Raw genomic sequence first — 144,179 nt, forward strand, 5'->3', positions numbered from 1 at the left:
TTTTCGCCCTTCTCTGCCTCACGCTTCATATGGTGTGTAATTACAGCTTCCCATTCACCTTCTTCCTTTTGATCCAGCGCGACCACATCTTTTAGTTTCGTTTGCACTCCCTCAGATAAACTCGCCACGACCGCTGCTCTGTACATAGCCCGCACTGGGATTGATTTATCATGCCTAACGCCAGTTTTAGCTTGCCAGATTTCTTTGCACCTATCTAAGTACGACATCGGGTCTTCATCTTCTTTAGGTTTAACCCCTGATAAGGCTGCCGTGTCAAACGTGTCCTGATTTTGCAATCTCAGCTGTCCCCACAAAGCACTTCTTATTCTACCGAACGGGGCCTCATCAGCCAGATGCTCTGTTCCAGCCGCCTTCTCGGCTGTAGACAACATACTCAAAACTCCCATAGCTTTAAACAATGTCCTTATATCTCCCAAACACAACATGTCCCCAGCCGTGTACTGTTCAAATTTAGACAAGAAATACTGAACGCCCTTTTTAGGATTGGGTAATTTATCTATCATAGTGTGCAAATCTCTGTGTGTCCACGGTGCGTATGTGTGTGCGTAACTGCTCCCTGGTACTGCCATTAGCGGATAATGGCCACCAGGGGTCGACGTGTTCTTGGCTTTTGATCGCGTGACCACACCGTGCCTGTCATAGTAGGCGGGCACTCTCACCCATTGCTCGGATTCAGTCAGGTTTATACATTCATCTCCCACCTCGCTCTCCTCTGAAGAGGGAGTTTTCACTCGTCTGTTCGCCACACCCTCGTCATTCTCCACTTCCCATTCTAAATTTTCACCAGTCACAATCAATGTATCTCTACAGTCAGGTGCGCCTCTATTTCTCCTTTTATCATCCGCAGCGCATTTCTTTTGCTGTCTCGCACGCTCTTTTTCCAACTTAGCCTCTTCCTGCCTGATGGCTTTCTCCACGTCACAGACCACTTTCTCTGCTCTGTTCAACGTCTGTTCGAACCGGGTGGGGGCACTCAGACTCAAACTCTCATCCATTCGCTGTTCAATTCTTTGCAATGCATTATTTAACTCTGTTTCTCTAGTTTTCTCGCGCACACAGTCTTCAAGCCTCTTTAGTCTACTCTCCATTTTATCCATAGCCATGTCACTAATAACCTCCATTACCACTTGTCTCCCCTCATCACATTCACGCTCTCTCACTGATTTTGGACGTGCAGAAGCCCCGTCCACACCAACGTCACTCATTTCACTCACAGACACAGGCGCCATCAGCGCTGCACGCGGACATTGAGGAGCACTGGGTTCACACGCTTTTTCTGCATAGGGAGGGGGCACAGGGAGTTCTGTCTTTTTGGTTTCAACTCGTTCTTTATCATTAATCTTCTGACAAATTTTTCGAAATGTTCTCACATACGACAAATAAGTTTCAGCTTCTTCCAGCTGGTTTTTGCGCTTTTGCTTAGTTAGGGCTCCGCTAGCCTCTAATCTTTTTTTTTCTTTATTAACCCGTGTGACCCAATGCTTCTCGATCTGCTCCCAATCAACCTGAGACACACCACGATCGTCCGGGTCTGGCCACAACCCTTCGGATCGCATCTTCTCAAAACATTTTTTCACATACATCACTGTGTCTGACCTCATTTTCGGCACAGCACGTTTCTCCATAGTATCAACCAAATAATCCTCCAAACCCTTAATATTATCCATGATATAACTCCGGTTTTTAAACTACTTCCAAATTACTTTTTCTGCAATTCGATTCCGTAAATTTTAAAACTTTTTCGTCGTACTCACTAGCACTTTAATACCCCCGAATTAATTCAGTAAACTTTATCACTTTATCGTCGTGTTCGCAAGCGCTTTGATTCGCCAGCGCGCACCCCAAGGGCAGACAGACACAAGTTAATATCTCCACACTCCAAATAACTCCAGCTCAACACAGCTCGCGCGAGTTTCACTTCCAGCACTTAAATCGTACGTCTACGGAGCGTCATAAACCAAATTATAATTTCATGCATGAAGATATATGATAATTTTTGTTTTACACTTTAACCTCTTATGAAATGTTTCTCTTGTGCTTGTGTACACAATGATGAACGTCTTTCTTGGGGGCTCATGCAATTTACTCAGGGGTTCAAATGTCCTCTCATAAGAGGCTCATGGATTTATGGGCGTGGGTTTGTAAGTCCCCCAATGAAAGGCTCTCAAGTTTTATTATAGCACGTATGCTCAAACAATTTATACAGGTCTTTATTCAACATAAAACCACACGGTACATGAAAACCAACCCAACACTGCAATTTTGCAAACACGCATACACAGATACAGCTGTAATTTCACCAATCACGCACGCAATTTCAACAAAACACACGGGGGCCCCCCAAAACCGGCTGAGCGCGTCCTCCGGAATTTCTTTGAATATATATTATTCTTGGAATCCCAGGCTACCTACTCATTCTACTCATTCATTTAACCGTGACCGAGCGCGTCCTCCACCGTTCTCTTTTTTTTTTTTTTTTTTTAGAACAATAGTTCCCCTTTTTTTTTAACGTGGGCTACCTACTCGTCACCTGAGCGCGTCCTCCACCGTTCTTTTTTAGAACCAAAGTTCTTTTTAAGAACGTGGGCTACCTGCTCTTTCTCTGGGCACGTCCTCCACCGTTCTCTTTTAGAACCAAGGTTCTTTTTAGAACGTGGGCTGCCTACTCTTCAACCGTTTACTGCAGTTTACAGGGCGTCCTCCTCCCGACTTTATGAGTCGTAGGGCAATCCTCCTGTCTATATATCGAGTTTGTAACACGTATACAATTTCAATACTAAATTTACAGAGAGTATTTCGCCTCGACCATTTAGTGACTGAACTTTAATTTAGCCTATGACGTAGTAACATCAGCCAATAGGAGAGAATGGCTCCTTACCTTTTTTCAGACCGCGCGGTTTAGTTCAGTCACCTCACGGACGGATTGACCTCCTCTCTTGTCCTAATTGCAGAATTCGACTCCAGCCAAAAACCATCCTCTGCTACCAATTTGTTGGGAATTTTCTTCTCCGACCCAGACGGGCCCCAACACCGCCCCGATGAACCGACTGGTTTTTGACTGAGTGGTCCAAGCAAAGTCTTGACAACAAAAGTTCTTTTAAAATGATTTATATAGAATATAATTGAATGCAATATAATAGAAGTATACGTGGTACAAACTCTTCAGTGCACTGGTGCTAGTTGCCTAGGAATCTACCTAACCCAAGTGGATCTCAGCAGTGTCCAAGCGAAAAGCCTGTCGTGCTGGGCGATGTCCTTTCTTTCATACTCTCTGTCCATAAGTTTCGATTTGTTAAGTTTCGATAACTCCCCAATCCTGGCTGCTCTCCATGGAAATTCACCTGCTCCTCTTCTCCCAGCCTGTGTGCCTGGTTATCTAAAAACTGCTTGCTACACATCCTGCACTGAATAGGCCCCTTCTGTTCTCCTCAAGGCCACTGAGACCTCCTTACTCCTGCTTTCCCACAGTCTTCCTGAAAAACACTAAATTGACACATCAAGTTATTAGCCTTTAATTTTCTTTTTTCCAACAAACGCAATTTGGCCTCTATGATGGTTCTATGATAAGTCAATATGATTTTATATATCAGTGGGGAACCGTCAGAGCCCTCTACGCCCTCTCAGAGTTTTACAATCAACATCTAAACAATTACAAAAATATAAGCAAATAAATTATTCACCCGTATCTATTCAATCTGTGTTGGAAGGTGAGGGGTTAAGTGGAAGCCTGTGAGCCTGTGTCTCCCCCTATCAGGACTGTGATGCCCGCTGTTCATTTACAGACGGCCTGGCAGTTATAATTCAGCGCAATACCAGTTTCTAAATCTATACTGTCGTCTTGGTTTTTTCTTTATTCTTTATTGCAGTTTATTAGGAGAGGAAAATTTTTTTTCAGGGGGGGGGGGGGGGTGTAGCGGGCCCAGGTTTAATGGTCACGGTTCGCTACTTTATATATATATAATATATAAATATATATATATCCCGAACCCCCCCCCCCCCCAAATAAGTCCTCAGATCTACACGATTCGCGTAGGTCACCTTTTTCAACTTCCAAACAAGGTGAAAGGTGACAAATTTTCATGCCTGCAAGAAGCACTAACAGAGATACATAGCCTTGATCTGAGGCAAGGAAGAGATTATTTGTTACTTTGACTAATGCTGTTCCAGATTGGAACTTTTCAAATATGTGATTCCTATGCAGATATAGGCATAATTGCTGGGCAACAGATTTTCTATGATCTTGGATATAAATGATGTGTTCAAAATGGGTATAATTAGATAGCACAGTCGGATCAAGATTTGGTTTCTTGATCTGAGGTTTAATAATCGCTAATTTACATGATTTGGGCATGTGACCTATTGTAATGGATGAGGTAACTATAGTTAGAAGAGGTTCAGTTACAACTGGTAATACCTCTTAATAACTTTGAGGGAACTGAGTCTAGTGTGCAGGTAGTACAATTTAAGGAAGAAATAATTTTCTCTAATTCTGATTGTGGGAGTGGATGAAAAGCATCAAGCTTTTCTCCCAGTGTAAAATTTTAATCAATATCGACCAAACCAGATGACATACCAGTTGTATTGCTATTAAAAGGTTTTATACTTTGTCTAATATTCTCTATTTTATTATCAAAGAAATCTATAAATACATTACTAGTGAGGTTTACTGGAATCTGAGGTTCTGCGCCTGCTTGATTTTTTGTAAGTTTAGAAATATTAAAAATGTATATTAAAAATATTATAAAAATATAAAAAAAAATTATAAAATTAAAAAATTGTATTATGTGGGAGGGGCCGGGGTCCTCAACGTGACATATTAAAAAGAAATTGTAGGAAAAAAAGTTAAATGAAATAAATAAAAAGTGAAATGAAACTTAATGTTTTACTAGCGTTTTATTATTAATTAACTGCTTAGCATGTAAGAGTCTCTTAGAGACAATAAAGCGTTAACGGACATATCATAGTGCACACAGAGAAGCAGCAACTTGCAGTGTAGGATGTGGGAGAAATAAACAAGATGCCTGAAAGACTGTGGAGGAGCAGAAGTGAAGAGGCCACAGTGGCCTTGAGAAGAACAGGATGAGCCCATTCAGTACAAGATGAAAGGTAAGCAGTGTTTAGATAAGCAGGTAAGCAATTACAGAGGAACAGGTAGGTTTCGATGGAGAGCAACGAGGGTGGGGGGCTACCAAAACTTAGAGAGAGAGCGTATGAAAGAGAAGACATCGCCCAGCATGGGGCTTTTTGCTCGGACACTGCTGAGATCCACTTGGGTTAGGTAGACTTCTAGGTAGAGTTTGTACCACGTATACTTTGGCTATATTGTACTCGCTCTTATTCTATATAAATTTATCTGAAAATAACTTTTGGTGTCAAGACTTTGCTTGGGTCACTCAGTCAAAACCAATCAGTTCATCGGGGCAGTGTTGGGGCCCATCTGGGTCAGGAGAAAAAATCCCAACAACAGCTAGGATTGTTTTTATTCAGTAAGGCTAAGTATGCTGAGCGTGCTTTAGTGAGTGCCCCGTTTGTATTCAATAATGATAAGATAAGATAAGAAACCTTTTATTGTCATTGCACATGTACAACGAAATTGAGCAGCAATCTTAAGGTGCATGAACATACCGTAATACAAGAATTTAAACATTTATTATAATTTAAGGCGTAGAAAAAAAAAATTAATAATAATAATATATATATAGAAAATATATGATGACATTATTGCACATAGTGAGTTATTGCACATAATGGTTTTTATTTTATTGCACATGGAAAACTAATAAATATGTAAAAAGGTAGATATAGTGGTAAAGTGCATGTAGTGCAGTTTTGGTCCAGTTATCAGTGTGGGGAGTGGTTGTGTGTGTGTTTAGTTGTGTTCAGCTCCCGTACAGCGCTGGGATAAAAGCTGTTTTTTAGTCTGTTTGTCCTTGATGTGATGGACCTGAAGCGTTTTCCTGAGGGCAGCTGCTGGAATAGATGGTGTCCAGGGTGGCAAGTGTCTTTCAGGATGTTAGCTGCCCTACTGAGGCAGCGAGAGCTGAACAGTTCCTCCAGACTGGGCAGTGGGCAGCCGGTGATCTTCTGGGCTGTGTTGATCACTCTCTGTAGTGCTCTCCTTTCCACTGCTGAGCAACTGTTGTGCCACGTTGAGATGCAGTATGTTAATATACTCTCTATGGCACAGCGGTAGTAGGACACCAGCAAGTTCTCCTGAAGTTTGTTAAATAAAGTCTCTGCTGTGCTTTCTTGACTGCAGCCATGGTATTTGTGGACCAGGAGAGATCTTCAGAGATGTGTGTGCCCAGGAATCTGAAGGATGGGACTCTTTCCACAAGGTCCCCATTTATTAGAAGTGGTTTGGGGTCTTGACGTTTCCTCCGGAAGTCTATAATGATTTCCTTTGTTTTGGAGGAGTTCAGGGACAGATTGTTCTCTGCACACCACACAGCCAGTCCCTGGACTTCATCCCTGTAGGCAGACTCGTCTCCTTCAGATATAAGTCCCACCACGGTTGTGTCGTCCGCAAACTTGATGATGGTGTTGCTGGCATGGGTAGTCATGCGTGTAGAGTGCGTAGAGAAGTGGGCTTAATACGCAACCCTGTGGGACTCCAGTGCTGAGTGTTACCGTGGAGGATTGATGATGTCCTAATTTAACAGACTGAGTGCGATTTGATAGAAAGTCCTTAATCCAAATGCAGGTGGGGTGGGAAAGTCCAAGGTCTGTTAGTTTGGTCACCAGTCTGCTGGGGATGACCGTATTGAAAGCTGAGCTAAAGTCAATGAATAGCATCCTCACATAGCTTCCCTGGTGTTCCAGGTGTGTGAGTGCTGTATGAAGGGCAGTGGTGATGGCATCCTCAGTGGACCTGTTGGCTTTGTACGTGAACTGGTGTGGATCAAAGGTGGGTGGGAGGATGGCTCTGATGTGTCTCTCAATCTCTCAAAGCACTTCATTATGACCGGTGTGAGTGCGACCGGGCAGTAGTCGTTTAGCTCGCTGATGATGTTCTTTTTTGGTAGTGGGATGATGGTGGCGGCTTTCAGGCATGATGGGATGGTGGATTGAGACAGGGACAGGTTGAAAATTCTGGTGAAGACACCACAGAGCTGGTCTGCGCACACTTTCAGCACCCTTCCCGTAACACCATCAGGGCCAGCAGCTTTTCTGGGGTTCACTGCTCTGAGTGTGCGTCTCACCTCGTGCTCCTGTACCATGAGGATGTTGTTAATGGAGACTGAGGGAGGTCTTGTGTTTGTCTCCACTGCTCCCGCCTCGTAGCGAGCAAAGAAACAGTTTAGTTCCTCTGCCAGTGCAGCATCACCCTCGGCTGCCGTGTTGTTTCTGGGCTTGTGATTGGTGATGTGCTGAATTCCCTGCCACACCTGACGTGGGTCATTGTTCGTGAAGTGGTCCTCAATCTTCCTCCTGTAATCTGTCTTTGCCTCCTTGATGCCTCTCTTCAGGTTGGATCTTGCCGTGCTGTATAAGGCTCTGTCTCCCGACCTGAAGGCTTGCGCTCTCTGACGAGAACTCTGAACTTTTTGGTCATCCAGGGTTTTTGATTTGGGTAAACCCTGATGCTCTTGTCCACTGTTACATTGTCCACACAGTTCTTGATGTAACAGAGTATGGTTGATGTGTACTCTTCCAGGTCCTGATTCTCAAAAATCCCAGTTGGTTCTTTCGAAGCAGTCCTGTAGCTGTGATGAAGCTCCTTCAGGCCATATCTGAACAGTCTTTGTGGTTGGTTGAGATTTTCTTTTGATGGGGGTGTATGCCAGAGTTAAAAATACAGAGCAGTGATCTGATTGGCCCAGGTGTGGCAGTAATTTTGTTTTAAAACTGTTCTTAAGTGTATTATTCCCTCTGGTAGCACATTTGATGTGCTGATGAAATTTTGGGAGGACTTTGTTTAAATCAACATGATTAAAGTCACCTGCTATAATGTGAGCCGCCTCAGGGTAGCTGTTTTGTTGTGCATTGATAGCACTGAACAGGTAGCCTATCGCTATGTTAACATTAGCGTCGGGAGGAATGTAAACAGCTGTTACTAAGACAACTGTGAACTCGCGAGGAAGGTAGAACGGCCTGCATTTAACGGTCATGTACTCCACATCAGAGGAACAGTGTGTCTCCGTGATTTTGGCATTAGTACACCAGTTGTTGTGTGTATAGATGCATAGTTCTCGTCCTTTTGTTTTCCCGGAGTCTTTGTTTCTGTCCCAACGAAATGCTGTGCGGCCTGCTAGCTCAATGGCTACATCTGGGACAAGCGAGTGTAACCACGTCTCTGTAATCACCAAAACACAGCAATCCTCGATTAATCTGTTGGTGGAGATCAGAAGATTCAGATTATCCAGTTTGTTGCTGATCGCTCTGGCTGGGTAGCGCTGGCTTGTGTGGTCGTTGCTTTAGCCTAGCCGCTAGCCCGGACTGGCAGCCCCGCTTTTGTTTTCTGTGTCTCCTCCACCGGCTGGAGCCGATCACTATCCACGGAGCGCCGGGTGGTCTGGTTATCTCCTCCGGTATACTGTGCGAGTCCACAAATTCCCTTGTGACGGCGTTATTTTGCAGTACTCCAATATTCACGAGATCCTGTCGACTGTATGTAGGATTTGCGGTACTTAACGAGACAATTGTAGACAAACATATACACAAAAACGCGAAGAAAATGCACCGAGTAAGAGAGCGTTGAGCCGCTGCGTCTGTGCGCGCCGCCATCTTGCTGCGCCATCCTGTGCCATAATGCTATCCTTCCAGGCACAGTGGAATACTTCCAGCTTAGTAGATCGCCATTTTCGTTCTAATTTACGTGCTATTTGTTTTAAGTTTCGAGTTTGGTCAGTGTACTACAGGGCGAGCTTTTTGGATCTAGCCTTTTTATATTTTAGTGGAGCTACTATATCTAGAGCTGATCTGCATGTATTCTCTAAGCAGTCGGTTAGACTATCTAACTCCTCTGGATTGGATGGCGAGTGAGCTAAAGCAGTTAAATCAGGGAGGGTTTCAATAAACTGTGTTGCTGTTGATGAATTTATCAAGTGCTTTATACACTGCCGAGGAGACGGGCGGGTATTTATGTTAAGATGAAGCTTGAATTGGACTAAAAAGTGATCAGAGATTGCTGCGGTTTGCGGGAGTATATTTATATTATCTACATCGATACCCAGCATTAAGATTAAATCTAGGGTATGATTTCGATAATGTGTACGTCCTACTACATTTTGTATAATGCCGACAGAGTTCTATATAGAAGTAAAAGCCCTTGTCAGTAGATCCTCCGCATTATTAAAATGTATGTTAAAGTCTCCTACCATTATTATTTTGTCACTACATACTGCTAAATTTACTGCAAAATCTGTGAAATCGTTTAAGAAGTCTGAGTAAGGCCCTGGTGGTCTGTATACATTTGTCAGGGAGAATGCGCTTTTATTTATGGAGGGACTAATTACATTAATAGACAGCATCTCAAATGAATTAGAGATATCCAAGTATTTCTGATGAATTTCTAAACAATTTCGATAGATTATACATATTCCTCCACCTCTGTCTGACAATCTAGGTCTATGTATATAGCTATATCCCACAGGAGTGGCTTCATTTAGTTAAATAATCACCAGATTGAATCCACATTTCTTTTTTTTGGTCGGTTATAAAAACTGCTTTAGAGTTGAGCGATCGAATATTGATTAATCCAATTTTCAGATCGGTCATATAGGTAGTACTAATTGGATGTGAGGTTTGAATATTAGTTAAAAACTTAGGGCAGACTATTTTCTTATGATTTAATTTAACCCGGGGCACAGACTCAATTCTGTGAGAACTTGGTGACACCTCTAAGCAGCTTGCAGACAGGTTTATCAATCAATCAATCAAATTTTATTTATATAGCGCTTTTTACAACAGTTGTTTTCACAAAGCAGCTTTACAAGTGCTGAGTCCTAGCTCCCAGTGCGCAAGCCAAGGGCGATAGTGGCAAGGAAAAACTCCCTAAGGTCATGAGGAAGAAACCTTGAGAGGAACCAAGACTTGGGGGGGGGGACCCATCCTCCTCCTCCTCCTCCTCCTCCTCCTCTGGCCGACATCAGTCACCATGACAACAACAACAATTTAAACAGAAAGAAATAAAAGGAAAAGATGTAGTAATGTCCATCATGGTGTAGGCTTATAGGTTTAGCCCGTTTGTCTGCAGCCTGGTTGTGACTCTGGACAGTCAGCAGCTCCTAGTTCTACTCTGCTGACTAACAAGCAGGCTATGGGCTATGCTGCAGGATAAAAAGGCGGCGCTATCCCGGGTGGGGTGGACACCGTCCCTGCCTAAAATACCAGGCTTGCCCTCAAATTCTTTCCAATTATTAATAAAGCTCACTTGATTTTCGGAGCACCACTTGGACATCCAGCGGTTTAACCACGTAAGCCTGCTATATTGCTCATCGCCACGCCGCATTGGGATGGGACTAGAGCAGATTACTGCATCAGACATCATCTGGGACAGTTTAACCACCTCTTTAATATTACCCTTAGTCACTTCTGACTGCCGCAGACATATATTGTTGGCCCCTACATGTAGAACTATCCTAGAAAATCGTTTATTGGCTAACAGTCTAAGGTTGCCACTAATGTCCAGTGCTCTGGCTCCCGGTAAACAACTAACTGTAACTGCTGGAGCCCCTAAAGGAATAGCGACTTTCACATGCCGAACTATAGAGTTTCCTATGACCAGAGTCCGTGAGACAGGCTCCTCAGTGGGTGTTTCACTGAGCAGGGCAAACCTGTTGGACACGTGAACTGAGGAGTGGTGCTCTGGTGGGCTAGCGCTGGTGTTAGCGGTAGCTGCAGCCCTCGCTCTCCGACTACGCCGCCGAGATGTCACCCATTCACCCCCCTGTGAGGGCTCTATCGCCGGAGTCGCGTAGGCACTAACTCTCCCTGGTGCGTCCACAGCTATTACTGACTCCTGCTCTCTATCCCTCAATATTGAGTGGATGCGGCGCTCTAAGCTTTCCACTTTCGCCACAAGAGAATTAACTAGATTGCAGCTCTCACAAATGCTATCGCTATTGCTATCAGTGGCGAAAGGGTCTAAGCGAAACATGCCACACTCCGAACAAGGAAACAAACCGACATCAGCCATGGATAAATCAAAAAACTTACTGTGTCTAGCTGATTTATAAGGACTTACGCTAGCTGATTTGTAGAAGCAGATACAGTGCCTTGCGAAAGTATTCACCCCCCTTTACATTTTGTTACCTCACAACCTGGAATTCAAAGGGAATATTTGAGGGTCTGCATCATTTAATTTACAGACCATGCCTACAATTTTCAACATTTAACATTTTTTTTTATTGTGAAGCAAACAACAAATAGGACAAAATAACTGAAAACATCAGTGTGCATAACTGTTCACCCCCGTAATTCAGTACTTTGTAGAGCCACCTTTTACAGCAATTATAGCTGCAAGTCGCTTTGAATAAGTCTCTATGAGTTTGCCACATCTTGCCACTGGAATTTTTGCCCATTCCTCATGGCAAAACTGCTCCAGCTCCTTCAAGTTAGATGGTTTTCGTTGGTGAACAGCAATCTTCAAGTCTGACCACAGATTCTCAATTGGATTAAGGTCTGGGCTTTGACTAGGCCATTCCAATATGTTTACATGTTTCCTCTTAAACCACTCAAGTGTTGCTTTAGCAGTATGCTTTGGGTCATTGTCCTGTTGGAAGGTAAATCTCCGCCCTAGTCTCAAATCACTGACAGATGTAAACAGGTTTTGCTCAAGAATATGCCTGTATTTAGCACCATCCATCTTCTCCTCGACTCGGACCAGTTTTCCAGTCCCTGCTGCTGAAAAACATCCCCACAGCATGATGCTTCCACCACCATGTTTCACTGTGGGGATGGTGTTCTTGGGGTGATGAGATGTGTTGGGTTTGCGCCAGACATAGCGTTTTCCTTGGTGGCCAAAAAGTTCAATTTTGGTTTCATCTGACCACAGTACCTTCCTCCATACAGTTTGGGAGTCTCCCACATGCCTTTTTGCAAACTTGAAACGAGCCTTCCTATTTTTGCCTGTAAGTAAAGGTTTTTTTCTGGCCACTCTTCCATAAAGCCCAGCTCTATGGAGTGTACGGCTTATTGTGGTCATATGGACAGATACTCCAGTCTCTGCTTGGGAACTCTGCAGCTCCTTCAGGGTTACCTTTGGTCTCTGTGCTGCCTCTGTGATTAATGCCCTCCTTAACCGGGCTGAGAGTTTTGGTGGGCGGCCCTCTCTTGGCAGGTTTGTTGTGGTACCATGTTCTTTCCATTTGATGATGATGGATTTGATGGTGCTCCGGGGGATCATCAGAGATTTGGATATTTTTTTATAACCCAACCCTGACTCTCTACAACTTTATCCCTGACTTGCTTGGAGAGCTCCTTGGTCTTCATTGTGTTGTTTGGTTAGCTTAATGGTGTTGGAGCCTCTGGGGCCTTTCAGAAAAGGTGTGTATATACTGACAGATCATGTGACACTTAGATTGCACACAGGTGGCCTTCATTTCACTAAGTATGTGACTTCTGAAGGTAATTGGTTGCACCAGAACTTTTTAGGGGCTTCATAACAAAGGGGGTGAATACATATGCACTTGCCAATTTTCAGTTTTTTATTTTCATATTCTTTATATACATATATTTTTTCCTCATTTCACTTCTAAAACGTAGACTATTTTGTGCAGATGCATCACATTCAATTCAGATAAAAAAAACAATACATACAGGTTGTAATGTAGTAAAATAGGGAAAAATCCAAGGGGGGTGAATACTTTTGCAAGGCACTGTAGTTGGTCAGTGGCCAGAATAGTCAACTGCCTGTCTTTACAGTGGAAAAAGTACCTGAAAAATGGTCTAGCAAGGCAAAAAGTAAAGATTAGCACATAAATAGATTATTATACTTTAGAAAAACAATCGCAAAATTTGAGAGAAACGCTCCGCAGCAGTGTCAGCAAGAAACAGCCCGTTTTTCCTCGGAAAATAAACTCTCCCTTGTCGTTCCACGATGCCGTGTGACCCGATTTAGCTTTTTTGTCCAAAATGTAGGAGGCGTTTTTTCTGGCTCTCGCTGGAATGTTTCTGATAACTTCTTTTACCATTTTGTCCTCGGTCTAGCGTAGATCTACCGGTTGATCTTCAGCCGCCTCCTCGGGCTCCGGTTCCTTGGGGAGGGAAGAAGTTTCTTCTTCACCTCTTTTAGTGACGTTTAAAAATCTTTGCAAAGCCGCGGAGTAAAGTTTAGGCTTGTCGTAAGGATTCATGTCCGTCCTGTGGCACATAACTGTGTCTAAATCGTTTTCCACGCGACGTTTTTAAGTATATCTGTTTGATGTTGAGGAACCAAATACATCTTCTCCGCAGTCTCCTTTTTTATCCTTTGCCAGATAGCAGGCTGCTTATAAAGGGTACAGCTACGCTAAGCAGAGGGAGAAGGAAACCTCCATGCTGGTTAATAGCTTTTGTCTTTGTAGCTACAGAAGCTTTTATTTGCAAAAAGTTTTATCCACTTTTTCTGTCTTTTCAAAACACGGTACTGTTTAGTGGTCAGAGGAATGTTCCCGCGGAGCAGATTAAAAGCTAATTCGCATATAGAAAGTTTGAGTTCCGCCAAAGCCTCGTGTAATATAACATTCCTACGTCGGGGTTTGTGATATATATTCACAATTTTTTGCCAATGTTATTTGAATGTTTTTTTCTTGGGGACGCACACGACGGGGTTCTCCCAGGAAAACGCGCTTGGCCTAAGACGGAGCTCTTCTGGTGTTTGAGCTTTCAAGTCTACTAATAAATATCAGTAAGGTTTAGAGGTGGCGTCTTGAAAGCACTCTATTAAGTATTTTGAGTTTCCGGGTTACATTTGACGTGCCAGTACGATGGTCTGCGACTTGTCTCTAGGGTTTTAAATAAAATCATGTAGTTTGTGTTCAGGTTGATGGTTCTACTAGTCTTACCTTGAAAGAAAAGATTTTGCACCAAATACAATTCTTAAATCAGAAGATTCCTCCTTTGACCTCGTCATACCATCGGAAGAACTCCTCACATTCTTTCGGCATCATGCCGTTGGCACCGTAGAATTCGGGAGAGGGGTAAGGCCCTACATATTCCTGATATTCCGGAATGGTCCAATAGTGAGGAAAGTATCCTTTAGCGTCTGACTCGAACCCCATAGCTTTAGGCATAGCGGAGAGTTTCATAGGCATGAAACAGAGGCTGTCGATAAACCTCTTGATTAAACTCTGGGTCGGTAAAACACAGCATCTTGCTGCCTTGGGCTACGATGTCAGGAGCTAACCCCTTCTTCACCAGATGGTTAAGCATGAGACAGGAGTTGTATCCTCTAGCGTTGTGCGCTATAAAAATATAGTTGCTGTATGCTGGATTGCGGAATGTCGCAAATAATTTTTTGACGCAGTCTTCCCCGGACCACGTCCACGTTTCTTTTTTAAACCCCATGCAACATAAAAAATTTGCTACGTGCACACCCGTCGCTTGATGGCATTCTAGATCGTAGAAGATGAGTTTGTGGCTCAGCTTTTCTTTCTTTCAATAAAACACTGGAAAAAGAGGTTCAATAAAACACATTTATCCAACTTTTCCCTGCAGAGACAGCAGCTTGGAACGGTGCATTTATGCGGCTTCTTCCCCGCAAATGATGTTTTTTTTGTTTTTGTTTTTTTTTATGGCTCACCTCCACCCCCCCATCTTTGGAGGACAACTTTGTTTTTATATCAAATAATGGATCAAATAATAACAATTCTGTATAATATAGTGTGAAGTGATAATTATTGGGATTAGGTGGACCATGAGAGGATAGAGTATAGAAAAGAGGGGAAAAGAAAAGAGGGGGAGAGAGAGAATAAAAAGGGAAAAGACAGAAGGGCGGGGAGAAAAAATAAATAAATTATATATATACATATATATATATATATATATATATATATATATATATATATATATATATATATATATACACACACACATATTCAAACATACACATATACACACACACACGTACACATATATATGTATTTAAAAAAAGTAAAAAAACAAGCAGCTCAAATGACCACTGCAAAGAAGAGCAGAAAGTGTACCCAAGACATACAGCACAAATGACTGATGTATATGTATGTGTGAATGTGTGTCTATGTGCAACACAAAAGTGCAACATAGGATAAATGTATGGAATGTACTTGCCAGCGAGGGTAGAAAGCTGTGACAACATCCCCCCAGAGGCCAGAGGTAAGCAGAGAAAGACCCGGGAATCTAACCCGCCCACGGCCCCCCCCAGGAGCCGTGGAGCCCCAGGGCAGCACTTCCCAGTGACCCTCGCATGCCCGCCCCCGCAGGCGGGAGAGGGAGACCCCGGACAGCGCCCCCCCAGCCAAGGAATGCAGGTCCAGAGGAAACAGAGCCCCCCCCCCCCCCCCCCGCCATGGGCCAGTAGCAAAGCCCCAGCGCCACGCGCCCCCGGGAACCACCCCCCACCCGGGAGGGCCCCCTTCCCGCCGAGGAGTCCCGAGCCGCCCCGGACCACAACCCCCCAGGGGAGCGGGCCAACCGCCCCCACGCCGGAGCACCAATCCAGGCCCTGGAACCCCAAGGCACCCCTCCTCTGGAGTAGAGCAGTAATCACAGGGGAGAAGCCGGGAGAGGACTAGGCATGACTAGCCCCCGACCCAGAACCAGCTGTCCTCACTCATACACTCAAACTAATATATACATTCTCCCCCATATCTACACCCCTACATACATATACACACCCCCTTATATACACCCTTACCATGTATACACCTACACCTATCCTTATACACATACATACACACACACACCCCCAAACTCACACTCTTTTAGATCCTCACATATATACACCTGCATGTACATCCACTCCAACATACATCCCCACACACATTCACCCACACCCATATACACTCTTGCGGACATATATACCCCCATAAATGTACTCACACGTCCCCATACACCCCCCCCCCCCAACACGTACTCATTCATCTACCTATACAAACAGTGACAAAGACAAAAACACACATACATCCAAACTAACACACTCTCCACGGCGGGGGCAAATGGCTGGACCAGCAAGGATCGGCAGCAGCCCAAGGACACCCCCAGCCCAGCCCCGCGCTAGCGACCCAGCCCCGCCCCGGGAGGGAGCAGGAAACGGGTGAAGGAAGGCCTTCCCACCCCTCCACCCCCAGTGCTGTGTTGTGTGTAGGTGTTGGTGTATATGCATGTGTGGTAGTGTGTGATACTATGGTGTAGTTAAAATTGAGGGGACAGGTGCTGGGACAGACGTGGTCAAAGCCCCGGGCCACTGCTCAGTGTTCGTCCACACCGTCCCCTCAAAGACCCTCAATGTCTAAAGTGCAGTAAAAACTGAGGGACAGACAGTGGTGAGAAGACGGGTGAACCATGGCAGCAGGCCCACCTCGTCAACCTCTGGGTAACATGCCTGTCCCCAGGATCCTAAATGTAAAAGGACTGTGTGCGTGTGTGTGTGTGTGGGGGGGGGGGGGGTAATGCTTAGGTCCGGAGTAAAGGGTCCTCTGGAAGAGGAAAGCCAGCTTGCTAGCTGGTTCATTGGGCACCGCCCGCTCGAGGCAGGGAGTGGTCGCCCTGGGGAGACCAGGGGGACACCCCACCCCACCACCCCCGCCGCAGAGAGTAGCCGGTCCGGACATCCACATACACCTATATACATATTCTCTCTCACGCACGTACACACCCACACACATTCATCCCATATGTACACCCACACACATATACACCCACACACCTTGTGCTATATGTACATCGCACGATGGAAAGATGGAAAGAGCTTGATCTGATGGAAAGAGCTTGATCTTTAATTCCAGATTACGTAATTTGCGCCGTGCGGAAGTATAAACCAGGGTTTAAGGCAGAATCAGGGAACGTGGTTTTAAACAATGAGTCAATTCCTTCAATGGACCTGTTTGACTGGTGACTCGTAACTGTTTTTAGCGCCCATATTACCTCAGCCTTCAAAGTCTTGGTAGAGCCGCATACAGCTTGAATGCTACGTTAAGCAGAGCTCGATTGAATGGATTCTCTTGTTGTACTGCTAGCCATTGCAATAGCGCTAGCAGCTAGTGTTGCTGCTGACGAGCCTCGCTGGTATCTGACAGCTCTGAGCCACCAAGAATATTTCGGGTCTTCCAACCATTTCTGGCTAAATTTGCATTTCCCCATCTCTCCGTTAGTGTACATACAGCCCGCATGAAAATTCGATCTCGCCAGTCCAACAACTACGGGTGTTCGTAAAGCCTGAAATACTTTCGAGCAATACTGCAAAGTTGTGCACTCCATAGCTACTGATTCAACACATGGCTGACATGGCTCAACACATTATTCCTCCCTAAATTTAGCTCTGCAAATTGAAGACATTTTGGTTGAAAATTTAAGACAAAATAAGACTTTTCAAGGCCTTATTTGACAAAAATGAAATTTAATACCAGGGTTTTAGTCAAGTCAACATACAGAGTACATACAGAGTACATACAGAGTACGCAGTGAAACGAAAGAACGTTCCTCCAGGACCATGGTGCAACATTAAACACAGTGCAGACAGAACACAAGTGCAACGCACAGACAGTACAACACAATATAGAGAGTACAATATACATCTCTAGACAGAGAAGTGTAAGAGGTAAGTTGGATAGTGCAAATTGTGCCATGTGCAATACGCAGTATATGTGCAAAGGAAGTCCCTGTCGCAGTGAAGTAGTGTGTGTAGTGCAAATTGCCTTCACATTGTCAGGGAAAAGTGGTTGGGTGTGTGTGGGTGAGTGTGTGTGTATGTATGGAGGAGAAGTCCATCAGTTTAGTGTCTGGCGTTGAGGAGTCTGATGGCTTGTGGGAGGAAGCTGTTGCAGAGTCTGGCCGTGTTGGACCGGATGCTGCGGTACCTTCTTCCCGATGGGAGGAGGGAGAACAGTTTGTGGGAGGGGTGGGTGGGGTCATCCACAATGCTGGTTGCTTTATGGATGCAGCGGGTGGTGTAAATGTCTGTGACGGAGGGGAGAGAGACACCAATGATCCTCTCAGCTGTCCTCACTATACGCTGGAGGGTCTTGCGGTCAGAGACATTGCAATTCCCAAACCAGGCAGTGATGCAGCTGCTCAGGATGCTCCCTATGGTGCCTCTGTAGAAGATGGTGAGGATGGGTGGAGGGAGGAGGGCCTTTCTCAACTTCCAGAGGAAGTAGAGACGCTGCTGGGCTTTCTTGGCTGTAGAACTGGTGTTCAGGGTCCAGGTGAGGTTCTCTGCTAAGTGGACACCAAGGAACTTGGTGCTCTTAACAATCTCCACAGAGGACCCATCGATGTTGAGCGGAGAGTGAGTGTGAGGCACTCTCCTGAAGTCAACAACCATTTACTTGGTCTTGTCCACGTTCAGATGAAGGTTGTTGTCTTTACATCAGTCTGTCAGCCGTTGCACCTCCTCTCTGTACGCCGACTCATCACCTTTGCTGATGAGACCCAGCACTTTTGTGTCATCAGTGAACTTAATGATGTGGTTTGAACTGTGTTTTGCTACACAGTCATGAGTCAGCAGGGTGAACAGCAGAGGACTCAGAACACTATCCTGGGGGGCCCCAGTGTTCAGTATGATGGTGCTGGAGGTGCTGTTCCCAATCCGGACTGACTGGGGCCTCCGAGTAGCTTCGGAGTGCTACGGAAAGACCCAGTGGCCTACGGAGCCTTGGACTCGTCCAGCCTCATGAACTGACAGAGATGCAGGTGGAGGTGGAGCATCCATAAGCAGAAGCGGGGCTAACAGCTAAGCTAAAAGTGAACCCCTACAGATCACCACTTCCATCCATCTTTCTCTCCAATGTTCGCTCCCTGGAGAACAAATTGGATTTTCTACAACTGGATTTAACCACAAATCGAGAGATGAGGAACTGCTGTGCAATAATTCTGAAATCAGTGAGAGCCAGCCTAGACCGGGCTATCAAATTAGCAAAGCGCTCATGGGGGATCACGTGATGACGACGAGCTGAAAGGTCGTGAGCTGCGCCACTTCTGTGATATTTCACCAAAATGTTCTAATTTTACTCAAACTGTCAACCTTTTTAGTGCAGGCTTTGGGCAGTTTGTAAGGGTTGTCGAGTAGTTGGCAGAAAAAACATCTAAAAGCGATAGAAAGGGCAAACTGCAACGACCACAGACCATGATGGCGACAATGTGGACAGCGGTGAGGCCGACCGAATAATCCGCGACGTTACTGCAAATATCACAGCGGCGATGGACCAAAAGTTTGACAAATTCGCCGCAACTTTAGACTCAATTGCCATGAAAATCCAGGACAACAGTGCCAGATTGAATGAAGTAGAAACTTGTGTGTCTAATGTGGAGGATAAGCTAACCGTGACCGAATCTGAACTGGCCGATTGCAAAAAGAAAGTGGAAGAAATTATGTCAAAGCTGGATGGTTTAGAGAACAGGAGCAGACGGGATAACATTATCCTAATAAACCTACCCGAGGGTGTGGAGGGTCAACAGCCGGCTGAGTTCTTCGAATCGTGGCTACCTTGGCAGGTCCTCGGGCTCGCATGTGAGAACGATCGTCTGAAGATAGACCGAGCACACCGGCTCGGACCAAAGCCAGACCTTTCATCTCCGCGAACACGGCCAGTTATCATCAAGTTCCACAACTTTCGGGATAAGGTCAGCGTCAGGGGCGAGGCTAGGGTATTTTTAGTGGTGCTAGAGCACCACCGTGAAGTTGCTCAGCACCCCCTGGCTCAACACATTTGTTAAATATTATATTATGCAAAAACCTTGCTCTGCACCTGCGCAATACTTTGGTATTGTGCCTCTGTGAGCACTGGGGGCTGGGCACCCCTAAAGACCAGATCCTAAAATCGCCCCTGGTCAGCGTGATGTCTGCAGCTAAAGCTAAGGAGCAGCTGATGTTTCGAGGCAAGCGGGTGCACATCCAGCATGACCAGTCTACCTCCGCCAAAAACGCCGTGGTTTCTCTCCGATTTGCAACATATAACAGGAGCGCGGAATAAAATTCGCCATGCTATAGCCGGCTACTCTCAAAGTTTTCTTCCATGCAGGAGCAAAATCCTTCGTCCTGCCCCAGCAAGCATTGGAATATTTGAATGCCACTTGAAATGACAAGCATGAATATGACTGGACTAAAGGTATGTATTCTGCGAGACTTTTAGGCCTCCGGGGAGGGCAGAAGACAAAACTCTTACGCTTTATTTGTTACTGCGTGGATGACTTTAATATATATATAACATATATGTAGCAACATATAAGTTTAAAGAAGACAGAAAATGTCAGTTTGCCCTGTACTTAGCAATGTTGCGCTTTCACATGTTTTTCTATAGTGGGGCTTTCCTTTTTTTTTCGAATTAGTGATATTGTTTCGTAATATACTATGCATAGGTGGAGCAGGAGAGGTGGCAACAAAGGTGTTTTGTGGTCACTTATAAACTTATAGGCACCTTAAGCCTGGTGGTGAGTGACTCTCAAACGTGTCCCAAAGAAACCATACTGAGTTGGGTTGTTTGTTTTTGTGTTAAGCTCAGATGTTCTACTGAGCTATGTTATGAGACAGCATATTACCTTTTACATTGGAATATTGTAATTATCTTTTTATGTTATTTTTTGTTGATGTTACTAGCTCAGCAATCTATTTTTAATACACTGAACAGTGATTGGTCCGATACTCTCAATTGTAATGTTACATGAATGATCTTAAGATAAAGAGCTGGAATATGAAAGGACTGAATAACCCTATCAAACGTAAAAAAGTTCTATCAGTTCTAAAAAAGGATAAAGTGCAGATTGCGATGTTGCAGGAAACCCATTTAACAGATACAGAACATAGCAAGTTAGACAGAGATTGGGTAGGTAAGGTATATTATTCCTCTTTTAATTCCAAAAGAAGGGGAGTGGCTATACTGATTCATAAGCAACTACCTTTCACTCTTAAGGAGGTGTTTACTGAAAGTGAGGGAAGATATGTCCTGGCTACTGGAGTCCTGTATGGCGAGGAGGTTCTTTTTGGTTCCATATATGCCCCTAATGAATATGAAGGTACTTTTTTTCCAAGCTCCTCAAGGATGTGGAGGCCTAACCTTTTACGGTTATGGGAGAAGATTTTAATTGCATATTAAACGTAGAATTGGACCAAAATCCTCCTAAAAGAAATCAATCCAAAAAAGGACAGGTTCTACAAGCAGTATGCTTTGACCTTGACCTGTATGACGCATGGAGAGTAATACAGCCTAAAGAAAAAGATTATACCTTCTACTCTGCCCCACACCTGTCATTCTCAAGAATTTATTTTTTCTTAACTTCTATGCCCGTTTTGGACAGGGTTACCTCCTGTGATATCAAACCGATAATCGCCCTTTCTAACCATGCCCCTGTCACAAATAGCATTACTCCGCCATATAGGGACCCAGTTTTTAGGTCATGGCGGCTTAATACCTCATTGCTGAGTAGCCCACAATTTTAAAAATCACCACTGTCAAAAGAAAGAGACTCTGCAGGCACAATTAGAACTTGAGAATAAATTAAAAGAACTGGACACGAGATTTAAAACCTCACCCTCTAAACCGCTTTATAGAGAATTACTAGCTACTAGATCTGCGATTGATCAAATACAGACACAGAGAGCTGAATTGGCTGCTTTTTATGCTAGACAAAAACTCTATGGAAAAAAACCCAGTCGACTATTAGAATCTTTGGCCAAGAACAGACCATATTCCAATACAATTACCACGATCAGGGACTCAAAAGGTATGCAGATTTCTACTAGGGACATTAACAAGACTATGAGAGATTATTACGAGCAATTATATAAATCATCAGTTGAAAACTCTGGATCAAATATACAAAGAATTTCAATTCCTACATTAGTAGATGAGGATAGGGAAGCCTTAAGCCTGGTTTATACTCGACGCGCCGCGAGCGGCGCGAGGGTCCGCACGGCGAAAATGACGTAATTGCTGTGGCTCCGCCCGTGCACCTCTCGAATTTTGTAACTTCGCGCGCGCGCCGCGCTTCAGCGCGATGGACAAAGTCATGTTTGCCGGGTTCATACACCTATACAAGGTGGAATTAATGCACTTGTACGTCACTTTAAAGGTCCATTTCAATATTTCCCAGCACGTTAAACTTAATTAAGTTAAATATTTATACATATACTCGAAATGAATCGAAATAATTTGCTTTTTTATCACATTAGTTTATGGTTGTTTATTTTCAAAACGCCCAATCTTAACGTCTTCACGTTCTCTCATGTTTCGCCCTGGAATTACAAGAGGCTCGTATTTGTTAACGTATCGTTTCGGACAACACTGCAAAGCCATATTTACGTTTTATGCCTGATGTGTATATATACGGTCTCTGGTCAGGTAAAATGTTCTTTCCCCAGTTTTGGAGGGGTTTTTTATTCTCCACTGCCACCTATCGCCACCTATCGTTTCGGAGAACACTGCAGCGACGCTCGCGACGTTCGTGAAAGTATAAATGCCTACACCGCTCGCGCAGGGTCGCGCGAGGTGGGCGGAGTCGCGCGCTACGGTCGCTCGCGAAAGTATAAACCAGGCATTAGGCAGGGAAATTTCTAAACAAGAGGTCCTGGATGCTATAGCCACACTAAAGTTAGAAAAAGCCCCTGGACCAGATGGGTTTGCTCCGGATTTTTATAAAAAGTGTAAAGATATGAATATCAATCAGCTGTTAAACATGATTCTAGACTCATTTAATAAAAATATGCCTCCCTCGTTATATGAAGCAAATATCTCCCTGATATTAAAAAAGGACAGACCCAGCGATGAGTGTTCATCTTATAGACCAATCTCACTAATAAATGTTGATCAAACAATTCTGGGAAAATACTGGCTAAAAGACTCAAGGACTATTTGCCATATCTTGTGTCCCCAGACCAGACAGGATTTATTCGTAATAGACTGTCTGTGTCAAATGTTAGACGTTTCCTTGGCATCACACAGTATTGCCAGACCTCACAGTGTAGAGGGGTAGTTATCTCGATGGATGCAGAGAAAGCATTTGATCCAGTAGAATGGGAATATTCCTGAAGTTACTTCCTGCTTTCCTCCTGTACAGACGCTTTTCTAAAAGTTAAAGTTATTTTTACAAGTTAAAAGGATCCATTACTCATTACTTCACTTGGTAAGCTTTTTTACATTCATCTGTAAAGGATAATTTAGCATTTTTTACATTCCGACAGTCCGACACTGCGAGTGAACTGTTTTTTGCGCCTCATCCTTGTGAGTGGTTTTTGTGCACTGTTTTATCAGCAGCTGATATTGTTTTCAGCTGTGAAATACCTGCCAGAACTTCTTGGGTGTTAATTTTGCACTTTGGATTTTTAACTTGGATATTTGAGCCTTGTGTGCCCAGTGCTTTTGCAATTATGGCTCATGCTTCCACATCATCTATTTGCTCTGAGTGTATCAAACTGTCTCAGAGGGTTGCAGAACTTCAGGAAAGAATCCATACCTTACATTCTATAAGGGAGGAGGAAGAATATCTGGACTCGATTCTTGCCACACAAACCGCTGACAAAACCGTCCCTGTGACTGGCAAAGAAAGAGACGTTTCTCTCCATTGTCGCTGGGATGTACTGGGGGCAAAGCCTAAGCTCATCTTGGCCTCAACTCCCAATCCCGTTAACAACAACAATGATAAGGGCTGGACTCTTGTTCGGGGGAAGGAACGTAACAGAAACCAGCACAGCAGCGGTGGCAAGCAGCAATCTCCAGAACAGAACATTCTTCTCGATAACAGATATGAAGCTCTCGCCTCAACTGAAGTAGCAGAAACTGAGCAGTCTCATCACAACAAACTGCCTCCCTCTCCAGGACATCAAGGACATTAAGCACACCCCAATCAGCATCAGACATGCTGGCCATCGGGGTGGTAACCATGCTGGCCATCGGGGTGGTAACCATGCTGGCCATCGGGGTGGTAACCATGCTGGCCATCGGGGTGGTAACCATGTTAGCCGCCGAGGCATTAACGGTGAAAGAAGACAAGGAACACCGCCACAGCCCAAAACGCTGCTAATTGGGGACTCAGTCATCAGAGATGTATGGAGCAACAGTATTAAGGCCTTTTGCTTTCCTCGTGTTACTGTCTGTGAAGTGATACCCATGATTCCACACATATTGCATGACCATCCAGCTACGGAAAGACTGATTGTACATGTCGGCTCTAGCGATGTTTACAAACAACAGTCTGAGATTCTGAAACAGGATTTTAACCATCTGATCGACATTCTGGAGTTTTCCCGGTGTGAAGTGTTCATTTCTGGACCGATACCAACTGCACGTCGAGGCAGTGGTCACTTTACCAGACTGCTGGCTCTAAACAACTGGCTCACTACAGCCTGTGCACATCGGAAGGTAAACTTCATTGACAATTTCAACATCTTTTGGAGGCGTCCTGAGCTTTTTAAACCTGATCAGCTTCACCCTAACAGGGCTGGGACTCAAATGCTTGTGGATAATCTAATGTATGGAATCACTCACATGCGGAACCTGCACCCAACCGCCAGCAGTAACGTCAGTAATGTCAGTCACAGGAGCCCACCATCTCCTGTCAGAGAATCTGTCCACAGTCTCAGAGGTAAACTTCAGGAGATTGAAGAGGTTCTGCAACACTACAGTCTGCAGTCTTGTAGGAACTCACCTACTTCTCCTGCACACTCAGTGAATTCTCAGGTCTGACACACTGGAACCCATGCTCCTAGTCAGTGCTACATTCCAGTTATTTTAAATAGCCGGTGGCATGGCTCTCAGAATCGAAATAAAAATGTAATCAGAAGAAAACATAAGGGTACAAAACATTGTAAGAAACAAAATTTGATCCCAGTGAAATGCACAAGTGATGTAAGCGATGCTGATCAAACACATCAAGTCTTCAAAGTCTCCTTACTAAACGTCAGCTCACTCACAAACAAGTCTTTTATAATAGCTAAATTAATTGAAGATTACTGTCTGGACTTTCTTTTTCTAACAGAGACTTGGCTTGATAGCAATGGAGCAATAGTGCTAAATGAAGCTTCGCCTCCCGACTTTAACTATTTTAATGTCTCCAGGGTAAATAAGAGAGGTGGTGGTGTTGCATGTTTTTACCATAAAGCATTCCGCTGTAAGCAGATCTCATTAGGGGAACATCCTACGTTTGAATATCTGGCAGTACAACTCAACAGTACTTATTCAGTTCTTTTGATTGTTATCTATCATCCTCCCAGACTACATGCAGATTTTCCTGACGCACCTGTCCCTTTGTCCTGTGGCGTTGTTAGTGATGTCTTTAAAAAGAGAAACCTCCCTGTTGATGAATCTGTAATAAGGGAAACTGTTGCTACAATTTGATCTGGTAATCCTGTGCAAAGAGCCATACAGAAGGGGGGCCCTCTTAGCACGGTGCATCTTCGTGAGCAGTATTATAAAGAGAATTTCAGTGTTGTAGAGCCAGTTGAATACATTATTGATGCAAAAAAAAAAAACACCAGTTTCAAGTTCAAGTTTCAAGTAGTTTTTATTGTCAATTCTGCATATGTACAGGACATACAGAGAATCTAAATTACGTACTCTCCTTCCCAAGTTACAGCATAAAAACAACACGAAAGTACACTGAAGTAAAAATAAAATTATAAATAATGAGTGAGACAATAACTGTGCAACAATAACTACAGAGTAGACATATGTGTGACAAGAGACATGAAACGGGACAATAGTGCAATACAAGGGTAGTGAAGTGGTAAGATGAGATGGGGGATTAAGAGAGAATAACAGTACGTGTGTAACAACATGTATCAGGGTATCTGCACATTTTAAAATCTCAAATTCAATGACTTTTAAGACCTTTTTAATACCTCTCACAAGAAAAAATAATACTATTACCGGGGATGCAGGTGTGTTCCACATCGTTGACTTGGGGTGGCGAACGAAAATTGTTGACGTTGTTGAGGCCGTATACTCCAACGCTAGTAATCTAGCACTAGGACCCTGGAGCGGTTATTTTCTGCATTAGCGCTAGATTCGGCAAAGTTCACATCGCGCCAGAACAACTGAACAACAGACACTTATAATAATTTAATGCCTCCCCTCATAAAATTCCAGACATTTTAAGACATTTTTAGGCCTTGAATATGGAAAACTAAATTTAAGACATTTTAAGACTTTTTAAGGACCCGCGGGTACCCTGATGTATGTAAGTTTCCAATATACCCCAATACTGAAGTCCTTGCAACAATTGTTTAATAGAAAGGATATCAATGATGAAGTGTTTGAGAGCCAACAAGCACATGAGGGCACATACAGATCCTCTAGATATGGTTCTGTTGTCAAGGAAAATTCTTTCCTTATTGGAGAAAAGCGCAGGATTACTTTTATGTGGATGATTTTGAAATGTGTAACCCCCTCAGGACCTCACGGAAGATACAAAAACTTTATGCAGTTTATTGGGTGTTGGCTAATTTTGCACCGGGGTTTCATTCCTCATTGTCATCCATCTATCTATCGGTTTTATGCTAAACAAATGATGTTAAAGCCTGTGATTTGGATGAAATCTTCAAACCTCTTGTACAAGATTTGAAAACTTTGGAAGAGCAGGGTGTCTATGTCCCATTGTTGGGTGAGTCAGTGAAGGTTACAGTATTCTATTTGGACTTGTATACAATCAGCTTCATACCCCTGTGCTTGTGTTGACGCTGCTTCCTGCTGACGCTGCTGTGGAGCAAATCTTGTAATGGTTTTTCTAAATCTGTTTACGTGCTAATCTTTACTTTTTGCCTTCCTAGATAATTTTTTACAGATAGTACTTCCACGGTCAAGACGGGCAGTTGATTATTCCGGCCGCTGATCAACTTTCTGCTTCTAAAAATCAGCTAGCGTAAGTTTGTATAAATCGGCTAGACGCGGTAAGTGTTCTGATTTATTCATGGCTGGTGTGGGTTTGTTTCCCTGTTCGGAGTATGGCATGTTTAGCCTAGACCCTTTCGCCACCGACAGTAATAGTGATAGTATCTGTGAGAGGTGCAAACTAGTTAATTCTCTTGTGGCGAAAGTGGAAAGTTTAGAGCGCCGCGTTCACTCATTATTGAGGGATAGAGAGACAGGGTCAGTAGTAGCTGTGGACGCGCCAGGGAGAACTAGCGCCTCCGCGACTCCGGCGATAGAGCCCTCTCAGCGGGGTGAATGGGTGACGTCTCGGCGGCGTAGTTGGAGAGCGAGGGCTGCAGCTACCGCTAACGCCAGCGCTAGCCCACCAGAGCACCACTCCCCAGTTCACGTGTCCAACAGGTTTGCCCCGCTCAGTGCTACACCCGCTGAGGAGACTCTGGTGATAGGAGACTCTATTCACCGTATTTCGCTACGCCCACTTTCAAGTGTGTGTTTCTTCCGCCTTTGTGTTAGAACTTCCGGTCAGCTATTTTCGCATTAGTGTACACTACTACATTTTAATGATTTTTTTCATAAAATAGGCATTCTTGTCTATTTACTTCTTTACTTAAAATTACAAAATGAATGCAAGGAAAAGATGTGGCCACTGATTATAATATCGTTACTTATCTGATAGCCTCACAAGCACCCGACGCGTTTGCTTAATCGGAGCTTCATAACCGAGCCATTTCTCGGGATAAGGATGATCTGGTGTTGGTTTCCCCTCCACAAAATGATAAGAGCAGACTAATGGACGTTTGGGTGGATATTTTAAATTTAGCGCCTTCAGCCTTAGACGCAGGTCCTCGTCTTTGGAAGGCGGTGGATATAAGTTATAAGGTGCCCCACAACACTCAGATCTTTTCGAGCTGTGTTCGTAACACTGTTGGTCAAGCCAAGTTTTCCTCTTCTTCCATTTATTGTGACACCCTCTAACTCAGGAGTGGCCAACCTGCGGCTCTTTGCCTGGTTTCATGGGTCTCCCCAGCCGGTCCGCTCTCACCTGCACTAACGGTCTGTGCCGTGGCCCGGTTACCTCATCAGCTCTGAGGGCGACACACCGCTACACCTTCGTGGTGCGCGGTTTGTTTACAAGCCTAGCGACCCGCTAATACTTTTAAAACCTGCGTAGTGGAAAACGGGAGACTAGCGGCATGAAGTATCTGTGATATTGAGATTGTGATTTGAGTCTCGTTGGTGAGACGCGGTTCTTCTGTCACACGTTTTGGAATAAACCACATACGAGGTGCAGCAAAGGCACCGCAGATGACTGAGGGAGCTTCAAAACTACTGCCGCTGTCTGTTCTCTTCTTCCTAAAGATGAGCGCAGGTCAGTTGCGTTGTAACGAGTGTTGATAACGGAGTTTATCCACTTTTTACCTAGAAAACAACAGTTGCGTACATAACAGAGCTCGTAGTGTGCTCCAAACGTGACAAAGTCCTGAAGCACATCACGCCTTATGTTTATATAGAAGTTTGTGTTCGTTTTTTTACTTAATTTGTGTCCATTTTATATCCCCCTCGCTAATAATTTACATTTACTTGGTCTCTGACAGGTTGGCCACCTCTGCTCTAACTGAACATATTATGCTAGTCATTTTGTGTTTGTTGTCGTTTTGCTTGTAATCGGTATCAGCGTATCCGTAGCACCGGAAGTTCTAACACAAAGTCAACCAAGATGGCCCTGCCCAGCGTTGTCATGGAAAATAGCGTGAATAGTCCGACACGTGAAAGTCGCTGTACCTGTAGGGGCTCCAGCGGTTACAGTCAGCTGTTTACCGGGAGCCAGAGCGCCGGACATTAGTGGCAACCTTAGACTGTTAGCCCATAGGAGATTCTTTAGGATAGTTATACATGTAGGGGCCAACGATATACGTCTGCGGCAGTCAGAGGTGACTAAGGCTAATGTTAAAGAGGTGGTTAAATTAGCCCAGACGATGTCCGATGCCGTAATCTGCTCTAGTCCCATCCCAATGCGGCGCGGCGATGAGCAATACAGCAGGCTCACGTCGCTAAACCGCTGGATGTCCAAGTGGTGCTCCGACAATCAAGTGGGCTCTATTAATAATTGGAAAGAGTTCGAGGGCAAGCCTGGTCTTTTAGGCAGGGACGGTGTCCACCCCACCCGGGATGGCGCTGCCCTATTATCTTGCAGCATAGCCCGTAGCCTGTTAGTTAGTGGGCAGAGTAGTACTAGGAGCTGCTGACTGTCCAGAGTCGCGACCAGGCCGCAGACTAACGGGTTAAACCTGTCTGCGAGCTGCTTAGAGGTGTCACCAAGTTCCCATAGGATTGAGACTGTGTCTGTGCCCCGGGTTAAACTAAATCAAAAGAAAATAGTCCGTCCTAAGTTTCTGACTAATATTCAAACTTCACATTCAATTATTACCTATATGACCGATCTGAAAATTGGATTAATCAATATTCGATCACTCAACTCTAAAGCAGTTTTTATGAATGAACTTATAACTGACCAGAAAATTGATATTCTATGTCTAACTGAAACGTGGATTCAATCTGGTGACTATTTATCTCTAAACGAAGCCACTCCTGTGGGATATAGTTATATACATAGACCTATAGATTGTCAGGCAGAGGAGGAGGAATATGTATAATATATCGTGATTGTTTAGAAATTCATCAGAAATACTTAGATATCTCTAATTCATTTGAGATGCTGTCTATTAATATAATTAGTCCATCTGAAAATAAAAGTACATTTTCCTTAACAAATGTATATAGACCACCAGGGCCTTACTCAGATTTCTTAAAAGATTTTCACCGATTTTGCAGCAAATTTAGCAGTAAGTAGTGACAAAATAATAATGGTAGGAGACTTTAACATACATTTTGATAATGCGGAGGATCCACTGACAAGGGCTTTTACTTCTATATTGAACTCTGTTGGCATTACACAAAACGTAGTAGGACCTACACACTATCAAAATCATACCCTAGATTTAATCTTAACGTTGGGTATCGACGTAGATAATATAAATATACTCCCGCAAACTGTAGCTATCTCTGATCACTATTTAGTCCAATTTGAGATTTATCTTAACATAAATACTCGCCCGTCTCCTCGGCAGTGTATAAAGTGCTTGATAAATTCATTAACAGCAACACAGTTTATTGAAGCCCTCCCTGATTTAACTGCTCTAGCCCACTCGCCATCCAATCCAGGAGAGTTAGACAGTCTAACCAACTGCATAGAGAATACCTGCAGATCAGCTCTAGATATAGTAGCTCCACTCAAATATGAAAAGACTAGATCTAAAAAACTCGCTCCGTGGTACACTGACCAAACTAGAAACTTAAAACAAATAGCACGTAAATTAGAGCGTAAATGGCAATCTACTAAGTTGGAAGTATTCTACTGTGGCTGGAAGGATAGCATTATTGACTACAAATGGGCACTCGCTAAAGCACGCTCAGGATACCTAGCCTCACTGACAGAGAAAAATAAAAACAATCCTAGATTTCTTTTTAATACTATTTCCAAACTTACAAAAAATCAAGCAGGCACAGAACCTCAGATTCCAGTAAACCTCACTAGTAATGTATTTATAGATTTTTTTGATAATAAAATAGAGAATATTAGACAAAATATAAAACCTTTTATTAGCAATACAACTGGTATGTCATCTGGTTTGGTTGATATCGATTTAAATCACATACTGGGAGAAAAACTTGATGCTTTTCATCCACTCTCACAATCAGAATTAGAGAAAATAATTTCTTCCTTAAATTGTACTACCTGCACACTAGACTCGGTTCCCTCAAAGTTATTAAAAGAGGTATTACCAGCGGTAACTGAACCTCTTCTTAACTATAGTTAACTCATCGATTACAATAGGTCACATGCCCAAATCATGTAAATTAGCAGTTATTAAACCTCTGATTAAGAAACCAAATCTTGATCCTACTGTGCTATCTAATTATAGACCTATTTCAAACACATCATTTTATATCTAAGATCATAGAAAAAGCTGTTGCTCAGCAATTATGCCTATATCTGCACAGGAATCACATATTTGAAAAGTTCCAATCTGGCTTTAGACCCCATCACAGTACTGAAATAGCATTAGTCAAAGTAACAAATGATCTCCTCCTTGCTTCAGATCAAGGCTATGTATCACTGTTAGTGCTTCTCGATCTTAGTGCAGCTTTTGACACTATTGATCATAGGATCTTGCTAAAGCGGTTAGAATGCTGGGTTGGAGTCTCTGGCACAGCCCTTTCATGGTTTTATTCTTACTTAACAAATCGCTATCAGTTTGTAGAGCTCAATAATATTCCATCCAAACGTACAAAAGTTAAATCCCGCAAGGCTCCATTTTAGGACCATTATTATTTACATTATATATGCTACGATTGGGCACAGTTATAAACAAACATGGTGTCAATTTTCACTGCTATGCAGATGACACTCAACTTTACATATCAGCCAAACCTGATGACAAACTCAGTTTAAGAAAAATTGAGGCCTGTGTAAGAGATATTAAATGCTGGATGTCTCTAAACTTCCTCCAACTTAATAAGGACAAAACAGAAGTTCTCCTTCTGGGCCCTAAGGCCTCAAAACAGAAAATTCCAGATCTAATGCTTAATCTCGCAGACTACCCCATTACACCTGGCACAGTAGCCAAAAACCTAGGCATCATACTCGACTCTGACCTATCATTTGATAAATACATAGATAATACTACTAGGATAGCTTTTCTACATCTCCACAACATTGCTAAGTTAAGAAATGCATTATCACAGGATGATGCGGAAAAATTGGTGCACGCCTTTGTTAGCTCTAGATTGGACTACTGCAATGCACTACTGTCAGGATGTTCAAATAGGAATCTAAATAAACTTCAAATAGTTCAAAATGCCGCAGCCAGGGTTCTGACCAGAACTAGAAAATTTCAGCATATCAGTCCAGTCCTATCAGCCCTGCATTGGCTCCCAGTTAAATTCCGTATTGACTTTAAAATTCTATTATTAACTTATAAAGCAATGCACGGGCTTGCTCCTGAATACCTTCAGGAACTTATTTCCTATTACGAACCCCCACGTCCACTAAGATCACAGGGTGCTGGTCTTTTATTAGTTCCAAAAATTAACAAGGTAACAGCAGGGGGAAGAGCCTTTTCTTGTAAGGCCCCCCAGCTTTGGAATAATCTTCCTAAATGCGTCCGGGACTCTGACACAGTCACAATCTAGATCTAGAATCTAGACAATCTAGGTTTAAGTCTAGGTTGAAAACCCAATTATTTAGTTTAGCGCATGGGTTAAAGCAAGAAATTTTCATTTGACTGAAAATTTTTTCTTGGCAAAAGACAATGCCAGCAATTACTGAAAATGTGGTGTAGTTGGGACACGGCCTCTTTTGCCTAATTCTACACAATAAACACATTTATAAAGTATATTTATCTAAACAGCCTGTGTAAGGAGAGAAGAGAGAATGAACACCTGAGCAATAAATGTACATAAATGTGTATTTAATGGGAGTTATCTGGGGGTCCTCTTCCAGAAAATTATTTAAAGATCAAGTCAAATTTAGTGAATCCTGGTGAGAGGTATGAAGCTCTCTTGTTTTTATCAGATTCACCATCGCAAAAACATAAGCCGTAAGATTAAAAAAAATTAACTCCACTGGATAGAGCTTTTAAATACAAACAGAACAACACAGGGGCGGACTGGGGAGAAAAAGTAGCCCGGGAGTTCCTGACAGACTGGCCCACTAATATATATATATATAATACATATATATATAATACATATATATATATAATATCTGTATGTGTGTGTGTATATATACTGTATATATATATATATATATATATATATATATATGTGTGTGTGTGTGTGTGTGTGTGTGTATACTGTATATGAGTCTATGCATGGCACGTAGTGTATATGACGGCGTTTATTGTCATATGGACAATATTAATTCCAGCAATAATATGATTACAAAGCCACATAGTGGCTTTTAAATAGTCCACCATAAGACCAGCAAACAAGTTGTTTTACGCAAAGTGCATCCTAAAGAACAACCTACAACTCTAACGTGGGTATTTCTTCCTCTTACCTATTTGTGGTGGTTAGTTTTAATCTAAGAATTTCAATAGGTTTTAAAAAAAACAGTGCGCAGTGCTCTGGAACCTTTAAGACCGCCACTTGCGTCCGTGTTAACCGTGTTAAAGTAATTTGTACATGGTGCCTTAGACGTTGCAGAGGCGACAGCAGTACATTTAAAATAACATGTTATCTCAATCAATCAATCAATCAAATTTTATTTATATAGCGCTTTTTACAACAGTTGTTGTCACAAAGCAGCTTTACAAGTGCCGAGTCCTAGCCCCCAGTGAGCAAGCCAAAGGCAACAGTGGCAAGGAAAAACTCCCTAGTTTTTTTGCATGAGGAAGAAACCTTGAGAGGAACCAAGACTCAGGGGGGGAACCCATCCTCCTCTGGCCGACACCGGTCACCATGACAACAACAATAATATAGACAGAATGTAGACAGAATGTAAAAGATGCAATAATGTCAATTTAGACCGAAAAATATGTAATAATGTCCATCATGGTGTAGGCATCCGGTTAGGCAGGAGGTGGCCGGCCAGGATGGATCGCTTGTCTCTCCTCATCTCATTATTCCTCAAGCAGGCGGGCAGCCATGTGGAGAAATGAAACAGGGAAAATTAGCTCTGTATGAGGACATATACAGGACAGGTAAAATTATAAACATTTCTGGAGTGTGGCAGCAACTCCGGCACTAAGTTAAATTATTACAGCCTAGCTAAAAAAAAGGCAGAACCAGAAGGTAACATAGGCTTGGGGGCATTCTGAGACAATGGCATCCGTCCACTGCACTGTCAACAAACTTGAGTGACCACGAGCAGTGACAGGATGACAGCACCAGGACCCCAGTCTACCATAAAACCCTTCGTCTATGAACCCCTGGATCTGTACCTTTATCTAAGGGGGATATTAATTATCAAACGCTAGACTAAATAAGTGGGTTTTCAACCTAGATTTAAAGATTGTGACTGTGTCAGAGTCCCGGACACATTTAGGAAGATTATTCCAAAGCTGGGGGGCCTTATAAGAAAAGGCTCTTCCCCCTGCTGTTACCTTGTTAATTTGTGGAACTAATAACAGACCAGCACCCTGTGATCTTAGTTGACGTGGGGGTTCATAGTAGGAAATAAGTTCCTGGAGGTATTCAGGAGCAAGCCCGTGTAGTGCTTTATATGCTAATAATAGAATTTTAAAATCAATACGAAATTTAACTGGGAGCCAATGCAGGGCTGATAGGACTGGTCTAATATGCTGAAATTTTCTAGTTCTGGTCAGAACTCTAGCTGCGGCATTTTGAACTACTTGAAGTTTATTTAGATTCCTATTTGAACATCCTGACAGTAGTGAATTGCAGTAGTCTAGTCTAGAGCTAACAAAGGCGTGCACCAATTTTTCTGCATCATCCTGTGATAATGCATTTCTTAATTTGGCAATGTTGCGGAGATGTAGAAAAGCTATCCTAGTAGTATTATCTATATATTTATCAAATGATAGGTCGGAGTCGAGTATGACGCCTAGGTTTTTGGCTACTGTGCCAGGTGTAATGGGAGAGTCTGCAAGATTAAGCATTAAATTTGGAATTTTCTGTCTTGCGGCCTTAGGGCCCACAAGGAGAACTTCTGTTTTGTCCTCATTTAATTGTAGGAAGTTTAGAGACATCCAGCATTTAATATCTCTTACACAGGCCTCAATTTTTCCTAAACTGAGTTTGTCATCGGGTTTGGCTGATATGTAAAGTTGAGTGTCATCCGCATAGCAGTGAAAATTGACACCATGTTTGTTTATAACTGTGCCCAATGGTAGCATATATAATATAAATAATAGTGGTCCTAAGATGGAGCCTTGCGGGACCCCATATTTAACCATTGTACGTTTGGATGAAATATTATTGAGCTCTACAAACTGATAGCGATTTGTTAAGTAAGACTGAAACCATGAAAGGGCTGTGCCTGAGACTCCAACCCAGCGTTCTAACCTTTCTAGCAAGATCCTATGATCAATTGTGTCGAAAGCTGCACTAAGATCAAGAAGCACTAACAGTGATACATAGCCTTGATCTGATGCAAGGAGGAGATCATTTGTTACTTTAACTAATGCTGTTTCAGTACTGTGATGGGGCCTAAAACCAGATTGGAACTTTTCAAATGTGTTATTCCTATGCAGATATAGGCATAATTGCTGGGCAACAGCTTTTTCTATGATCTTAGATATAAATGATGTGTTTGAAATGGGTCTATAATTAGATAGCACAATCGGATCAAGATTTGGTTTCTTGATCAGAGGTTTGATAATTGCTAATTTACATGATTTGGGCATGTGACCTATTGTAATGGATGAGTTAACTATAGTTAGAAGAGGTTCAGTTACAGCTGGTAATACCTCTTTTAATAACTTTGAGGGAACTGAGTCTAATGTGCAGGTAGTACAATTTAAGGAAGAAATTATTTTCTCTAATTCTGATTTTGGGAGTGGATGAAAAGCATCAAGTTTTTCTCCCGGTATGTAATTTAAATCAATATCAACCAAACCAGATGACATACCAGTTGTATTGCTAATAAAGGGTTTTATATTTTGTCTAATATTCTCTATTTTATTATCAAAGAAATCTATAAATACATTACTAGTGAGGTTTACTGGAATCTGAGGTTCTGTGCCTGCTTGATTTTTTGTAAGTTTAGAAATAGTATTAAAAAGAAATCTAGGATTGTTTTTATTTTTCTCTATCAGTGAGGCTAAGTATGCTGAGCGTGCTTTAGTGAGTGCCCGTTTGTAGTCAATAATGCTATCCTTCCAGGCACAGTGGAATACTTCCAATGTAGTAGATCGCCATTTCCGCTCTAATTTACGTGCTATTTGTTTTAAGTTTCTAGTTTGGTCGGTGTACCATGGGGCGAGCTTTTTGGATCTAGCTTTTTTATATTTTAGTGGAGCTACTATATCTAGAGCTGATCTGCAGGTATTCTCTAAGTAGTCGGTTAGACTATCTAACTCTCCTGGATCGGATGGCGAGTGGGCTAAAGCAGTTAAGTCAGGGAGGGTTTCAATAAACCGTGTTGCTGTTGATGAATTTATTGAGCGCTTTATACACTGCCGAGGAGACGGGCGGGTATTTATGTTAAGGTGAAAATCGAATTTTACTAAATAATGATCGGAGATTGCTACGGTTTGCGGGAGTATGTTTATATTATCTACGTCGATACCCAGCGTTAATATTAGATCTAGGGTATGATTTCGATAATGTGTAGGTCCTACTACGTTTTGTTTAATGCCGACAGAGTTCAATATAGAAGTAAAAGCCCTTGTCAGTGGATCCTCCGCATTATCAAAGTGTATGTTAAAGTCTCCTACCATTATTATTTTGTCACTACATACTGCTAAATTTGCTGCAAACTCGGTGAAATCGTTTAAGAAATCTGAGTAAGGCCCTGGTGGTCTGTATACATTAGTTAGGGAGAATGTACTTTTATTTTCAGATGGACTAATAACATTAGACTGCATCTCAAATGAGTTTGAGATATCTAAGTATTTCTGATGAATTTCTAAACAATCACGATAGATTATACATATTCCACCTCCTCTGCCTGACAGTCTAGGTCTATGTATATAACTATATCCCACAGGAGTGGCTTCGTTTAGAGTTAAATAATCACCAGATTGAACCCACGTTTCAGTTAGACAAAGAATATCAATTTTCTGGTCTGTTATAAGTTCATTTACAAAAACTGCTTTTGAGTTGAGCGATCGAATATTGATTAATCCAATTTTCAGATCGGTCATATAGGTTGTAATAATTTGATGTGAAGTCTGAATATTAGTTAAAAACTTCGGGCGGACTATTTTCTTATGATTTAGTTTAACCCGGGGCACAGACAGTCTCAATCCTAAGGGAACTTGGTGACGCCTCTAAGCAGCTCGCAGTCAGGTTTAACCCGTTAGTCTGCGGCCTGGTCGCGACCCTGGACAGTCAGCAGCTCCTAGTGCTACTCTGCCGACTAGCTAACAGGCTATGGGCTATGCTGCAAGATAACAGGGCAGCGCCATCCCGGGTGGGGTGGACACCGTCCCTGCCTAAAAGACCAGGCTTGCCCTCGAACTCTTCCCAATTATTAATAAAGCCCACTTGATTTTTTGAACACCACTTGGACATCCAGCGGTTTAGCGACGTGAGCCTGCTGTACTGCTCATCACCGCGCCGCATTGGGATGGGGCCAGAGCAGATTACGGCATCGGACATCGTCTGGGGTAATTTAACCACCTCTTTAACATTAGCCTTAGTCACCTCTGACTGCCGCAGACGTATATCGTTGGCCCCTACATGAATCACTATCTTAGAAAACCTCCTATGAGCTAACAATCTAAGGTTGCCACTAATGTCCGGCGCTCTGGCTCCCGGTAAACAGCTGACTGTAACCGCTGGTGCCCCTACAGCTACAGCTACTTTCACGTGTCGGACTATAGAGTCTCCTATGACCAGAGTCTCCTCAGCGAACCTGTTGGACACGTGAACCGGTGAGTGGTGCTCTGGTGGGCTAGCGCTGGCGTTAGCGGTAGCTGCAGCCCTCGCTCTCCGACTACGCCGCCGAGACGTCACCCATTCACCCCGCTGTGAGGGCTCTATCGCCGGAGTCGCGGAGGCGCTAGTTCTCCCTGGCGCGTCCACACCTACTACAGACCCTGTCCCTGTCTCTCTATCCCTCAATAATGAGTGGACGCGTCGCTCTAAGCTTTCCACTTTCGCCACGAGAGAATTTACTAGTTTGCACCTCTGACAAATACTATCACTATTACTATCAGTGGCGAAAGGGTCTAGACTAAACATGCCACACTCCGAACACGGGAACAAACCAACACCAGCCATGAATAAATCAAAACACTTACCGTGTCTAGCCGATATATAAACTTACGCTAGCTGATTTGTGAAGGCAGAAAGTTGGTCAGCGGCCGGAATAAAACCTGTAAAATGTATCTAGGAATGCAAAAGGTAAAGATTAGCACGTAAATAGATTATTATACTTTAGAAAACAATTTCAAAATTCGCTCCGCAACAGCGTCGGTCAGCAGGAAGCAGGAAGAGCAAAAAAAAAAAAAAAAAGATTGTTTAAATCTACAACTTAAACTGCTGTATGTTTTCGTAGTCCGGCCCGGATTTTCTGGGACAAGTTGTTTTTTTTCTGATCTCCGCTGCATACCGTCAGCCCGCCCAGTCCGCGGCCTGGTCCAACTCGTTCATGTGTTTACAGGCTCAGTCCGCGGCCGCGCTGAGCAGGTTAGTCTGACTGGAGCGGGGGAGGTAATAACACCGTTAAACAGCAGCGTGACTATGGGCCGGGGCTGCAGTGCGCGGCAGTGGCTCCTCCACGGGCTGAGTTAAACCACCGGCGGCCCACCGGCCCACTAACCCATCGGCCCACCGGGGAAATCCCCGGTAGCAATGTATGCCAGTCCGCCCCTGGAACAACACCATCCATGTTAAGCTTGGTTTAAGCCTTTATACTTGACGCAGCACGAGTGGCGTGAGCAGCGCGAGGGTCCGCACGCCGAAAATGACGTAATCGCGGTGGCTCCACCCGTGCGCGAGAGCCTCGCAGTCGTGCACCTCTCGAATTTTGTAACTTCGCGCGCACAGCGCTTCAGCGCAGTGAACCAAGTCATGTTTGCCGGGTTCATACACCTTTATAAGGTGGAATTAAAGCACTTGTACGTCACTTTCAATGTCCATTTCAACGCGTTCTCAATGTTAAATTTAATTAAGTTAAATATTTATACATATACTCGAAATGATTCGAAATAATTCTCTTTTTATCACATTATTTAATGGTGGTTTATTTTCAAAACGCCCAATCTTAACGACTTCACGTTCTCTCATGTTTCATCCTGGAATTACAAGAGGCTCGTATTTGTTAGCGTAATAACTGTTCAGTCAGACAGATATTTGTTGTGAAACGAAGTGGTTACATTTTCAAGCATTTTAAAGTACTTTAGCCTAAATTCCAGCACTAATGCAACATTACAATTGGTCAGGTAAATGTTCATTCCCCTGTTTTTGAGGGGACTACACTGCAAAAAGAATGTGACGCAGCAAGTAGCCTCCGCCGTTCGCGCAGGTGTACAGAGTCGTGCGCTACGGTCATGCCAGGCAGGAGGGGGGTAAAAACTTTTCTACGTAACATCCGCAAATCTGAAGGCGGAATGAACCGCAAGTCAATCAAATGACACCGCCGTCATCTATCCAGCGCTGATGAGCGCCAGTGAATATCATATTTCGGCCACAAAACAGATAGCACGTGCGTGTGTTGTTTATTATGATTTGACGAATTTTTTCCCCAAAAAAATCAAATGACGGAAATCCGTCGTAGTGACGGAGAACTTTAACCCATGGTTTAGCGTTTGATAATTAATATCCCCCCTTAGATAAAGGTACAGATCCAGGGGTTCACAGGCTAAGACTGGGCCGCTGGTGCTGTCATTCTGTCACTGCTCGTGGTCACTCAAGTTTGTTGACAGTGCAGTGGACGGATGCCATTGTCTCAGAATGCCCCCAAGCCTATGTTACCTTCTGGTTCTGCCTTATTTAGCTAGGCTGTAATAATTTAACTTAATGCCGGAGTTGCTGCCACACTCCAGAAATGTTTATAATTTCACCTGTCCTGTATATGTCCTCATACAGAGCTAATTTTCCCTGTTTCATTTCTCCACATGGCTGCCCGCCTGCTTGAGGAATAATGAGATGAGGAGACCAGCGATCCATCCTGGGCCGGCCACCTCCTGCCTAACCGGATGCCTACATCATGATGGACATTATTACATCTGTTCCTTTTCTTTCTCTTCTTTCTGTCCAAATTGTTGTTGTTGTCATGGTGACCGGTGTCGGCCAGAGGAGGATGGGTTCCCCTCCTCAGTCTTGGTTCCTCTCAAGGTTTCTTCCTCATGCAAAAAACTAGGGAGTTTTTCCTTGCCCCTGTCGCCTTTGGCTTGCTCACTGGGGGCTAGGACTCGGCACTTGTAAAGCTGATTTGTGACATCAACTGTTATAAAAAGCGCTATATTTAATGTGCGCTCGCGCAGTGTCCTGTGCTCGTCGTTGTCTAAGTCTGCACGTTGTGTGACTCGTGTGTGTTTCTTGTGCGCTATTGCGCAATATCTATTTGTTATTAAAAGTGATGTCTGCCTCGAAAGCAAGGATTCCCGTGTCTCGTCCTTCGCCCTGCCCGCACGTCACAGAACGACGAGCCGTTCAAGAGACACCGACAGAATGCCAGGCTATGCCACCCGGCCGAAGAAGGCACAGCGCCCCAGCAAGCGGCATCACCGCACGTCTTCCTCCCCCCAGCGCCGCGAAGCCCCGCCGACTCTGGCGCAGCTCAAGGGAGATCCTGAGTTTACCGCCGGACAGCCGTGCAGGTGTGGCTGGAGAAGCGCCCCTCTCCCGGCCAGAGGCTCTCACCCCTGCGGGTGGGTGTCCAGAAGAGAAAGAAAGAGGGGGACTCCCCCCCACGCCACGAGACCCCGCCCATGCTGGAAGAACTGGAGCAGGACCCGGTATGTGCTGCTCAGCTGGCCGCGGCTCGTACGTGCCAGGACCCCTGCATGGCAGAAGAGTTCCGCGAGGGCGCCCTCTCGCCTCCGAGGGTGGAAGCCTGTGTCGCCGGCGCCACCTCATTGACCCCGGAGAGCGAGTTTGGGGAGGGGGACTCTGAGGAGGAGCAGGAGGAGAACTACCCGTCATCCGTGGGCGAAGCTTCCACCGTGGACTACAGCGGGGAAGTGGACCCGGCTCCCTCGGTCTACTCCGTCCCCACCGTGGATTATGGGGAGGGCGACGAGGAGGAAGAGGACTACCCTCCCTCCGTGGGCTCTTCACGACCACGGTGAGGACGAAGGGGACTATCCCTCCTCCTTATACTCCGCGTTAAAGGCGTTAAATGGTCTTGCCCCACAATATCCCACATAAATATCTTACAAAATTTGTAAGACTACAGCCGGAGGCAGAGCTTTCTCTTTTAAAGCCCCTCAATTATGGAACAGCCTTCCAGCTCCAATCCGAGATTCTGACACAGTTCCAATCTTTAAATCTAGACTTAAGACTCACCTATTTAATCAAGCCTTCAGCTAATATTCCCCTTGTAAGGTGTAGGGGCTCGGGGGCCCCCAGACGTTGAGATTTCTGGTCATCCAGCTGTGTCATGGCATCACTGTATTTGTGACAATGAGTTGACTGGAAAGCAATGTCTCAATGAGCCCTCATGCCTGTGGTCACCTCTGAACCCCTCCCTTTAGTTATGCTTCTATAGATTAGCCTGCCGGAGCCACATGCTCATCACTGGCACGTGATTTAAATCAATGGTGGTTTAAATTCATGTCCACTCAGTCTGTATTGTCTTTTTGCATGCCTCCACCCAAGACGATTGGATACAGGTACCTGCAGGCACCTGGGGGATGGTCTGGCTTGCCGGTGGATGTGCTGATGCCAAGGTTGGATGATCCGTTGCCACGAGGAGTTGTGCTGATCCTGGCCCGCCTGAGGCCCACCGCCTGCACTGTGGGGACTGAGGCTGCTTGGCCGGGGAACAGGAGCCTTGACTGTTGCTGTGGAACTTTGAAACCACCCTGCGACCACGGACTTGTGTTAACGGGCCGCCCAATGAAGGATGGGTTCCCTTTTGAGTCTTGGTCCTCCCGAGGTTTCTTCCTAATCCCCACCCTATAGGGAGTTTTTCCTCGCCTTTGGCTTGCTCATTAGGGATCTGGACCCATACGATAGTAAAGCTGCTTTGTGACAACTTGTGTTGTGAAAAGCGCTATATAAATAAATTTGACTTTGACAATTGACTGTTTTTATTGTTTGCTCTTACTGCAGTGTCTTTTGGTATCTTGAATACCAGGTGCTTATTAAATAAAATATTATTATAAATAAATAACACACAAGTAACAAACAAAATGGCATAATTACAGCAAAGGTTTTAAAAAAGGTGCATTTATTTCAGAAACCTAAGGTTACAATTTCATCTGGTATAGAAGTCTACACTATGTTGGCAGATAGTTATGTTTTTATTTTAAGGTTAAGAGCACCAACAGAATCAATTATATTAATTTAGCTGGCCATCTATGTAAAACGGCAACCTTTTATCTGTCTTTGTGTTTAACATATAAATTGGTCAGCCTCTATTGTTAGAGTAATTAAGCAAAATCATCAAACATAAAAGTTGAGTAAATGTAATACATTTTTCACAACCCTATTCTTCTGATGGAATCTGCCATTTTGCCTACAAGTAATTATGTGTTTATGACAAAGCTACTGTGGATTATTGTGAAGGAGAGACCGCTACCTGTAATGTGACTATTTTTGAGTGTACACTATAATGGTAAATGTCAGGTCTTACTACTTACTTACTTAGTAAGTATGTAAGTAAGTACTTACTAAGATGGAAACTTACTTCGTCATTTCCATCAGTAAACTTCACGAGATACATGTTTAACCACAATCAAATTGTCTTTAGTCAGAAATACTATTTAGGCTGTGTTAACATATGAAATTATTAAATTCAAATGTTAAAGGGTTGACATGCTGGTGCTGCCTTTTGTTTTTTATTTAAATATAACTTTTATCTTATTGTAAAATGCTACCAAAAATTAAAACCAGCTTATTCTAAGGTCTTTAGCATGTGAAGCTCCAGCAGATCTCCCACCCTGCCAGTCTGGCATGTTAACACAGTGGCCAGTCAACTGTACAAATTGTTAAGTGATTACAGAACACTGGGCTGTGTTTGATTCATACATCAGGACTGATAACAGGGCCATAGGGTGGCCAAGATAAAGACATGTAAATGTGAACATGTAGGCAAAACCTTTTCAAGCAGTCTTCTTTTTGTGATTAGGAGATCTAATGTACCAATCAGAAGGGCTGACTGAGCAAAAACAAGCTTTCATTTATATAAAAAAATAAAATAACAGCAATTCTTGGACACCTCATGTCAAAACAAGCAATTGCAAATTTTGTTAGATTTGCAAAAATGTAATACTCTGTTCAATAAAATGTGTGCACAATTAGAAAACACTGCCTTCAATTCAGCATTTTGTGCCATTTTATACCTGCATTTTATATGTTGACATTACCAAAATAGATGTACACCTACATGATATAGGTCCGTTTTAACTTTTGGATTTAGCTCGAACCTTGAGACATCAACTGCACTTCTTGCAGGTTATGATCCACGGCTCCTTCTAAAAACTGCACCCATGACATATCTGCTTCCAAACAAAAATGGCATGATCTGAAACAGAAAGAGGAAAATACCTAAATATGTGATATGAAACACTGAAATATTTTATTATATTACTGCATGGGCAATTATCTTTCAGTTATTTATCCCAAACTGGTGCAATGAGTTGCTTCTCATTTCTTAAACAACCATGTCGAAAGACACATCCTGTGGTCGTCGAAAAGATGTCAGTCTGTTTGAGAAGGGTCAAATCATTGGCATGCATCAGGCAGAAAAAACATCTAAAGAGATTGCAGATTGTAACAAGCCAGAAGCAGGAAACTGAGTTGGATCCATGTGCAGGTATTTTAATAAGATATAGAGAGGACTCCTCCCCCGCTGAGTGTGAGAGACGGACTCATCTAAATCCCTTTGATTGTATGTAAAGGTAAATGTGCCAGATTTTGTCAATTGTGATTTTTACACCGCAATCGAAATTTGTCCTCCGCTTTTAACCCATCTGTGCAGTTAGAACACACACACACACACACACACACACACACACACACACACACACACACACACACTAGTGACTACTAGGGGGCTGTGGTGCACACATGCCCAGAGCGGTGGGCAGCCCTAGCCCTAGCCTGGGGAGCAGTTGGGGTTAGGTGCCTTGCTCAAGGGCATCTCAGTCATGGCCTCAGGCCTGGGAATCGAACCCACGACCCTCCGGTCACAAGACCAGTTCCCTACCACTAGGCCATGACTGCCCCTATCTAAGGTAAATGCTGTGTCACGTTTATCAGAAACAGGGGTGATGCAAATGCAAAGTGATTAATATTTATTAAAAGGGGAAAGACAAAACACTAGACAGAAACACAGAATACAAATAGGAACCACACTATACAACGAAAGGCTAATACTATAGAATGAGACAACCAGACAACTAAGCAAAGTCAACACACATAGGAACATTACTACATGCACGCTACCTGAAGGGAACAGGGAGAACCATAACAACAAGGGGAGTAATGACGAAGGGGAGACAGCTGATGAGAGAACAAAAAAGACTACAACTAACTAAGGGCGTTGACATGTGACGTCACTGGGGGGTAGGGGGGTACAGCGACAGGTGATGCCAAATATTACGGGGCCCGTAAGGTGACATCATGTAAAAATTATAATAACGCGTGCGAACGAGATAATTAAGTATTACTTTATATAAAGCCAGGTTTACCTTCCTTGGGCAGTCAGTTCGCGAACATCCCTGGGATCTGCTTGCTGTAGGTACCATGCTAAACCAGCAGGTAGCAGTACCACTGGCAACACATTGAACAAGCTTGCTCTGACGGAAGTAAGGGTGTGTCTACAGTACGTGGTTTCCAGGTACTTAAATACCCTGATCAGCCATCAATCTCTCTCTCTCTCTCTGGTTTGACCGACACAGAGGTTAGACCTATTAAAGAGAGGCTCCGCCATTTCTCTCTCTCCGGTTTTCATTGAGGGCACGCGAACTTTGCTACGACTAACAGCAAACAGCTGAGAGTCGTAATACTTCATTAACGAGCCCGAGTTACGGTGCAATCTAACCAGCAACCAATCAACGTTACCGCGACAACAGATTCACCAAACGACTTCAATCAAGCTTGCTGACGCGGCCACACGGACTGAAACAAAGGCGATCAATTCCCTGTTAAACCGTGAACGAGACTCACATTCCTGGACTTCATATCCAGAAGGACAATTCCCAGCACACCTGGACGACGTCGCTTTATCAACGAGGAGCCTGTGGTGGAAATTCCCTCCTAATTCAGGGAGGATGACGACACCACCCAAAATCCTCAACACGTGAGAGTCTTACCGCTGGGCATAGTTTATAAAAAGGGCATAGTTACTTGAACTGCAGACTTATCTAAGTTTAACTAAAACCTTCTCAGTGTTTTGTGTTCAACTTTGTTTAGATAATCTTCATCAAGATTTGTATATACAAAGTTCTCTTTGCTGTGCGTGCAACCATCTTTTCTTTATCCAATTAATTGACAATTTGTAGTCTTCCCCATTCTCAGACACACTACATTAATTTTTAGTTATTAAGCCAGCGCCATTACTCTTTGTTCTGACCACGTTGGAATAAACCAGCTGAGCTCATTAACATACAGTCGCGCTGCTCTACTGTTTAAAGTCGGCGCCATTTTAGTTGCTTTGTTCTCTATAGGAGAACTGAGATTACAACTCCGCCTCCTCACACGCGCACAAGCGCGTGCACACATTACCCTCCTCCCCTTTTTACACCACACACACACACACACACACACACACACACACACACACACACACACACACACACACACACTAAATACCCAGTCTTCACTGTAAATATACTGATCCTTGTTGATGCCGTTTGTTTTAGAATAGTTGGTTTTAAATAAATGTATCATTTATTTTCACCACATTGTCTGTGTTGATGTAATTCAAAAGTGGTTGACGCCAAAACCTCCAAAGAATTGACAGTTAAATCCTTCAGATACCAAACCATTAATTACCTTTAGTTGATAACTAAACTTGTGGTTCTGGTATAATTAGAATATGAGACTGATTCTAAATTAATGAGACTGATTAATAAATAAGGTAAAACAAATTATATCTACTTTAAAGGATTAGTAGGTGAAACCCCTACATTGCTTTGCAGTGAAAAAATAAACTTTGTTGCTGCGTGTGAAAGGCGACATTAGTATCTCGTTCCCACGCGTTATTATTTTTTTACATTGTCACCTTACGGGCTCCATAAAATATAGTAAAATCCATAAAAAAAAATTTTTTTGACTGTCTTGTCAATGGATTCAATGGATGGAGCCAGATCCGTAAACGCGAGAGGCGTTTACGGATCTGGCGTTCGCCATTCCAGATGGCTCAGTCAAAACCATTATGTCTTAATGAACCAATAAATACATCAGCAGTGAAAATGAGTGTAAAAATACCAGGGTTCACGTGTTTTTATTTTCTAACATGGGCTAAAGCACAGGGTAGACTCAAACGACAAGAGTTTACAACTTCATCTTCAACCTTCAATCGTAAATGTACGATCTGGTAAATGCAGTGGTAAATGTACGCTCTTGTGCCTTGTCCCCGGCGTAGATAGCACTAGGTCCTGCCTCTTGTCCCGCTTAGCAGTAAATGAATAACATGAATGAAGAACGTTCGTATGATTGAAACGCAATTTGGCCTCTATGATGGTTCTGGGCGGATATTGCTGGCCACTGTGTAATTGAAATTGCCGATTTCGGAAGTGCTCTGTTTGCTTATTAAGTCAATATGATAATTAAAATATAAATATATAATTTACCGCCCCCCCACCACAAAAAAGTCCTCGGATCTACGCGATTCACGTAGGTCACCCTTTTCAACTTCAAAACGGCGAATTTCGCCAAAAGGTGACAGGATTTCATGCCTGGTCACTGCACCTCAAACAGGAATGCCACTATCTAGGAAAAAATGGGCTCAGGAATACTTCCAGAAAGCATCGTCAGTGAACACAATCCACCGTGCAATCCACCGTTCATCCGCCGTTGCCACCTGAAACTCTACAGCAGGGGTGGCCAACCCGTCATAGACCAAGAGCCACTTTTCTTACTGTGTTACGGCAAAGAGCCACATCGTACATGGGCGAGTGTAATCTGTTGAGCGCGGGGGGGGGGGGGGGGGGGGGGGGGGGGGGTGTAAATTATTAGCTGTGAAGACAGTCAAAGACAGCCATGCGTGTTTTCCACTACGCTGGTTTTAAAAGTATTAGCGGCTCGCTAGGCTTGTAAACTAACCGCGCAACACGAAGATATGCACCTAGCATATCTGCTAGGCTTAATAGTGGTAGTGTAGGTGTAGTTAATGGGGATTGACAAACCAGAGCCGAGGCCAGGCAGCAGACAAACAGGCTAAACCGACTGTCTGCGAGCTGCAAAGAGACGTCACCTAGGCCACATCAGATTGAAACTGTGTCTGTTCCTCGAGTACCAAAAAATAATTCTCGTAAAGTTCGTAGACAAAATTTAATCAATGTTAAATTCAACTATGCTCCCTCAGAGAGCGGTTTAAATCTGAAACTAGGACTACTAAATATTAGATCATCTAAAGCACATATGTCAAAGTCAAGGCCCGCGGGCCAGATCCGGCCCGTGAATTGATTATCTATGGCCCCCTGGATGATATTTAATTACTGTTAGAACCGGCCCGCAGGCCACAGCCGCCCGCTGGTGTTTTGCACGCACAAACACTACATTTCCCACAATGCAACGGTAGCCCGCAAAGTCACTGCAGCGCGCACAAGCGGCGAGGGTCAGCGCGGCGAAAATAATGTAATCGCAGTGGCTCAGCTCGTGCGCGAGCGTCTTGCGCGCTGTCGATTCGCGAGGTCGTGCATCTCTCGAATTTTGTACTTTGCGAGCGCCGCGCCTCAGCGCAATGAACAAAGTCATGTTTTCAGGGTTCATACACCTTTATAAGGTGGAATTCAAGCACTTTCAAGGTCCATTTCAATATTTCCCAGCACGTTAAACTTAATTAAGTTAAATATTTATACATATACTCGAAATGATTCGAAATAATTCGCTTTTTATTCACATTATTTAATGGTTGTTTATTTTCAAAACGCCCAATATTAACGTCTTCACGTTCTCTCATGTTTCGTCCTGGAATTACAAGAGGCTCGTATTTGTTAACGTAATAAAAGAGAACTGTTCAGTCAGATAGCTATTTGTTGTGAAACGAAGTAGTTACAATTTCAAGCATTTTCAAGTGCTTTAGCTTAAATTCCAGCACTTTTCAAACCTTTATTACTTTATTCATGTTTGCTTGTTGAAAAATATTTTCACTTGAAATTACTGACAGATCCATAAGAAAATTTAAGCATGAAATAATATACACTGTGTTAGGTCTTGGTTCAATAGGCTATGTGCAATCATTTCAATGTTTTAATAAACATTGAACCAGTCCGGCCCTCGGCTTGGACAGACACTTCCTGCTTTCCTCCTGTACAGACGCTTTTCTGTCAGCTCTGCCTGTCCTTTCATTTATTTGAGTTATATCTACAAGTTCAAGTTATTTTTACAAGTTAAAAGGATCCATTACTCGTTACTTCACTTGGTAAGCTTTTTTACATTCATCTATAAAGGATTATTTAGCATTTTTACATTCGACAGTCCGACACTGCGAGTGAACTGTTTTTTGCGCCTCATCCTTGTGAGTGGTTTTTGTGCACTGTTTTATCAGCAGCTGATATTGTTTTCAGCTGTGAAATACCTGCCAGAACTTATTGGGTGTTATTTTTGCACTTTGGATTTTTAACTTTGATATTTGAGCCTTGTGCCCGGTGCTTTTGCGATTATGGCTCATGCTTCCACATCATCTATTTGCTCTGAGTGTATCAAACTGTCTCAGAGGGTTGCAGAACTTCAGGAAAGAATCCATACCTTACATTCTATAAGGGAGGAGGAAGAATATCTGGACTCGATTCTTGCCACACAAACCGCTGACAAAACCGTCCCTGTGACTGGCAAAGAAAGAGACGTTTCTCTCCATTGTCGCTGGGATGTACTGGGGGCAAAGCCTAAGCTCATCTTGGCCTCAACTCCTAATCCTGTTAACAACAACAATGATAAGGGCTGGACTCTTGTTCGGGGGAAGGAACGTAGCAGAAACCAGTACAGCAGCGGCGGCAAGCAGCAATCTTCAGAACAGAACATTCTTCTCGATAACAGATATGAAGCTCTTGCCTCAACTGAAGTAGCAGAAACTGAGCAGTCTCATCACAACATACTGCCTCCCTCTCCAGGACATCAAGGACATCAAACGCACCCCAATCAGCATCAGAGATCCGACTCCAGTCTGGCTGCTAAGCTTGCAAATAACTCTGGCCATTCGCGGACCAACCACCAGGCTGCCAACTGTGTTAGCCAGCAGCATGCTAACAAGCATGCTAAGAGGGTTAGCCATCGGGATGCTAACCATGTTGGCCATCGGGGTGGTAACCATGTTGGCCATCGGGGTGGTAACCATGTTGGCCATCGGGGTGGTAACCATGTTGGCCATCGGGGTGGTAACCATGTTGGCCATCGGGGTGGTAACCATGTTGGCCATCGGGGTGGTAACCATGTTGGCCATCGGGATGCTAACCATGTTAGCCGCCGAGGCATTAATGGTGAAAGAAGACGAGGAACACCGCCACAGCCCAAAACGCTGCTAATTGGGGACTCAGTCATCAGAGATGTATGGAGTAACAGTATTAAGGTCTTTTGCTTTCCTCGTGTTACTGTCTGTGAAGTGATACCCATGATTCCACACATATTGCATGACCATCCAGCTACGGAAAGACTGATTGTACATGTCGGCTCTAGCGATGTTTACAAACAACAGTCTGAGATACTGAAACAGGATTTTAACCATCTGTTCGACATTCTGGAGTTTTCCCGGTGTGAAGTGTTCATTTCTGGACCGATACCAACTGCACGTCGAGGCAGTGGTCACTTTACCAGACTGCTGGCTCTAAACAGCTGGCTCACTACAGCCTGTGCACATCGGAAGGTAAACTTCATTGACAATTTCAACATTTTTTGGAGGCGTCCTGAGCTTTTTAAACCTGATCAGCTTCACCCTAACAGGGCTGGGACTCAAATGCTTGTGGATAATCTAATGTATGGAATCACTCACATGCGGAATCTGCACCAAACCGCAAGCAGTAACGTCAGTAATGTCAGTCAAAGGAGCCCACCATCTCCTGTCAGAGAATCTGTCCACAGTCTCAGAGGTAAACTCCAGGAGATTGAAGAGGTTCTGCAACACTACAGTCTGCTGTCTTGCAGGAACTCACCCACTTCTCCTGCACACTCAGTGAATTCTCAGGTCTGACACGCTGGAACCCATGCTCCTAGTCAGTGCTACATTCCAGTTATTTTAAATAGCCGGTGGCATGGCTCTCAGAATCGAAATAAAAATGTAATCAAAAGAAAACATAAGGGTACAAAACATTGTAACAAACAAAATTTGATCCCAGTGAAATGCACAAGTGATGTAAGCGATGCTGATCAAACACATCAAGTCTTCAAAGTCTCCTTACTAAACGTCCGCTCACTCACAAACAAGTCTTTTATAATAGCTAAATTAATTGAAGATTACTGTCTGGACTTTCTTTTTCTAACAGAGACTTGGCTTGATAGCAATGGAGCAATAGTGCTAAATGAAGCTTCACCTCCCGACTTTAACTATTTTAATGTCTCTAGAGTAAATAAGAGAGGTGGTGGTGTTGCATGTTTTTACCATAAAGCATTCCGATGTAAGCAGATCTCATTAGGGGAACATCCTACATTTGAATATCTGGCAGTGCAACTCAACAGTACTTATTCAGTTCTTTTTATTGTTATCTATCATCCTCCCAGACTACATGCAGATTTTCTTGAAGATTTTGAAGAAATGCTTTCAAGGATTTTAATTGATTTTGATTATGTTTTAATTGCTGGGGATTTTAATATTCACATGGATATATCCACAAATCCAATCACTTCAGAATTCATGAGGATGCTTAACTCTTTTGATCTCATACAGCATGTATCAGGCCCAACTCATAAGCATGGCCACATTTTAGATTTGGTCATTTCTAAACGTATAGAGGTTAATAATACTGAAATTACTGATGTTGCAATCTCTGACCATTTTGGTGTATTTTTCAACATGTCATTATCTACTAGAACACTCAGTGAAAAGCGCACAATAACCAAGCGTTATCTCAGTGCTGGCAGTGCCGTGGCCTTCACAGACATGATACAGTCCCTCCCTCCCCTCTCAGAAAATGGGTATGAGCTAGTTGAAACATTCACACACAGAGTTAGGAACTGTATTGATGCTGTGGCACCAAAGGTAACTAAAATAATCTCTGGTAAAATTAAGATGCCCTGGAGAAACACTCCATCTATTGTAAAATTTAGGCAAGATTGTAGGCAGGCTGAGAGACGTTGGCGAAAGTCAAAATTGCAAGTACATTTTGATATTTATAAAACAACATTGCAGAATTACAACAGTGAAGTGAAATCAGCAAGGAAAAACTATTTCTCTACCTTAATCAATTCATCCAATAATAACTCAGCTGTCTTGTTCAGAAGCATAGATCAGCTAGTAAACCCCACCTCCTGTGGCTTCCCTGAGACTGTTTCAGTTGAAAAATGTGAGGAGTTTGCTATATTTTTTAGGGACAAGATTACTAGTATAAGGCAGAACATAGCAACAAGCACTAATAGACCATCAACCCTTATATCAGTTACTCAGCCTAACTTTAATATGTCTTATTTCCAAGAAGTTGACATGGTAACACTACTTGATGTGATTTCATCACTAAAATCCTCTACTTGTGAACTGGACCCTTTACCAACAAGCTTTTTCAAGCAGGTTCTGAGCTCATTAGCAAATGAAGTTCTAACGATTGTTAATCAGTCTCTGCAATTGGGTGAATTCCCTAAAATTTTTAAAACTGCAATGGTTAAACCACTATTAAAGAACAGAAATCTTGATCCCACAATTCTTAATAATTATCGACCTATATCTAACCTTTCCTTTCTTAGCAAAATCATTGAAAAAGTAGTGTCAATTCAGTTGAATGACTATGTCAAAGTAAATCAAATAAATGACACTTTTCAATCTGGTTTCAGAGCTCTCCACAGCACTGAAACAGCCCTAGTTAAGGTAGTAAATGACTTGAGATTGAATAAGGATGCAGGCAAACTCTCAGTCCTTTTTCTGCTAGATTTAAGCGCCGCTTTTGACACCGTTGATCATGAAATACTTCTTGATCGACTACAGAGCTGGGTAGGCCTTAGTGGCTTAGTCTTAGACTGGTTTAGATCGTACCTAACTGGGCGTGATTACTATGTAGCATTAGGTACCTCTTCCTCCAGACGTCAAAAAATAACTTGTGGCGTCCCCCAAGGATCAATTCTTGGGCCGTTACTATTCAACCTATATATGCTTCCGTTACCACACATCATTAATAAACATGGTATTAGTTATCATCAATATGCAGATGACACTCAACTTTATATTTCGCTAGAACCTAAAGCCCTAAAATCAATTTGCTCACTGTTTGACTGCATAGATGATATACAGACATGGATGTCTGACAATTTTCTGCAGTTAAATAAACAGAAGACAGAGGTTCTTGTTCTTGGCAGTGATTCACAAAGGAATGATGTCCAGACTTATTTAAATCAAATGAATCTGAAAGCCAGACAATGTGTTAAGAACCTGGGCGTCACCTTTGATAATGAGCTCAGCTTCAAATCACACATCATGACTACATGCAAGACAGCTTACTTTCATCTTCGAAACATCGCTAAGGTCCGAGATATGCTCTCTCCTGCTGACAGTGAAAAACTTGTCCATGCATTTATCACATCAAGGCTAGATTATTGTAACGCTGTTCTATCTGCTCTTCCAAAGAGCTCTATTTCGCACCTACAGCGAGTTCAGAACGCGGCTGCAAGGGTTCTGACCCGCAGGAGAAAGAGAGATCATATTACACCTGCACTCCACTCACTGCACTGGTTACCTGTCAGCTTTAGAATAGATTTTAAGGTTCTAGTCATGGTTTTTAAATGTCTTCATGGTCTTGCCCCTCTTTACCTAAGTGAAATGATGGTTAGATATGTTCCAGTCAGGTCTCTCAGGTCTTCAAACAGTAATCTACTGGTGATTCCTAAAAGCCGATTAAAGATTGGCGAGGGTGCTTTTAGCCACTATGGCCCAAAGCTCTGGAATTCTCTTCCTGAAGAGCTCAGAGGCATTTCATCCTTGCATAGTTTTAAGAGCAGTCTCAAAACATTCCTGTTTAGATCCGCTTTTAGTTAAGAAACTCTGTCTTAATAGTTTTATCTTATTTACTTTACTTTTTATTATCTTACTTCACTTTTTACTTTTTATGTTATCTTAATATTTTTATCTTTAATTTCTTTTAACATTTTCTTTTTGTCTTTTTGTCTTTGTCTTATCTCCTTTTAATGTTTCTTTTATTTATACTGTAAAGCACTTTGAGTTACATGTATGTATGAAAGGTGCTATACAAATAAAGATTATTATTATTATTATTATTATTATTATTTGTAGCAAATTTGTTTTTTTGGCCCTCGGTGTATTTGACTTTGACATCCCTGATCTAAAGCATTGCTTGTTAATGAAATGATTACCGATCATAATCTATGCATGCTTTGCTTGACGGAAACCTGGACCCGACCAGACGACTATATGGCCCTAAATGAAGCTTCTCCCTCTGGCTATAGATATGTCCATAACCCGTCCAAAAAGTCGAGGAGGTGGGGTCGCCACAATATATGACTCTGATCTAGGCTTTTCTCAAAAATTTGGCTTCAAGTTTAATTCTTTTGAACACCTCATCCTCACTGTATCAAATGTTTCAAATTTACCAAGCAACAAAGTGTCACAGTCGTTTATGTTAATTACTATTTACCGCCCCCCTGGTTCATACTCTGAGTTCTTGCAGGAGTTTTCAGACTTCCTGTCTCATGTAGTGCTATCAGCTGATAAGGTGATTATAGTGGGTGATTTTAATATCCATTTTGAAAATCTGTGTGACTCTTAGCATTCATTTTCAAGCAATTCTTGATTCAATGGGTATCACTCAGAATGTGGTGGGTCCTACGCATAACTGTAGTCATATTTTAGACTTGGTCTTGTCATTTGGTATTGACATATCCAGTTTAGCAATTCTTCCTCAGAGTGAGGCTGTTTCTGACCACAGCCTCATAACGTACGAGTTGTGTTTAACTGACTGTGTTCATCGGCCACCCCGCTATCAAATTAAACGAGCTATAACACCCAGTACCATAGGCGCGCTCACTGATATTTTACCGGGTCTGACAAACACTGATCCACTTGTAGCTCCGGAATGACTAGAGCGTTTTACCGAGCACGTCGAGACTTCCCTTCGTACAGCTTTAGACAAAGTTGCACCACTACGATATAAGAGAGCCACGGAGAGAAGAATAGCGCCATGGTACAATGAGCACACGCGTAGCCCCAAACGAGCCGCGCGGATCCTGGAACGTAAATGGCGAAATTTGAAGTTAGAAGTGTATAGACTATCATGGAAAAGCAGCCTTATTGAATATAAGCATGCCCTCCATACGGCAAAGTCCTTATACTTATCGGCCTTAATAGAAAAACATAAAAACAATTCCTTTTTAAAACTGTTTCCAGCCTTACGAGGAGTCATGAACAAAACAATTCTCTTATTCCACTAGAGTGTAGCAGTAATAATTTTATGAAATTCTTTAATGATAAGATTGATAAAATTAGGGAAAACATTAGTAGTGCTATCTCAGAGGCTGTCAACATGCCAATGCACCTTGACAGCTGCCTGGTCAGCCCTGATGCCCTGTTAGAGTCCTTCTCCCCAATTGGTCGTGAGGAGCTTATTTCACTGGTGAAATCTGCTAAACCCTCCACATGCATACTAGATGCTGTACCAAACCATCTACTTAAAGAATTACTGCACAGCAATGTAGAACCGCTGCTTACTATAATAAATTATTCTCTGAGCCTGGGCTACGTTCCCAGTTCATTTAAACTTGCAGTCATCAAGCCGCTAATTAAAAAACCTGGTCTTAACCCCCAAGAACTGTCCAACTATAGGCCAATTTCTAATCTGTCATTCATATCCAAAATTTTTGAGAAAGTAGTTTCTTCACAACTCTCTTCCTTCTTACAGACAGAACATGTCTTAGAGTTATTTCAGTCTGGATTTAGAGCTCATCACAGCACTGAAACAGCACTAACTAAAGTACTGAACGATCTCTTAATATCCTCTGATAAAGGACACATTTCGTTTCTCATACTGCTAGACCTCAGTGCTGCTTTTGACACCATTGATCATAATATTCTACTTAATAGACTGGAGACACTCATTGGCATAAGAGGTCAAGCACTCTCCTGGTTCAGGTCCTACCTGACAGATCGTTACCAATTTGTGCTAGTAAATAACGAATGCTCTGAGCATTCTAAAGTAAAGTATGGTGTCCCACAAGGATCTGTACTTGGCCCCATATTATTCTCATTATATATGCTACCACTGGGCACTATCATTCATAGGCATGGTATTAGCTTCCATTGCTACGCAGATGATACTCAGTTGTATATATCTTCTAATCCAGATGATACCACCACAACTCTCAAGATTGAGAACTGCGTCCAGGATATTAAAAACCGGATGGCGTCTAATTTTCTTAAACTAAATTCTAACAAGACTGAGGTACTGATTCTTGGGCCTAAAGCTGTTAGAAGCAATTGGGCTGATATTCCCCTTACCCTAGATGGTTTTTCAGTAACACCAAAATCTACTGCAAAAAGTTTAGGTGTCACTATTGATTCTGATCTTTCATTTGACGGACATGTATGCAATGTCACTAAGGCTGCTTTTTTCCATTTACGTAATATCGCCAAGCTGAGACACTTACTTTCGTTAGCTGATGCAGAGAAGCTAGTTCATGCTTTTGTCTCGTCGAGATTGGACTACTGTAATAGTCTTCTAATTGGATGCTCTAAACAGTCCATTAAGAAGCTACAACTTTTACAAAATGCCCCAGCTAGAGTCCTAACCAAGGCTAGGAAATTCGATCAATCAATCAATCAATCAAATTTTATTTATATAGCGCTTTTTACAACAGTTGTCACAAAGCAGCTTTACAAGTGCCGAGTCCTAGCCCCCAGTGAGCAAGCCAAAGGCGACAGTGGCAAGGAAAAACTCCCTAGTTTTTTTGCATGAGGAAGAAACCTTGAGAGGAACCAAGACTCAGGGGGGGAACCCATCCTCCTCTGGCCGACACCGGTCACCATGACAACAACAATAATTTGGACAGAAAGAAGAGAAAGAAAAGGAAAAATATGTAAATGTGGAGAAATGAAACAGGGAAAATTAGCTCTGTATGAGGACATATACAGGACAGGTGAAATTATAAACATTTCTGGAGTGTGGCAGCAACTCCGGCATTAAGTTAAATTATTACAGCCTAGCTAAATAAGGCAGAACCAGAAGGTAACATAGGCTTGGGGGCATTCTGAGACAATGGCATCCGTCCACTGTGAACCCCTGGATCTGTACCTTAATCTAAGGGGGGATATTATTTATCAAACGCTAAACTAAATAAGTGGGTTTTCAACCTAGACTTAAAGATTGTGACTGTGTCGGAGTCCCATTTATTAGGGATTATTCCAAATCTGGGGGGCCTTACAAGAAAAGGCTCTTCCCCCTGCTGTTACCTTGTTAATTTTTGGAACTAATAAAAGACCAGCACCCTATGATCTTAGTGGGCGTGGGGATTCGTAATAGGAAATAAGTTCCTGAAGGTACTCAGGAGCAAGCCCGTGCAATGCTTTATAAGTTAACAAAAGAATTTTAAAGTCAATACGGAATTTAACTGGGAGCCAATGCAGGGTTGATAGGACTGGACTGATATGCTGAAATTTTCTAGTTCTGGTCAGAACCCTGGCTGCGGCATTTTGAACTATTTGAAGTTTATTTAGATTCCTATTTGAACATCCTGACAGTAGTGCATTGCAGTAGTCTAATCTAGAGCTAACAAAGGCGTGCACCAATTTTTCCGCATCATCCTGTGATAATGCATTTCTTAATTTAGCAATGTTACGGAGATGTAGAAAAGCTATCCTAGTAGTATTATCTATGTATTTATCAAATGATAGGTCAGAGTCGAGTATGAAGCCTAGGTTTTTGGCTACTGTGCCAGGTGTAATGGGGTAGCCTGCGAGATTAAGCATTAGATCTGGAATTTTCTGTTTTGAGGCTTTAGGGCCCAGAAGGAGAACTTCTGTTTTGTCCTCATTAAGTTGGAGGAAGTTTAGAGACATCCAGCATTTAATATCTTTTACACAGACCTCAATTTTTCTTAAACTGAGTTTGTCATCAGGTTTGGCTGATATGTAAAGTTGAGTGTCATCTGCATAGCAGTGAAAATTGACACCATGTTTGTTTATAACTGTGCCCAATGGTAGCATATATAATGTAAATAATAGTGGTCCTAGAATGGAGCCTTGCGGGACCCCATATTTAACTTTTGTACGTTTGGATGGAATATTATTGAGCTCTACAAACTGATAGCGATTTGTTAAGTAAGAATGAAACCATGAAAGGGCTGTGCCAGAGACTCCAACCCAGCGTTCTAACCTTTCTAGCAAGATCCTATGATCAATTGTGTCGAAAGCTGCACTAAGATCAAGAAGCACTAACAGCGATACATAGCCTTCATCTGAAGCAAGGAGGAGGTCATTTGTTACTTTAACTAATGCTGTTTCAGTACTGTGATGGGGCCTAAAACCAGATTGGAACTTTTCAAATATGTGATACCTATGCAGATATAGGCATAATTGCTGGGCAACAGCTTTTTCTATGATCTTAGATATAAATGATGTGTTTGAAATGGGTCTATAATTAGATAGTACAGTAGGATCAAGATTTGGTTTTTTGATCAGAGGTTTAATAACTGCTAATATTAGTCCCACTCTCACCGCACTACACTGGCTGCCGATTAAATATCGCATTGAATTTAAAGTTCTCCTGTTAACCTATAAGGCGTTAAATGGTCTTGCCCCACAATATCTGAGTGAACTCATTGATTACTACAACCTATCTCGCCCTTTGCGTTCCCAAAATGCTGGATTTCTCCTAGTTCCAAAAATTAGTAAAACTACAGCCGGAGGCAGAGCTTTCTCTTTTAAAGCCCCTCAATTATGGAATAGCCTTCCAGCTCCAATCCGAGATTCTGACACAGTTTCAATCTTTAAATCTAGACTTAAGACTCACCTGTTTAAATCAAGCCTTCAGCTAAAATTTCCCTTGTAAGGTGTAGGGGCTTGGGGGCCCCCAGACGTTGAGATTTCTGGTGATCTGAGATGTTGATGCTGTCATCCAGCTGTGTCTTGGCATCACTCTATTTGTGACTATGACTTGACTGGAAAGCAATGTCTCAGTGAGCCCTCATGCCTGTGGTCACCTCTGAACCCCTCCCTTTAGTTATGCTGCTATAGATTAGTCTGCCGGAGCCACATGCTGATCACTGGCACGTGAGCTACGTACATTTAAATCAATGGTGGTTTAAATTCATGTCCACTCAGTCTGTATTGTCTATCTTCTTGCATGGCTCTACCCAAGACGATTGGATACAGGCACCTGCAGGCACCTGGGGGATGGTTTGGCTGCCGGTGGATGTGCTGATGCCGGGGTTCACCTGGGGATTAACACTGCAGTCGGAGCCTACAATACCAGCATCACTGCTCCGACACGGAATGAAAGCCTGGCATTCATCAACAGACATTTACAGTGACAATATCAAAACCCAGAACTTTCAATTCTACCTTTTACCTAGTCTGATTGTGTGAATTGTGTGTGACTTGTGTATTTGTGTGTTAACGGGCCGCCCAATGGAGGATGGGTTCCCTTTTGAGTCTTGGTTCTCCCGAGGTTTCTTCCTATTCCCCACCATCATAGGGAGTTTTTCCTCGCCACTGTCGCCTTTGGCTTGCTCATTAGGGTTCTGGACCCATAGTATTGTTAACCTTGTAAATCCTGTAAAGCTGCTTTGCGACAACTTGAGTTGTTAAAAGCGCTATACAAATAAACTTTGATTGATTGATTGATAATAAGGGAATATACCTGTAAAATACAGGAAAATTACTTTTTTTTAAGAAAACACCTTTAAGTATATGGTCAAAGTCTGTAAATTTAAATTACAAGAATTTCTTGTTTTATAACATGATTGTATATTTTTTTAAGGGTCTTGAGTGTTAATTTAGTAGTTATCAGTGTAAAAATGCAGTTTTCTGTGTAAAAACACAGAACAATGCCTTTTGTAACTTCACAGTAATTTTCCATTTTTAAACAGTAAATGCATGGTATATTAAAAATCCATGTTATCAAAGAAATTATATTGAACCAAAAACAACAGCCTAACATCTACATTTGACCAAAGCTGGAATTATAGTGAATTAAGATTTGAAGTAAAATATTATGTAAAATTTCCCATTTCCAATTCTCTAAATATACATTAATAACTCTGCTACCAAACCAGCTGTAAATTGAATTACATACACAAAGTACTGAACAACAGCCTTTTATTTGAAATGACATTTAAAGCAACAAGTTTAGAACGCAATACTGCTCCACTCTGCTTAAGCAAGTGAATAATATAAAATATTTGGTCCCTCAATCCTCCATCCCGGGCAATCAAGGGCTTTTTCTGAGGAGGTGCAAAGATATAAGGCATTAGGAGATTTTTTTGAGAAAGGCCCATAAGATAACCTGTAAAAACTTTGCAATATATAGCAATAAGTTTGCGGAGGGGGGTCAGAGAAATATTGTGTGTGTGTGTGTGTGTGTGTGTGTGTGTGTGTGTGTGTGTGTGTGTGTGAGAAAGAGAAAGAGAGAAAGAGAGAGAGAGAGAGAGAGAGAGAGAGAGAGAGAGGAGATCGATCTATCAATCCATTCATCCATCAGGAAACAGGGGTGATTTTCCCGAAACGTTCTACTTCTTAACCTCGTACGTTTCATACGAGGTTACGAAGTACTTAGCGCTACGAACGTTTCAACCCACCCAGATCAGCAAACAGTTCTGTGTGGTGATTGGACAGAATCGTGGGTGCCTGGTCTGTTCAGCCAATGAATGCCGAGAATCACTAGTTTGAATTTGAGCGCCATGTGCCTGGAGACATTACGTTCCGTTATTCACAGAATCGCAGGTAAAGGCGAGACCGACTGAAGCACCGAAGCACAGAAGCACCAGTTCACGCCAAGTGTCTGTGTTCAATATCAACTGAAGGTACGTCTTAGTTTTATTTTTTTTTTCAAAAATCGCTGCTTTGCCGGGAGTGTTTAATTATTTTATTATGAGTAGCATTCTGATGACAAGTTGTTGTCTGACACGTTGTGTTATAGTAGTTTTGGTTTCAAACGTGTTTTAGCCAGTTTATTTTAATCTGTTTATGTCGTTTTTTATCACATTATTTAATGGTTGTTTATTTTCAAAACGCCCAATCTTAACGTCTTCACTCATGTTTCATCCTGGAATTACAAGAGGCTCGTTAACGTAATACAGGAGAACTGTTTAGTTAGACAGTTGTGAAACTAAGTAGTTTCAATTTCAAGCATTTTCAAGTACTTTAGCCTAAATTCCAGCACTTTTCAAACCTGAAACACAAAGCAACATTAAAATTGGTCAGGTAAATGTTCCTTCCCGTTTTTGAGGGGTTTCTTTATAACTACCACATATCGTTACGGACAACATTGCAAAGAATGTGACGCGAGTTGTCGTGCGCTACGGTCAGTCTCGAAAGTATAAACATAGTTAAAATGAGCACAGCCAGGCCAAGTGTTTAATCAACTTTAAATAAATACTTCTAATGTCTTTTTTTTAGGTTGTACAGACAAACAGCATTTTACAGAGTATACCTAACTTTTAGAAAAAACTGCAAGTTTTTGTGCTTTTATGTTGGCTATGTTGCTTTTGTGATGCTGAGCTCTAACTATAAAAAGTTTGTGCTATTACCAGAAAAGAGAGCTTTTGTTTGTATTTTATTCTTTAACCTTATTTTTCTATTATTTACTTATGTTTTATTATTATTTATTATTACTAAATGTTGAGAGAACACAGCCTTGCACAAAATGTTTGCACTATTATTACTTGTACATGTGTTATCTAATTTTAGATTTCATCTATTGTTGAATAAACCTGCAAAATATTTGGAATTATTCTGGATTCATTACACAGTAAAAAACAAAACAAATTAACATGCTGCTGTTCAGAGAGACATTACATTTCTGTATTTGAATCTTAATTTATTGTGTTTCACATCGATATTAGGATATCCAACAATGTTAAAGTGTTGAAATGTAAATTAATTAGACCGGCAGCCTCCTTAAAAACAACGCAAACCAGTATCCTTTGCCAGTGTGGTAGTGTTTTTTCCATGTACGGAATGAGGGAATATAAAATAAGTCAGATCTTTCCCTTTTGTTCATAGCTTGCTTTGACAAACTCTAAAAGCAGACAGCACTCAGTGGAGTTCTTTCTGACCCTACCGGTACTTGTCCATCCTCAAAGCAAAGTTGGCATCTGTGGTTCTCTTTCTTGGCATGACACCCTGTTGCTCACAAATAGTTCCCTCTTGTCTAAGTCTAGCTTCTACAACTTTCTCCCAGATCTTCAATGTGTGGCTCATCAACTTAATTCCATTGTAGTTGTTACAACTCTGTACATCACCCTTGTTCTTAAAAATGGGTACCAGCACACCTCTCCTCCATTCCTCTGGCATTTTCTCACTCTCAACCATACCATTGAATAGTTGAGACAAAGACCTCACTGCTATCTCTCCTAGAGATTTCCGTACCTCCACTGGTATGCCATCAGGTCCATCTGCCTTCCCTTCTTCATCCCCTCCAAAACTTTCCAAACTCTACTCTTTGTTCCATTTCATTCTCTTCATTCATTAGCTCCTCAAAGTACTCCTTCCATCTTCTCATCACACTCTCCTCACTTGTTAAAACATTACCATTCCTATCCTTAACAAGTCTAACCCAGCGCCTTTAACAGCTCCTCTATTAACTCTTTACCACATTCCTTCCTTCTTCAGTTTCCACCATTTGGTCTTCTCTGGTTTGACATTTTTTTTTACATAATTCTACACACCACCATACGATGCTGTTTGGCCACGCTCTCTCCTGTCACAATCTTATAGTCTCCAATCTCTGTCGTGTTTCGTCTTCTACACAGAATGTAGTCTACTTGTGTACTCCTCCCTCCACTCTCATAGGTCACCCTATGTTCCTTTTTGGAAATAAGTGTTGACTACAGCCATTTCCATCCTCTTGGCAGAATCCACCACTATCTGTCCTTCCTGGTTCCTTTCCTTGACACCAAACCTACCCATTGCTTCCTCATCATCTGTTTCCTTCACCATGTCCATATAGGTCTGTTACAATCACCACTCTCTCCTCACTGGGAATACTTTCACTTCATCTAGATCCTTCCAAAACTTCTTTTTCCTCTTCCTCACATCCAACCTGTGGAGCATAACCACTGGCAACATTCAATGTCAGACCTTCTACTTCTTTCTACTTCTATCTTCAGACACATCACCCTATCTACACTTGTTTCACCTCTACTACGTTCTTTGCTAACTCCTCTTTCAAGACTAGTATGTGCACACAAGATCAAGGCACCAGTATGAGTAATACTATTTCACTACTTAACTTGATAAACAGCTATGTTTTCTGGTTATGTATACAAACATTTGTATGACTTTTAAATGGTCCCATGGTGAGCTTATGTGCAGTCACTTTTGAAAGTTGTTCCACTTTAAGCAATCACAAACTCCAATAAAAGCCTGGTCAGAAATGGATGGGTTTACTTTAGAAACTGAATAATGGGGCAAGAACTCTACAGCTGCAAGCCCTGTAAAAATGTAGGTACGAGTCAAAACCATACACAGCTGCCAAAATCAGGCCCAATTCTGACCAACATGCCTCGTATCTTCCTGGATGTCAAACAAAACTGTCTTGATATTTGGGGTTATTGTGATTTCAGAATTGTTTTGCATTTTACGTTACAATATTATGCATTCTAAATTGATTACAAAGTGCACACGATGTCCCAGAATTACTATATAGCCTACAGGTTGCAGGTTAAAACAGAAACATTTGATTTTCTCTTTTCACAGATGCGGCAGTGGGCACTGGTTTAATGATGCTGTAACGATCTGCGCGAGGCAGAACAGGGAGGCGGACACAAACGCTGAGGAGAGCGAGATTTATTCTAAGGAATTCCAAAGACGTGGTCAAGGTAACAGGTGCGGGTCAAAACGGGCAGGCAATCCGGGCATGAATTACAAACACAACTAGGAGGACTCACGGACCAGGCAGGAACACACGGAGATCATGGGGAAAACAACGAGACATGAAACGAAAAACTACGAACGTTAGAGATCACAAGGAACATGAATGCACAAAACAACCGATAACCAGACATGGGAAATACAAGGACTATAAATACACAGGACTAGACCAGGACCAGGTGACAACACTGATGACAAGGGTGTGGAAGACAATGGGAAACCATAGAAACAGACAAGCTGGGCGGGACTAACCGGCAAGGAACTACAGACACGAGGAACAGGGAAACTGGAGTGACAGGTAGGAGAGGGGGCGTAGCCCTATGTGACAGATGCCTAACAAGATCATTGAGAGAAACTGCCATAATGTTCAAAACCTGGAGTTATGGAATTTTCTTCCTTCTGGATGTGTCCTAATATGACATCTTTTTTGATAAAGTTAATGATAAACTGTTATGTAGTGACAGCTAACAGTGAGTGAACTGGGACTGAACACAAGTGCACAGTGATAATGAAGTGATGTTGTTCTATGAGATATTTGATGTGATCGTTTCATATAGCTAGGTGCAATTCTTAAAATAATTTCAGCACCCTTACCATCTTACTGTTACTGTTGAAAATGCCTTAAACAACTGTGTGTAAGCCCTTTTATGATCTGTAACGATTATTGAAGTATTAGATTCTGTGATTGGCCCTTGTGCTTTGTATTAGCCAATTAAAAGTTCTCGTTGTAGAAGCATATTCAGTGTAGCTAAATTTTTCAAGTTGTTGACTTTCTACTGGGTGTGTAAATGAAACAAAGAAACATTTTTCCCAAGCAATCCTAATCTGAATCTTTTAATTGGCACGTGCTGCTACAGTCCATACTACACAATAAACTGAGAATGATATAGGATAACTAGTGCTGTTAGTTCACATTATTGTTTATATTTTAGAATCCCATTTAATATAAATCTTTTCAATCTCGAGAACATTGTAAAAATCCATAGTAACCATCTTTTTGTGTTTTTTATATATTTTTAGAGTCAGTTCAGTTGTCATGATTGTTGAAGTTCAACTGTCAAAATAAAGAGATTGAAAGTATGTATTATGGCTGAGCTTTTATTATTGCTTTTATTGTTTTGGTTAATGTTTTTTTCTTTTATCTGCTGAAATAAAAGGTAACTGTAAAATGTTCATGTAAGCTGGAATTTAATGACCAAAATAACCACAAAAATATTTATGTTTACAGAAATGTATTGTAATATTGGTAGTTTTAACAGAAACTTAAGATGTTAATACATCCCAAGCACCGTAAATTAATAGGAAAGAGTAGCATATTTATTGGACCATTGGATGTTAAATTAAACACATAACTTTTATATAGGGTTAAAAATATATAATTAGGGTTCACACACAGTGTGGGAACCCTATTGTAATTGTTAGAATTTTTCTTCTTTCTTATTAGGGTTCACACACACAGTGTGGGAAACCTATTGTTATTGTCGGGTTTTTTCTTTCTTTCTTTCTTTCTTATTATTATTTTTCTACTGATAAAACGCATACTGCAGCCTAGACCGTAAGGCCCAGAGACACCAAACTTGGCAGAATGGTGTAGTCTCTTTGCGAGACCGTGCTAAAGCACAGAGACCCACATTGGCCTGATGGTGGCGCTATAGCGCACCATTTTGCTTTTTGGTCCATATCTCCCAAACCGTAGGGCCTAGAAACAAAATTCAACGTCTAATGGATTCCTTGGCTCAAGCCAAACAAAAAAGCCTCAAGAACCATTAAGCTCCGCCTACTTAGATTTTTTGCTAATTTGCATAATATGCAAAACCTACTTTTTTGTACTAGTCCCTGGTTTTTCATCGGATCACCACAGCCTTGGTGTCAAAATATTCAGGAGAATCTCATTATCAAAGTTGCTTAAAAACATTTTGAGATTTGCATACAGTCTGGTTGTCACATGTCAATCAATAGCTCCAAGGCGTGGCCAAATTTACTTAAACAGCCATATCTCAGCAACGCTTTGACCGATCTTCATAAAATTTTAACAGTTGTTAGGGCACATGACTCCGAGGTCATAGTTCAAAGCTGGCCACGATTGTCCAATAGGGGGCGCTATAACATGGGAAAAACTGTTTCTCAGAAACCATTAGTTAATTATTTACTCTAAACAATGCTCATACCCTATATGGCCCATGGGCCCCTGCATATCTTCTTGAGATTCAAGACAATTGACATTGGGTGACTTTATTTGCTTAATCTGATTGTCAGAACATACACTACCACAAACATACACACACACACACACACACACACTTCTACCTAAATGTATGTATAGTTTGTATGCATATTTATAGTATATGTATAGTATATGTCAGTCAGTCCAGTCATGTCAGTTTATATCAGTCATGTCAGTCATGCCAGTCATGTCAGTCGTGTTCTGCCAGTCATGTAAGTCGTGTCATGCCAATCATTTCAGTCCAGTCATATCAGTCATGTCAGTCATATAAGTCATGTCAGTCAAATCATCAAATCATTACAGTCATGCCAGTTATGTCAGTAATATCAGTTATGTCAGTCCACATTCATACTTTGAATACACAGACAGTCATGTTAGGCGTGCAAAGTGTGCAAGGAGTGAATTAACAAAGCATAGTCTCTGGCTCCCTCAATCTCTCTCTGTCCGTAATATACAGTCCCAATCATGTATAGACACATGCAGGCCTTCCTATATTGTTCACATAGATGCAGCCCTAGCCAGATGTGCTGTTTCTGTGTCTCCCTTTCTGACACATGCAGATGTCATCACACACTATCTGTAGAGCACACACTGGCCAAACCCAAACAGCTTCTTTTCACTTTTATTTTCCAATTTCTTTCACACTGTAGGGCCTAGAAACAAAATTCTACTTCTGTTGCATTCCTTGGATCAAGCCAAAATGTACTGCTTAAATCAAAAAACACACAAACACACATACACACAAAGCTAATCACAGCATGTGATTTACTTCTGATCTGAATCATTTTGCCAACTTTTTGGGCTTTTTTGCCTTTTTCGTGTGTGAACCCGCAATTGCCGCTTGCGGCTATATTTAGGGTTCACACACATAGTGTGGGAACCCTATTTGTAATTGCTCGAGTTTTTTAGGGTTCACACACATAGTGTGGGAACCCTATTGTAATTGCTCGAGTTTTTCTTCTTATTATTATTATTTTTCAGGCTGTAAAACGCATACTGCAGCCTAGACCGTAAGGCCCAGAAACACCAAACTTGGCAGACAGATGCACCAGAGGTGCAATGAGGGAAACCCAGACAATGACCCACATTGGCCTGATGGTGGCGCTATAGCGCAGCATTTTGCGTTTTGGTCCATATCTCCTACACCGTAGGTCCTAGAAACGAAATTCCACTTCTGATGGATTCCTTGGCTCAAACCAAACAAAAAAGCCTCAAGGACCCTTTAGCTCCGCCCACTTAGATTTCGAGTTAATTTGCATAATGTGCAAAATCACACACATCTTTGAGCGCGAACTAGTCCCTGGATTTTTCACATACATGCACATATGTGGTATCAAACCATTCAGAAGAGTCTGAACTTTAAAATGTATCCAACAAAAATGCTAATTTCTTCACTACCTAGTCAGTATAAGCCAATCAAATGAGGGGGCGTAAATTCAATAGTAAATTTTGCGCATATGGAGCTCTAACTTAAGAAAACTTGCATGTAATGAGATGGCACTTCACAGACAGCTTCCCTGTGAGGGTCTGGGGCAGCTCGCAGAGGTTGCCATACCTCACCTGCTAGGGGGCGCTATAACATGCAAAAATTTGCCCCATGCACTCAGATTGGCCGATCCACATGAAACTTGACAGACATCATCTATGGGCCTCTGGGAACCAGGTCCTAAAGCAAACATGCCATACTTCCAAAATGGCTGACGTAATCGGCCAATCAGTGATCGGCACGCGTTTGACAGGCTTACCATTGGTCAATCTGCACGAAACCTCTTGGGTGTGGACAAGTGCACGCCCCCTATGACATAATCCAGCCGGGTGTCGATTGGCCACTGGGGGGCGCTATTGCAAAAAAAGCAAGTGTCTCCCCTACATAATTCCACTTGGGAACATGCAATTGGACTCTTTTGATTCCTTGCAGTAGTGCGAACAACTTTCCCATTACATGTCCTATTAAAAAATGCACAGTTTATTTACAGTTAATAATAGTTTGAAATCATCACTTTTCATACTGCTCCTAGGATTTTCATACTATCATGTCAAGCAAAGTCTTATAATACTCTACAGAGTGTGAAATCAAAAAACAATCCAAAGATTTTGGATTTGAGGACACTTATACCTGCTAAATATTTTTTTAATGGACAGCATCAATACATATAATATTCATATTCTTAAAGCTCTTTCATATTTTATCCAATTCTGACCAAAATGCACAAGCCCATTCAGAATCCCATCCTGAACAAATTTGTCAAGTTTCATCTAAATCGGTTATCGTATGGCTCTACAGTGCAGTATTATATACAATGCATAAAAATGCATGTAAAGTCCCTCTGTCACCTTCTCCTTCTCACACGCACGCAAGCTGAAACTCACACTCTCAGTCTCTCTCACACTCTCACCCACATTCCCCCTCCCATCTCTGTGCCCTAAGTAAACATTGCTCTGGCTACCTAGATCTCTCTGTGTCTATTAACCAGGCACACACACATACAGGCGCAAGCAGGCCTTCCTATAGCATTCACAATGACACTTCCCTAGCCATACCCACCCATATCTCAGTGACTAACACATGCTCATACAAACTGACATTTGGCTTCTTTTTTGTCTCTCTCTCACACAAACACACAGACACACACACCTTTATACCTATATGTATGTATAGTTTCTATGTATACTTATGTATGTATGTATTAGTATATGTTGTCATAGTTTGAGTACATACACTACCCAGTGTTGCCATAGTTACTTTGAAACAGTAATCCGACTACTGACTACTTCTTTAAAAAGTAACTCAGTTAAGTTACTGACTACTTGCTTTTAAAAGTAACTAAGTTAGATTACTTTTAGTTACTTTCAGCAGAGGCTGATCCCCCGCCCCTATAACATGAAAATGACTACCAGTTCTGCCAATACTCACTTTATTGACATGTATTTTAACCGGAACATCAAAAATGACACTGGCATTTGTAAACTTTTTCTTGAAATAGGCTTACATGTTTTTTAAATAAATAAATAAGACAGTCTTTCTGTTCAACTCCGCCCACTTACAGGGTTGCCAACTGTCACGCATTGAGACACACGCATTTGACTGTCTTCACACGCTTACGCCACACTTCCGATATCTCACGCCGAAAAAAAAATCCAGTTTATTTACCTCTGATCCACATCTATGATTCAATGAGTTACTAGTTCGATCTGGCGCCAACCACCGGCGATCGATCGATCGCGATATAATACTGAATTTAGTCAATTTTACACCCCGCCCGGTAACAATTTACGTTCGCCGCCAAGCCCCGGTTTTTTTTTTTTTTTTTCAGGTTTGACGTTGTGTTTTTGAAAGTAGACAGCACTCTGTCGCCAGGACAGAGTGTACAACGGACCTTAATGTTGTCTTCCTTAGCCGAAATAAAATCAAAATAATGCCTGTATTTCCAGCTGCTAAAGGCGAACCTCTCCTTCCATCTGACTTTGGCGCCGCAGAGCAGAGATGACGTAACCGCGTAAGAAACGTGTAGCCAAAAAATAAGAATGAATAAATATAACCTACGTTCCCCCGAAATGCAGAAATAGTAACGCACGATGTTTTAGATAAGTAACTTTAATCTGACTACTAGTTTTTAAATAGTAGTTGCGTTAGACTACTCGTTACTGAAAAAAGTAGTCCGACTACAGTAACGCGTTACTAAGTAACGCGTTACCGGCATCACTGACACTACCACACACACACACACACACACTTCTACCTAAATGTATGTATAGTTTGTATGCATATCTGTCCAGTCATAACAGTCATGTCAGTCCAGTCATGTCAGTCATTTCAGTCCAGTCATATCAGTCATGTCAGTCCAGTCATATCAGTCATGTCAGTCCAGTCATGTCAGACATAAGTCATGTCAGTCATATCAGTCGTCATTACAGTCATGCCAGTCATGTCACTCATTCCAGTTATGTCAGTCATATCAGTCATATTACTTTTGTTCATCATGCCAATGATGTCATTTCAGTCATATCAGTTATGTCAGTCATGCCAGTCATGTCAGTCATGTAATGCCAGGCTTTGCAGACTACATTCATACTTTGAATACACGGGCAGTCATGTTAGGCGTGCAAGGTGTGCAAGGAGTGAATTAACAAAGCATAGTCTCTGGCACCCTCAATCTCTCTCTGTCTGTAATATAAAGGCCCAATCATGTATAGACACATGCAGGCCTTCCTATATTGTTCACATAGATGCAGCCCTAGCCAGATGTGCTATTTCTGTGTCTCCCTTTCTGACACACGCAGATGTCATCACACACTATCTGTAGAGCACACACTGGCCAAACCCAAACAGCTTCTTTTCACTTTTAGGTCTAAAGGACCTTTTGGGCTTCCTTTTGCCTATTGAGGCCAAAATATGCCTATTTGTGTGTGAACCCGCCAATCGCCGCTTGCGGCTATATTTAGGGTTCACACACACATAGTGTGGGAACCCTATTGTAATTGCTGGTATTTTTAGGGTTCACACACACATAGTGTGGGAACCCTATTGTAATTGTTAGGATTTTTAGGGTTCACACACACATAGTGTGGGAACCCTATTGTAATTGCTGGTATTTTTCTTATTTTTCTTATTCTTTTGCCCATTTTTTGACATAAAATGCATCGTGCAGCCTAGACCATAATGCCTAGAAAACCCAATCTTGGCAAAAAGGTTCAGTTACCTCCAAGGACCAGATTCCCATACAGGGACCCCAAATTGGCCTGATGGTGGCGCTATAGCAGACCATATTGACTTTTTGTCCATATCTCCTACACCGTAGGTCCTAGAACCAAAATTCCAGTTCCTATGCATTCCTTGACTAAATTCAATAGGACAATTAATATACAACCATTAAGCTCCGCCCACTTAGATTTCGAGTTAATTTGCATAATGTGCAAAATCACACACATCTTTGAGCGCGAACTAGTCCCTGGATTTTTCACATACGTGCACATATGTGGTATCAAAACGTTCAGAAGAGTCTGAACTTTAAAATGTATCCAACAGAAATGCTAATTTCTTCACTACCTAGTCAGTATAAGCCAATCAAATGAGGGGGCGTAAATTCAATAGTAAATTTTGCACATATGGAACTCTAACTTAAGAAAACTTGCATGTAATGAGATGGCACTTCACAGACAGCTTCCGTGTGAGGGTCTGGGGCAGCTCGCAGTGGTTGCCATACCTCACCTGCTAGGGGGCGCTATAACATGCAAAAATTTGCCCCATGCACTCAGATTGGCCGATCCACATGAAACTTGACAGACATCATCTATGGGCCTCTGGAAACCAGGTCCTAAAGCAGACATGCCATACTTCCAAAATGGCTGACGTAATCGGCCAATCAGTGATCGGCACGCGTTTGACAGGCTTACCATTGGTCGATCTGCACGAAACCTCTTGGGTGTGGACAAGTGCACGCCCCCTATGACATAATCCAGCCGGGTGTCGATTGGCCACTGGGGGGCGCTATTGCAAAAAAAGCAAGTGTATCCCCTACATAATTCCACTTGGGAACATGCAATTGGACTCTTTTGATTCCTTGCAGTAGTGCGAACAACTTTCCCATTACATGTCCTATTAAAAAATGCACAGTTTATTTACAGTTAATAATAGTTTGAAATCATCATTTTTCATACTCCTCCTAGGATTTTCATACTATCATGTCAAGCAAAGTCTTATAATACTCTACAGAGTGTGAAATCAAAAAACAATCCAAAGATTTTGAATTTGAGGACACTTATACCTGCTAAATATTTTTTTAATGGACAGCATCGATACATATAATATTCATATTCTTAAAGCTCTTTCATATTTTACCCAATTCTGACCAAAATGCACAAGCCCATTCAGAATCCCATCCTGAACAAATTTGTCAAGTTTCATCTAAATCGGTTATCGTATGGCTCTACAGTGCAGTATTATATACAATGCATAAGAATGCATGTAAAGTCCCTCTGTCACCTTCTCCTTCTCACACGCACGCAAGCTGAAACTCACACTCTCAGTCTCTCTCACACTCTCACCCACATTCCCCCTCCCATCTCTGTGCCCTAAGTAAACATTGCTCTGGCTACCTAGATCTCTCTGTGTCTATTAACCAGGCACACACACATACAGGCACAAGCAGGCCTTCCTATAGCATTCACAATGACACTTCCCTAGCCATACCCACCCATATCTCAGTGACTAACACATGCTCATACAAACTGATATTTGGCTTCTTATTTGTCTCTCTCTCACACAAACACACAGACACACACACCTTTATACCTATATGTATGTATAGTTTCTATGTATACTTATGTATGTATGTATTAGTATATGTTGTCATAGTTTCAGTACATACACTACCACACACACACACACACACACACACTTCTACCTAAATGTATGTATAGTTTGTATGCATATCTGTCCAGTCATAACAGTCATGTCAGTCCAGTCATGTCAGTCATTTCAGTCCAGTCATATCAGTCATGTCAGTCCAGTCATGTCAGACATAAGTCATGTCAGTCATATCAGTCATGTCATTACAGTCATGCCAGTCATGTCACTCATTCCAGTTATGTCAGTCATATCAGTCATATTACTTTTGTTCATCATGCCAGTGATGTCATTTCAGTCATATCAGTTATGTCAGTCATGCCAGTCATGTCAGTCATGTAATGCCAGGCTTTGCAGACTACATTCATACTTTGAATACACGGGCAGTCATGTTAGGCGTGCAAGGTGTGCAAGGAGTGAATTAACAAAGCATAGTCTCTGGCACCCTCAATCTCTCTCTGTCTGTAATATACAGGCCCAATCATGTATAGACACAATATAGGCCTTCCTATATTGTTCACATAGATGCAGCCCTAGCCAGATGTGCTATTTCTGTGTCTCCCTTTCTGACACACGCAGATGTCATCACACACTATCTCTAGAGAACACACTGGCCAAACCCAAACAGCTTCTTTTCACTTTTAGGTCTAAAGGACCTTTTGGGCTTCCTTTTGCCTATTGAGGCCAAAATATGCCTATTTGTGTGTGAACCCGCCAATCGCCGCTTGCGGCTATATTTAGGGTTCACACACACATAGTGTGGGAACCCTATTGTAATTGTTAGAATTTTTCTTTCTTATTATTCTTTGTCCCATTTTTTGACCTAAAACGTATTGTGCAGCCTAGACCGTAATGCCTAGAAACCCCAAACTTGGCAAAAAGGTTCAGTTAACTCCAAGGACCAGATTCCCATACAGGGACCCAAATTGGCCTGATGGTGGCGCTATAGCAGACCATATTGACGTTTTGTCCATATCTCCTACACCGTAAGTCCTAGAACCAAAATTCCAGTTCCTATACATTCCTTGACTAAATTCAATAGGACAATTAATATACAACCATTAAGCTCCGCCCACTTAGATTTCGAGTTAATTTGCATAATGTGCAAAATCACACACATATTTGAGCGCGAACTAGTCCCTGGATTTTTCACATACATGCACATATGTGGTATCAAAACGTTCAGAAGAGTCTGAACTTTAAAATGTATCCAACAAAAATGCTAATTTCTTCACTACCTAGTCAGTATAAGCCAATCAAATGAGGGGGCGTAAATTCAATAGTAAATTTTGCGCATATGGAGCTCTAACTTAAGAAAACTTGCATGTAATGAGATGGCACTTCACAGACAGCTTCCCTGTGAGGGTCTGGGGCAGCTCGCAGAGGTTGCCATACCTCACCTGCTAGGGGGCGCTATAACATGCAAAAATTTGCCCCATGCACTCAGATTGGCCGATCCACATGAAACTTGACAGACATCATCTATGGGCTTCTGGAAACCAGGTCCTAAAGCAGACATGCCATACTTCCAAAATGGCTGACGTAATCGGCCAATCAGTGATCGGCACGCGTTTGACAGGCTTACAATTTGTCGATCTGCACGAAACCTCTTGGGTGTGGACAAGTGCACGCCCCCTATGACATAATCCAGCCGGGTGTCGATTGGCCACTGGGGGGCGCTATTGCAAAAAAAGCAAGTGTATCCCCTACATAATTCCACTTGGGAACATGCAATTGGACTCTTTTGATTCCTTGCAGTAGTGCGAACAACTTTCCCATTACATGTCCTATTAAAAAATGCACAGTTTATTTACAGTTAATAATAGTTTGAAATCATCACTTTTCATACTCCTCCTAGGATTTTCATACTATCATGTCAAGCAAAGTCTTATAATACTCTACAGAGTGTGAAATCAAAAAACAATCCAAAGATTTTGGATTTGAGGACACTTATACCTGCTAAATATTTTTTTTATGGACAGCATCGATACATATAATATTCATATTCTTAAAGCTCTTTCATATTTTACCCAATTCTGACCAAAATGCACAAGCCCATTCAGAATCCCATCCTGAACAAATTTGTCAAGTTTAATCTAAATCGGTTATCGTATGGCTCTACAGTGCAGTATTATATACAATGCATAAGAATGCATGTAAAGTCCCTCTGTCACCTTCTCCTTCTCACACGCACGCAGCCTGAAACTCACACTCTCAGTCTCTCTCACACTCTCACCCACATTCCCCCTCCCATCTCTGTGCCCTAAGTAAACATTGCTCTGGCTACCTAGATCTCTCTGTGTCTATGAACCAGGCACACACACATACAGGCGCAAGCAGGCCTTCCTATAGCATTCACAATGACACTTCCCTAGCCATACCCACCCATATCTCAGTGACTAACACATGCTCATACAAACTGATATTTGGCTTCTTTTTTGTCTCTCTCTCTCACACAAACACACAGACACACACACCTTTATACCTATATGTATGTATAGTTTCTATGTATATTTATGTATGTATAGTATATGTTGTCATAGTTTGAATACATATACTACCACACACACACACACACACACACACACACACACACACACTTCTACCTAAATGTATGTATAGTTTGTATGCATATCTATAGTATATGTATAGTATATGTCAGTCATACCAGTGATGTCAGTCATATCAGACATGCCAGTCCAGTCATGTCAGTTATATCAGTCATGTTCTGCCAGTCATGTAAGTCATGTCATGCCAATCATTTCAGTCCAGTCATATCAGTCCTATCAGTCATGTCAGTCAAATCTTCAAATCATTAGTCATGCCAGTTATGTCAGTCATATCAGTCATGTTAATTTTGTTCGTCATGCCAGAGATGTCATTCCAGTCATGCCAGTCATATCAGTTATGTCAGTAATGCCAGTCATGTCAGTCATGCCAGGCTTTGCAGACTACATTCATACTTTGAATACACAGGCAGTCATGTTAGGCGTGCTACGTGTGCAAGGAGTGAAATAACAAAGCATAGTCTCTGGCTCCCTCAATCTCTCTCTGTCAGTAATATAGAGGCCCAATCATGTATAGACAAGTGCAGGCCTTCCTATACTGTTCACATAGATGCAGCTCTAGCCAGATGTGCTATTTTTGTGTCTCCCTTTCTGACACACGCAGCTTTCATCACACTCTACATCTGTAGAGCACACACTGGCCAAACCCAAACAGTTTTTTTTTCACTTTTAGGTCTAAAGGACCTTTTGGGCTTCCTTTTGCCTATTGAGGCCAAAATGCCTATTGGTGTGTGAACCCGCCAATCGCCGCTTGCGGCTATATTTCTTTCTTATTATTATTCTTTGTCCCATTTTTTGACCTAAAACGTATTGTGCAGCCTAGACCGTAATGCCTAGAAACCCCAAACTTGGCAAAAAGGTTCAGTTACCTCCAAGGACCAGATTCCCATACAGGGACCCAAATTGGCCTGATGGTGGCGCTATAGTGGACCATATTGACTTTTTGTCCATATCTCCTACACCGTAGGTCCTAGAACCAAAATTCCAGTTCCTATACATTCCTTGACTAAATTCAATAGGACAATTAATATACAACCATTAAGCTCCGCCCACTTAGATTTCGAGTTAATTTGCATAATGTGCAAAATCACACACATCTTTGAGCGCGAACTAGTCCCTGGATTTTTCACATACATGCACATATGTGGTATCAAAACGTTCAGAAGAGTCTGAACTTTAAAACGTATCCAACAAAAATGCTAATTTTTCACTACCTAGTCAGTATAAGCCAATCAAATGAGGGGGCGTAAATTCAATAGTAAATTTTGCGCATATGGAGCTCTAACTTAAGAAAACTTGCATGTAATGAGATGGCACTTCACAGACAGCTTCCCTGTGAGGGTCTGGGGCAGCTCGCAGAGGTTGCCATACCTCACCTGCTAGGGGGCGCTATAACATGCAAAAATTTGCCCCATGCACTCAGATTGGCCGATCCACATGAAACTTGACAGACATCATCTATGGGCCTCTGGAAACCAGGTCCTAAAGCAGACATGCCATACTTCCAAAATGGCTGACGTAATCGGCCAATCAGTGATCGGCACGCGTTTGACAGGCTTACCATTGGTCGATCTGCACGAAACCTCTTGGGTGTGGACAAGTGCACGCCCCCTATGACATAATCCAGCCGGGTGTCGATTGGCCACTGGGGGGCGCTATTGCAAAAAAAGCAAGTGTATCCCCTACATAATTCCACTTGGGAACATGCAATTGGACTCTTTTGATTCCTTGCAGTAGTGCGAATAACTTTCCCATTACATGTCCTATTAAAAAATGCACAGTTTATTTACAGTTAATAATAGTTTGAAATCATCACTTTTCATACTCCTCCTAGGATTTTCATACTATCATGTCAAGCAAAGTCTTATAATACTCTACAGAGTGTGAAATCAAAAAACAATCCAAAGATTTTGGATTTGAGGACACTTATACCTGCTAAATATTTTTTTAATGGACAGCATCAATACATATAATATTCATATTCTTAAAGCTCTTTCATATTTTACCCAATTCTGACCAAAATGCACAAGCCCATTCAGAATCCCATCCTGAACAAATTTGTCAAGTTTCATCTAAATCGGTTATCGTATGGCTCTACAGTGCAGTATTATATACAATGCATAAGAATGCATGTAAAGTCCCTCTGTCACCTTCTCCTTCTCACACGCACGCAAGCTGAAACTCACACTCTCAGTCTCTCTCACACTCTCACCCACATTCCCCCTCCCATCTCTGTGCCCTAAGTAAACATTGCTCTGGTTACCTAGATCTCTCTGTGTCTATTAACCAGGCACACACACATACAGGCGCAAGCAGGCCTTCCTATAGCATTCACAATGACACTTCCCTAGCCATACCCACCCATATCTCAGTGACTAACACATGCTTATACAAACTGATATTTGGCTTCTTTTTGTCTCTCTCTCACACAAACACACAGACACACACACCTTTATACCTATATGTATGTATAGTTTCTATGTATACTTATGTATGTATGTATTAGTATATGTTGTCATAGTTTGAGTACATACACTACCACACACACACACACACACACACACACACACACACTTCTACCTAAATGTATGTATAGTTTGTATGCATATCTGTCCAGTCATAACAGTCATGTCAGTCTAGTCATGTCAGTCATTTCAGTCCAGTCATATCAGTCATGTCAGTCCAGTCATGTCAGACATAAGTCATGTCAGTCATATCAGTCATGTTACTTTTGTTCATCATGCCAGTGATGTCATTTCAGTCATGCCAGTCATGTAATGCCAGGCTTTGCAGACTACATTCATACTTTGAATACACGGGCAGTCATGTTAGGCGTGCTAGGTGTACAAGGAGTGAAATAACAAAGCATAGTCTCTGGGGTCCTCAATCTCTCTCTGTCAGTAATATAGAGGCCCAATCATGTATAGACAAGTGCAGGCCTTCCTATGCTGTTCACATAGATGCAGCCCTAGCCAGATGTGCTATTTTTCTTATTTTTCTTATTCTTTTGCCCATTTTTTGACATAAAATGCATCGTGCAGCCTAGACTGTAATGCCTAGAAAACCCAATCTTGGCAAAAAGGTTCAGTTACCTCCAAGGACCAGATTCCCATACAGGGACCCCAAATTGGCCTGATGGTGGCGCTATAGCAGACCATATTGACTTTTTGTCCATATCTCCTACACCGTAGGTCCTAGAACCAAAATTCCAGTTCCTATGCATTCCTTGACTAAATTCAATAGGACAATTAATATACAACCATTAAGCTCCGCCCACTTAGATTTCGAGTTAATTTGCATAATGTGCAAAATCACACACATCTTTGAGCGCGAACTAGTCCCTGGATTTTTCACATACGTGCACATATGTGGTATCAAAACGTTCAGAAGAGTCTGAACTTTAAAATGTATCCAACAAAAATGCTAATTTCTTCACTACCTAGTCAGTATAAGCCAATCAAATGAGGGGGCGTAAATTCAATAGTAAATTTTGCACATATGGAACTCTAACTTAAGAAAACTTGCATGTAATGAGATGGCACTTCACAGACAGCTTCCGTGTGAGGGTCTGGGGCAGCTCGCAGTGGTTGCCATACCTCACCTGCTAGGGGGCGCTATAACATGCAAAAATTTGCCCCATGCACTCAGATTGGCCGATCCACATGAAACTTGACAGACATCATCTATGGGCCTCTGGAAACCAGGTCCTAAAGCAGACATGCCATACTTCCAAAATGGCTGACGTAATCGGCCAATCAGTGATCGGCACACGTTTGACAGGCTTACCATTGGTCGATCTGCACGAAACCTCTTGGGTGTGAACAAGTGCACGCCCCCTATGACATAATCCAGCCGGGTGTCGATTGGCCACTGGGGGGCGCTATTGCAAAAAAAGCAAGTGTATCCCCTACATAATTCCACTTGGGAACATGCAATTGGACTCTTTTGATTCCTTGCAGTAGTGCGAACAACTTTCCCATTACATGTCCTATTAAAAAATGCACAGTTTATTTACAGTTAATAATAGTTTGAAATCATCATTTTTCATACTCCTCCTAGGATTTTCATACTATCATGTCAAGCAAAGTCTTATAATACTCTACAGAGTGTGAAATCAAAAAACAATCCAAAGATTTTGAATTTGAGGACACTTATACCTGCTAAATATTTTTTTAATGGACAGCATCGATACATATAATATTCATATTCTTAAAGCTCTTTCATATTTTACCCAATTCTGACCAAAATGCACAAGCCCATTCAGAATCCCATCCTGAACAAATTTGTCAAGTTTCATCTAAATCGGTTATCGTATGGCTCTACAGTGCAGTATTATATACAATGCATAAGAATGCATGTAAAGTCCCTCTGTCACCTTCTCCTTCTCACACGCACGCAAGCTGAAACTCACACTCTCAGTCTCTCTCACACTCTCACCCACATTCCCCCTCCCATCTCTGTGCCCTAAGTAAACATTGCTCTGGCTACCTAGATCTCTCTGTGTCTATTAACCAGGCACACACACATACAGGCACAAGCAGGCCTTCCTATAGCATTCACAATGACACTTCCCTAGCCATACCCACCCATATCTCAGTGACTAACACATGCTCATACAAACTGATATTTGGCTTCTTTTTTGTCTCTCTCTCTCACACAAACACACAGACACACACACCTTTATACCTATATGTATGTATAGTTTCTATGTATACTTATGTATGTATGTATTAGTATATGTTGTCATAGTTTCAGTACATACACTACCACACACACACACACACACACACACACACACACACACACACACACACACTTCTACCTAAATGTATGTATAGTTTGTATGCATATCTGTCCAGTCATAACAGTCATGTCAGTCCAGTCATGTCAGTCATTTCAGTCCAGTCATATCAGTCATGTCAGTCCAGTCATGTCAGACATAAGTCATGTCAGTCATATCAGTCATGTCATTACAGTCATGCCAGTCATGTCACTCATTCCAGTTATGTCAGTCATATCAGTCATATTACTTTTGTTCATCATGCCAGTGATGTCATTTCAGTCATATCAGTTATGTCAGTCATGCCAGTCATGTCAGTCATGTAATGCCAGGCTTTGCAGACTACATTCATACTTTGAATACACGGGCAGTCATGTTAGGCGTGCAAGGTGTGCAAGGAGTGAATTAACAAAGCATAGTCTCTGGCACCCTCAATCTCTCTCTGTCTGTAATATACAGGCCCAATCATGTATAGACACAATATAGGCCTTCCTATATTGTTCACATAGATGCAGCCCTAGCCAGATGTGCTATTTCTGTGTCTCCCTTTCTGACACACGCAGATGTCATCACACACTATCTGTAGAGCACACACTGGCCAAACCCAAACAGCTTCTTTTCACTTTTAGGTCTAAAGGACCTTTTGGGCTTCCTTTTGCCTATTGAGGCCAAAATATGCCTATTTGTGTGTGAACCCGCCAATCGCCGCTTGCGGCTATATTTAGGGTTCACACACACATAGTGTGGGAACCCTATTGTGTAATTGTTAGGATTTTTCTTTCTTATTCTTTGTCCCATTTTTTGACCTAAAACGTATTGTGCAGCCTAGACCGTAATGCCTAGAAACCCCAAACTTGGCAAAAAGGTTCAGTTACCCCCAAGGACCAGATTCCCATACAGGGACCCAAATTGGCCTGATGGTGGCGCTATAGCAGACCATATTGACTTTTTGTCCATATCTCCTACACCGTAGGTCCTAGAACCAAAATTCCAGTTCCTATACATTCCTTGACTAAATTCAATAGGACAATTAATATACAACCATTAAGCTCCGCCCACTTAGATTTCGAGTTAATTTGCATAATGTGCAAAATCACACACATTTTTGAGCGCGAACTAGTCCCTGGATTTTTCACATACATGCACATATGTGGTATCAAAACGTTCAGAAGAGTCTGAACTTTAAAACGTATCCAACAAAAATGCTAATTTCTTCACTACCTAGTCAGTATAAACCAATCAAATGAGGGGGCGTAAATTCAATAGTAAATTTTGCGCATATGGAGCTCTAACTTAAGAAAACTTGCATGTAATGAGATGGCACTTCACAGACAGCTTCCCTGTGAGGGTCTGGGGCAGCTCGCAGAGGTTGCCATACCTCACCTGCTAGGGGGCGCTATAACATGCAAAAATTTGCCCCATGCACTCAAATTGGCCGATCCACATGAAACTTGACAGACATCATCTATGGGCCTCTGGGAACCAGGTCCTAAAGCAGACATGCCATACTTCCAAAATGGCTGACGTAATCGGCCAATCCGTGATCGGCACGCGTTTGACAGGCTTACCATTGGTCGATCTGCACGAAACCTCTTGGGTGTGGACAAGTGCACACCCCCTATGACATAATCCAGCCGGGTGTCGATTGGCCACTGGGGGGCGCTATTGCAAAAAAAGCAAGTGTATCCCCTACATAATTCCACTTGGGAACATGCAATTGGACTCTTTTGATTCCTTGCAGTAGTGCGAACAACTTTCCCATTACATGTCCTATTAAAAAATGCACAATTTATTTACAGTTAATAATAGTTTGAAATCATCACTTTTCATACTCCTCCTAGGATTTTCATACTATCATGTCAAGCAAAGTCTTATAATACTCTACAGTGTGTGAAATCAAAAAACAATCCAAAGATTTTGGATTTGAGGACACTTATACCTGCTAAATATTTTTTTAATGGACAGCATCGATACATATAATATTCATATTCTTAAAGCTCTTTCATATTTTACCCAATTCTGACCAAAATGCACAAGCCCATTCAGAATCCCATCCTGAACAAATTTGTCAAGTTTCATCTAAATCTGTTATTGTATGGCTCTACAGTGCAGTATTATATACAATGCATAAGAATGCATGTGAAGTCCCTCTGTCACCTTCTCCTTCTCACACGCACGCAAGCTGAAACTCACACACTCAGTCTCTCTCACACTCTCACCCACATTCCCCCTCCCATCTCTGTGCCCTAAGTAAACATTGCTCTGGCTACCTAGATCTCTCTGTGTCTATTAACCAGGCACACACACATACAGGCGCAAGCAGGCCTTCCTATAGCATTCACAATGACACTTCCCTAGCCATACCCACCCATATCTCAGTGACTAACACATGCTCATACAAACTGATATTTGGCTTCTTTTTTGTCTCTCTCTCTCTCACACAAACACACAGACACACACACCTTTATACCTATATGTATGTATAGTTTCTATGTATACTTATGTATGTATGTATTAGTATATGTTGTCATAGTTTGAGTACATACACTACCACACACACACACACACACACACACACACACACACACACACACACACACACATCTACCTAAATGTATGTAAAGTTTGTATGCATATCTATAGTATATGTATAGTATATGTCAGTCATGCCAGTGATGTCAGTCATATCAGAAATGCCAGTCATGTCAGTTACATCAGTCATGTCAGTCATGCCAGTCATGTAAGTCATGTCATGCCAATCATTTCAGTCCAGTCATATCAGTCATTTCAGTCCAGTCATATCAGTCATGTCAGTCAAATCATCAAATCAATACAGGCCCAATCATGTATAGACACATGCAGGCTTTCCTATATTGTTCACATAGATGCAGCCCTAGCCAGATGTGCTATTTCTGTGTCTCCCTTTCTGACATATGCAGATGTCATCACACACTCTACATCTGTAGAGCACACACTGGCCAAACCCAAACAGCTTCTTTTCACTTTTAGGTCTAAAAGACCTTTTGGGCTTCCTTTTGCCTATTGAGGCCAAAATGCCTATTGGTGTGTGAACCCGCCAATCGCCGCTTGCGGCTATATTTAGGGTTCACACACACATAGTGTGGGAACCCTATTGTAATTGTTAGGGTTTTTCTTTCTTATTATTATTCTTTGTCCCATTTTTTGACCTAAAACGTATTGTGCAGCCTAGACCGTAATGCCTAGAAACCCCAAACTTGGCAAAAAGGTTCAGTTAACTCCAAGGACCAGATTCCCATACAGGGACCCAAATTGGCCTGATGGTGGCGCTATAGCAGACCATATTGACTTTTTGTCCATATCTCCTACACCGTAAGTCCTAGAACCAAAATTCCAGTTCCTATACATTCCTTGACTAAATTCAATAGGACAATTAATATACAACCATTAAGCTCCGCCCACTTAGATTTCGAGTTAATTTGCATAATGTGCAAAATCACACACATATTTGAGCGCAAACTAGTCCCTGGATTTTTCACATACATGCACATATGTGGTATCAAAACGTTCAGAAGAGTCTGAACTTTAAAATCTATCCAACAAAAATGCTAATTTCTTCACTACCTAGTCAGTATAAGCCAATCAAATGAGGAGGCGTAAATTCAATAGTAAATTTTGCGCATATGGAGCTCTAACTTAAGAAAACTTGCATGTAATGAGATGGCACTTCACAGACAGCTTCCCTGTGAGGGTCTGGGGCAGCTCGCAGAGGTTGCCATACCTCACCTGCTAGGGGGCGCTATAACATGCAAAAATTTGCCCCATGCACTCAGATTGGCCGATCCACATGAAACTTGGCAGACATCATCTATGGGCCTCTGGGAACCAGGTCCTAAAGCAGACACTCCATACTTCCAAAATGGCTGACGTAATCGGCCAATCAGTGATCGGCACGCGTTTGACAGGCTTACCATTGGTCGATCTGCACGAAACCTCTTGGGTGTGGACAAGTGCACGCCCCCTATGACATAATCCAGCCAGGTGTCGATTGGCCACTGGGGGGCGCTATTGCAAAAAAAGCAAGTGTATCCCCTACATAATTCCACTTGGGAACATGCAATTGGACTCTTTTGATTCCTTGCAGTAGTGCGAACAACTTTCCCATTACATGTCCTATTAAAAAATGCACAGTTTATTTACAGTTAATAATAGTTTGAAATCATCACTTTTCATACTCCTCCTAGGATTTTCATACTATCATGTCAAGCAAAGTCTTATAATACTCTACAGAGTGTGAAATCAAAAAACAATCTAAAGATTTTGGATTTGAGGACACTTATACCTGCTAAATATTTTTTTAATGGACAGCATCGATACATATAATATTCATATTCTTAAAGCTCTTTCATATTTTACCCAATTCTGACCAAAATGCACAAGCCCATTCAGAATCCCATCCTGAACAAATTTGTCAAGTTTCATCTAAATCGGTTATCGTATGGCTCTACAGTGCAGTATTATATACAATGCATAAGAATGCATGTAAAGTCCCTCTGTCACCTTCTCCTTCTCACACGCACGCAAGCTGAAACTCACACTCTCAGTCTCTCTCACACTCTCACCCACATTCCCCCTCCCATCTCTGTGCCCTAAGTAAACATTGCTCTGGCTACCTAGATCTCTCTGTGTCTATTAACCAGGCACACACACATACAGGCGCAAGCAGGCCTTCCTATAGCATTCACAATGACACTTCCCTAGCCATACCCACCCATATCTCAGTGACTAACACATGCTCATACAAACTGATATTTGGCTTCTTTTTTGTCTCTCTCTCACACAAACACAGACACACACACCTTTATACCTATATGTATGTATAGTTTCTATGTATACTTATGTATGTATGTATTAGTATATGTTGTCATAGTTTGAGTACATACACTACCACACACACACACACACACTTCTACCTAAATGTATGTAGTTTGTATGCATATCTATAGTATATGTATAGTATATGTAAGTCATGCCAGTGATGTCAGTCATATCAGACATGCCAGTCATGTTCTGCCAGTCATGTAAGTCATGTCATGCCAATCATTTCAGTCCAGTCATATCAGTCATTTCAGTCCAGTCATATCAGTCATGTCAGTCAAATCATCAAATCATTACAGTCATGCCAGTTATGTCAGTCATATCAGTCATGTTAATTTTGTTCGTCATGGCAGTGATGTCATTCCAGTCATGCCAGTCATGTCAGTCATGTAATGCCAGGCTTTGCAGACTACATTCATACTTTGAATACATGGGCAGTCATGTTAGGCATGCTAGGTGTGTAAAGAGTGAATTAACAAAGCATAGTCTCTGGCTCCCTCAATCTATCTCTGTCGGTGATATACAGGCCCAATCATGTATAGACACATGCAGGCCTTCCTATATTGTTCACATAGATGCAGCCCTAGCCAGATGTGCTGTTTCTGTGTCTCCCTTTCTGACACATGCAGATGTCATTACACACTATCTGTAGAGCACACACTGGCCAAACCCAAACAGCTTCTTTTCACTTTTAGGTCTAAAGGACCTTTTGGGCTTCCTTTTGCTTATTGTGTGTGTGAACCCGCCTATCGCCGCTTGCGGCTATATTCTTATTATTATTATTTTTCAGGCTGTAAAACGCATACTGCAGCCTAGACCGTAAGGCCCAGAAACACCAAACTTGGCAGACAGGTGCACCAGAGGTGCAATGAGGGAAACCCAGACAATGACCCACATTGGCCTGATGGTGGCGCTATAGCGCAGCATTTTGTGTTTTGGTCCATATCTCCTACACCGTAGGTCATAGAAACGAAATTCCACTTCTGATGGATTCCTTGGCTCAAACCAAACAAAAAAGCCTCAAGGACCCTTTAGCTCCGCCCACTTAGATTTCGAGTTAATTTGCATAATGTGCAAAATCGCACACATCTTTGAGCCCAAACTTGTCCCTGGATTTTTCACATACATGCACATATGTGGTATCAAAACGTTCAGAAGAGTCTGAACTTTAAAATCTATCCAGCAAAAATGCTAATTTCATCACTACCTAGTCAGTATAAGCCAATCAAATGAGAGGGTGTAAACTCAATAGTAAATTTTGCGCATATGAAGCTCTAACTGCAGAAAACTTGCATGCAATGAGATGACACTTCACAGACAGCTTCCCTCTGAGGGTCTGGGGCAGTTCGCAGAGGTTGCCATACCTCACCTGCTAGGGGGCGCTATAACATGCAAAAATTTGCCCCATGCACTCAGATTGGCCGATCCACATGAAACTTGGCAGACATCATCTATGGGCCTCTGGGAACCAGGTCCTAAAGCAGACATGCCATACTTCCAAAATGGCTGACGTAATCGGCCAATCAGTGATCGGCACGCGTTTGACAGGCTTACCATTGGTCGATCTGCATGAAACCTCCTGGGTGTGGACAAGTGCACACCCCCTATGACATAATCCAGCCGGGTGTCGATTGGCCACTGGGGGGCGCTATTGCAAATAAAGCAAGTATATCCCCTACATAATTCCACTTGGGAACATGCAATTAGACTCTTTTGATTCCTTGCAGTAGTGCGAACAACTTTCCCATTACATGTCCTATTAAAAAATGCAGTTTATTTACAGTTATTAATAGTTTGAAATCATCACTTTTCATACTCCTCCTAGGATTTTCATACTATCATGTCAAGCAAAGTCTTATAATACTCTACAGAGTGTGAAATCAAAAAACAATCCAAAGATTTTGGATTTTAGGACACTTATACCTGCTAAATATTTTTTTAACGGACAGCATCGATACATATAATATTCATATTCTTGAAGCTCTTTCATATTTTATCCAATTCTGACCAAAATGCACAAGCCCATTCAGAATCCCATCCTGAACAAATTTGTCAAGTTTCATCTAAATCGGTTATCGTATGGCTCTACAGTGCAGTATTATATACAATGCATAAAAATGCATGTAAAGTCCCTCTGTCACCTTCTCCTTCTTACACGCACGCAGGCTGAAACTCACACTCTCAGTCTCTCTCACACTCTCACCCACATTCCCCCTCCCATCTCTGTGCCCTAAGTAAACATTGCTCTGGCTACCTAGATCTCTCTGTGTCTATTAACCAGGCACACACACATACAGGCGCAAGCAGGCCTTCCTATAGCATTCACAATGACACTTCCCTAGCCATACCCACCCATATCCCAGTGACTAACACATGCTCATACAAACTGACATTTGGCTTCTTTTTTGTCTCTCTCTCACACAAACACACAGACACACACACCTTTATACCTATATGTATGTATAGTTTCTATGTATACTTATGTATGTATGTATTAGTATATGTTGTCATAGTTTGAATACATATACTACCACACACACACACACACACACACACACACACATATACACTTCTACCTAAATGTATGTATAGTTTGTATGCATATCTATAGTATATGTATAGTATATGTCAGTCATACCAGTGATGTCAGTCATATCAGACATGCCAGTCCAGTCATGTCAGTTATATCAGTCATGTCAGTGATGCCAGTCATGCCAGTCATGTTCTGCCAGTCATGTAAGTCATGTCATGCCAATCATTTCAGTCCTATCAGTCATGTCAGTCCAGTCATGTCAGTCAAGTTATTGTGCAGCCTAGACCGTAATGCCTAGAAACACCAAACTTGGCAAATTGATAATGTATGGTCCAAGGACCGGACTCAAGTACAGAGACCCACATTGGCCTGATGGTGGCGCTATAGCACACCATTTTGTCTTTTGGTCCATATCTCCCAATCCGTAAGTCATAGAAACAAAATTCCACTTTTTATAGATTCCTTGGCCAAATTCAATAGGACTATTCATATACAACCATTAAGCTCCGCCTACTTAGATTTTTTGCTAATTTGCATAATATGCAAAACCTACTTTTGCCTACTACTCCTTGGTTTTTCATCTGATCACCACAATCTTGGTATCAAACTACTCAGAAGAATCTCATTATCAAAACTTATCGCCAACATTGTGACATTTCCATATAGCCTGGCTGTCACATGTCAATCAATAGCTCTGAGGCGTGGCCAAATTTACTTCAGCAGCTATATCTCAGCAATGCTTTGACCAATCTTCATGAAAATTTATCAGTTGTTAGGGCACATGACTCGGAGGTCACAGATCAAAGCTGGCCAAAATTGTCCAATAGGGGGCGCTATAACATGGGAAAAACTGTATCTCAAAAACCATTGGTCACATCAAGCCAAAACTTTACAGGCATCATCATGGGGTCAAGTGGTATCAAGACACACAATGATGACCTCATCACTCAAAAAACATGGCCGCCATAAGCCAATTAATTTTAATTTTAATTAATTGGCCATTTGACCTACTTACCATAGGTACATACACATGAAACTGACATGGTATGTTCATGTACACACCCTCTAAGACATACTCATGTTAGAAGGGAATTGCACCACTAGGTGGCGCTATACTAGAAAATCCTGAATTTCTCCTACATATTTTCATTTATCAAGAAATGCTTGCACTCATATGATTGTATGCAGAATTCCTAGCAACTTTGTAATTACATGTGCTTTGCAAAAATGTACCACTTTTTCACTATTATCAAATATATATAACTTGTCATTTTCATACTAGTCCTAGCATTTTAACTCCATCACCTTAAATCACACCTTGTAATACTCAGCAGACTCTGAAATACTAAGATTAGCGAGAAAATCCTAAGTTTTTGACAAATTAATATTTTTCATATGCATCACAATGCTACCATCATAACACATCAAATTCCCAGTTCAATAACTACGCCATAGTATGTCTGATTGTTATGGAAATTGAAATCCACATTCACATGACCATTGTGGTGCGATGTGCCAATTTTGAGCCAAATCCGTCCACAAACAGCTCTACAGTGAATATTTTCATTTTCCATACTCAGCCGTGGAGGGAGAAGTAGAGACACACGCACGTGCCTCTCACACACTCTGCCCCCCCCTCCTCCACTCCCCTCACACTCCCCCATGCTTCCAACACTTTACAACCCATGGGCTCTACCTCCCCCCCCTCTCTTTCACATGCACTTACAAAAACACAGGCCTCTGTAGCTTTCACACTGCCCTTGCCATACCTACCCATTTCTCTATGAGTAACCCAGATACAAAGACACAAACTGACGTTTAGCTTCTGTTTTTGAAAACACACTCTCTCTCTCTCTCTCTCTCTCTCACACACACACCTACTTATAGGTTTAACATACACACTGCCCTAGCCATGTATACCCATTACTCTTTGACTAAACACACACACACACACACACACACACACACACACACACACACACACACACAGATATTTCACTTTTTTCTCCATACACATTCACACACAGGACTACAATTATGCTTCATATACACAGTTCTCTAGCCATTTCCAACACACTAACTGATGTTTAGCTTATTTTTGTCATCCAAAGACACACTAAGATAATCTCAGCAAGTGATTTAGATCTATTATCTGAATTGTTTTGCCATTACAATGTTTTGTGACCTTTTGGGCCTTGGTGACTCATAAGCCAGTTAAATGGACACTGATACTTCAGAGCACGCGACATGTATTCAAATCCAAGGTTAATTATTTACTCTAAACAATGCTCATATCCTATATGGCCCATGGGCCCCTGCATATCTTCTTGAGATTCAAGACAATTGACATTGGGTGACTTTATTTGCTTAATCTGATTAATGTCAGAACATACACTACCACAAAAACACACACACACACACACACACACACACACACACACACACACACACACACACACACACACTTCTACCTAAATGTATGTATAGTTTGTATGCATATTTATAGTATATGTATAGTATATGTCAGTCGTGCCAGCAATGTCAGTCGTATCAGTCATATCAGGCATGCCATGTCAGTCATGTCAGTCGTGTTCTGCCAGTCATGCAAGTCGTGTCATGCCAATCATTTCAGTCCAGTCATATCAGTCATGTCAGTCCACATTCATACTTTGAATACACAGACAGTCATGTTAGGCGTGCAAGGTGTGCAAGGAGTGAATTAACAAAGCATAGTCTCTGGCTCCCTCAATCTCTCTCCGTTGGTGATATACAGGCCCAATCATGTATAGACACAAGCAGGCCTTCCTATATTGTTCACATAGATGCAACCCTAGCCAGATGTGCTATTTCTGTGTCTCCTTTTCTGACACAAGCAGATGTCAGTCATGTCAGTCCAGTCATGTCAGACATAAGTCATGTCAGTCATATCAGTCATGTCATGCCAGTCATGTCACTCATATCAGTCATGTCATTACAGTCATGCTAGTCATGTCACTCATTCCAGTCATGCCAGTTGTCAGTCATATCAGTCATGTTATTTTTGTTCATCATGCCAGTGAAGTCATTCCAGTCATGCCAGTTATATCAGTTATGTCAGCATGTGATTTACTTCTGATCTGAATCATTTTGCCTATTTTTTGGACTTTTTTGCCTTTTCGTGTGTGAACCCGCAATTGCCGCTTGCGGCTATATTTTTACATTATTTTTGTGTATTTAAAAAGCAAAATCCAATTATTTTAATGTTGAAATCTCATTGATAAACAGTACATTGTAAGAGTTTGTGCGTTGATCAACCAACATTTAACAGTTATCCACTGTAAGTTTATAGGATATGAACATATATTCACAGATTACCTCTGTACTTTGACAAGTTCATTTGTAGATCGTTTAAATAATACCATGAAGCAGAGGTGGGACCAAGTCAGTGTTTTGCAAGTCTCAAGTACAGTTGTGATCAAATTTATTCAACCCCCACTGAAATAAAGTGTTTTGGCCAGTTTGACATTGATTTTGATCATTTCAGTCATCTTATTTACAATTATATCAAAGAGGCACTTATAAATTAGACAAACATAACATAATATTTACGATGGAATAACCACAAATGTCTTTACTGTGCTCACATCATTATCAGTTTTATTCAACCCCCTAGTGACATTATTTTTTAGTACTTAGTACAACATCCTTTTCCAGTTATGACAGCTTTCAAGCGTGAAGCACAGCTTGACACAAGTGTCTTGCAGCGACCTATGGGTATCTTAGCCCATTCTTCATGGGCAAAAGCCTCCAGTTCAGTCACATTCTTAGGCTTGCGCACTGCAACTGCCTTCTTTAGGTCCCACCAGAGGTTCTCAATTGGATTTAAGTCTGGTGATTGCGATGGCCACTCTAGAATGTTCCAGCCTTTCATGTTCAACCATGCTCTAGTGGACTTGGATGTGTGCTTCGGATCATTGTCCTGTTGGAAGGTCCAACGTCTCCCAAGCCGCAGGTTTGTGACTGACTCCATCACATTTTCCTCCAAGATCTCCTGGTACTGAAGGGAATTCATGGTACCCTGCACACGTTGAAGCTTTCCTGTACCATTAGAAGCAAAACAGCCCCAAAGCATAATTGACCCCCCGCCATGCTTCACAGTAGGCAAGGTGTTCTTTTGTTCATAAGCCTGGTTCTTCCTTCTCCAAACATAGCGCTGGTCCATTGTCCCAAACAGTTCTAATTTAGTTTCATCTGACCACAGTACACTGTCCCAAAACCTTTGTGGCTTGTCCACATGACTTTTGGCATACTGCAGTCGACTTTTCTTGTTCTTTGGAGTCAGCAAGGGGGTGCGTCTGGGCGTTCTGGCATGGAGGTCTTCGTTATGCAGTGCGCGCCTTATTGTCTGAGCTGAAACTTCAGTGCCCACATCTGACAGGTCTTTTTTCAGTTCCTTAGCAGTCACGCGGGGATTTTTCTCCACATTACGCTTCAGGTAGCGCACAGCAGTCGCGGTCAGGATCTTCTTTCTGCCACGACCAGGTAACGTTTCCACTGTGCCCTTTAACTTGAACTTGCGAATGATACTTCCGATAGTGTCTCTTGGAATATTTAACAACTTCGCAATCTTTTTATATCCATTGCCATTCTTGTGAAGAGCAATAACCTCTTCTCTTGTCTTCTGGGACCATTCTCTTGCCTTCACCATGCTTGGAAACACACCAGTAGATGTCTAGAAGGAGCTGAGTATCACAGTCCTTTTAAATCTGCCTAATTGGTGCTTATCATGCTTGATTGCTGCTCGTTGACATCCACAGATGTTTTCAATACCTGATGGAAAACACTGGAATGAACCTCTGTTCTTAGGAGTGGTAGTCGTAAAGGGGTTGAATAATTGTGTCAATGAAGAAATCACAAAAAGGCCATTTAATACTTTATGACAAAAAAAATTGATGCTATCTTAGTTGCATTTAGTTCTTTAACAAGTCCTTGTAAGATTTCATTATGAACACAATTACAAATGTGCACTGAATTCCATAAAACCCTTCGCAGCATTGGGGGTTGAATAAATTTGATCACAACTGTAAGTCCAAGTCTTTATACCTCAAGTCCCGAGTCAAGTCTCAAGCAAAGACACTCAAGTCAAGTCAAGTCTCGAGTCAAGACAGGCAATAGTCAAGTCAAGTGCCAAGTCTGAAACTTGGAATTTCAAGTCCTTTCGAGTCTTTTTTTTTTTTTTTTACCAATGTTGCAGGTATATTTTAAATGTAAATAACAGACATGCGTTCTTTTTTAAATCTGTATTCTCCTCAAATCTTGATAAAACATGTGCAACTGAAAACACGAAGTATAAAAAATTAAATTAAAGTATTAAAATTACACCTCTTTATTGCACAGTTCACTTAGCTGCAAAAATATTCATACTTTAAACTACAATTTTCCAGAAATAAATATTCTGTGAAAAAGTCATAAGTAGAACTCCATGTTCAAATAAAAAGTGCTGATATTTTCACAGTACAATACAAAGAACCATAACAGCATTTTCCCTCTCTTCTCTTATCTGGTTTCTTGGAGAACATGTGTGAGTGACACAAGACAAACAAATATAAGAACTGAGCAATTAACAGGAATCTGCAACTTTAGACATTTCAGTAAACTATTCTGCATTGCATTTGCTGGCCAAAAGTCTGTATGTCATTTGTGCACGATGAATGATGTCCCCATAGCTGAAAACTCGCTCCACTTTTGTCAATATATTTTGTTCTCGACGTAGATGTCTTCAAATACACAATCCATGCTGAGATAGAACTGGATATTATGATGGTGACAGAGAGAGGCTCTCTTCCCCGAGTTCAGATACAGAACCCAGGGTTGCCAACTCTCACGCATTGAGCGTGAGACACACGCATTTGACCGTCTTCACACGCTCTCGCGCCACACATCCGATTTCTCATGCCGGAAAAAAATCTAGTTTATTTACCTCTGATCCACATCTATGATTCAATGAGTTACTAGTTCGCTCTGGCACCAATATAATACTTAATTTGTGTCCATTTTACACCCCGCCCGGTAAAAATTTACGTTCGCCAACCCCCCATTTGATTGGTTGTGCTGCAGCTCATGCACACACACGTACAGAGTGTGGAAAAGCAGAGGACTGGTCTGCGTCAGAAGGACGGAAATGAAATTAATGGGGCGCACTTTATAAATATTAATATGCGTTTTAAAATTTAGATTTGGGGTTAAAAAAAAATCAAGTCTTTGCAAGTAAACAGGTTGAAGTCCAATTCAAGTCCCAAGTTATTGGTGTAAAAGTCCAAGTCAAGTCTAAGTCTCTGAATATTTTTTCAAGTCAAGTCAAAAGTCTTAATATTAATGACTCGAGTCTGACTCGAGTCCAAGTCATGTGACTCGAGTCCCCACCTCTGCCATGAAGTAACCTAATTATGCTGTTATTTTAACATTCTAGCTGTGTTTTCTTACAACGAAAATTTGTAATTTTACTCAAATTTGGCTATGAAATTACAAAGAATAAATACAGGGAAAATCTGTAATTTTACAGTAATTCATTGTTGAACTATGTGTGGTATTTTACTGTAATTTTACAGTAACTGTTTGGCAACTTTTGCTGCCGGACATGTTACCGTTTTTTTATGACTTTTTTTTTTACAGTGTATTTATGCATTCCTGGTACTTCAACACCATCTGAGCATCTGTTCTCTGCAGCAGGAAATATAGTTTCAAAAAGAGAGCCAGCCTTAGCTGTTAGCACGTTGACATGCTAACATTTTTGCATTGCAATGCAAAGTTCCTAAAGAAAGGGAGTGAGTGAGTTTGTATCAGTGAGTTAGTTTGTATTTAGTGTTTGCATCAGAGATGCACTTATTTCTTTATTTTTTAATTTATTAGTAAATTTTATTTAATTTAATCTATTGTTTAATTATTGTAAGCACTTATTTGTTCTGTTATTCAATGTTCTATTTCTGAATAAAGACATGGAAAATAACTGGTCCCGAACCCCCCCCCCCCCCCCCTCCCCCCCTCAAGGAGGTGAGTCTTAAGTCTAGATTTAAAGATTGAAACTGTGTCAGAATCTCGGATTGGAGCTGTAGTCTTACTAATTTTTGGAACTAGGAGAAATCCAGCATTTTGGGAGCTCAAAGGGCGAGAAGGGTTGTAGTAAGCAATGAGTTCACTCAGATATTGTGGGGCAAGGCCATTTAATGCCTTATAGGTTAACAGATGAATTTTAAATTCAATTTGATATTTAATCGGAAACCAGTGTAATGCCATGAGAGTGGGACTAACATCTAATTTTCTAGCCTTAGTTAGGACTCTAGCTGCAGCATTTTGTACAAGTTATAGCTTCTTTATGGACTGTTTAGAGCATCCAATTAGAAGACCATTACAGTAGTCCAATCTTGACAAGACAAAAGCATCGACCACCTTCTCTGCATCAGCTAATGAAAGTAAGTGTCTCAGCTTGGCGATATTACATAAATGAAAAAAAGGCAGCCTTAGTGACACTGCATATATGTGTGTCAAATGAAAGATCCGAACCAATAGTGACACCTATGCTTTTTGCGGTAGATTTAGCTGTTACTGACAAACCATCTAGGGCAGGGGTTGGCAACCAATGGCACGCGTGCCACCGTTGGCACGCCGAGGCATAATCACTGGCACGCAACAATAATAATAATAAAATAAAACAATAACAATAATAATAATAAAAAATAGAGCACAATCCTCCAATCGAAATCGCTCCTCAACGCTCTGCTCGGCGGAAGCGTTTATACTTGGCGATCGATCGCCATATAATACTTAATTTGTGTCCATTTACACCTCCCCTCCGCTAACAATTTACACTCGCCACCCCCCCCCCCCCCCCCCCCTCAAAAACTTTTAACTTGCAAGTGGCACACTCATTGACAGGACATGTTAAAGTTGGCACTCCATGTCTCAAAGGTTGCCGACCCCTGATCTAGGGTAAGGGTAATTGCTTCTAGCAGCTTTAGGCCCAAGAACCAGCACCTCAGTCTTATCGGAATTTAGTTGAAAAATTAGACGCCATCCAGTTTCTAATGTCCTGGAAGCAGTTCTCAATCTTGAGAGTAGTAGTGATATAATCCGGATTGGAATATATATACAACTAAGTATCATCTGCATAGCAATGGAAGCTAATACCATGCCTACGAATGATAGTGCCCAGTGGTAGCTTATATAATGAGAATAGTATGGGGCCCAGTACAGATCCTTGTGGGATGCCATATTTTACCTTAGTATGCTCTCAGCATTCGTTATTTAATAATACAAATTGGCAACGATCTGTCAGGTAGGACCTGAACCAGGAGAGCACTTGATAAATTCTTCAACAGTAACACAATTTATTGAAACCCTCCCTGATTTAACTGCTTTAGCCTACTCGCCATCCGATCCAGAGGAGTTAGATAGTCTAACCGACTGCTTAGAGAATATCTGCAGATCAGCTCTAGATATAGTAGCTCCACTAAAATATAAAAAGAATAGATCTAAAAAGCTCGCCCAGTGGTACACTGACCAAACATGAAACTTAAAACAAGGAGGGCGTAAATTAGAGCGGAAATGGCGATCAACTAGGCTGGAAGTATTCCACTGTGCCTGGAAGGATAGCATTATTGAATACAAATGGGCACTCACTAAAGCACGCTCAGAATACTTAGCCTCACTGATCGAGAATAATAAAAACGATCCTAGATTTCTTTTTAATACTATTTCTAAACTTACAAAAAAAATCAAGCAGGTGCAGAACCTCAGATTCCAGTAAACTTCACTATTTATTGATTTATTTGATAGTAAAATGTCCGGTATGTCATCTGGTTTGGTTGATATTGATTTAAATTTGACATTGGGAGAAATGCTTGATGCTTTTCATCCACTCCCACAATCAGAATTAGAGAAAATTTCTTCCTTAAATTGTACTACTTGCACACTAGACTCAGTTCCCTCAAAATTATTAAATGAGGTATTACCAGTTGTAACTGAACTTCTTCTAACTGTAGTTAACTCATCCATTACAATAGGTCACATGCCCAAATCCTGTAAATTAGCGGTTAATAAACCTCTGATCAAGAAACCAAATCTTGATCCGACTGTGCTATCTAATTATAGACCCATTTCAAACACATCATTTATATCTAAGATCATAGAAAAAGCTGTTGCCCAGCAATTATGCCTATATCTGCATAGAAATCACATATTTGAAAAGTTCCAATCTGGATTTAGGCCCCATTACAGTACTGAAACAGCACTAGTCAAAGTAACAAATTATCTTCTCCTTGCCTCAGATCAAGGCTATGTATCTCTGTTAGTGCTTCTTGATCTTAGTGCAGCTTTCATCACAATAGATCATAGGATCTTGCTACAACGGTTAGAACGCTGGGTTGGAATCTCAGGCACAGCCCTTTCATGGTTTTACTCTTACTTAACTAATCGCAGAGCTCAATAATATTGCATCCAAACATACAAAAGTAAAATATGGGGTCCGGCAAGGCACCATCTTAGGACCACTATTATTTACATTATACACTGCTCAAAAAAATAAAGGGAACACTTAAACAACACAATATAACTCCAAGTCAACCACACTTCTGTGAAACCAACCTGTTCAGTTAGGAAGCAACACTGACACAACTACAACCCACACAAGTGGCTCAAGTAGTGCAGCTCATCCAGGATGGCACATCAATGCGAGCTGTGGCAAGAAGGTTTGCTGTGTCTGTCAGCGTAGTGTCCAGAGGCTGGAGGCGCTACCAGGAGACAGGCCAGTACACCAGGAGACGTGGAGGAGGCCGTAGGAGGGCAACAACCCAGCAGCAGGACCGCTACCTCCTCCTTTGTGCAAGAAGGAACAGGAGGAGCACTGCCAGAGCCCTGCAAAATGACCTCCAGCAGGCCACAAATGTGCATGTGTCTGCACAAACGGTTAGAAACCGACTCCATGAGGACGGTATGAGGGCCCGACGTCCACAGATGGGGGTTGTCCTCACAGCCCAACACCGTGCAGGACGCTTGGCATTTGCCAGAGAACACCAGGATTGGCAAATTCGCCACTGGCGCCTTGTGCTCTTCACAGATGAAAGCAGGTTCACACTGAGCACATGTGACAGACATTACAGAGTCTGGAGACGCCGTGGAGAGCAATCTGCTGCCTGCAACATCCTTCGGCATGACCGGTTTGGCAGTGGGTCAGTAATGGTGTGGGGTGGCATTTCTTTGGAGGGCCACACATGTGCTCACCAGAGGTAGCCTGACTGCCATTAGGCACAGAGATGAGATTTTCAGACCACTTGTGAGACCATATGCTGGTGCGCTTGGCCCTGGGTTCCTCCTAATGCAGGACAATGCTAGACCTCATGTGGCTGGAGTGTCTCAGCAGTTCCTGCAAGATGAAGGCATTGAAGCTATGGACTGGCCCGCCCGTTCCCCAGACCTGAATCCGATTGAGCACATCTGGGACATCATGTCTCGCTCCATCCACCAACGTCACGTTGCACCACAGACTGTCCAGGAGTTGGCGGATGCTTTAGTCCAGGTCTGGGAGGAGATCCCTCAGGAGACCATCCGCCACCTCATCAGGAGCATGCCCAGGCATTGTAGGGAGGTCATACAGGCACGTGGAGGCCACACACAATACTGAGCCTCATTTTGACTTGTTTTAAGGACATTACATCAAAGTTGGATCAGCCTGTAGTGTAGGCCAAATCCAGGCCTATTTCATAAAATTGTTACTATCACCAAATGGCGGACAGTGGTCCGGATCCGGACCCAATCACATTCCTGATTAACTGGACCCCCCGCTCAACAACTTTCGTTCGACCCCCCCAACAACTTTCGTTCGCCGCCAACTCCCCCGCTCAACAGCTTTCGTTCTTTTGAGATGTTCAAAAGAATTAAACTTTTTGAGAAATGCCTATATCGGAGTCATATATTGTGGCGACATCACCTCCTCCTGATGTTTGCCAACTGCTGGTTTTTGCAAGAACGATTGACAATGAATTTGATGTGCACGAGGAGTTATTGAGATTGGCATCTCTGCACGACACCACTAAAGGCAGTGATATATTCAACGCCGTAACCAGTGCTGTGAATGAAAAGCTGTCGACTGTTGTTACGGATGGCGCACCTGCGATGCAGGGAAGACACAGGGGTTTCGCGGGGCTACTCAGGCAGAGCGGAGTAAACTGCCCTATACTGCACTGCATCATCCATCAGGTGAGTAGCGTCATATTAATTGTGAGATGTACTGTACTAGGCCTGGTGTGCCGTGGCTACACAAATATAGAAAGACACACAAGCAATATATTTTCTAACCGCAACTATTTTTTTTCTAATCTTCCTAGGAAGCCCTCTGCGCAAAGACATTGAACTTTGGGCACGTCATGGATTTGGTGACAAAAATCACTAATATCATCCGAGGAGGGAACAGATCTCTATGTCACCGGAGGTTCATCACCTTTCTGGATGAAGTGGATGCAGAGTATGGGGACTTACAACTCCATCAGGTCGGGGGAGGTGTCTGGAGTGTTTTTTTGCACTGCGCACGGAAATACCAGTGTTCTTGGAGAACAATATTAGTGGCGATACAAATGCATACTGCGCAAAACTCAAAGATACACAGCCTCTTTGTGACATGGCCTTTTTGACAGACATCACTGCGCATCTCAATCACCTCAACACACTCTTGCAAGGGAGAGATCAAACGGTGTGTGATCCCATTCTCACATGACCGCATTTCAGCGCAAACTCTGGCTGTTCATAGAAGGCTTTTCTTCTCCTTGTGCAAATCTGGCACATTTTCCCGCGTGCACTGAGATTCGCAAAGAGAGCCCCGAGTGCGAAAACCAAATCCAGAAATACAAAGCAAACCTCGAAAAATTGCAGGAGCAATTCAACGATCGTTTCCAAGATTTTCACGAGATGCGATCATGGATTGCGCTATTCACAGACCCCCTCTCTGCTGTGGTCAGCGTGCAACCATCGGAGCTGCAGCTCGAACTCTGCGAGCTGCAGGCAGACCCGTTTTTTCAAGCAAAGCGCAACGAGAGGGGAATTACATTTTGGAGACTTCTTCCTGAGGCACGTTTCCCACGTCTCAGATATTTTGCCCTCTCATTGGCCAGCGTGTTTGGGAGCACTTATATTTGTGAGAGCAGTTTTTCCACCGTGAAGCACATAAAGAGAGAAACAGACTCACCGATGATACTCTGTTTCATTTGATGCGCATTGGGGCCACAAAAATTGACATCCAATCCATTGTGAGACAGCAGGCCAAACCACAGCTCTCTCATTAGGTTTAATTAATGGTGGGCCTCTGTGGTATAGATTTCTGCCATTATTGAATGTGAGCCGTTTGCACTTTTTTGTTCTTTGATATGAAGGAGTTCAAATTCCTTTTTGCACTTTGTTACTTATTAATGACATGGTAATGCATTTATATGCAGAAAATGTATCTTGGTGCAATAAACATACATATCTGAATTCATTTAAAATGTGTTCTTATTGAGAATCATTTGTAACGTCTTTCATATCCAATTATTTGAAGTGCGTGGTCATGTGGCCTTCCAATAATAGTGCTGAAAAAAATTGGCCCTCTATCATGGATGTTTCCCATCCCTGCTTTAGATGACAGGGATCGAATATTTAGCATTCCTAGTTTCAGATTTAAACTACTCTCTGAGGGAGCGTAATTGAATTTAACATTGATAAAATTTTGTCTGCCAACTTTGCTTGAATTCGAGGAACAGACAGTTTCAATCCGGTGCGACCTATGTGACTTCTCCCTGCAGCTCGCAGAGTCTGTTTAGCCTATGTGTCTGCTGCCTGGCCTCGGCTCTGGTTTGTCAATCCCCATTAACTACTCCTATACTACCACTTTCTAACCTTTCTAAAGCCCGGATGTGCTCCTCTAAACGCGAAATCTTCTCCGTCATGCTAATAATTAATCTACACTTCTCACAAATAAGATTATCACTATTGACGCAAGAAGAGTAGCTATACATGCCACACTCAGCACAAGCAACAAGCTACCCGACATGTTGAAATACTAAGATACTTAGCTTCTGTTAAGTTGAACTTCGATGTTTTTTGAGAGTCGAAATGGTCTTTCGATGTGGGGGGGGGGGGGGGGGGGGGGGGGGGGGGGGGGTGAAATGTCCCGTCCCCTCAATAATAAGACCCAGGTTTGCCAACTCTCATAATTTATACAATAATTTACGTTTTCAAAATTTTTTGAGCCACCCCCCCGCCACACTGTATATGTCCTGGAGCCGGCCCGGACACATGGATGGGAGGGCTCGGGCTGTACCATGACAAGAAGTAGTGTTTGTAGAATGACCAAACCATCAATTCTCTAGTTTGCACTTGACAAACAAATGCACTTGCAGCTGTGTGTAGACAATTGTCTCTTACCTGCTGATCTGAAGTGCTTTCCTTAATATGAATGCCAGTTTACATGCCTACAGTAAGTCACAAAAACATTCAAATATTCAGCAGATTCATTTTTTGCTTATTATTTATTTAAATTATGTTAGTAATAGATGAATTCTATTTAATTCTGTTTAATTTCACTGTGCTAAATACATTTTACACTCAAATTTTCAAAGAATAGGAAACACTGGTAAGCAAGTTAATTTAGCAGGATAACTTGTTTCTTCTGTAAATTTACCTGTCAGGCTTGAACCTCGATTCACCCAACTCAGCTGAAGGTTTGTCAAAAGATCAACTAATTCATAGATCTCTATTTTAAGCATGCTTTTCCACGCCTAACATTTTTCCACCAGTTTTAAACTGTTACAAGATGCCTGTCATTTAATGTGGATTTACATATTTTGAAGATTCAAGTGACTTACATTCTGGTCCACAACTGTGCAGTCTACAGGTGGATAAAGACTGAGGACCAAGTCATCAACACTGGGCAAAGACAAACATGCAAAGAAAACCTAAATGAGTTCAAGTTTGAATTTCAAGCAATGGTGCAAACTGCCCAGATAACAGCCTTGTTTACCATAAAAAATGGATTTGTTAGAATACGCATAGAATTCTGTTATTATAGTCCATGCTTCTTGACACATTTTTAGCATGCTGTCATTATTAATATATTTCACAAATATGCTTACCATGCCCCTACATTCACCCTCTTTCTTTAAATACAAACTAGAAGAGCTTTGTTAGATATCCAGAAAAAATAAACTATATTAACTAAATCTTAAAATAAACTTTTGCACATACTTCAAATGCACATACACATGATAAAATGCGCATGATGCATATACCGTATTTTCTTGACTATAGAGCACACCTCAATATAAGCCGCACTTACAAAGTAAAAAAAAAAAAAAAGGAAAATGTTGTATAAGCCGCACCTGAACTAAATACATTTAACTGAACGGTGCCTGTAGCATTTCACATGCGACAGATTTGGCTTTCAGTGTTGACTCTCTTCATTTAAGATGATACAGATAATATTGTCCATTTACATTTCTATGCATAAATAAGAGCTAGACTTTAATTATCAATCACGGCAAACGGCATGACATTATCTATGTCCAAAGCCACACTGGCTCAAGGGTGTTAATTATTTTAAATAAAATACACACTGGCTATACGAAGTTCACCTCTGACCACATGTCTGCAGTCTTACAGCAGTATTATGTTTAAATATCTAGTTAGGACAAAACTAGAGTGCTCAATGAACTAAGTTATAATCACTGTGACTCCCGAATATCATCTGTAGCGTCTTTATGCATATGCAAACGAGGGGAGTCAGAATTTGGCACAACACATGTTGGTTTGAATAAAATTCTCCATCGTGCCTGCTGCTTGCATGCTGCTAAATGAAAATGAGCACTTTCTTCTTTGATTTACACTTTTGACCTACCACCTGATTGACTTTCTGCTCCGCCCCCTGACAGAGGAAAAATTATCTACAGAAAAGCCACACCTTTTAATGATAAGCCGCATGGTTCAAAGCGTGGGGAAAAAAGTAGCAACTTATAGTCCGGAAAATACGGCAATTGAAAGGTTATAACAGTGTAGTCAATAAATCTTTCCAGACTGTGAATTCATATACTAATTTAACATAATTACTGCCAAAAATGTTCATATGGGGCCTTGTAGAGTACTTTTAAGACATATAAGGCATACTTTTGCTAGGCTACTATGAAAAATTGATAAAGCTGGGAATCATTCATGACTGTTGAGAAACTTTGGTTGACTTACCTTGGGCTAATTTCACTTGCAGTTTCAGCAATATCATCCAACTGAGCGATGTTTTCAGGTGTACCTACTTTCCCATTTTTATTAATAGCACTGGAAAGTTTACGCAAGCATGCTCCAGATGTCTTAATGAGACCCAGACATTTACAGGCAAGCCGCCGGTCACTCTGGGACCAATATGTGTCTTGGTTGCCTTGGGCATCAAAGTCATCATCATCCAAGATATCGCTGAAAGGGTCATGGCTCTCAGCTAGTGACTATAAGAAAAAAAATGCTTCAAATACAAAATAAGTACAACAGAAGATGGGCCTAATATTGCGCCATTGGACTACCTCACCTGTTCCATTTCTTCTAGAGCATCCTTTACCATTCTGATATAAGATGCCACTATGTCCAGCACTGCAGCACGATTATCTGTTAAATATCAACAAATTCTTGAAAGAAAATAAGCAAAAAGTAACCCAATGCTTTTCATTCATATCTCAAAACTATTCCTGGCTATACATAAAAACTTTTAATATACAACTTAGACATCCAAATGTCCAAGATGAGCACTTGTGTACAGTCTAGGGCTGCCACAAACGATTATTTTTATAGTTGACTAATCACCGACTAATCATAATCACATAAGTGTTATGATTAGTCGACTAATCAGATCGTACATTAATTGAATATAAAACATACAGCTTATCGCACTAGAAGGCAGCTGCTATTATATAACCATCAATAGATTTCAGCTATATGCTAACTAAAAATAAAAACAATTAAGATCATAGTTCATTAAACCTTTAATGAAATATGCAACTTGTTGCAAAAGCTATTATTAAAAAAAGGATAATGCACTGCTTAAACAACACAAAAATAAATACATTAATTAAAAAAAATTATTTTTAGGTTTTTCTTTCTTTCATTTGTCTCTCACATCAAACTTGGCTACATTTGAATCAAATTAGGTAGGTACCTGAAACTAAGGAATTATTCACAAAAATAAAGTTTTGGTCTCACTGAGGTTACAGAAAACACATGAATGCGTGCTAAGGCTAATGAAACAAATCGCCATCGCTAATGTTAATTTTTACAGCTATCACGATGAGTAAGTACAAAGTTAACACTCTGTTTATGCTAATTTTAGCAGCTAACTAGCAATTTAGATTACTGAGATGATTGTCCCTCTTCATCATTGTCACAATCAGCCACAACCTTTTCAGGTGCTCGTGCATCACGGTTGTGCTGCCGTGGAAGGAAATTTCTGCCTTGCAGATATTGCATTGCACGCGTTTCGGAACCCGGCTATGGAACTCAAAAGTGTGGGATCACTTTAAGAAAATAATCCCACACTTTTGAGTTCCGTAGCCGGGTAGCCATGATACCAGTCTGTATAACATCCTGGGATGTCGTCCACTGTCTACCCCGGTTTCCACTACTGCCTATGTGCGTCAAGGGCAGAAAGGCAGATGCAGCAGTGGAAACTGCCACAGCAGTTTGGAGAGAAAAAAAAAACGAGGCATCGACTATTAAATTATATTTAAATAGTCGACATAATCGTGACTAGTCCAAGTACAGACTAGAGGAAAGTACAGACTAGAGGAAAACCTCTTTGGTGATGGTTAAAATAATAATAATAATAATAATAATAAAAATAAAAAAAACCTACATCTTTTTTGAAGCTTTGTGTGTTATACTTGCAGTTTTGAAGAAATATATCAAGTGTATTTTGGGCATTTCATTTGTAACGTGAAGTCAAGAGGGAATGTGTTGATGTGCAAAACAGCATACCTCCAAATGATTTTTATAAGATATTTCTTAAAACCCTGAGGTCTAACATATCAGTGGTGTGAAAAGCATCTTATAATACTATATTGACAAAAAAAATGCAACATTTACAGAGAATAATATATTGGCCACAACAGCAAAGAACAACTCTAAATTTCAAAGGTTCACAGTTTCACTATATCTGCATCTCTCCCTAAAGATCTCTCCCTTTTAAGATTTTAATTAAAATCTAATGTGTCCACAGTACTGTCATTATACTGCAGGGTACCTTTTGGCAACTGAGCAAACTGGTCACATGATGCCCAGACACCACCAGTAGACATCAGCTGTTCCTGAGATAAACTAGAAAAAAAGGAAAGACGAAAGAAAACATAAGATGCCAATTATAGTAAGTTACCTGCACTGCTTTAAAATGTAAGTTATCATTCATTTATCAATAGGAAATTCTTGAAATTCAAAAGATAAAACAAATTCATAAACTTCATAAAGGACACAATTTGTAAGAGTAGGCTGATATAAGATCATCAACACTAGGCTGCATAACCTTTTCACTGTTCCTTGCTAAAATACATTAATAAATCAGCCAGACAATCCGGCAGTCTGTAACGGGTACATAAACTATTTTAACCTATTTTACAAAGAACAAACTGAGTCCCATATTTATGTTTTTTTCACTAGGACAAAAGCTTTTTAATAGAGCCTGAAACAAAAGCAGATACATTGCATGTCCTGTTGCGATTAGATTTCAGTACATTCAAATACTACACATTCTTGTTTTAGCATCTGAAACTGTGAGACAGCACTACTGTCCATGCAAATGAACAGACACACACCCACACATAATCTAAATGACATTTTACCAATAAGAAATGTAACGAAAACACTATAGCATAATTATTTTTACTTTTCTCAGGAATAAATTTTTTTTTTCTTTCCAGCAAATTGTATATTTTCTAGTGGTGGGCCGTTAACAGCATTAACGGTGATAATGGCCCACCACTAATATATATGTGTGACGGGCAGGGTGAGCGAAACAAAAAGGAAGCGATCAGCCAAGTTTCAGGGAAAATGGACGGTTTAATGAAGAAAGTGCGCAAACCAAAAACCTGTGACGTGATCCAAATCAAGGATATATTGACCAGCGGTCAACTGGTACAAAGACAAGACATATATAGACAAACAAACGACCCTCAGGTGAGACGGTTCACGGGCCCCGCCCACCTGAGGGACGAACACAACAACAACAACAGAACAACTGCCGCTGTGGACGGATGCGACCAGTAGTGGGCCCGCCGTACCGTGACACACACACACATTATATATATATATATATATATATATATATATATATATATATATATATATATATATATATATATATATATTAGGGGTGGGCATAGATTAATTTTTTTAATCTAGATTAATCTCACTGAAATCTTGAAATTAATCTAGATTAATCTATATTAAAATGGCTCATATGCATGCTACCCAAGTAATGACTAAAAGTCAGTTTTTGAGATAGGGTTTCTTAATACAAAGGGTGCATTAGACCAGGGGCTCATCTCCTGTTTCCAAAATGCATCAATGACTGCTTGAGGAAGCTGTTCTACTTTGATACTTGAAGAAAAAAAACATGCTCAATAAAATGTAGGCTACTCGTGTTCAACGGTTTATTCGGTTAAACATGAATTTGTAAGCCTACATACTGTACATTAAAAGGGGTTGAGATAACATGTTTATTCAGCTAAACATGATATTTGAAATGTAAGCCAACATTTGATACATTTAACCTCATGGACGTAATTTGGGGGGATCTTTTTCAAAAGCCGTTTTTGGGCCTCTGCAGTTTTAACGGTTAAAAAGAAATATTTAAATAGCGAATCTAGCGCTAGGACCATGCAGAAAACGACTGCTCCGAGCTCCGCTCCGGTAACACTTTACGTTCCTAAAAATGAATTTTCCATGAAGCAAACCTGGCGACTTCGTGGCATGTAAACACATGTACGATTTGTAAATCACAGGTTTGAAAACTCGTTCTCGCCCCTACTGTGCAATTTAGTTAAGAATACAGCCGAGCTAAACTATCAAGTTGAAAGTCATAGTTTGCTTACCCATTTTGACCCAGTTCCCAACCGAACTTTAAGAATAGATTAACGGCGATAATTTTCATATCGCCCGATAAGAATATCAAATTAACGAACGCCGTTAACGGCCCACCACTAATATATATACACACACACACACACACACACACACACACACACACACACACACACACACACACATACATACATACATGTGTGTTAACGGCCCACCACTAATATTTTCAAATGTCAGGGTGGTACAGTTGTAACCATTAAAGTGTTATTATGAACTGAAGTTGTAACAGTACTAAGCATGATTTTTTTTATCAATGAGAGAACCCCAAGTGAACATTATGGCTCAATGAAAAGGTTTGTAGATCTCACTTAAAATACCGATTAGAATAAAAACTTTGATCTATTAGGTAGGCTGGTACATTTTCCAGGCTACCACTGTAAAACTGTTATATTAAACCTGAAAATGTTATTTATTTTATTCTATTTAAAATTACATGTATGAACCTGATAGCAAAGGCAAAAGATAATACATGTGATACAGAGAGTGCAACAAAATTATCTGGCTGCAAGAGAAGCATAAATTACAGAAACAAAAGAAAGGTAAAACATCTTGATAAACCATATCATATATGTTAACATATACTAGTCCTCATGTTTTATAATTATCAGAAGAGGAGAGAGGGTACATGGTGAAACTTCCCATAGTTAGTCTTGATGAATGAATTAGGATATTTTAAATGCAATTTTTCTAGGGCTGATGGCAAATAATCGATTAATCGTTGGTCGACCAAAAAAATTACTAGTCGACCAAAGGGCTTCTGGGACTTTTAATTTCAACGGCGTGACAAAGGAAGACGTGACACGAATTTACCGTTGGTGGTTTGTTTGACAAGGACAGTGCTGGACATGCGACCTGTGAATATCGGCAGTGGTGAGGGATTTAAAAATCTAATTGAATGCTTCGAGCCCGGATATAGCCTGGTTAGACGTGAAACAGTGATGCACGCGGTTAAGAGCAAATACAGCAAAACAAAACAAACACTTCAGGGCAAGATCGAAAACTGTAAAGCACTCAGCTTCACAACGGATATATGGACTAACCAGATGGAAAGTTACATGACGGTCACAGCGCATTTTATTTCTGATAACTGCCGAATGCATTCATTCGTGCTGGGAGCTAGAGTTGGGAGTGAGCCACACAGCTGCTAACATAGGAGAGACTCAGCGAAGTAATGGCAGAGTTTAGAATCCCCGCGGAAAAAAGGGTCGCTCTTGTACACGACAATGCCGCGAACTCTTCGACTGGGAGAAGAACTGAGCAGATAACGGATTTTTGTGTAGGCTATAGACCTAGTGTTTAGATGAACCAGGAAACATTGTTAGTCACACAAGGTTACTCCTGGCGTTAGTGGTAAATGTGCATAGATGCGGCAGCCCGGCATTAAAGATAAAACTTCACAAATGTGTATCCCGGTCAAAATGGGATTATTTTTTTTTAGGGGGGGGAGGGGGTCGATTGGTCGATTAGTCGGAGTAAATGACGACCATTGGTCGACCAAAAAAATCCTTGGTCGTGGACAGCCCTAAATTTTTCCATGGACTTAGGCCTTAAGTGCATCAGTGCGGTATCACGAAAGATGCTGCAAGCATAACTGCTGCTCTGCTGTGTCCTAAAACCCCTTGAAATCTACGATCAGCTACGATCATGTTCCTTACTGGTTTTGGCCAGCTGTGCTCTTTGGTTTCATTTTGCTAATGTAGAATAAAGACACTCCAAACGTGCACTTGCGTCTCTCTCCCTCCCTGCACCAGTCACAATGTGATGTACAGTAGCACCCCGGAACTCTACGCTAATTAGTTCCGGAAGGAGAGAAGCCATGCAGTCAAGTTCCGAATCAATTTTTCCCATAAGAAATAACTGAAAATGGATTAATCCGTTCTCAACCATCAAGTTGAATTCCAGTGCTAACTCTGTCACACGAATGTCTTTTTCATACTTCTCTATGATCGCCTTTTTCAACTCTATTGTTGTTCTTTCCATTTTCCTCTTCTGCTTTGTCTTTTTTGGGAGCCATGTTTTTTGTCTAAAACATTACAAAAAACAACAAAAATAGAGCAAAAGCTTGGAGCACAGCCTCAAAATGGTTTAAAACCCACTTATCAACAGTTCCAACTAATGCCAACTAGCGGCATGTGACCGAAGCATGAACTGTATTTTGTTTACAAAAGGCACGTGAGTCGGATCAGATTCAGAAGTTTTGTTCGGGCTTTGAGACAAGATTTTCTCCAAATTTTGCGTCAAAGTCAGAATATGTCTGAGGCGGTCGAGTTCCGGGGTTCTAATGTATACTGTTTTTGATCAATGTCCTTTAAAAGAGACTTTTGACTAAAACACTGAAGGACCTCTGCCTGAAATCCTGTTTCACTGAAAACATTGTGGACATCACAACATTTAAAAATATTTATACATATCTTACTAATGTACGCTACAGTTACTCACCCGGGACCTCATGTACAAAGACTTGCATGGATTTCTTACTGAAACCTGGCATACGGACAAATCCAGAAAATGGAGAAAAAAAAACGGATGTATCAAACTGTGCGTACGCCGGAATCCACACACATTTCTTTTGTACATCCCAATCAACCTGGAATAGAGCGCACATGAGAGAGTGGCTAACTCCTCCTGTGACATGCCCCCCCTATAAATATGCAAATTCATTTAACTCATTAGCCCTTTACCGGAGGAGTTTCCTCTCTGATCTATCACAAAACATGTCTAAACGGGGAAATAAGAGGAACTTCACCGAATGTGAAGTGGAGACGCTCCTGACTGAGGTAGAGACGCGGAAAAAATGTTTGTTTGGCACGCTGTCCTCGGGCATTATGGCAAAGCGCAAAAGGTCTGAGTGGGACAGCGTGTGTGAAGCTTTAAATGTTGTGGGGTCAGAACAACGCACACTGGCAGAATTATATAATGCACCTAAAAATATCAGTGATGCGCTCACTAGCATCAGCGACTCAATAAAATAATTGGTTAAAATTTGAATGCAGTCTGTTACCTTTTTTATATTATAGCTATGATTTGTTGCCTTGCTTGTATGGCACCTGGGTTAGGCTACGCATTAATTTGTCCTGGCTCTGGGTCCGCTGGTTGCTCCCCCACCTTTAAAAATGGCACGGCATACCTGTGCGCAACACTGTGCAGAACCCCACATGCCCTTACCATCCAACACACAGGATACAGGAGCATCCCCCAGTCCTGTCCAGGCAGTGCCACCGGCTTTTCAGCTGCCCAATCGCCCTCTCCACGACTGACCGGGTGTGCGAATAGAGAGAATTGTATCTCCACTCCCGGTCAGTCTTTGGATCGCAAAGGGGGGTCATCAGTCACGTCTTGAACGTGTACCCGCTGTCTCCCAAGTAATTCTTTGCTTACCAAGAAGCCACCCATCATGCAGTCTGCCAGCTTGTAATCTTATCCCAACCATGCTGTTTGTAATGATGTATGAATCATGGGTTGATCCAGGCCAACGTGCCACTACATTAGTTTATGTACCGGGCTGCCAGTTCTCTTTGAAACGAGCCAGTTGCCAGGAAGCTGAGCGTTGTCAGTACCTGTAAAGTAACTGGCAATGCGCGACTCCTCACCGTTTCTCTCTCCAAAACTGGACCCAACTCAGCACAAGAGGACAGCTCTTGGAAATATGAAATGGCTTATAAGGCAGTCATCATCATGGGCCAAAAAATCATAATGGTCACGGAAAAAAACGCTCTCTGCGAATTCGGCCATTAGCGATATCTTCCAGTAATGCCAACGCTGCCATGTCCCAAGAACTCCAGCGCAACATTTAATGCATGTTTATATAATCTCGTGGAAACATGTTGAATGATTACTTCAGTAAGGCAATGAAATTGTCTGATTAATTTACTTTATTTGTTGTAATTTCATTGCATCACCTCCAAGCAGGGTTCATACACTTTTTTGACAACTAATTTCCATGACTTTTCCATGACTTTTCCATGACTTTCAGACAAATTTCAATGACTGTACATTCTCTAAACATATGTGTAGACACGAAAAATAAGAAAAAATCCAGGCTAAAATTCCACAGTATATCATCAATTAATGAAAAGACACATGGTTTAATTGAAAAAATAAACATTTACCGTATTTTCAATATCAATATAAGCCGCATCTAAGTTTTTTTTAATGGAAAATGTTGTAGCTATAAGCCGTATCCGGGCTAAAAGCCGGTGAGTTCCCTTTTACCGACGGGTCTGGTTAACGACGGACGGAGTTACGACCGACTTTTCTTAATTTCGCGCGGTGCGTGGAGGTGCAGTGGCAGCTCTGTGGAGTGTTGTGGAGTGTAGTGGAGTGGAGTGTTGTGTTGTGTAGTGTTGTGTACGATAAGCTGAAGCAGCGCAGCCTCCACCGCAGCCCATCTCGGCAACGCGGTCGCTCTTTCTCACGCTGTACGCACGAGAACATTGTTAGTTTTTTTCTATTCTGTGTTTACGATCAAGGCGTGTCTAAATCTAGGTTCGCGCTTAACGACAAAAACTGCTTTGCGTCGGACTTTTCAGTCTCTAACCCCAACGTTAACCAGTTGGTTAACCACACAGTGCACATTTTGCATGCCCCGTGTCCTTGTCTTTCTCAAGCCATAGCTTGTATTTGTCCAACTGAAGCAGCCATAGTTGAATCGGCATTTACCAGCATTACGCTGATTTACACGTCATCAAAGTACAATCTACAGCTCCGCTTGGAGTCCAACGCTAACGCAGTGAACTAACCTGTGAAGTTACGTTAGTGGTCCGCACAAAGAAAAAACATGGCTATATTATATATGTTTATTTTTTCTTCCGGTTATCGGAACGACATATATTTATTGTGTCAAGCAAATTTCCATGACTTTTCCAAAACATTTGAGTATTTTTAGTTTTTCCAAAACTTATCCAGGCCTGGAAATTGCTATTTTCAAATTCCATAACTTTTCCAGGTTTTTCATGACCGTACGAACCCTGTCCAAAGTGTCGCTAAATGACGAAAACACATTAGAAACATGCGTACGCCTGAAGTGAAAGTGTCGTGGGGGTACGCACTTTCTCACGTTCAAATCACATTTAGTACGTCTGACCGTTTGCGTGAAACATGAAACATAGCACACACAATGTTTTTGTACATACGCACCATTCGTACATGAGGCCCCTGGAATCTTATTAAAAGATAAAAGTATATATAAAAGTAAAACTGCACACAATGTAAATCCTGATGCCGGGGTTGGATGTGCCATTGCCACAAGAGGACGTGCTGATGCTAGCTCCTACCTGAGGCTCACGGGGAACAAGAAACTTAACTATTACTGTAGAACTGTAGAACCACCCTGCGCACCACGGACTTGTGCCAACAGGCTGTCCAATGGAGGATGGGTTCCTATTTAAGTCTTGGTCCTCCCGAGTTTTCTTCCTAATCCCCACCATCATGGAGTCATGCATTTTTTCCTCGCCACTGTCACCTTTGGCTTGCTCATTAGGATCTGGACCCATATGATTGTAAAGCTGCTTTGTGACAACATGTGTTTTAAAAAGCACTATATTAATAAATTTGACTTTGACTAAATCCAAAATAATAATGCTAATGCTGAAATATGGATAATATCAATCAATCAATCAATCAATCAAATTTTATTTATATAGCGCTTTTTACAACAGTTGTTGTCACAAAGCAGCTTTACAAGTGCCGAGTCCTAGCCCCCAGTGAGCAAGCCAAGGGCGACAGTGGCAAGGAAAAACTCCCTAATAATACACATTAAGAGAAAAGCAAGGCCACAAATACCTCTCTAAAGGAGAGGAGAGTAGTATATCCAGCAGCTGTACCATCCCATCCAAAACTTGCACTGTTGCTTCTCTGATTAGTTTACGTAACGTAATACCTATAGAAACCAAGAAAGTCAGTTAAATCACTAGCCTACACAAAACCAAAAACAATACAATGCTGAGTCCAACATTTTTGCAAACCATTATTTAAAATGTCAAATATAAAGAACCATAATTTTCCTATTTGGCCATGTTTTAAATCTTCAGTGTACTTGAATATTTATTATAATGTGTCTTGGTGAATACTAACATTGTGGCACTCTGTCAGTTGTTCTTCATGCAACATGTAGAAGGTCAGTCATTATGAATTGGTAGTAAATGGGTAATGGTAATACTGTGGTAAAGATTACACTTATCCATAGGCTAAATGTTAATTCCCCAGTTGTCACAAAATAAGCCAGTAATTGCAGTGATATAATGTCAGGTCCTGCAGCACCACCATGTCACAAGAAATAAAACTCAATAATGATGAAAGACAAGGAAACTGGATCTGCAACATACCAAGTGAAGATGGATGAAAACCACTTACCATGACTCTTTGGAAACCAGTAATATATGGTGGATAGTGCCAATACACTTTTCTCAATGGACTCAGCCAGCCTTGCAGAGTTCTATGAGAATAGACACACATTATGAAACTCAATTAAGAAACTGGGCCTGTACCTTCTGCACAGACTTAAGAAAATTTGTAACTATTATGTCAACATTTTGACTCACATGCTCTGAAGGAAGTGGTGGTTTGGAGAAGGCTAGACTAAGTTTGGTTGCTTCTTGTGAGGTGGCCTTCACTGCCTCAGCTGTGGAGTAGAAGTAAAAAAATGCATTAATTGAAAAAAATTCTATGAAAAGAATATTTAACACTGTCAAGTACACTAAAAATAAAGGTACATATAAGGACGTTGAACATGAAACCACTCAACTCAGTATCTCCCAAAAGTTTTCCAAGTTAAAGTCACCATTAGATTCATTTGATTCTCCACCTAAAGAGACAACAAAAAGATTGTGATTAGATTAGATTAGATTGTGCAGGTTACATTATTCTAACTCTTTTGACATGATCTATTCATATCTTTGCAAACACCGCTATGATCTTACATAAGACAATACATTCAAAAACAATATGGAGCATACTTTCATATTTAAACTGTGCACATTTAAATAAATTATTTAGTCTACATGTCAAACAAGACAAACAAACAAACTATAGACAAACAAAGTCTGAGGTCAAGTTAAATTTTCAGTTGGTTTTGTCTACTGCTCCTACTCCTACAGTTTGTGTACTAAACATTAGGGGCTAATTACAAGTATTGTATGTCAACCCTGCATTGTTCAATGGCTTTACAATCTCTGAAATACAGTCTACAAGGAAGCTGGCCTATAGAGATGACAATTTAAACTGCCATCTCTAAAACAGCTGATGTGCAACATAAATAAATACACTAGGGGTGTGATGAGATCTTATGTCACGAGATCTCGCGAGACGTAACTCCGCGAGATTTGTGATCCAGCAAGCAGCCAGAATGACGTCGGAAAATACAGGTATTACTATTTAAGATGCCCCACCACTTTCAAATTGTTTGTTTGGCAGCATTTTGGGTTCCCAGCGGAAATGATAAATGGCAAGAGAGTGACTGATAAGACACGGGCCATATGCAAACATTGTATGAAAATAATGCTGTACACCACGACAAGCACAATGCAGAGACATTTACAGCACCATCACAGCTCAGTACTCAAATCAACATATCTCACTTGAACAGAGGTAGCAGGGACAGAACGGCACGCTTTAGCAAGTTGAGACAGCAAAGGATATCGGGAGCAGTGTGGGGATGCTAATATGCTAATATGTGGACATGTTAATAGTCTTAAAAATGAACATGTCAGTGTAGTTGCAGCAAATTCATTAACATACTTGATCAGGCTCTGTTTGCACTATTTGCACTCTGTATTGACAGAGAAGAACTTTTTGTTTTGCACATAATACAGTGAGTCCGCACTTACCGACGGGTCTGGTTAACGACAGATCAGAATTACGACTGACTTTTTATTTTTTTTCGCGCGGTACGCGGAGCAGTGGCAGCACAGTGGAGTGTTGTGGGGTGTAGTGGAGTGTTGTGTACGATAAGCTGAGGCACCGCAGCCCCCGCAGCCCATCTTGGTAACGCAATCGCTCTTTCTCACGCTGTACGCATGTGAACATTGTTCGTTTTTTTCTATACTATATTTACGATAAAAGCGTATCTAAATCTAGGGTCACGCTTAACGATGAAAACTGCTTTATGACGAATTTTTCAGAGTCACTGTAATATTGTTTGCACTTGAAAAATGGAGAAATATTTAATCTTATTTATTTTATTTTAACTTTTATGAAACTTTATTTAAATTTCAATTTGTAGAGGAAGAAGTTTATTAAAAGTTCCTGCTTACATAATGCATGTTAGGAGTTATAATAAAACATTTCAAAATGCATGTGTAACTCAGTTAAATAAGTCTGTTGTCCAGTCATATAATTTGTCATTTTAGTCTTAAAATCTCGTCTCGTCTCGTTGAACCCAATATCGTGTGTCGTCTCGTGAGCTGAGTGTCTCGTCACACTCCTAAAATACACACAACTAAACAAAGACAAACATCACACCACTAGCACTTGCAGCATTGAGGAAGGGCATAGCTGATGTCATGTGATATTCCATCGACATGAAAAAGCAAGATTCACCGGAAGAGGCGATATTCCTGCACCCAATATTTTTGTTCATCAGCCCACAGGCTGTTTGTTTTTATGTTTTTGGAAAGTTCAGGGGGGTATTCCAGAAAGCAGGTTAAGTGTCTAACTCAGGGTATGTTAGGCCTAACTCTGAGTTCACTAAAACCCGGAGTTTTCTGTTCCAGCAAGTGGGTTAAAACAAATTCTGTGTCAGTTGCTATAGCAACTTTCGCTCTGAAGCTAACCTGCTTGCTGGCAGGTTTACTTAAACCTAAACCCAAGTTACAAACACGTCATCATGACGTGTCCTTTCCTCGAGAATCCTGTAGATATTGAAGCTCAGTTTATTAGCTGAGCTCTTCATCAGGAATGCGTTATAAAACCCTGAATACACATAGACCTACTATCATTTTCAGATGATTTTTTAAATGAATTTTTCCTGTAAATAAATATATTTAAGAATATATATTAAGAATAAGATAGTTATGTACAGCCATACCACTTTATACTATATTCTTATACTTCATTTTTATCTGATGCCATGTGCATTTCACACCACTCGGATTAGACCTGGAATTAGTAAGTGTTCAAAATAATTTAATAAGTCCATAATAAATCTTGCATGAACGCGCTTCTGTCTGGGTCAACCTACTCAGAGTTGAGCTACCCTGATTACTTTAACTCCGATCTGCCGTTTTGGAACCGAAAACTCTGAGTATGTCAGATCGGGGTAAGACAACTCAGAGTTCAGAGTTTGTTAAACCCGCTTTCTGGGATACCCCCCGGTACATCTTCAGCCTGTATATAAACACCTTGTACATAGAAAACCAGCTGTCATTCACATTGTGAAGAAATGGACTTTTGAAAAGGAGGAGGCACTTTGTAATCCTTATGAAGAGGACACAGACATTCTAACACACTGCAGATTACTCATTAGGCAGTCATGGCCTGGTGGTAGGGAACTGGTCTTGTGACCGGAGGGTCGTGGGTTCGACTCCCAGACCTGAGGCCATGACTGAGGTGCCCTTGAGCAAGCCACCTAACCCCAACTGCTCCCCGGGCGCTGGGCTAGGGCTGCCCACCACCCTGGGCATGTGTGATCCACAGCCCCCTAGTAATCCCTAGTGTGTGTGTGTTCTAACTGCACAGATGGGTTAAAAGCAGAGGACAAATTTTGATTGTGGTGAAAAAATCACAATTTACAAAATATAGCACATTTTTTCATTACAGATTAAATAGCTGAAAATGTTTTTGATATTTTGGTGGCATCATTCAAATTCTATGGAATGATCTACTGAGGTGGTAGCATCTCAACCACAGACAGAAACTATCTGGGAAAAATCATTAAGGCCATCTCTGTCCTGCATGGTCTCTTTGACCCAGTGTAGGTGGTCGGAGAAAGGAGTTTGTTAGCTAAATTAATATCTCTCGTGGAGAATGAATCCCACTCCATGTATTGTATGAGACTCAAGTAGCACTGGGCAGCTCTTTCAGTGAGCAAATGCTTTATCCCAAATACAAAAAGAAGTGGCAAATTTGAGCTCTGTCATTTTAACTCTATCCCTGATGTTTTAGTACTATCACAAATTTGACCTTCTTAGGCCTTGTAGTCTTATTTTGGACAATGTGATTTGAAAACAAACAATTGCCCTACCATACATGTACAGCATCTTGCAAAAAATACATCATGTAGTGGCAAAGCATTATAGCAGAGGTTTGATAGTTGTATATGAATGAGCGGGTGGCTTACTGGAGTTTGGTGAAAATACTCAGATGTGTGTAATAAATTATTCCTCATTGGTAGAGTGCTGAATGTGCGGTACAGTGAGCAAAATAGAGCCTGTCATTGCAGACCCGGTCACTAGGATAAATTAAACATGTGGCACAGAGTGAACTCTGAACTGATCCTAGCCTGTTACATAGTTGATGCTATATGGTGACTTTAAATATATGTATATTCATATAAGGATCATTAACTCCCAATGTAGTGATTAAGTGTGCTGTTCTGTATGTGAAGGGACCCCAAAACAAGTAACAATGTCACGAGTTTTATTATTTCAAGACATTTGTCACTGCAGTCACTAAATTCTGGGGAACTTGTACTACGTTGACTTTGCAACACTTTGCCTACCAATTTCCTACAAATTTCATACTTGTCCCATCCCACAGATATTTGTGGGTTCCATCTTTGGCTTATTTTGAGTAACCACTGTCTAAGTTAAAGGTTGAACTTAAATATTGACCCAGGCTAACACTGATACAAACAAAATATGAAAATAAGAAACCAACTGAATCAATTATTGTCTATAATCTGCTTAATACAAAATAACAACCAAGAGTCCTTTTAAAATGAGAATTAGTATGTTCACATTCATTGTCTTTACAAACTGAGACATAGAAGAATACAGCCCCTGCATTTTCCGATTCATCCTGGATCCCAACAGCAGACAAAGGATGACTTTTCAAAATCGACTGGGCATTTTCTACTTCATATTATCGTCACATTCCTCGGCGTGAGAGGAAAAGCTCGTTCTCTTCATTATAGTAAGGCAGATGTATAAGCTTTTTTACACGTCGTGTAATGTTACACGCACTGAAAGACACTGCTGCAACTTCACATGTAAACCTATTAAAGGTTACATGTTATCAGCCCAACTCTCTCTCTCCACATGTTATCAGCCCAATTCTTTCTCTCCACATGTTATCAGCCCAATTCTCTCTCTCCACATGTCATCAGCCCAATTCTCTCTCTCCACATGAGCCCAACTCTCTCCACATGTTATCAGCCCAATTCTCTATCGACCAACTCCACATGGACACACCGCCTCACCCACGTAATGGTTACCATGGGCAACATGGTTACCCTTAGCACATCTGATTACTGTGGCTATCCGCAATTTCCCATAAACATAAACTCTAAGTAACTAGCTAGGTTAGGTCAGTTATCTTAGCTGTTTGTATCAAGTTGGTTAATCTCTAAACCCAAGGCGATAAACGCATGGCTAACGGATGACTCGCGACACACTCTTACACTGGACGTTGTCCGAGTAGCGACAGCTAGCTCAGTTAGCATCACTCACCCTTCAGCCGCTCTCCAATACATTTGATCGCATTAGACAGGTTTCGTAAAGGATACAAAACGTCTGCGCACGAATCAGTACTCATGATAACTTTATCACAAGAAACTAGAAGTAATTATCAAGAGATTAAACTGTAGTATTCGCAGAACTGAAATATTTGGCTTATTTTCCGTGGAACGTGCGACAAGGAAAAAAATGAAAGCGCGCGTTGCGTCATAAAAAGGAAAGCCACGCCCCTCGTGGGTGAAAAAGTCTCGCAAGGCTTTAAAAAGATAATATTTAAGAGAATATTGTTATGTACATGGGTACATATATCTGGTGCTTTTCGTTATCCGTGTGTTCAGTGTCTTGGGCGGAGTTGTGTCGCGGGGAGCAAAGATCCAGAATGCGGAAACGGAGGCGGAAGAAAGCGTCTATAAAAGTCGCCCCTGTTGCGGCGTGGAGGTTCTGTGATTTGTTTGACTCGTTTGCCGCCTGTCTTTCTATATGTCTGTGTTGTTTATGAACTCAGTCAATAAACGTTGTAATGACAATGAACTTGTGTTCCGCTTTATTAGACAACCATATCTCCCCATGTGTCTTTTCTTCTTCTTATGCCTATATCTGACCTTCTATTTACTACCTCGAGTTTTGTATGGTGTGTGTCCACGTCACCAGAGCCGGTGTTACACCGAATTCTGCGACCGTCGAATTTTGTGACCGCAGAGGGCGCTATTTCGCAGTTTCAGTTAGTTTCAGTTCACAGGCACGAGCGCTTTACGAATGCTGCGTAAGCTACGCCGACGCGCTTTCTTTTCTCGTTTTGCTGCTGTCCACGAGCCAAAATATGAGAGATGCGTGTATTTACATTTTATGTCGTCTGTTAACAAGAATGTTTCATTACAACATTTTTACACGTGACGACAGGAGTAAAGTCAGCCAATACATACGCCTGACAATAGCAAACTTTTCATAAGTAAGTTATGTAAGCTGCTGTCATTTGGACCTCATTCCGAATGGTAATTATACACTTCTGAATAAAATGTTTAAATATAGTCTACTAAACGTTTTTGCTATCACTGTTTTCTGTTATTGTGGAGTCACAGTGGGTGATGTGTTTCCATGGTAGATGTGACAGATGTACCTTGGCATGGGGTCACCAGTTCTTAATGTGACCCCACTGAATTTCCACCTATAATCATTTTGAAAACAGCCATGTCTTTCCTGGTGACCTACCATCCCTTCACCTTAATTAGACAGAAAAAAAAATTATGAATGGAATGGACAAGTGCACTTTGGAATAGGGGTCACCGATTCTGACGGCTGCTGTCTAAATATGTGACTGCTGTCCATCTCCATACAAACTAGTTAAAACCCAACCAAATGTTTTCAGGTGACTTACCATCCCTACACCTGTTAGCCAAAGAAAAACATTCATGAATGGAGTGGACAGACTGACCGTGGCATAGGAGTCACCCATTCTGACAGCTGCCAACTGGATCTGTGACTTTAATGTATCTTCAAAAAATATTAAAAGATCGTTTTAAAAACGTTTTAGTAGACTATATTTAAACATTTTATTCAGAAGTGTATAATTACCATTCGGAATGAGGTCCAAATGACAGCAGCTTACATAACTTATGAAAAGTTTGCTATTGTCAGGCGTATGTATTGGCTGACTTTACTCCTGTCGTCACGTGTAAAAATGTTGTAATGAAACATTCTTGTTAACAGACGACATAAAATGTAAATACACGCATCTCTCATATTTTGGCTCGTGGACAGCAGCAAAACGAGAAAAGAAAGCGCGTCGGCGTAGCTTACGCAGCATTCGTAAAGCGCTCGTGCCTGTGAACTGAAACTAACTGAAACTGCGAAATAGCGCCCTCTGCGGTCACAAAATTCGACGGTCGCAGAATTCGGTGTAACACCGGCCCTGACCAATGTGGTGCCCTAGGCGAGATTTTGGTTGGTGCCCCCTGCATCATCAATCATCGGGTTGATTGTATCAGTATTAAAGAAACAAATAAAAAGCAAATGAATTATAAATATTACTGTATAACAAGAAATAAATATAGGCCTATAGGTGTTGCACAAAAAATATTTAAAAAGTATTTTACATAAAGTAGTGCAGAGAACAACTTTTAAATAATTTTATAATAATTTAAAAAAATAAAGAACAACTACCACCAGTGCAAATCAGTGCAATTTGCCTATGTAGCGGATAAGAATAAAAGAAAATTACTTTTCTGTTTCCTATTTCACATAAAATCCTTCCTCATTTATCTTTGTTATTTTAGTAAGTGTTTCTTGTATTTATTTTATATACAGATTTTTTTTGACAATTTTGTGTTACTATTCTTGAGTATTAGGCTTCCTGCCGACGCTGCTTCCTGCCGACGCTGTTGCGGAGCGAATTTTGAAATTGTTTTCTAAAGTATAATAATCTATTTACGTGCTAATCTTTTACTTTTTGCCTTCCTTGATAAATTTTATAGGTTTTATTCCGGCTGCTGACCAACTTTCTGCCTTCACAAAGCAGCGAGCGTAAGTTTGTATAAATCGGCTAGACACGGTAAGTGTTTTGATTCATTCATGGCTGGTGTCGGTTTGTTTCCTTGTTCGGAGTGTGGCATGTTTAGTCTAGACCCTTTCGCCACTGATAGTAATAGTGATAGTATCTGTGAGAGGTGCAAACTAGTTAATTCTCTCGTGGCGAAAGTGGAAAGTTTAGAGCGCCGCGTCCACTCATTATTGAGGGATAGAGAGACAGGGTCTGTAGTAGGTGTGGACGCGCCAGGGAGAACTAGCGCCTCCGCGACTCCGGCAATAGAGCCCTCACAGCGGGGCGAATGGGTGACGTCTCGGTGGCGTAGTCGGAGAGCGAGGGCTGCAGCTACCGCTAACGCCAGCGCTAGCCCACCAGAGCACCACTCCCCGGTTCACGTGTCCAACAGGTTTGCCCCGCTCAGTGCTACACCCGCTGAGGAGCCTGTCCCACAGACTCTGGTGATAGGAGACTCTATAGTCCGACACATGAAAGTCGCTATTCCTGTAGGGGCACCAGCGGTTACAGTCAGCTGTTTACCGGGAGCCAGAGCGCCGGACATTAGTGGCAACCTTAGACTGTTAGCCCATAGGAGATTCTCTAGGATAGTTATACATGTAGGGGCCAACGATATACGTCTGCGGCAGTCAGAGGTGACTAAGGCTAATGTTAAAGAGGTGGTTAAATTAGCCCAGACGATGTCCGATGCCGTAATCTGCTCTGGCCCCATCCCAATGCGGCGCGGTGATGAGCAGTACAGCAGGCTCACGTCGCTAAACCGCTGGATGTCCAAGTGGTGCTCCGAAAATCAAGTGGGCTTTATTGATAATTGGAAAGAGTTCGAGGGCAAGCCTGGTCTTTTAGGCAGGGACGGTGTCCACTCCACCCGGGATGGCGCCGCCTTGTTATCCTGCAGCATAGCCCGTAGTCTGTTAGTTAGTGGGCAGTGTAGTACTAGGAGCTGCTGACTAACCAGAGTCGTGACCAGGCCACAGACTAACGGGTTAAACCTGTCTGCAAGCTGCTTAGAGGCGTCACCAAGATCCCATAGGATTGAGACTGTGTCTGTGCCCCGGGTTAACCTAAATCATAAGAAAATAGTCCGCCCTAAGTTTTTAACTAATATTCAGACTTCACACCCAATTATTACCTATATGACCGATCTTAAAATCGGATTAATCAATATTCGATCGCTCAACTCAAAAGCAGTTTTTGTAAATGACCTTATAACTCACCAGAAAATTGATATTATGTGTCTAACTGAAACGTGGATTCAATCTGGTGATTATTTAACACTAAACGAATCCACTCCTGTGGGATATAGTTATATACATAGACCTAGATCGTCAGGCAGAGGAGGAGGAATATGTATAATATATCGTGATTGTTTAGAAATTCATCAGAAATACTTAGATATCTCAAACTCATTTGAGATGCAGTCTATTAATGTAATTAGTCCATCCGTAAATAAAAGTGCATTTTCCCTAACAAATGTATAGACCACCAGGGCCTTACTCAGATTTCTTAAAAGATTTCACCGATATTGCAGCAAATTTAGCAGTAAGTAGTGACAAAATAATAATGGTAGGAGACTTTAACGTACATTTTGATAATGTGGACGATCCACTGACAAGGGCTTTTACTTCTATATTAAACTCTGTCGGCATTATACAAAACGTAGTAGGACCTACACATAATCAAAATCATATCCTAGATTTAATCTTAACGCTGGGTATCGACGTAGATAATATAAATATACTCCCGCAAACCGTAGCTATCTCTGATCACTATTTAGTCCAATTTGAGATTCATCTTAACATAAATACCCGCCCGTCTCCTCGGCAGTGTATAAAGCGCTCGATAAATTCATTAACAGCAACACAGTTTATTGAAGCCCTCCCTGATTTAATTGCTCTAGCCCACTCGCCATCCGATCCAGAAGAGTTAGATAGTCTAACCGACTGCTTAGAGAATACCTGCAGATCAGCTCTAGATATAGTAGCTCCACTCAAATATAAAAAGACTAGATCTAAAAAGCTCGCCCCGTGGTACACCGACCAAACTAGAAACTTAAAACAAATAGCATGTAAATTAGAGCGGAAATGGCGAACTACTAAATTGGAAGTATTCCACTGTGCCTGGAAGGATAGCATTATTGACTACAAATGGGCACTCGCTAAAGCACGCTCAGCATACCTAGCCTCACTGATAGAGAAAAACAAAAACAATCCTAGATTTCTTTTTAATACTATTTCCAAACTTACAAAAAATCCAGCAGGCGCAGAACCTCAGATTCCAGTAGACCTCACTAGTAATGTATTTATAGACTTCTTTGATAATAAAATAGAGAATATTAGAAAAAATATAAAACCTTTTATTAGCAATACAACTGGTATGTCATCTGGTTTGGTTAATATTGATTTAAATTACAAACTTGATGCTTTTCATCCACTCCCACAATCAGAATTAGAGAAAATAATTTCTTCCTTAAATTGTGCTACCTGCACACTAGACTCGGTTCCCTCAAAGTTATTAAAAGAGGTAAAGAGATAACTGAACCTCTTCTAACTATAGTTAACTCATCCATTACAATAGGTCACATGCCCAAATCATGTAAATTAGCAGTTATTAAACCTCTGATCAAGAAACCAAATCTTGATCCGACTGTACTATCTAATTATAGACCCATTTCAAACACATCATTTATATCTAAGTTCATAGAAAAAGCTGTTGCCCAGCAATTATGCCTATAAATCTGCATAGGAATCACATATTTGAAAAATTCCAATCTGGTTTTAGGCCCCATCACAGTACTGAAACAGCATTAGTTAAAGTAACAAATGATCTCCTCCTTGCTTCAGATCAAGGCTATGTATCACTGTTAGTGCTTCTTGATCTTAGTGCTTCTTGATCTTAGTGCAACTTTCGACACAATTGATCATAGGATCTTGCTAAAGCGGTTAGAATGCTGGGTTGGAGTCTCAGGCATAGCCCTTTCATGGTTTCATTCTTACTTAACAAATCGCTATCAGTTTGTAGAGCTCAATAATATTCCATCCAAACGTACAAAAGTTAAATCCCGCAAGGCTCCATTTTAGGACCACTATTATTTACATTATATATGCTACCATTGGGCACAGTTATAAACAAACATGGTGTCAACTTTCACTGCTATGCAGATGACACTCAACTTTACATATCAGCCAAACCTGATGACAAACTCAGTTTAGGAAAAATTGAGGCCTGTGTAAGAGATATTAAATGCTGGATGTCCCTAAACTTCCCAGGGTATCTGCACATTTTTAAATCTCAAATTCAATGACTTTTAAGACCTTTTTAATACCTCTCACAAGAAAAAATAATACTATCGCCGGGGATGCAGGTTCCACATAGTTGCCGGGGGGGGGGGGGGGGGTGGCGAACGAGAATTGTTGACGTGGGGGGTGGGGGGGGGGGGTGGCGAACGAGAATTGTTGACGTTGTTGAGGCCGTATACGCCAACGCTAGGAATCTCGCACTAGGACCCTGGAGCGGTTATTTTCTGCAATAGCGCTAGATTCGGCAAAGTTCACATCGCGCCAGAACAACTGAACACACACTTATAATAATTTAATGCCTCCCCTCATAAAATTCCAGACATTTTAAGACATTTTTAGGCCTTGAATATGGAAAACTAAATTTAAGACATTTTAAGACTTTTTAAGGACCCGCGGGTACCCTGACTTCCTCCAACTTAATGAGGACAAAACAGAAGTTCTCCTCCTGGGCCCTAAGGCCTCAAAACAGAAAATTCCAGATATAATGCTTAATCTCGCAGACTACCCCATTACACATGGCACAGTTAATTAGTTCCTATTTAAAACTGTTTCCAGCCTTATGAGGAGCCATGAACACATCAATTAACTAATCCCACTAGAGTGTAGCAGTAACAATTTTAGGGAAAAAATAGTAGTGCTATCTCAGATCCTGTGAACCTGCCAATGTGCCAATGCACATTGACAGCTGTCTGGTCAGCTCTGATGCCCTGTTAGAGTCTTTCTCCCCAATTGGTCGTGAGGAGCTTATTTCACTGGTGGAATCTACTAAGCCCTCCACATGCATACTAGATACAATACCAACCCATCTACTTAAAGAATTACTGTGTAGCAATCTGGAACCTTTGCTTACTATAATTAACTATTCTCTAAGCCTGGGCTACATTCCCAGTTCATTTAAACTGGCAGTCATCAAGCCGCTAATTAAAAAACCTGGTCTTAACCCCCAGGAACTGTCCAACTATAGGCCAATCTCTAATCTGTCATTCATATCTAAAATTTTTGAGAAAGTAGTTTCTCTCTTCCTTCTTACAGACAGAACATGTCTTAGTTATTTCAGTCTGGATTTAGATCCCATCACAGCAATGAAACGGTACATACTAAAGTACTGAACGATCTCTTAATATCCCCTGATAAAGGACACATATCTTTTCTCATACTGCTAGACCTCAGTGCTGCTTTTGACACCATTGATCATAATATTCTACTTAATAGGCTGGAGACACTCATTGGCATAAGAGGTCAAGCACTCCTGGTTCAGGTCCTACCTGACAGATCATTACCAATTTGTATTAGTAAATAACGAATGCTCAGCGCATTCTAAGGTAAATGATGGTGTCCCACAAGGATCTGTACTGGGCCACATATTCTCATTATATATGCTACCACTGGGCACTATCATTCGTAGGCATGGTATTAGCTTCCATTGCTACGCAGATGATACTCGGTTGTATATATCTTCTAATCCGGATGATATCACTACAACTCTCAAGATTGAGAACTGCGTCCAGGACATTAAAAACTGGATGGCGTCTAATTTTCTTCAACTAAATTCCGATAAGACTGAGGTGCTGGTTCTTGGGCCTCAAGCTGCTAGAAGCAATTGGACTGATATTCCTCTTACCCTAGATGTTTTTTCAGTAACACCTAAATCTACCACAAATAGTTGAGGTGTCACTATTGATTCGGATCTTTCATTTGACACACATATATGCAATGTCACTAAGGCTGCCTTTTTCCATTTACGTAATATCACTTACGTAATAGACACTTACTTTCATTAGCTGATGCAGAGAAGCTGGTCCATGCTTTTGTCTCGTCAAGATTGGACTACTGTAATGGTCTTCTAATTGGATGCTCTAAACAGTCCATAAAGAAGCTACAACTTGTACAAAATGCTGCAGCTATAGTCCTACACTGTAAAAAATCCAACTTTTGTTTTGTTCCTGAAACTAAAGTAAGAATGTAATTTGAACTAAAAAAAAAAAATTGGTGAGGTTCACATATCATCTTAAGTAATTTCAACAAATTCAGCTCCAACGTATTCCTAACTTATTTTCCTTTGTTGATGTAACTTACTATTTTACGTTTCTTGTCCACTGTACTAACTTGTTTAATGAACGCATGCACACTTCAAGTTAGTAGTGTTTGCTACGGGGTTTCCCGGCTGTGCAGGAGCTTATGCACGTTTGCAAGTCCTTTAGCTACCGCAACTGTACGAGATATGGAGTACATTTTTAGTAGTAAGTCATGTTGCAGATAAATTTACTTTATTTTCACATTTCTCAAGATTTTATACTTAAAGGGTCAAAGTAATTCTTGAGGTTAAAATCAAATATGGTTCAAAATGGCGGCACGCACGGGTGCAGCGGCTCTTAGCTCTCCAATCTGGAGCTTGTTTTTGTTTGTTTTTTCGTGTTTGTTTATAGTTTTTAGTCAAGCTGACACTAAACTGAGCCCACAGGACCTGATAGACATCGGTCTGAGGCACAATCTGGCTGTTACCAGCGATTTCCAACATAAATACAACATTCCAGAGGACATAGCGAGACCGCCGGGGTCTCCGTGGATCACCAGCCTGCCCGGCAAGCGTAAGAGAAGGTGGAGACACAGGAAACAAAAGCGTGGATGCCGGTCAGGCTCTGAGGCTAGGCTACGCAGACAACCTCATAGACCAGCATTACCGAGTCTCTTCCTCTCAAACGCAAGATCGATCATTCACAAAATGGACGAATTGGAGCTACAAATGGCGACAATCAGCTTTGTGCGAAACTGCAGTATTTCCTTCATTACGGAAACGTGGCTACACTCACTGATCCCCGACGCTGCAGTAGAGCTAGCAGGCCGCACGCTACACCGGCAGGACAGAACCAGCGACTCCGGTAAGAGCAGATGTGTCTACGTAAACCGTGAGTGGTGCAGCAGCAGCAGGATTGTAGACACCCACTGTTCTCCTGATTTAGAGGGCATGGCAGTCTCATGCAGACCTTTTTGTCTTCCAAGGGAGTTCACTGTAGTCATTGTGTTTGCTGTTTACATCGCTCCCGATGCTAAAGTTAGCATAGTCCTTAGCACGCTGCTCGCCTGTGTAAACAAGCAGCTGCTGGCTCATCCGGATGGAGTCTGTATTGTAGCCGGAGACTTCAATCAGGCCCAACTAAAGTCTGTGCTCCCGAAGTTCGTCCAGTATGTTAAGTGTGCAACCAGAGGGGAAAATACGCTGGACCATGTTTATTCTAACATTAAACATGTGTACAGAGTAACCACCCTCCCCCACCTTGCTGGATCTGACCACCTCTGCCTGTCGCTCACCCCAATCTACACCCCCCTGCTGAGACAGACAAAGCCACACCAGAAAACCATCCAGACCTGGCCTGAGGGAGCCCTCACACAACTGCAGGACTGCTTCTCTTGTACAGAATGGGACCTATTCTTCAGCCACAATCTGCAGGAGTACACAGACACCGTACTATCTTACATAAAGAACTGCATTGACACTGTCACCATCTACAAAAAGTTCAGGGTGTTTTCTAATCAGAAACCCTGGATGAACAGCGAAGTCCAGTCCCTATTAAAAAGCCGAAACCCTGCCTTTAAATCGGGGGACAGGGCCTGGTATAGCGCAGCCAGAGGGGACCTGAGAAGAGGCATCAGGGAGGCCAAGACAGCATATAAAAGGAAGATAGAGGACCACTTCGCTGGAAATGACCACAGAAGGATGTGGCAGGGCATAAACCACATCACTAAATACAGATGCAGGAATCCGGACAACGCTGGTACCGACGCCTTGATGGCAGAGGAGCTGAACTGCTTCTTTGCCCGCTTCGACACAATCAGACCAGCAACAATAACGGCACATTCACCACTCTCAAGTTGCACAAGCATGCTAACACTTCAGGAACATGAAGTGAGACGTGTGCTGAAGGCAGTGAATCCCAGGAAGGCGGCTGGCCCCGACGGAGTACCTGAAAAGGTGCTAAAAGCATGTGCCGACCAACTGGCGGGGGTCTTCACCTGCATATTCAACATGTCCCTGTCACAGGCCATCATTCCACCTTGCCTCAAGTCCTCCATCACTATACCAGTCCCGAAGAAGTCTGTGGTGGAGAGCACGAATGACTACAGGCCCATTGCACTTACACCATGTCACGCCCAGCTCCGCCCTCCTCCCTTGTCCCGCCTTGTTTCCCTGTTGCCTTAGTCCTTTCTGTCTGTCACACCCACGTCTTTAGTATTTCCACCTGTGTCTCGTTTCTCCTCCTTGTTTTCTGTGTATTTAGGTTCCCCTGCCCCATTCCTCCTTGTCGGTCATTGTTTGTATATTCTCCAGGTCTCCTTGCTTCTTTGCCTTGCTCTCCCTCCTGTTGCTACTTTATGTTTCGTGTGTTTTGCAGTCCCGGTTGTTTCGTTCCTTGGTGGTATGTTTTCTGTGTGTTTTAGCTCCTTTGTTTCTCTGTGTTCAAGCATTGTGTTCCGCTATTTCTTGTCTAGTTAATGCCCTAGTTCCTGTCTTGGTTTGTGTTTTACATTGTAGCCTGCTCATGTCCTTAGCTCTGTAGCCCTCCTTGTTACGTATGTGTGCACTGGGTTCGTTTTCCATTGTTTATCTATTGTAGTATTGGTTCTTGTTAAGTATTCCCCGTATGAGTGTTGTCTGGTTGGCTATGGTTTGGTTCCTTCTGTTTTGCGTTTCTGGTTCTCTCCCTGGGCTCTGTGTATTGTAGGTAGTTTGGTCATCTTTTGAATAAATTAGTTAAATTCCTGCGTTTGCGTCATGCCTGCCCGTCGAAATCGTTACAGAATGACCGACCCTAGTAATGCAACGCAGCAGGTGAATCTTTCCCGGGACTATTTGTGTGTACACCGCGGCAGTGGTAACCAGTTACAACGGAGGTTAGAGACCCTACAGTCATTCCTAGATAAAGATTCTCGTGGTAACCCCATCTCCTTGCCTTCCCTTGCCCGTTGCCCTGACGTGTACAGTGGCTTATATTCATCCGCCAACCATTTTATTCGCCAATGTAACACGTACATTCGGTTGCTCACCTGTCCCTCTCCACCGGAGTATGTCTTGGTTTTGTTTATCAGATCCTTACTAACCGACAAGGCACTTGAGTGGGCAGATATAATCTTAACGACTCGAGGAGAGGAAGCCTGGTCTGTAGAGGGGTTTGGCACCCTGATGCGTCTTCGGTTTGCATCGGGTGTACTCCAGTTCGTCTCACCCCAAGGACCGAATTGTAATGCAGCGGTGCTCCCCAAGGAAAATTTTGGGGTGGGCTGTGCCCTGATGCACTGCCCCCTCGTGGCCAAGGTATTTGATCCCATCCACCATGTGAGGGGTATCAGTGGCCTGAGGCTCACACCCTCGAAGGTCTCCACGCCCGCATACCAGGCCCAGGTCTCCACGCCCGCCTGCCCGGCCCAGGTCTCCACGCCCGCCTGCCCGGCCCAGGTCTCCACACCGCAGCCAAGCAGTCTGGCGGCTCCTGATGATGTCTGCCCGGCTGCTCCGCCCCCGGACGACGACGTCTGCCCGGCTGCTCCGCCCCCGGACGAAGACGTCTGCCCGGCTGCTCCGCCCCCTGGCGACGACGCCTGCCCGGCTGCTCCGCCCCCTGGCGACGACGCCTGCCCGGCTGCTCCGCCCCCTGGCGACGACGCCTGCCCGGCTGCTCCGCCCCCTGGCGACGACGCCGTCTCTGCGTCTCCGCCCCCTGCAGACGACGCCGTTTCTGCGTCTCCGCCCCCTGCAGACGACGCCGTCTCTGCGTCTCCGGCTCCTGCAGACGACGCCGTCTCTGCGTCTCCGGCTCCTGCAGACGACGCCGTCTCTGCGTCTCCGGCTCCTGCAGACGACGCCGTCTCTGCGTCTCCGGCTCCTGCAGACAACACTGGCCCTGCGTTCCTGCCTGCTCCAGACGACGCCTGCCCGGTGTCTCCTACTCCAGACGACGCCTGCCCGGTGTCTCCTACTCCAGACGACGCCTGCCCGGTGTCTCCTACTCCAGACGACGCCTGCCCGGTGTCTCCTACTCCAGACGACGCCTGCCCGGTGTCTCCTACTCCAGACGACGCCTGCCCGGTGTCTCCTACTCCAGACGACGCCTGCCCGGTGTCTCCTACTCCAGACGACGCCTGCCCGGCGTCCCCGACCGCTTCAGACGACGCCTGCCCGGCGTCCCCGACCGCTCCAGACGACGCCTGCCCGGCGTCCCCGACCGCTCCAGACGACGCCTGCCCGGCGTCCCCGACCGCTCCAGACGACGCCTGCCCGGCGTCCCCGACCGCTCCAGACGACGCCTGCCCGGCGTCCCCGACCGCTCCAGACGACGCCTGCCCGGCGTCCCCGGCCCCAGACGACGCCTGCCCGGCGTCCCCGGCCCCAGACGACGCCTGCCCGGCGTCCCCTGCATCCCCGGCCCCTGACGACGCCGTCCCGGCGTCCCCTGCATCCCCGGCTCCTGATGACGCCGTCCCGGCCTCCCCAGCTCCTCTACCTTCTGACAACGTCTCACTGGTGGTCCTGCCTGTGGCTACGCCACTTGTGACCATCTCACGGACCCAGTCTCCTCCAGCCGTCTCCTCGCCGGCCTCAATGCCCCTGAACACCTCCTCACTGGCCCCAATGCTTTCCCTAGACAATGCCCAGAGAGGGTTACCTACAGCTCCTGGCCCTGCAACCCCGAGGGGGTTGTCCACGGCCCATCCGCCGGACCTACCTGTCCCCGTGGATCTTCCTCCGGCTCTGCCAGCTCTTACGGACAATCCTCGGTCTGCACAGGCCCCCACAATGACTGCCTTGCCCGCATGTGGGTCTGGGACTGATTCGGTGCCTGTTTTGTGTAATGCTACTCCCTGTGTTGGTCCTGTTCTGCGCTTACCTATGTTCCCTTTGTTGCCCTGTTCCGTTCCTGGTTTCCTGTTGGTGCCTGTCCCTGTGTGCGTTTTTGTTCGTGTCCACGTGCCCGTCCCTGTGTCTGTCTTTGGAGGCTTTCTCCAGGTCCCTGTGCCTGTATCTGTCCCCCAGGTCATCACCCACTTTGTTCCCGTCCCTGTCTCCGTCATCCTCCACCTATTTGCCTCTGTGTCCCAGTCTCCCCAAGTGTCCAGTCCTGTGCCCTCGGCCCCATCCTGTCCGGTCCCCTCGGTTCCGCCTCCTGTACCTGTCCCCGGTCCTGTCCCATCTTGTTCTGTTCCCGTGTCCCTGCCGATTCCTGGTCCTCCCTTGGGTTTGGCCCGTAGTTCCTTGCCCCTGTCCTGCCCTGTGCCTGTTGCCCCTACCTCGCCCCTTGGTTCCCCTCGGCGGCCCGCTTATTGTGTCTCTGGTGTCTGTTCTCCCCTCCCTGTTTTGGCGTGCTCCGGAGTTGCACGCCTTGAGGGGGGGCTCTGTCACGCCCAGCTCCGCCCTCCTCCCTTGTCCCGCCTTGTTTCCCTGTTGCCTTAGTCCTTTCTGTCTGTCACACCCACGTCTTTAGTATTTCCACCTGTGTCTCGTTTCTCCTCCTTGTTTTCTGTGTATTTAGGTTCCCCTGCCCCATACCTCCTTGTCGGTCATTGTTTGTATATTCTCCAGGTCTCCTTGCTTCTTTGCCTTGCTCTCCCTCCTGTTGCTACTTTATGTTTCGTGTGTTTTGCAGTCCCGGTTGTTTTGTTCCTTGGTGGTATGTTTTCTGTGTGTTTTAGCTCCTTTGTTTCTCTGTGTTCAAGCATTGTGTTCCGCTATTTCTTGTCTAGTTAATGCCCTAGTTCCTGTCTTGGTTTGTGTTTTACATTGTAGCCTGCTCATGTCCTTAGCTCTGTAGCCCTCCTTGTTACGTATGTGTGCACTGGGTTCGTTTTCCATTGTTTATCTATTGTAGTATTGGTTCTTGTTAAGTATTCCCCGTATGAGTGTTGTCTGGTTGGCTATGGTTTGGTTCCTTCTGTTTTGCGTTTCTGGTTCTCTCCCTGGGCTCTGTGTATTGTAGGTAGTTTGGTCATCTTTTGAATAAATTAGTTAAATTCCTGCGTTTGCGTCATGCCTGCCCGTCGAAATCGTTACACACCAGTAGTCATGAAGTGCTTTGAAAGTCTGGTCTCTAAACACCTTAGAGCAGGGGTCTCCAACACGTCGCTCGCGAGCTACCAGTAGCTCGCCACCCCTTTCCGAGTAGCTCGCCAAAGGGCCAATGAATTACATATAAATTTGTAAACCTAATTGGTCCCATCGAGAAATCTTCTTAAATTTATGTCCAATCAAAATTCACAGTTGTCCCTCCCCTTCTAACACTAAATGATTATTCGCCAATTATACAACAGTTAGTTCACAATCCGACTGGTTGAGAAGTGTTCTAACCCTGCAGATATGTGTGATAACAGCACGGTATTCTCGTTCTCTGTATCACTCCGCGGACGCGTTGTCAAGTAACGGCATGTACATATATTCACGATAACACACTCCCTCTCGTGTTCTATTGCTCAAGTAACTGTCAATCAAAAAGTTAGGCTGCCGTCAATATTGAATAAACCAGGGGTCACCCACGTCATGAGTCGCCCGCGGGCTTGTTTTAAAAATAGCTCACTATAGCGCCATGCACCAAAGCGCTGCATCGTTTATGTTTTTGCTACTATTATAGATTGTCCGTGGTTGCTAGCGGTCTTCCCGCTTAGCAATTGACACTCGCACACGCAACTTTCGTTCGCCGCAACACCCCCCCGGTAGCCCTCCGCAATAACTGGTATCCAAGAAGTAGCTCCCAGTTCCAAAAAGGTTGGAGACCCCTGCCTTAGAGCCTGCCTACCTCCCAACCTGGACCCCCATCAGTTCGCCTATAAGGCAATCCGCTCCACAGAGGACGCCATAAACATTACCAGTCACCTGGAGCATAGGGGGAGCTATGTGAGAATGCTCTTCCTAGACTTCAGCTCACATCATCCCAGAGATTCTGGTCCACAAACTCACGGCTCTGGGTATCTCCACCCCCATATGCCAGTGGATACAGAATTTTCTCACAGACCGCCCACAGTCTGTTAAATTAGGCCCCCACCTCTCCTCCACCATCACACTCAGCACCGGCTCCCCGCAAGGCTGTGTACTGAGCCCTCTCCTGTTCACCCTCTACACCTACGACTGCTCTCCGACCCATCTTTCTAACACCATCATAATGTTTGCAGATGACACCACCGTGGTCGGGCTCATCTCAGGGGGAGATGAGTCGGATTACAGGGATGAGATAGACCGGCTGTCCAGGTGGTGCTCTGCCAACAACCTGCCTCTGAACATTCAAAAAACCAAGGAACTAATTCTTGACTTCAGGAAGGGCAGGACTGACCCAGCCCCGCTTCACATAAACGGAGTCTGCGTGGAAAGGGTCAGCTCCATCAGGTTCCTGGGTGTGCAGATCACAGACAGCCTCCCCTGGTCTGCAAACACAACAGCGGTGGTGAAGAAAGCCCAGCAGCGACTCCACTTCCTGAGAGTTCTTAAGAGGATCAAGATGGAGGAGAAACTGTTGGTGCTCTTTTACAGCTCCATCATTGAGAGCATCCTCGTGTATTACATCACGGCATGGTACGGAGGGTGCTCAGTGGCAGACAAAAAGGCACTGCAGAGGGTGATCAACACAGCCCAGGGGATCACTGGTTGCTCCCTGCCCAGCCTGGAGGACATTGCCACCTCTCGCTACCTCAGAAGGGCAGTCAGCATCACCCAGGACTCATCCCACCCCAGCAATCACCTGTTTAACCTGTTACCCTCAGGCAGACGGTACAGGTTGCACAAAACCCGCACAAGTAGGCTCAGGGACAGCTTTTATCCTAGAGCCATCACTGCACTAAATGTAAATTCCCAAGACATGTGAAATATAACCCATGTAAATAACTCCCACGGACAATATGTGCAATATCTGTAATATGTGCAATATTTGTAACATACATTGTAATATAGCTTGTGCAATATTCAAAATATCATGCAAGTAATCCACAAAACATGTATATGCAGCACTACCTCAATTTATAGAGTATGTTTTATGTCGTGTGTGTATCTACTGTACTGGCAAGCACCTTTGGAGTAGAATCAAATTTCATTGTAATGTAAATTATAGTGACAATAAAGGCGATTCTGATTCTTCTGAAATGTTTCAATAATAAGCCAAATAACACTTATATATGACTATATGCCCAGCTGTCTTGTATAAACAGGTATAGAAAATGTTATTATCAAATAAGTCACTTTCAACAAAGTTTTAATGTGTGTTAATGGTCTCATTTCCACTAAAGGCCAATGCATTTAAGGTGTAGCTGTCACGTTGTGGGGGGCCCCCTGCCGGTCGCCCCCGTTTACAGCGGCAGATGTCCTGTGCTTGGTCACGTGATGTTTGTCCCTCAGGTGGGCGGGACCCGTGATCCGTCTCACCTGAGGGTCGTTTGTTCGTCTATATATGTCTTGTCTTTGTACCAATTGACTGCTGGTTATTATTTCCTTCATTTGGAACAATGCACAGGTTTTTGGTTTGCACACTTTCTATTAAAGCATCCTCTTTCCCTGAGACTTGGCGTGATCACTTCCTTTTTAGTTGCTCACACCTGCCCGTCACAGAATAACCAGCCACCCTTTCGGAAGCCGCCAGTCTCCTTTGCTTTCTCCTTCGTTCGAGGTCATGTCTCGTGGTAAGAGTTTGTCTACGTGCTGTGTGTTTGTCGTGTTTTGTCCGAGAGTGTTGAGTCTGTCCCCACTCGTCCCGCCGTGTTTAAATGTTGTTTGTGTAAGACCCGTAAAATCACACGGCGGTGACTAGAGCTGGGGACCAGTAGACTCCGCTCTCGCCCAGCGAAACTACCAGTGCCTCACATTGCGCACGTCCGTTGTTCGTTATCGTCTGTGTATGTGTGTGTGTGTATGTATGTTGTAGTGTGTTTTAATAATGACGCGGACGTGAGCGAGTGTGTGAGTGTGCCGTGGTGTGTGTTTCGCTGGTGGTGTTCGTGTGTGTATGTAGACGGGTATACCGATGCGTGCTGCACGCTAGAACGCGTGAGACGCGAATCTCTCTGCTCCTTTCGCCTCGCTCACCCGATATCCCGTGGTGACGGGGGTGAGCGACTGCGAGTCAGAGGGACGCGTCGCTGTGGGCGTGGCGCGCAAGCCGCTCGCGCATAGCTCTCTCTCTCCAAAGATCTACGGATCCCGTGATGAAAACGGTGAGAGAGAGAGCTGCAGTGGGCGCGTCGCGCTCCACAGAGCGCGCGCGTCGGTGGGTCCTGTCCGTTTGTTTGTGTTCTCTGTCTTTGCGTGTTCCTTTTGCCTAGAGTGTAGCGTGATTTGTTTTATGTAATTCCTCTCTTGCACCCCTCTTCACTGTATGTTGTGTCTGTGTTTTTTGTTTTGTTGTTCCCCAGAGGGGCCCCCCCTAAATATGTTTTTGGGGGGGAGCTATGGGGTTCCTCAGCCACGGCATGTGGCTCAGAAGGCGCTGCTCCATAGGGAGAACTGGCCTTTGGGAGGGACCCCTGAGCAGGGAGGAGCCCCTGTACCCCTTTATGTAGGCAGAGGATGCCTGGGGTGTATGGACAGGGTGTCTCCTCATGCCAAGACGGGGTCCCCTCCCCCCTGGGTATAAGGGGGTGCAAAGGTCAGGGCAGTGTGCGTTATGTGTTGTGTGTCGTCTGTGTGCGTGTGTGTGTGATGTGTTGCAGGTCGCTCCTGGTGGTGGACTGCGGCACTCCCGGACCGGCCTGCACACATCCACACCTGTGACGTTTGTTGGGCCATGTGCTCCCGGTCCGCGCACAGCGGTGGGGCTTAGGCGGCCTAAGGCCGGTTAGGGCGTGAGGGCCCTGTGACCGACCGGGGCGTGGTTATTGTCTTGTTGACGGCCCAGTCGGTCCAGGGTCCCGCCCAGGAGGCGAGCTAACCTGTGTGTCCTTTTTATGTTTTCAGCTCCAGGACTGCAGGAAACTGGTCCCTGCCTTGTCAGCGTCCGAGGACCAGGAGCTTATGTTTTGTGTTTCAGCTCAGGATGGCAGGGAACGGGTCCCTGTCTTGTCCCCGCACTCCCGCCCCTTTGTTGTGTTTTGTGTGCTGCCGCTGTAAGCCGCACATCCGGAGGGGAGTGCGGCTTTGGTGGGGGGGTCTGTCACGTTGTGGGGGGGCCCCCTGCCGGTCGCCGCTTAAATGAACACATATAATGAATTCTGAGTGAATGTTCTTCACTTTAGGTTTAGTGTCCTGCTGTGTGTTTCGATATGAACGTTTCCGTGACACTGTAATATGTAAATATTTAAGCAGTTCTCTCATCATTGATATTTTTAATATTGTATGTCTGTCTATGGTTATTTGTGCTTCTTGGCAAACGTCTAACTTGCAAAACACTTGGTAATGACATTGACTCCTGTAGTTAGTAGTAGTCTGACTCAATGGTATCTTGAATTCTGTCTTATCTGTACTATTACCTATGATGAATTCTGTGATCGGATGCAAAGCACTTTTGTAAGTCACTCTGGATAAGAGCGTCTGCTAAATGCCGTAAATGTTAATAGATTCTGCTTTTATGTACATTTTAATGTTGTAATGAAATGTGAAATTTTGTAATACTCTTTAATAAATGTTTTATTAATGTTCATCTTGTTGGATTGTGTTCTTTATTGCTATAAAATACTATATTTGTGACGGGCAGGTGTGAGCAACAAAAAGGAAGCGATCACGCCAAGTCTCAGGGAAAAAGGATGGTTTAATATAAAGTGTGCAAACCTAAAACCCGTGCAATAGATCCAAATTAAGAATATAATGACCAGCGGTCAACTGGTACAAAGACAAGACATATATAGGCAAACAAACGACCCTCAGGTGAGACGGATCACGGGCTCCGCCCACCTGAGGGACGCACATGACGTCACCAAACAACAACAACAACAACAGCCGCTGTGGACAGAGGCGGCCGGTAGGGGGCCGCCTCACCGTGACAATATTGCCTTTGTCTTAAAATATTAAGTTGACTGGACTCATTTTTATAAGTTGTGATAGCTTTTGTTCTCCCAACTAGCACTGCTTTGTCCTGTAATTAATTATATGGACAAAATATTTTAAGTTAAGTGAACTCGTAATATAACTTTATATTTTGAGTTGGTCAGACTTTTGAGTGAAAAGTTCAATTTACTCAAAAAATCACTTGTAATAAGTTGACAATTTTTTTTTAGTTTGCTGAACTTTTTTTTTTTGACAATGTAACTAAGGCTAGGAAATTTGATCACATTAGTCCCACTTTCGTGGCATTACACTGGCTTCCGATTAAATATTGCATTGAATTTAAAATTCGTCTGGCGTTAAATGGTCTTGCCCCACAATATCTGAGTGAACTCTTTGCTTACTACAACCCATCTCGCCCTTTGCGCTCCTAAAATGCTGGATATCTCCTAGTTCCAAAAATTTGTAAGACTACAGCCGGAGGCAGAGCTTTCTCCTTTAAAGCCCCTCAATTATGGAATAACCTTCCAGCTCCAATCTTAAGACTCACCTATTTAATCAAGCCTTCAGCTAATATTCCCCTTATAAGGTGTGGGGCTCGGGGGCCCCCAGATGTTGAGATTTCTGGTAATCTTGATGCTGTCATCCAGCTGTGTCATTGCATCACTCTAGTTGTGTCAATGAATTGACTGGAAAGCAATGTCTCAGTGAGCCCTCATGACTGTGGTCACCTCTGAACCCCTCCCTTTAGTTATGCTGCTATAGATTAGCCTGCCAGAGCCACATGCTGATCACAGGCACGTGAGCTGTTTAAATCAATGGTGGTTTAAATTGAAGTCCACTCATTCTGTATTGTCTATTTTTGCATGCTTCTACCCAAGACGATTGGATATAAGCACCTGGGAGATGGTCTGGCTTGCCAGTGGATGTACTGATGCCGGGGTTGGATGTGCCATTGCCACAAGAGGTCGCGCTGATGCTAGCTCCTACCTGAGGCTCATCATCTGCACCGAAGGGACTGTGACTACTTGGCCGGGGAACAACAACCTTAACTATTACTGTAGAATGTAATGTGGGAGTACAGGGATGTACTCACCGCGTATCATAATAGAGTGAATGGTGGACCCAAGTGCCGTTTAACAGCACAACTGCATATGTCCGAACAGAACGCAAGTGCGAGTATATAATAAACCCCAATATAATAAACGAAAGTAACGTGGAATACTCGCGTGAATGGAACTAAATGAAAGCCGTGAGAACACGGTGAAACAATAAACAAAACCCAACGCGGAAGACTCAACGCATAGAAAAATAAATGCTCAACCGTAAGGAGACGGGAGAAAGAAACAAAACAACAAACGTGAAAATGAAACTAAAGATGCCAGGGGAGGTGACTGGCCAGCAGGCAGGAAAACGCTGCAGCAAAACACAAACCCTTCCCAAAATTAAGACAAAATTAGACAGGAAGAGAAACAGGCTTGTGAAAACTTGAGGTAGGTCAGGGAGAGCAGGAGAAAGAACCTCAAAGAAGAGAAGGAGAAGATAGAGAGAGAGCGGTGACAAGACACCTTGGCTTGAATGCAACTTCTGGGAATAAAGGAGCAGGCTGATCAGCAATGACCGAACGAATCAGCAATGATTTGTTTCCCAAAGCTTCCTTAAGAAGCCTTCAGGCAGCTGAAACAGATCATTGCTGATTATGCCACGCAAGTCTAGGACTGACTCGGGTGCCCCTCCTGGTGGTAGAGGGAGTGGCATCCGAGCCAGCCCTGACATAGAACTGTAGAACCACCCTGCACACCACGGACTTGTGCTAATGGGCCGCCCAATGGAGGATGGGTTCCCTTTTGAGTCTTGGTCCTCCCGAGGTTTCTTCCTAATCCCCACCATCATAGGGAGTTTTTTCTTGCCACACTGTAAAAAAAAAATCCTAATTTTATGGAAAATAACTGTAAATATTTAATGTATTTTAACATTTTTTCCAATTGTATGCAAAACTTTGTAAAATTACAGACATTATTTGTAATTTGACAAAATGTCTTTTATTTTAAGTATTATGACAATAATTACAAGTTACATGCTTTTCTCGTTTTTTTACGGAAATAATACAGTATTATTTATACGGTATTTTTCTGCTTTCTTAAATTATATACAGATTCATGTATAATTACAGCAATTATCTGCAATTAAACATTCAGTTGATTATATAAAGGTTTATGTCTGTAAGAGCCAAAAAGTTTTTTTCTCTGTCATTTTAATCTAAATCTTTTGGCACTGCTGGTTTAAACATGATTTTCAATGTCAGAAATGAATGTGGTTTTCATAGTATTAGCTTACATGTACCAATACTCGTATTTTGATTGTTAGGCGTCCTCGTAATTCAGAGGATCCATTGACGTTCAGGAGAAAAATATACACAGAACAAAATATATAGGTTCGGACATATTAATTTGCGACAGAACGTGATGGTAATTGATTTGACGAAAAAGAAAATAATTTCTGCAATTAAATGCTCATTTTTATGATGCCTACAGAATGAAGAGTGATTCCTAATGTCAGTTCAGACATTAGATATTTACATTGGCATATCTAAAGTATGTAACTGTAGTAATGGCTGCAGGAGATTTCTGTTGATTGTTCCATCTCTATTGATGTCTATTCTCATTTTAGCTCTTGTGCAGTCAATGGCAATAGAAAATGGCAGTTTGTTTGGGTGTTGGACTTTTAAAAGAAACATTTCTAAACACTGGGTCTATACTTGAAAATAACCAAGGAAATAACCTGTAACACACTGAGAGACAGATGAACTGATATACTGGTAGACGTACATTGTAATGGAACAGGCTTTTAAACTTAAAAATGTGTGTGCCTATAGTTACAGACTGGAATAAAAACACAAGTTGAACAACCACTTAAATATAAATGTTATCTCTAGGCTAGGGGCATAAACGTGATTTGAGCTCAACGTATTGCTTTTAACCATAATTGGTTAATCTGACTGTCATTCAGGAAACTGGCCAATGACAACTGTTCGCGCCTCTCAGGTCATGTTTGAAAATTTCAGTGAGTGCTGACGGTGGACATTACGGTCGGTCAGCCTACGAGCTGTGGTGGCTATCTAGCTACCTGGATTATTTTACATCTGCCTGCCAAATTATTATTTTGAGCGGATTATCGTTGGATGATTCTACAAAATAAGATGGAAACGGGGCACAGAGGAAGAAAATTTAAGTGAAGCATTATTGGTGACATCAGGTAAGAAAATGTCCTTACTTTATGTAAGCCAACGTTAGCTAGTTAACTAACTAGTTAGCCCAGTTTAAAAACACATTTCACTTGAATGTTTCATTTGATAAAGATGAAAACAATAAAATATTAATATCTAATATTTTCAGATGCTTTAAAATACTTTAATTCGGTCACTGTTAAATACATAATGGGTTAAATAATGCTCTATGCGGTAATCAAGTCTTTGTTATAAGGTTCATTGAACATAACTAAATCTAGCGACAGCTAGTTACTCAAATTCGGTCTCGGTCTCATTTTGAATTGGTTTTAATGTGAGGTGAACCTTGAAATAGTTGAGCATTTTTCTGAGGTAACGTTAAGTCTAATTTGCTAGGAACGTCGCCGACTATTCTATCGTTAATGATTAATATTCACATTAAATTATGTACAAATCAATGTGCTTAACAGTTCAGCTTTCTCCATATGCCACTGATGTCGCATTTTGTAGTTGACGTAATTTCTACATTTTTAGCACTCTGGATCTGGATTGTGGGTGACAGACATTAATGGGGTTTAAAAAAATCCGCCTCCATCACGTTCTGCGTGGCTGAATATTGTACCGTCCGCCAATGGGCAGCGTCGAGGGGTGGAGTCTTCAGGCCTCCCAGCAGGCCTCGCGGTGAGTTCCCCGTTTCCCTGGATGTGTGTTGTATGTGTGTTAGTGTTCCCCCTCCCTTTTCCCCTTAGAATCAGTGTATTTGGCACTTGTTTATGCTTTTAGCGTGTCGCTTATAAAATAACAGTTTGCTAACATTGGTGTCATGACTCATTCTGGTCCTTCTGACTCGACACCGTTACAATATGTAATGAATATGAATAGACTTAAAACTGCAGCATTTTTTTGTCGAAACCTTTCCAGATTAATGGAGAAAATCCACAGCCCAGAGCAGGAGCGCAACACAGCCCAGAGCAGGAGCGCAACACAGCCCGGAGCAGGAGCGCATCACAGCCCAGAGCAGGAGCGCAACACAGCCCAGAGCAGGAGTGCATCACAGCCCAGAGCAGGAGCGCAACACAGCCCAGAGCAGGAGTGCATCACAGCCCAGAGCAGGAGCGCAACACAGCCCAGAGCAGGAGCGCATCACAGCCCAGAGCAGGAGCGCATCACAGCCCAGAGCAGGAGCGCAACACAGCCCAGAGCAGGAGCATCACAGCTCAGAGCAAGAGCGCAACACAGCCCAGAGCAGGAGCGCAACACAGCCCGGAGCAGGAGCGCAACACAGCCCGGAGCAGGAGCGCAACACAGCCCGGAGCAGGAGCGCAACACAGCCCGGAGCAGGAGCGCAACACAGCCCAGAGCAGGAGCGCCACACAGCCCAGAGCAGGAGCATCACAGCCCAGATCAGGGGCACTAGCTCATAGTACAAATCAATCTGGCCATTATGTTGAGGTGAGTGACTCTCCCTGCTACACCACTACACTGGATCTTCAGGATCTGCCACCTCCTGAATCCCTCTTCACTGTTTATGTGTTTTCCAAGATTAAGTGCTAATTCACAGATATCATTGTCATGATTCAACATAACAGAGAAGTCTGATCCCTTTTTGAAATGGCTTTGCAGTTTTCATTCTTGGATGAAAACTGATGTCCAGATGTATAAGCGTAACAAAGCTCTGTAGGTTTTCAAAGGGACTCCGATAAGGTGAACGTATCACATTTTTGTCTCTTTGAAAAAGAGCTTTGTTAACCTGCACACTTGTACCCCTAGACATCAATTGTTTTCCAAGGATGAACTTTGAGTAGTAATTTCAATATCAATAAATTTTCTACCTGCAAAGATCCCTAATATCGTATGTATTTTGGATTCTGTACCGGTTCTGACCTCACGTTTCTCCTTTTGACTATGATTATGGTTTTCCCCTTTATATCAGTCTGGTCGCCTATTGTATATAGCCTCTTGTATATAGCACACTTTGTACATAGCCTATATATCATTATTCACCTCATTATTTTGCAGACCAGTGGTTGGGATGTAGGGAGTTGAGGCTATTTCTGTTCATTTTGTCCTCTGTTTACTGCTCGGGAGTTAGGGTAGGTTATTGTATATTTTCTTTCTTTTTTTCTGATAAATAGGAAGTCATTCTTTTTGTGTTTCGAAGTTGTTGTTTTTCTTTGGCTATATCAACTCCCGAAGCCTGTATTGTCGAATAAACGAATAAATCATATTTCTTTATTATAATTATTTAATCCGTCTTTTTCCTGTTACGATCTGGTAGCCTAGGCCGGGTCATAACAGACAACATGTATTTTGAAAAGCGCTATATAAATAAATTTGACTTTGACAGTAGCCAAAAATCTAGGCGTCATACTCGACTCTGACCTATAATCAGGGCTGGACTGGTAATCTGGCGTACCGTGGGCCGACAGTCCTCAGGGGCCGATGGAGTTTTTTTTCTTCCCTTATTTTTCTAAGAGACCGGCCCACAATTTAGAGGGGGCGGCCCATTGTCCCATCTTCAATATAGACAGTGGACTGAACCAATCAGGATTTAGGACGAAAGTGGCCCCACCCTTTCTCTGCGTGGTCCGCTGTAACTCCCGCTACGTTCAGTGTTGATCGCGTTGTTAAAGGAGAGGCAGAATGGAGCAACAGAAGCGGCAGAAAGGAGGAGCGGAGAAGTTACGCGTGAAGAAATTGAAGAGTCTCAATGTAGATGTTACAAAATGTGTAAAAATCACAGACATGTTCGCTGCTGTAGCCTCTGCGTCCTCTGTAGGTGAAGGCAGCAGCAGCAGCAGACAGGGAGAGCAGAAGCCAGAGATGCAGGCTTGTGAAAGAGATACCGAGGGACAGACTGAGCGGGAAAGTGTAGTACGTAAGCAGGTAGTAACGTCAGGATAACACAGGGACTTTATTACATGAGAATGATGAGCAATGGCGATTGATTAGTATCAATATTAATTGGTATTTGCATACTTCCCAAAATCTGACAGCCACACGCCCTTATTCTGATAAAATAGCAAATGGTCAAGACTGAGAAGTGTTGGATGAGCAGCACGTGTCCATTTTAGGCTATCATAGTATTTTAGATATTTAGGATAAAGGTGTTGAAAGGCTGCATAGTAGTTTGAATTTGTAGCCTCTATGCTGTGGTTCAACATGTTTTAAAAAGCACTCAAACAAGTAAAATTACAGATTTTAAAACTTATAAATGATAAATAAAAGCTTTGCAATTTAAGCATGACTACAGTATGTGTAAAAAAAAGATATAAAAGTAATATTAGCAAAAATATGCCCATACTTGCGTTGCATGAATTCATAAAGCAGCTTTGTTTGTAGCCAGATACAAATAGCTGTTTAAAGGAGGGAGCACCTTTAACCTGAAGAATTAGAAATGAGCTTTTAAATCAGAGAAATTCAGAAAACACATATTAAGAGATTATTTCAATAAAATCATAAAAGTGATTGTGATATAATAATGCTAAGATTGAATCCAATTACTTTAATCAGTAATTTTTAATTTTTTCACATCGTACCCCACATACATAAATTACAAGTCGGTTGTGCTCCGCTAATTATGAGAGGCCGGTCTAAACCAAAAATGCCAGGGCAGATTTTTTGTCCCAGTCCAGCCCTGCCTATAATTTGATGAATACATAGATAATACTACTAGGATAGCTTTTCTACATCTCCACAACATTGCCAAGTTAAGAAATGCATTATCGCAGTATGATTGGTGCACACCTTTGTTAGCTCCAGATTAGACTACTGTAACTCATCACTGTCAGGATGCTCAAATAGGAATCTAAATAAACTTCAAATAGTTCAAAATTTGACTAGAACTGGAAATTTGATCATATTTGATCATATCAGACCAGTCCTGTCAGCCCTACATTGGCTCCCAGTTAAATTCCGTATTGATTTTAAAATACTTTTATTGACTTATAAAGCACTGCACGGGCTTGCTCCTGAACCCCCACGTCCACTAAGCTCACAGGGTGCTGGCCTTTTATTAGTTCCAACAATTAATAAGGTAACAGCAGGGGGAAGAGCCTTTTCTTGTAAGGCCCCCCAGCTTTGGAACAACCTTCCAGAATGCGTTCGGGACTCTGACACAGTCACAATCTTTAAGGTTGAAAACCCACTTATTTAGTTTAGCGTTTGATAGCTAATATGCCCCCTTAGATAAAGGTACAGATCCAGGGGTTCATAGGCAAGGGTAGACTGGGGCGCTGGTGCTGTCATTCTGTCACTGCACATGGTCACTCAAGTTTGTTACCTTCTGGTCCTGCCTTTTTCAGCTAGGCTGTAATAATTTAATTTAATGCCGGAGTTGCTGCCACACTTCCTGCCTACTCGAGGAACACTGAGATGAGGAGAGACGAGCCTTTCCAGAGATCCATCCTGGGCCGGCCACCTCCTGCCTAACCAGATATGATGGAGGATCAACCCACTGCCCTGACTAACCTGATATGATGGAGGATCAACCCACCGCCCTGACTAACCAGATATGATGGAGGATCAACCCACCGCCCTGACTAACCAGATATGATGGAGGATCAACCCACTGTCCTGACTAACCAGATATGATGGAGGATCAACCCACTGTCCTGACTAACCAGATATGATGGAGGATCAACCCACTGCCCTGACTAACCAGATATGATGGAGGATCAACCCACTGCCCTGACTAACCAGTGTGGATGATGGATAAAGGATGATGGATAGGACTAAACAGGAATTACATAAATGACTAATGTATAACATTACCAACTATCAAGACGTTTGGGACTGTACAGGAATTACATAAAGAACTCATGTTTATAAATTT

General features: G+C 42.3%; 2 protein-coding genes and 1 long non-coding RNA gene across 8 annotated transcripts; 2 read left to right on the forward strand and 1 right to left on the reverse strand.

The window, feature by feature from the left end:
- Positions 1–33,310: 33,310 nt before the first annotated feature.
- On the reverse strand, positions 33,311–117,630 carry ccndbp1 (cyclin D-type binding-protein 1). Of its 6 annotated transcripts, none has more exons than XM_077013696.1 (12): positions 117,336–117,630; positions 112,475–112,534; positions 112,272–112,351; positions 112,084–112,165; positions 111,514–111,610; positions 103,841–103,914; positions 102,137–102,213; positions 101,803–102,056; positions 100,434–100,494; positions 99,994–100,040; positions 43,289–43,386; positions 37,913–38,081 (listed from the first exon to the last, which is right to left on the reverse strand). In XM_077013696.1, exons 1-12 carry the CDS (start codon positions 117,418–117,420, stop codon positions 38,050–38,052), a joined length of 1,047 nt encoding a protein of 348 aa, XP_076869811.1. In that variant the 5' UTR covers positions 117,421–117,630; the 3' UTR covers positions 37,913–38,049. The 6 variants fall into 6 exon arrangements, with proteins under 6 accessions (XP_076869815.1, XP_076869816.1, XP_076869814.1 ...); XM_077013697.1 differs by having other exon boundaries at positions 37,941–38,081; positions 43,249–43,386; XM_077013698.1 differs by lacking the exon at positions 37,913–38,081 and adding an exon at positions 41,570–41,722 and having other exon boundaries at positions 43,249–43,386.
- Positions 39,588–43,111, forward strand: LOC143521138 (uncharacterized). Its single transcript, XM_077013702.1, has 2 exons — positions 39,588–40,983; positions 41,517–43,111. The coding sequence occupies exons 1-2, from the start codon at positions 40,628–40,630 to the stop codon at positions 41,578–41,580; spliced, it is 420 nt and encodes a 139-aa protein (XP_076869817.1). The 5' UTR covers positions 39,588–40,627; the 3' UTR covers positions 41,581–43,111.
- LOC143521139 (uncharacterized) lies at positions 59,842–63,213 on the forward strand. The gene is made up of 2 exons (XR_013132660.1): positions 59,842–60,191; positions 63,088–63,213. It is a non-coding gene; the product is annotated as an uncharacterized LOC143521139 (long non-coding RNA).
- Positions 117,631–144,179: the final 26,549 nt, after the last annotated feature.

Source organism: Brachyhypopomus gauderio, chromosome 8 (assembly GCF_052324685.1).
Source record: "Brachyhypopomus gauderio isolate BG-103 chromosome 8, BGAUD_0.2, whole genome shotgun sequence".
Lineage (NCBI taxonomy): Eukaryota > Metazoa > Chordata > Actinopteri > Gymnotiformes > Hypopomidae > Brachyhypopomus > Brachyhypopomus gauderio.

Bases quoted from the DNA above. Each gene is read 5' to 3' on its own strand.
- LOC143521138 (XM_077013702.1), top strand. From the start codon at position 40,628: ATGCTGGAAGAACTGGAGCAGGACCCGGTATGTGCTGCTCAGCTGGCC. The intron at 40,984-41,516 runs GTGAGGACGAAG...CCTCCACCCAAG, and splicing joins GTGGGCTCTTCACGACCACG to ACGATTGGATACAGGTACCT.
- ccndbp1 (XM_077013696.1), bottom strand. From the start codon at position 117,420: ATGAGTACTGATTCGTGCGCAGACGTTTTGTATCCTTTACGAAACCTG. The intron at 102,214-103,840 runs GTACCCTGCAGT...GATATTTAACAG, and splicing joins GTTTGCTCAGTTGCCAAAAG to ATAATCGTGCTGCAGTGCTG. The intron at 100,041-100,433 runs GTAAGTCACTTG...GACTTACTGTAG, and splicing joins GCACAGTTGTGGACCAGAAT to GCATGTAAACTGGCATTCAT.